The sequence below is a fragment of the Notechis scutatus genome, chromosome 5 (assembly GCF_049901735.1).
Source record: "Notechis scutatus isolate UNSWTSFEM ecotype Mainland chromosome 5, rNotScu1.2, whole genome shotgun sequence".
NCBI lineage: Eukaryota > Metazoa > Chordata > Lepidosauria > Squamata > Elapidae > Notechis > Notechis scutatus.
The window spans coordinates 115607897-115747991 of NC_142013.1; the positions used below are offsets into that span (position 1 = coordinate 115607897).

At 49.2% G+C, this 140095-nt stretch overlaps 5 protein-coding genes across 7 annotated transcripts in view; 3 read left to right on the forward strand and 2 right to left on the reverse strand.

The window, feature by feature from the left end:
* Positions 1-288: 288 nt before the first annotated feature.
* On the reverse strand, positions 289-24667 carry LETM1 (leucine zipper and EF-hand containing transmembrane protein 1). Of its 2 annotated transcripts, none has more exons than XM_087967463.1 (14): positions 24555-24667; positions 21793-21850; positions 16887-17340; positions 15533-15676; positions 14776-14913; positions 14394-14597; positions 14028-14147; positions 12947-13078; positions 11375-11554; positions 11000-11140; positions 6606-6740; positions 5988-6166; positions 5528-5666; positions 289-5066 (listed from the first exon to the last, which is right to left on the reverse strand). In XM_087967463.1, the coding sequence occupies exons 1-14, from the start codon at positions 24637-24639 to the stop codon at positions 4917-4919; spliced, it is 2259 nt and encodes a 752-aa protein (XP_087823589.1). In that variant the 5' UTR covers positions 24640-24667; the 3' UTR covers positions 289-4916. The 2 variants fall into 2 exon arrangements, with proteins under 2 accessions (XP_087823589.1, XP_087823588.1); XM_087967462.1 differs by having other exon boundaries at positions 5528-5684.
* Positions 24668-40115: 15448 nt separating this feature from the next.
* On the forward strand, positions 40116-75988 carry NSD2 (nuclear receptor binding SET domain protein 2). Its single transcript, XM_087967622.1, has 23 exons — positions 40116-40762; positions 45382-45559; positions 46437-46603; positions 47054-47063; positions 47424-47872; positions 50364-50508; positions 51511-51588; positions 52763-52881; positions 54874-54949; positions 56530-56639; positions 60184-60315; positions 61210-61333; positions 62325-62525; positions 64654-64833; positions 65627-65783; positions 66374-66579; positions 67392-67495; positions 68607-68876; positions 69655-69771; positions 70898-71039; positions 72423-72529; positions 74044-74248; positions 74958-75988. Exons 1-23 carry the CDS (start codon positions 40175-40177, stop codon positions 75206-75208), a joined length of 4116 nt encoding a protein of 1371 aa, XP_087823748.1. The 5' UTR covers positions 40116-40174; the 3' UTR covers positions 75209-75988.
* A 3494-nt stretch (positions 75989-79482) lies between these two features.
* NELFA (negative elongation factor complex member A) lies at positions 79483-100261 on the reverse strand. 2 transcript variants are annotated; one of them, XM_087967625.1, is made up of 11 exons: positions 99917-100261; positions 90918-91089; positions 88548-88709; positions 87830-87919; positions 86175-86305; positions 84583-84652; positions 83830-83918; positions 83373-83484; positions 82154-82449; positions 81207-81306; positions 79483-80151 (listed from the first exon to the last, which is right to left on the reverse strand). In XM_087967625.1, exons 1-11 carry the CDS (start codon positions 100124-100126, stop codon positions 79967-79969), a joined length of 1617 nt encoding a protein of 538 aa, XP_087823751.1. In that variant the 5' UTR covers positions 100127-100261; the 3' UTR covers positions 79483-79966. The 2 variants fall into 2 exon arrangements, with proteins under 2 accessions (XP_087823751.1, XP_087823752.1); XM_087967626.1 differs by having other exon boundaries at positions 83373-83466; positions 83815-83918; positions 99917-100198.
* On the forward strand, positions 99951-111227 carry NICOL1 (NELL2 interacting cell ontogeny regulator 1). Its single transcript, XM_087967628.1, has 4 exons — positions 99951-100025; positions 105422-105563; positions 108042-108130; positions 110185-111227. The coding sequence occupies exons 1-4, from the start codon at positions 100005-100007 to the stop codon at positions 110254-110256; spliced, it is 324 nt and encodes a 107-aa protein (XP_087823754.1). The 5' UTR covers positions 99951-100004; the 3' UTR covers positions 110257-111227.
* A 6895-nt stretch (positions 111228-118122) lies between these two features.
* ASPNAT (aspartate N-acetyltransferase) overlaps positions 118123-140095 on the forward strand; it is a 40239-nt gene continuing 18266 nt past the window's right edge. Inside the window, exons 1-2 of the mRNA XM_026687225.2 lie at positions 118123-118571; positions 129533-129697. Of these exons, the coding sequence (XP_026543010.2) occupies positions 118124-118571; positions 129533-129697 (613 nt within the window). The 5' untranslated portion in view covers position 118123. The remainder of the gene's footprint in view (positions 118572-129532; positions 129698-140095) is intronic.

Sequence of the window (140095 nt, forward strand, 5' to 3'; positions counted from 1 at the left end):
GAGAGGGAGAGAAAGAAATGGACTCTTTGGGGTTTTCTAAATCACCCAAAGGTCCAACAAGAGCCATCCAATCATGGATTTAATGGCTGGAGACCGTGAATATAGAGAAACAAGCTTTTAAAAGGCATCTGCTGAGTGAAATCACCCATTTTGGTCTAATACCCTGCACTTGCTAATAATCATTCTATCACACGTGTACCAGTTAAGCTTCAATGAATTGTTCAGTTTGTAAAAAGCAGTTTAAAGCAGGCGAATAAACAACGTAAAGTCAAAGGCAAACAAACATCAAAAGTTTCGATCATTATTTATTCCGCTGTACACCGAGAAGTATTGTCTTTCAGTTCACATGATCAATATTGACATGTTGATTATGTAAGCTTTGTATTCATAAATAATCCACAGTAAAAGAAGAGGAATAGGATATGTTTTTCATTAATAATGGTATTTTATATAATAATTTAACCTTAGAAAGATAAAAAGGATTTTATACATATTAAACACAAAGCACCACTAAGCATTACACACTGAAATGTATTTCAACTCAGATCTTATGCAACTGGGGATGGTTCAAAGCTCTTTTCAAAAGAGAATCAAATTCCCTTTTAGAAAAAAAAGCCAGGTGGTTTGCCTCATGCTAATTGTTAAAATCTATGAAATAGCGTGAAATTTCTCTGCTAACAGATTATCTACAAGCTTAGGTTGCCAGTTCATTTCAAATCTTGATAAAGAAATAACGTCCCTCCCAGTGTCAAGTGGAGTGTATAAGGGCCCACCTCATTCCATCCTGACCCCCCTTCAGGGCTAAAAGGGGGCAGCTGAACCGATTCTCCCCCGCTTGCCTCAGTTTCCTTCTAGGGCTAGGAGGGGGTCTCTCTTGAAAAGGCATCGGTTGTAGCCAAAAAATCTAGCCTTCCTCTCTCTCTCTCTCTCTCTCTCTCTCTCTCTATTTTGGCAAGGGAGTATTCAGATCTGGCTTTCTGATCCTATCACATTTTTTTCTAAAAAAAATATTGGTTGAAAAAAGCGGTTGCACCTTTAAAAGGAGCGTGTTTGCCCCGTGAGTTCCTAACCTTTTTTAAAAAAAGAATCACAAAATTCACTCAGCGGTTGTTGTTTTTCCTGGGACATCCTTGAATATTTAGGGAGTCACACGCTGCACTGGAGGAACCTCTGCTCTGGTCATTTTAACTGTAAATGAAGGGAGCCTGAACAGCCTGTAGATTTACTTTCGGAGGGGAGGAGGAGGAGGGGGCCCTAATTCCAGCCCCAGGCTTGGTAAGAGAGAAAGTGAATCCATCTGGCAGGCAGGCAGGCAAAAGGGGTCGTAGCTACGGATGGAAGGCAACAGTTTGGATGCAGACATCTGTGGAAAGGGAGGGAAGGTGCACCATTAGTCTGCGGCCCCCAAATCTCTGGACTTGGGGACTCTGGAGTGACCCAAAGAGCTTTGAACGGCTGGACATTCAACCAGTTATGTGAAAAATTGAAGGCAGTTGTACCTCTCAATACCACCTCAACAGCAGCCTACATCAAAATAGGACCAACAGAATATTCTTTACCAAGGAAAGGGCCTTGGTTATATTTTAACGTAGATTGAATAGTATATTCTTTATTTTACATCTGAACTGGGGCAAAATCTTTATCATTTGAATACAAAAGATGAGGTACATTCAACTGTCCTGCAAGTACCACCTTATAGTGCCAACCAATCCGGCTCTCACCCATTGTTACCTTTGATAACTCACGGTTGCCAGTCAACCCACGTATGAACTTGGCCCTTGTCTTCCCTTCTGCCTCTTACGGAGACAGAGACAGCCTAAATCTGCAGCCCCTGGGCCAAATACCACTCTGCGCCCTGGACAGAAATAAAAACAATTATTTCCAGAAATAAAGGGGGAAGGTTTAAATGCCGTTTGCCATTTGAAATGTCAAACGTTTAATATTCTGCATCTGAGATTTATTACCACTTACCGTTTCTCAGATGTTATTTCGGAAAATTAATGTTTATTGAAAACACAATTTTTCTTTCCTATTTTAGGTCTTCAGCACTCTAATCCTGTACAACATTTTTGCATTTAAATCCAACTGATATTTATTCGTATCCACCAGAAAGAGTCCATACACACGTACAAAGCGCAAAACATGCCTAATACCAATTTATCTACCCCTAAATACAGAAAGCTTATGATTATCTGCATTGTCCTTTATGCATCCTATAGCAAAGGCAGAAGGCTGCGTTATATCGAGACCGGCGGTTGATTCCTGTCAGCTATCAACAGGAGTTGATGTTGAGACTGGGTTTTTTTTCCCCAGTTTTAAACGGAATTCTGGCAATTTCTATATGCAAAACAAGAAGCCCACCACTGGCTCCCGTAAATATATATACATATATATGTATATCGGCCATCAGCTGTCAAAGTTCTTTGCTCAGACCTGCTGCTAAAGCTACGGAAGCTAAAACGAGAGAGAAGCCAAGCGAAGGGAACTGCCTGATCTAGGAGCAGCGTGAGCCCCCCCCGCCCTCTATTCACGCCTGAAGGAAGAAAACCCCATTGCTGGTCTAAAGGCACTGAAAGTCCCCCGAGAGACCACCATAAACAGAATCCAAACCTCCTCCGGAGTTCATGCTTGCCAGCCACTACGGATCTCCTCTCGGAGAGGCAGCCGCTCCCTTCTCTTTCCCCAAAGGTGAAGGGGGCGGCTGATGCCCTCATGGGCAAAGGGCAGACGAGGCAGTTCCCATCTCCCATCACTTGGTGTGCCGTTGGCCCCTGCAAACGCGCCACCGCCTACACACGACTGCCAGAGGGAGAGCTCCGCGCGACAATCCCTTGCTAGGATACCAGCCAAGGTTTGGGCGAAGGAAAGCCGTAGCAACAAGGAGCTAGGAAGGAAACGGGGAACGGAAAGGGGTCGCCGGGGCTTCCTTCAGCAGAGAGGTCAACTTACACACAACGCTAGCGCCAGGCCACAGAACTACCTTAGTATCCACATGATGAACTTAATCACTGAAATGCCTCCGGACACTGTGAAGGCACACAATTGTTTCCAATAGCAAGCCACGTTTTAGCTTGGGTGTGGCTTTCCACCTCCTCTGCAACAATGCGTAAACAGCAACGACACAGGTTTGACAGGTGTACTTTGCAGCATCAAGTAGCTGCTGCAACCTGGCCTATACTGTGAAGTGCAGTTGTAAGAATGTCCAACCATTCCTCCTGCCCTCAAGTGGGGATTTTCTCTTGAATCCAAAATAGGCACTTGGATAGATTGGGCTCCCTTTGGCTAATCTGTCACAGGAATAAATATGCAATGAAAAGGATGGTCCGCCCTGTGTGCCATGAAAAAGGGAGTTCTCCTCCATGGGTTTTTACGTTGCTAGGGAAGCTTTTCCCCCGCTGATCCCAACTCAGCTGCAGACACACTCTCCACAAGGAAACGTATTTCAAGAACTTCCCATGTCACCAGATGCTGCCCCAGCCGTGTCCCCATAAAACCAAAGCGTATCACAACTGGAAGAGGAGCGTGGAGAAGAAATGGGCTCAGTTTGTGTCCTGCCTAGCAACAGCACTCAGGCGGCAGCAAAACTAGGAAACAGGGGCAAGTACCTCTGAGCGGCCAGGGCCCTTTCAGTCCCTCCCAACTGGGGGGTCTGAGATCCGTTTTCTCTTCATTCTGAAACCAAACCTGGGAGGCCCAGGCGGCGGATCCGAATTACACCTCAATTAAAGGACGGCAAGGCAGATTCTGAGCCCTGACAAAACCCAAGTGCCGTTAATTGGAAGCAGAAAAGTTCGGGCTCACGAGACCAATTTCAGCCCCCACCTATTTCTGGGAACAGACGCGGAATCACCCCCCCAAATGCTTTAAACAAGGGCTGCTTAAGAAAAAACCGCCTGGACAACCAGCACAACTACACAGCAGAACGGACAAGATCAAAAGCAAACTAAGGGAGATACTTATTAGCAGCCTTTAATTGTCATGATTATATAGGCCATTTTTTTATGTTTCCAGTATGTTGAATTATTTATTATTTATTATTTCACATCCAAGGTGAAAAAAAATCTCCTGATTAAGGTACACCTATTATATAAACAGTGATTTGATAGACTTTTTTTTTTTTTTACAATTTCAAAGTCGCCTTGTAGCTAACTGAGGTCTGATCTGCAAACTCTGGGAGTCCAGATTATGTATCAGTGAAATTGGATAAATGGATAAAATGGAGAGAAACATGAATGGGATTAGAGGGATGAGAGAATTTAAACCCTTTTTAAAAGGGTGTGTATGGATAGCTAAATAGTGCCAATATCTTTTTCTCTTTTTAAACACTGAGATTAATTAACGTTAATCAAGCCAAAATAAAAATGTTCAAGAAGATTTCCGTTTTGTTTTTTAAATTATGGCTGCAGTGCAATTCTACACGTGTTAACATAAAATAATTACAAAACTTTCGGAAACCAAGTTTTGCCTGGATTTAGTCATTTTTGAGTGGTTTCAGTGTTGGAGGTTTTGTGGTAGAGATTTTCACTTTCCCAAGAAGAAAAACATTATTATCTCTGTGACAAGCAAAGGTAACACGGTTTTAAAAGGAGTAGTGATTCCCTCGGGCATTGCAAAGGATTTTCTGATTTCTATCACAACCGAGAGACAAAGGGACTGAATCAACGCACCGGACCAAAGAGCCAACGTCACTGTAGAAGATGGGCCGTTTTCTTAGGAGACCGGAACGGTTTCTATTTCATGGAATGATCATTTGTCTCTCCAGGGTCCAAAAATTACTTTTATCTTTGATTAGTTGGAAAACTACCAGGGTGCTTCATCTCACCGCTGCTAAGTGCTGACTAAGGTGCACAGGAGGAGGAGGAGGAGGAGGAGGAGGAGGAGGCAGCCTTCTTCCCGTCAGCCGCTGAACTGGAGGGCTAGTTCTTCACCTCGGCAGCCTCCTTCTCCGCGCTTTCTTTGGTCTTCTCCATCTCTTCCACTTTTTCCTCCTTGTGCAGCAGCGACACGATCTCGGCTACTTGCTTGGTAGAGATATCGATATCCTCCTTGTCAATCAATTCGATCACCTAGGCAAACATTTTTAAAGGTATGGGTTACATGTGGCACTTAGGTTTACTTCCTAAATAGTTTTGAAAAGCTTGAATAGGAAAAAAAAGAAACCCGAGTGCCTTAAAAAACAAGTTTGTTCCTAAATCCTGCCTCACTCAAGCACAAAACAACATAAAATGCCACCATTGAAGAACATCAGAAGGCATTTTCCAAAAAAACAGGTGCTTCTTCCCATGAATGAATGCTGTTATTTGGGAAATGTTATTTCTCTGACAAACCCGCAGGAGCACCAACTTCTCTCCTTCCAGGTGGCCTTCACCCTTAATCATCAATATCTCTAGGAAGTGAGATATTCCACCCCCGCTGCCACGTTACACTATGCAGACCCAAGAGTGCGAAGACAACTCAGGGCACCTCCAAGCACCTAAGGCTACCAGTGGTCCCAGGCGGACGAAGCTCTGCTGCTCAGCGGACTCACCTTGACCACGTCATCCAGGTTGATCTTGCCGTCCTTGTTCTCATCCAGCGCCTCGGCCAGCTTGTTCAGCTTCCCTTCGGGGATTTCCTGGAGCTGCTTCATCACGTTGATGAGATCCTGGATGCTGATGAGGTTCTCCCTAAGTGGGAAACGCAGCCTGTAGTGAAGCAAGCGGTTACTACCAGGGCTCAATGGGTGCGGGCGGAGTCTTTGCATCACCCACCCCCCTGCTTCATTCTGGTGGAAATCCTGGATTTTTTCTTTTTTTCATTTATTGTGAGGAGGAAGCCAAGAACCACAGAGCTTCTCTGACACCCGGGCATCCTTCGTGGGCAGCCTCCTTTTTGTTCCTCAAAGGCTGGCCCCTTTCAACAACAACAACAACAACCAAGAAGCCCCCTCCCTTGAACGGACTGCAAGGGTAAAGCTACTCTCCCTGGCCACACTGCCAGCCACTCACCCAATGGGACCCCCGCTCAGCTCTTCTCCGGCTGGTTTCTGGTCTGTCTCCAACTCCACAATAATTCTGTCGATCTGCCCAATCATGCGGTTCACCCTCTTAGTCAGCCTCTTGCTGGCCTTGGATTCTTCCACTTCTTCTGGCCCGTTTTTAGACAGTTCCTTGATTTCTTGCAAATCCTAAGGACGGAAGAGGAAGACCCTTTCGATGCTGAAGAGGGGAGGGGGGGGGAGGGGAGCTGGCGAGGGGAGCCCTTACGGGAAGCCCAGCCCAGGCTTACGAAAGCCGCAGGGTCCCCGGGACCCTCTGAAGACACAAGGGCCCCACTCGGGGGGAGGCAGCTGCGTCCCTGTGGCTGATACTCAGCCCAGGACCCCTGGCAGGTCTGAAGGAAGGAGGCCAAAGCATGCCAGGGACTCTGGCCCGCCCCGCGCTGGGAGTCTCCGAGCACGGAGAGAAACCCAGAAAGGAAGCTGCCTTTGGAGCGACCAGGGCTGCCGTTCAAAAGAACCGAGCAAAACACGGCGTCTCTTGGGGGCTGCGGATGGCCCCCTTCCCCTCTATCAGAGCTGGGAGATGCAGAGGAGGAGCAGCACCTGGCTTCCCCTCTGGCCTCACCTCGCAGTATTCCTGCACGTCGTCCTTCAGGTCCTCCAGTTCTTCCTTCTCCTTTGTCAGCAGTTTCTTTTGTTCCTTCAGTTTAGTGCAAGCATCGCTTAGCATGTCAATCTCCTCTTTTGTTATTTCTTCGCCCTACAAGTCAATGGGGAAGGAAAAAGAGCGCTAAGCCCCGCTGGCCCTCCTCCTCCTCCTGCCCACCTAAAATACACCACACAAGAGGCTCTACAGGAGACCCAGGAACCGGAGAGGCTTAAGGGCAAGTGATGCTCGTCTCTCTGGATGCCATTCCATGAATTCAGCGTGAATCCTCACGGCGCCCCATTCAGGGAGAGATCGACTATGGTTGGCATTATATAGCTCTACCCATTCCGCAGGCTCGCCCTGCGTGACATGCAGCCACCCTCTTTCGTATTCCTCAGGTCCAAGTGGCACAGACCTGCCCCTCGGACTGCAGCCCCCCTGGGACGAAGGGCCATTCCAGGCTTTCCAGAGGATCGAGGGGAGGCAGGCAGCCGTTCTTGAGAGGTTTCGGCCTGGATTTCCCTGGTTCTTTGGAAGAGGCCGCTGGAGCCCACGGTTTCTCTCGGCCCCCTGCCTGCCATGAACCCTGGAGTGCCCCAGGAAGCCCGGCCACGCAGACGTGATCACGGCGGAGGCCCCTGCCCCTGGGGAAACGCTCGGAGGATTGGGCCCCTGGGCCAAGGGGGCTGAGGACGTGTCCGGAGGGCAGGGGAGGGCAACGGACAAGACCCTGGAGAGGAGCCGGGGGGGGGGGAGAGGGGGGCTGCTTTCACCCAAGAGGACCTTGGTTGGTACGGCCGGGCAGGAGGTCTCCGTCCCTCCCCTGGGCCCATCCAAGAGAGTTACGGGGTGGGTTGGTACCCCGACTTTATCGTTTTTTACACATAACTCCAGGCGGCTGTCTGTCAAACGCTCCTCCTCCTCCTCCTCTTTCCCCCCCAACACAACCACAACCCTGTGAGGTGACTTGGGCTGAGAGGGAGGGACCGGCCCAAAGCCACCCAGCCACCCTTCATGGATAAGGTAGGGACTAGAACTGCCCGTCTCCAGCCTGGCGCCGTCACCCCCAGACCAAACTGGCTCCCAGTCAAGTTTAGCCTAGCCGGCAACAGGTGAAGCGGCAAGGAGCCCCCCGTCAGTCGACCAAAGGCTCGGACCTGAGGAAGAAGGCTCTGCTGAAGGCACGAAGGGCAGGCGGAGAAGGAGCCCCCACCCCTTCCGGGACGGCCAGGAAGCTCCCCGGAGGGACCGGGGGGCACGTCACTCCCTAGGAAGCCGGGGGGGGGGTGTGTCTTCCTGTGGCTTTGGAAGGTGCCCTTGGCATGAACAGAGAGAGACTGGCAGGGCCGATCATCCGGACAAAGATGAGGAGCAGCTTCCTGGGTGAGACCAGGCGGGGCAGCCCCAGTACAAAAAAAGGAGCAACAAATAAAATAAATAAGAGAAACTGAGGGAAAAAATAGCAACGAGTGCAGCTTAGTCAGAGCAAACTGAAGACCGGAGGAGGAGGAGGAGGAGGAGGAGGAGGAGGAGGCCGACTTATGAAATTCAAAGTCCACGTTTCAAGTTTTTGTGGAAACAGCAAATACTCATGTGAACGTTAACAACATTTCTATTTACGCACAAATATTACTTAAATCCGGGTAAAGCCAGAATACCTGAACTTTTCATTAAATTGCAAAATAGCTGACAAACTTATTTTATGCTATGGCTAAATCCACCTACCTTCTCGTGCCTTTCCCGCATCCAGTTCTGCACTACAAACTTTCACAGACTGAGTTACAAACTGGCTATCTTATGGGGCATGCTACGCTATGATGCAGCACACTGTGCAAGACAGGAAAAAGTTATAACAAATTATATTATTTGCTTACATATATTACATCCATTTTACCCCTGCCTGCAATATACACAAAAGCACACAGCATATAAGCACTAATGTAATTTCTTAGGATCCCAGGGAGAAAAAAAAAAAAACCCCACAAACGGTGTCACTGAAAGGACACCCAAATCAACGTGGACTTTTTAGGAAGTAAAACAGCATCTAAAACAGAATAGCGCTTCCATTAAAACTAGGCTGCTGAATTTTGAAAAACACGGAGCCTGCGTATTCCAGATCTAGGGGTTGTTTAAGCTAAAATATTTTACCAAGAGATGCTGACAAAATGAAGCGGAAAAAGTGAATCCACATTAACTCTGCAATTACTCTGTTCGGTTTGCAAAACCAGTCTGATAGGACAATTTTTCCCCCTTTCCCTTCAACCGTGTCCGATTCTCAGAGGCTGCCTGAATAAATCCCTGGCGTTTTCTTGGCCGGGCTTTTCTCGAAGCGGTTCGCCCTGGCCTCCTCCTCCTCATCCTCCTCCTCCGGAGAGAGAGAGAGAGAGACTGGCCCAAGATCACCCAGCTGGCTTTGTGCCTAAGAGGGGACTAGAACTCACGGTCTCTCTGTTCCCAGCCTGATTCCCCACCAACGTGGCCCTCATATTTGACACTGCTTTTGTTGACTTTCTGGCCAAGAACTTTCCAACCGATTTTCTACTGCATCCTGCAAATGAGGGACCCTTAACTTTTTCACGCAGCTTCCACTGGTAAGAAATCACATCCGAGTCTGTTTCCTGGACAAATTTCTCTCTGGGGCAAAAGGGAGGCTGGACCCAGCCCCTCTTACCCGGGGCCTTTGTAACTGCACCAGTCCGAAGGTGCTACCTGATCATTACTCTATAGTGCTTTGCTGTGATAAAGGGGCCCTTATCGAATCCTGGGCCGTTCAAAGAAGCTGCCTGCTCTCTGCCCACTTCTGCTTAATGTTGACATCCAGCCTCCTGGTGGTTGCTTAGGAAACCTGCCTGTTCAATCCGCTTAGGCCGACAGGCTCTCCCTGCCCTCCCTCCACGTTCTGTGGCTAAGTCGGCCATCCGGCCAAAGTCCCACAGCTAGAAGAGCTTTGGAGGCTCCGGTAAAGGAAGATCCCTTAGAGAGGGATTATAGCAAAAGCCAAAACCATCTTCTTTCCAGAGAGAGCAAAGGGCTCACAATGGAGCAAGGCTCCCTTTATAAAACAAACGCCTGGGACCCTTCCCCAGAAAACTCCCGGCCGAAGAGCGCGTGGAAGTTTATTCGCTCGGCCCCACAAAGCGCCACTTGCAAATTCTTCTTCTTCGAGAGGTAAAATTCTGCAGAACGGAGACTGTTTTGCACCCACGGCAGTCAAATCATGTGAAGCCAAATAGACAGCAGCCCACCTCCCGTATAAAGGGCACAATTCGACCTTTTCTCTACCTGCTTCTTCAGAAATTCAACCTGAATTACTTAGGGGCCAATTGCCCCCCTCCTGCCAACCCAAAAGGGGCTTAATACAACTAGAGACAGCAGACGTGTTGTTAAATACACTTAACTCCTGGCCAACCTATCACTTCTACTCAGTTGGCCTTACTCTCACAGCACGGATGGTGGAATTGCAGGAGACCCTTACATGGCCGCTCTCTTTCTCTGGGTTTACACCTCCTGCCTTCTCAGGAGTGAAGAGGGGGCAGGGCCACTCCCTGCAAGCAGCACACAGTAGGGATAGAGAACGTCAGACTGGTCTAAGCAGACCTCCTTCCACCCAGACATAAAGTTAATACTTGCCAGGTGCCCTTCCCAGAGAATAGTCCCTGCTCACAGAAGAGACTCGGAGCTTTGGCTCATGGGAGCCGTCCTTTGAGTGCTACCAGAGGAAAAATGGAAAACAGAAAAACCCTCCCTCCTTTTGAGTGTTTCTGCTCCAGAGATCTGGGGCTGACAAGAGACAACTGGGCGTGTTTTTGGTTCTGCCCATTTTACACTGATATTCACTGAGTCCTTAGTTTTTCCAATTGCGCCTTGAGAGCAATTCTTCCAGAACGTAACATGGCAAAAGACTTGAGGAGTCTGAAAGATTCATAGAGCACTACTGAGGTCTTTGTCGGTATATATAGCTACTAAACATTATTCTCCTGGAGCAACAGTAGATAAAATGGTCTTTGTCCTATTTTTAGATGGCAGCTATATAATGCTGTGATCCATCTCATTTTAAGCAGCTTAACTGAAGCCGACTTCTTACGACTTTTTCTCATATAGTGTTCCAACTTTATTTCACGGCTCAGTGCTGCCGCTCAAATCTTAGGCAGCCCGATTTTCATCGGCCAAAGACTGACCAGCCTGACTTTAAGTACCGGAACTGGAACCTTAAGTAACCAGCAGGTAATGAATTCAATCCTTCTCTGTGTCGTCTCTGGTAATTGGATGGATCGGCTCATCTGGCTGAACTGCCTCCCGATCCCCCTTGCAGAGTCTGCGCTGAGCTTCCCAGCGCGACCCAGTCGCCTCCCGCCCGCCTCAGCTTTTACCTTGGTGCCTTCCAATACGGGGGCCGTATCCTTCAAAACCTCTGACTGCAGGGCTAGAGTCACTTTTTCCGGTTCTCGGTCAGCAGTGGCATCTAGAGAGACTTTGTTCAGAGCTGAGGGATCCAGATCTACTACCACCTCCTTCCGGAACACAGGAAACACAACAATTAGACACGTGTGGCTGAAGTATCATTTCACATTTGGGATGGCGAGGTGGATGCCTGGCTCTTTCATGAGGGCTTTTACTGCCAAGTCTTCCTCGGCTATTCCTCCCTTTTGAGTTCATGGGGAGGATTTCTATCCTGCCCTTCCTCCAAGAGCTCAGCATGGCATCCATGTCCCGGCCTCCTCAAACCTCAGGCCTCACTTACTCACCCTCTCCGCAGCGTGAAGAGTCTCTTTGGCTTTTTCAGCCGCTTCGGAAAGCTTTTCCAGCTCTTTCTCGTGCTGCTCTTTCCTGATGGCTTCCTCTTCTTGAAGCGTGGCTTCCAGTCTGGCTTTGTTGTCAATCTTCTCTCCTTCCACTTCTGCTGCTTTCACCTGAGCCTCTTTTGCCTTTTTTAATTCAGGGCGGGGGGGAGAAAACAAAAATGAAATGAAATGTACACCTACGGAGATACGGGACTTTCCTAGAGGAGGCGAAGGCTTCTGTCCGCAGAGCAACAAGCCAGGTCCTGCAGCCGGCAGCCCAGGGAACTGGACCCCCGTTTCACCCAGGCAGGTAACCTCACCTTCCGCAGAGACCAGCCAGAAGCTCTGAGAAGCCGGCTAACCAGATGGGAAGAAAATAGCCCAGGAGGAAAAACCCCACGGCTCTCGATAGGGAACAGGGAGTCCTCGACTTACGACCACAATGAGGCCCAACCTTGAAGTGGTTAAGTGAGAAATTGGTTCTGCCCCATTTTACGACCTGTCTTTGTCGCAGTTGTTAAGCACATCACTGCAGTTGTTAACTTAGTGACATGATTGTTAAGTGAACCCGGCTTCCCCGTTGGCTCTGCTTACCAGAAGGTCCCAAAAGGGGATCATGTGACCCCGGGACACAGCGACTGTCGTAAGTACGAGTCAGTTGCCAAGCTGCTGGGTTTTGATCACGTGACCACCTTGGGGATGCTGCCACGGCTGTCAGTGTGAACCACGGCCAGAGGTCCCTTTTCTTCACGCCGTTGTAACTTTGAACGGTCACTAAATGAACTATTGTAAGTCGAGGACTGCCTGCGTTGGACTGCAGTGGGATAAGCCACCCATCTACAGGTGGATTTGCCCTTCCGGCCGCAAATGTTCCAATAAAACCAACCACGTTACTCTGCTACTTTTAAGACAAACTTAACTGCCTTGGAGGCAAGGACAGCAAGCTGCCCAGGGAACACATCACGAAGAGGCTACTCAGATATTGCGGTGCTTCTGGAGCCCTGAGGGGCCCCGCCAAGGCTGGAGAAAACACCATGGTTTAAGCCTTGAGTTGAACCTTGGGGGCCACAAAAGGTACTTAAGAGGGCGGTGAAGGAAAGGTTGAGAACCGCCGAGATGCCACCCAGACAAGAGCTGGGGCCAACTGCCTGGGTGAGACGTCATCTCCGTGGGAAGAGAGACCAATCCATACCGCCCCTTTTTAGCTCCCAGAGATCAGCTCTGCTCAACCCATCACAGCAAGCTGGGCCTTCTTCCATCCACTGTCTTAGTGTCCATGGAAAAGAGACACGAATGGCTCTTGGGGGGACGACACAGATTGCCTTTAACAACCAGATTTGTTACCAAACGTGAAAGAACGTGAAAACTTATTCCAAACTGAACGAAATAATTCTAACACAGAGGGTTAGGGGTGGATGTGAAACCTTGAACAACGTATCTCCCAAAGGTGTAAAATTCCTAATGCTACAAACACGTTGACTGCTTCCAAGACCGCTAATTCGTAGAAAAAGGCTGGCCACGCAAAGCAAAACATACCACATTCTCAGGGAGAATTTGCAAAGTCGTTTTCAGCTGGTCGGCCGGAGACAGAGTTTCTGGGAGGTACAGAGCTCTGGATAATATAAGCAGTGAGGTTGGGATTTCTTGATTCAGGTGCAAGTCCAGCCACTGCAATTAAACAAGATAAAATATCAGAAGTTTTTGGTTTGATGCAGAGACCATACGAAAGCAATTATTCCTTTAAAAGAAGGCCTTTTAGATCTTAAGTGGCAATATTTTTTCCTAGTGGGACACACAAAATGGGAGATACAATCATTTAAAGCTGAAACAGAAGTACTGTATAATTTGCCTCAGAGCAACATCTCTTCTCGAAGTAAGGTTTCTGAATAGCACACGATCGAGGTTGGAAAAGTATCAGCAGTTACAATATACTACATAACGCAAATAGTACTGAAAACACACCCAGGAAGCCCACGGTCGCAAAACTATGGCAATCTAGCTGTTCCACAGACAAAGTTCCAAATTCTGAAAAAGTATTAAGTCGCTAGGAATATCGTCGACTTGAATATTCCATTGTGTTTTTACAGATTTCATAAGTGAGAACTGGTGAAGATTTTAGGATGCGATACAAATTCCAAAAATTACTAGCAGAGCTCCTTCCTTTGATAAAATCTCCTTCCAGATTTGGTCAAAGGATGAGAGTCAAGACTGGAATTGTCAAGCAAGGGAGACGGGTACTATATTCTCTCGGTTATTGCTTAAAAATCTGGATGTCTGCAAAAGCCAGGCCTCCCCCAGCAGAGGCAGAAAGGTTGGGGTGTTCCATCCAATGAGCCAGGTGTTTTCTTTTTCTGCCATTCTGGCTTAAAAGACATTTGTGCCACCAGGCCCATATGCGTGTTTGGGTGTACAAACACACCGTCTGCAGTTCAAAATTTCATGCTTGAGTTAGAATTGGACCCTGGCAGTTTTTAGCAGAGCTCTGCTGGTTCTTGAGCCGTTCTCTCTCATGAAGAATATTCTGAGTGCTTCTGTGCACGAATTGCTCCCGTCAGGATCCGGTAGGAGTTTTGGCCTCGTGACAAAGGCCTTCTGACACTCCTGGCGGATCAAATACCTGCTTCAGCTGATCCTTTAACCGCTCCTCCGTGACGCCGAGGGCTCTCATGCCCCTCGCTCGGCAGGCTGCTTGCAACTCCTTTACTGTCAGGCTATCCATGCCTTCCTCAGTTATCAGCTAGACAGGACGAAAGATGAACAGCGCACACACGCTCACTCTCCAAATATTCAGAAACAACCGTTATAACAAACAGCTCTCTTCCTTCAGAACAACAGCTCATAACCTTTCTCCACTTGAGCCCCCCTCCCTGCCTGCCTGGCGTTCCCCTCCACATACATCGTGATTCTAAAATTAATTTTCTTTCCCACAACACAGTTTCTTTAAATAAACCGTAAACAAAAAAAGATTCCCCCCCCCACTTACTTTATCATCTGCTTTGATGCTTCTCAGTCTCATTGTTAGCTGGAAGCGAAGAAAGTTGTTTGTTCCGATTGACTGAAGTTCTAAAAGTTTACACAGAGCAACCAGTTGGGGCCTTGTGAGGTTGTCCAGGGTCAGCTCGTCCTCAAACAGTTTAGAAAACCGTAAAATCTCTTCGTTGCTCGGCCTCTCACCAGTCTCGCGTATCTGAAATTAGAAATGGTACGCTATAAAGTCTTAAGACGCTCACGGGAACTTTTTCCTCAGAAAAGCAGGGATTTACCCTAAGAAATATATTAACTATAATTGTGTCAGATGTGTCTATTATTATCCACTTGGAAGCCTGGTAATAAAATGCAACAACATAATTTAAATTTTCAAATACCTTTTGAAAGAAGGTTGAGAAATCCTTCGTAGCATTCCCTTTAGCGGCTTTGTTTTTTAAGGCAATCTCTTCAATAGTATCTTGAAGAAATTTAGCCACCTCCAGCTTTACCCTCAGTTCTTTCTTCAACCTCTCTTCCTAATAAGAAAAACAAAAAGCCTTTTAACAGAAAGCTGCTCCAGACAGGGATTAAAAAAATAATTTCTTATTACGTCCACTTTGGACACTATTAAATATCGGAGGGATACAATACTTAGCCACGTTCTTAATTAAGCTCTTCTAGCCCAGGAACAGTTATTGGAAACCAAGGTGAACTAAACGAAATGAGTTCATTCCCAACTAAGTATGCCAGCCTGCAGCTTTGCATAGGGTTATCTAAACGAAGAGCCGCTCCTTCAACTGCTCCATCAAGGTATTTTCTGAGCTCTCTCGCTAAAAATTAAGTTCTTTCACATTTAGATTGAAGGCCCTTCGCATGCAGGTTTTCTGAAGTCAACTTCCCTAAGTCTAAGGTGAAGTGAAGGACACTCCACAATCCTTTATTCCGTGGCTCCCCTTTGAACATCGGGCATAATTTAACAGGAATGAGCATATAGCGATTGGAGAGAGGGGTCTCTAGACAGCATGGTCCACCTAGCAGAGGCATTTTGGAACACTTAGGCCTACCTGCTCAGGTGTGCAGGTCAGCGGGCATTTTAACCAGGGATACTACCGCTCCATAGACTTTCCTACAAATACTTCCCGATGTAACTGTTACCTTCTTAGATTTTGTCTCAAATGTTGAAGGAAGCATATTCGGGAACAACTTCAAAGCTACGGGAAGCAAGAATTCCATGAAGGGAACGACGATGAAGACCAGGAAAGGGACCAAGCGAAAGAGGTCGGCGCAGATCCGAAGGAACTGCCAAGAGAAGAAACAAGCTTCAGTTTATCGCAAGAGGAAAACGGAAACAGCCCACAGCCTTTTGCTTCCAGGTCACATTCTCATGTGGCTAATTGACAGTATCTTTTTTGGAGCTTTAACTATTTAAGAAAAACAACCCACGGTCAGTTTTATCAAGATTATTTCTTTTCAGACCAAGCAACACGTCCTTCCTACTTTCAACACAGAGAAAAACGGTATGAATAAACTTGTCCTTGACTGCAAATGAAGCTGCAACCTTGACATGGAGTCAGTCAAAGGGCTTCTCCCTCAGCAGAGCAGGCACAAACAGCACCGTTAACTATCATCACCACTGAGTAAATGGGGCTTTTCTGTGTTACGAGAGAGAAATTGTAGGCTCTGTGACGTGTCAGAATCATGTGTTATTTTGCTCCATTTATCTTCATGCCACACCTGCACTTCTCATTAAAAAGCACATTTTTCTTTGCGGTTTTCAAATCTGACATATGTAAATTGGCTGGTTTTTATACTTTTGCAAGAAAAATGAGATAATGAGCGTCTATTATTACATTTAAAAGCACGATAGTATAAAATCCATACAGGTAGTCCTCGACTTACACAATGGGGACCACGATGCCTATTGCTGCGCAAAGCGGTTATTGGTCACACCCAACCTGTCTGACCATGGTTAAGTGGATCGTGTGGTCATTAACCGAATCCAGCTTTCCCCATTGCCCTTGCTGTCGGGAAGCTACCTGGGGAGGTGCAAATGGTGCTCCCGTGAGCCTGGGACGCTGCAACCGCTGCGAATACACGCCAGGTGCCAAGCACACGAATGCTGATCGTGTGACCCTGGGGATGCTCTATGGTTGTAGGTGCGAGGACCGGTTAAGTTGAGGACTACCTATGTTGGTGTAACATTTCAATCCCTGTGTTGCTGAATTATTCAGATCTGGTCATCCTTTTCTTAACTAAATTTAACATTTCGCCCTACCTACTCCTACCTTGTACTTTATAGATAATGAATATAAATATTCTGCAGTTTTTGTGTCCACACACAATGCTTTTTCTGTGTGAAATTATCTCTTCGCCTCCTTAATTTCTTTCCTTCCGGTGTTTCGTTCCTTCGGTACCCGAACTGAACTCCTGAGGAACACTGGAGTCAATCCCATGGCCTGGTAATAACTGGAATTTCCATCCCAGGGAAGAGTGCCGTGGGCAGCGTTACCTGTCTGCGCTCCCGGCGGGTCATGGAGCTGCCGTGAAGAATCTGCCAGAGCATTCTGGCGGCAATTTTGGAATCGATCCACAACAACCGAAAGCCATGGTAGTAATGCTTCACCTCATCCACAACCTTCTGCCCGATGGATTTTTTAACGACGGTTTCTTCCACTGCTGGACTATAAACGGGGCCCCCTTCTTCCAACTTCTTGCTTTTGTCTTTCAGGGACTTCAGGGATTTCTCTACTACAGAGTCATCGTTTCTGGACGCGGAAGAATGCCAGTTCCTTACCGTAACCCAACAAGGCCCTGAAAGGCCTCTGTTGGGAGGGGGCCACCGAGAGCCAAACGCTCTCAGGGCCGCCCCCTGCCTTTTTTCCGACCCTCTCGTCCAAGCGTAGCTGTCTTTTGTACAATAAACGTAAGGTGAGATGTTAGTGCAATATTTAAAACGGGCAGGCCTGTAAGAGAGAAAAGGCAGATTTTAATCTTAATGGCGCACGGTAAACTTTTCATCCCATTTATTTCTACAGTGACCGTAAGTTAAGTGGGCCCACCAAAAGCAACGGTATGTTTGAGAGGCTTCCCTTTCCGCACTAGGAGAGCCGCATCCTGGGAAACCAGAATGGATGGGACTCTTTGCAGATCCTCTGGCAAAGTTCTCCACGACATTCTGGCTGCTTAACTGTGGGCTCCAAAATAAGCGGATACATAGCTGACCGCAAAATCTTTGTCAAAGAATGCCAGTCAGTGGTCCCTCATCAAACTTGGAGAGAGGGTATCACAGGTTTCAGTCCTGATAGAAGTACTATTCAGCACAGGTATTAAGGACTTGGCTGGAGAGGCGAAGGAAGCTTTCGGGCAGGAGCTGCAGAGTCAACTGTTGAGGGGGCCTCAGTTTACCTTTTCACCCTGCAATCTATTGACTGGACTTGGCGGCCTCCGTCTATGATTCATTCATACAAAGCATGTATCTAATTAGATGTTCCTAAGCATACACACCGCTGCTACACAACTGAGTCTGTGAAAAGACAAAGCACTATGACAACAGAAAAAAAATGGAGAACCAAAAAGGGAAAATTCTGAGTTTACTGCTTCAACGTTCAAGCAGCAAAGCAAGAGGCTACACCAAAACCCTGAAGAAAAAGGGTCTGGTGAGAAAGTCCCACGGAAACTAAAAATTGCAGGTTACTACCTCAGCAAATGGCACCTTAGCTGCTTCATTTGAGTTCAAGAACAAAGGAACCAAAATATCTTCCACCTATTTTTCCCACAACAACAACCCTCTGAGGTGGGTTGGGCAGAGAGAGAGAGAGAGAACTGGCCCAGTCACCCAGCCAGCTTTCATGCCTAAGGCGGGATTTGAACTCACAGCCTCACACTTTATAGCCTGGCACCTTAACCACTAGACCAGACGGGGTCTAGTTAGGCTGCTTAACTAGAGTTACTTAAGTTCTACTTAAGACAGGACACCCACAAGGAATCCCCTGCCTATAAGGCTAGTCTGGGAGGTGAAGCCTCCTCTCCACCGAGCCGGAAAAGGGAACTTCTCCTCTGTGGAATTGTCAGGGATTCGGGCTAACTTGAGCCCAGGGCTGTAGGAGAAGGATCCCTCGGGAAGGAAGGAGATGCCCCAGCCGGGGTGATCACAATGACAGCCTCTTGTGTCCGGCTGAGACGGGGGGCTGGGGTGAAGGAAGCCCCCTGACAGAGGCACAGCCGGGATCAGAGGGAGGCTGGGGTTGACTGGGCTCGTCTGCTCAGGGGGTTATCAAAAGGGGGAGAGAAGGGGGGGGGGACCCCAATTTCTGAGCAGCAGCAGCAGCAGAGAAAACATTTTCCATCCAGAAAAGAAGAGCGGCTGGAGTCATGCAGCGATGGAAGAAATGGCAGAGACCCCGGAGGACCCTGGGCAGCCTAGAGACCACCACCCCCACCCCGAGTGGAGCAAAGGGAGCGCGGGGGGTGGGTGGGTGGGTGAAGCAGAGCCCCTTTAGCGCTGTTCCTGCTGCTGCTGCTGCTGCTCCTCAGTGGGCGAGAGAGAGCGGCCGTCCCCTCACTGGTTCTTCCCCTCACTGACTCAACTCTTTCCTGGCATTCGCTCTTGTCTCTTGGAAGAACATTTCTGGGATTTCCCACTAACCTATAACTGCCTCTTATGAGGCTCAAGGAAAACAAAACAATAATTTTAGGGCTGGCCTTGTTTTGTTTTGTTTTTTAATAGAGCGCTGTGGGCAGGCATGGCTGTTGCTCTGCTGGTGGGAATCAGCCGGAGAGAGAGAGTCCTTGGCTTACAGCAGGAGGAGACCAGGAACAGGGAGTCCTTGGCTTACAGCAGTTCGTTTAGTGACCCTTCAGAGTGACAACTCTGGAAAAGGTGACTTATGACCGTTTTTCACAGTCATGGCCTTTGCAGCATCCTCATGGTCACATGGTCAAAATTCAGCCGCTTGGCAACTGGTTCCGATTGAGGACGGTCACCACGTCCCAGGGTCGCATGGTCCTTTTTTATGACCTTCTGACAAACAAAGTCAAGGTGGGAAGCCAGATTCACTTAACAACCATGTAACCAACTTAACTGCAGCAATTCAATTAACAACTGTGGCACGAAAGGTTGTAAAATGGGGCAAAACTCACTGAACAAATGTCTCACTAAACAACAGACATTTTGGGCTCAAATGTGGTCGTAAGTCAAGGACAACCTGTATGGCCTTTGTGGCCATGCAGCAAAATAAACGCAAAGACCTTCACTGACTCTGTGAAACAATTCAAAGGCACAACCACCCAGAACTGTAAATGGTCTTTTTCTACTGGCTGTGGTGAGAGCTTGGAGGGGAAAGTCATAATATAATTTATGCACAATTCATTTCATTAAATAACTAGGTGGCTTAGGTTTGATGTATGGGCAGAAAGACAGCATATAAATATGTGTATTTATATTGCACCCATTTTTAAATTTTCTGTATGCAGAAGCCTACTACTTCACTATTAAAATTTCCACCTACTCCTAGCTACTAGGCAGATAATTTGCATGAAAGAAACCTAATGGATTTCTATGTTCTATGGACATCCTTCTCCTCTATTAGAAAAAAACACAGTGTTCTGTGATAGTAAACTATTCTCATAACTATGTGAACTTATGTGTACACTTAAGATACAATGATCTTAACCATTCATAAACCAGAGTAACTCCAATGGCTTATTTGAAATTAGTTTTTTTGTTTGAACAAACTTTTTAAAAATGTTCTTAAACGTACACTCAGAAAATGAAGATGCATACATCTTACAGAATAATTGCTTTAATACCTTTTAATTTTAGCTTGCTGTAGTTTGTCATAAACATCTGATATGAACCTCTATATATTGGATTTATGGTATAAGCAGCATAATAAACATTTTCTACTGAAAATAAACACACAGTTTTCTGTAAATTCTCTTCCCTATAATTCTATAATCTTCCAAACAAGTGATCATTATTTTCATCCTAACCTCAGAGAGGGAAAATCAGCTTGTCACTCTTGGATACTACTGGACAAAGCACCAATAATCCTTTAGGCCACCAATAACTCTGTAGGCCATGTGGGTAAGATGATGAAAGTCTGAAGTTGTAAAGATATAGAGGCCCACAATTTCATTTTTTGTGTGGGTGTGATGGCAAAACTGGTTTGCTGTTTCTTTTCTGGACTGGACTTTTGGAAGCACATTTCAAAATTATTCTGCTTCTTGCTTTGCACTACACATTAAGAAATACTGGTAAAAATGGTAACAATTTTATTGTTCAAATTTAAGCCTGTCTGTGCTAAGCCAAAATAGAACAACAATCTTAAGACAGGTGTTTTATTTACCCCAAATATGTCCACCCCCCTTAGGAAAAGATAAGCAAAATCCTGTGCAGTGACTACCTTATCAACCTAAGGTGAAATCGAAATCCAGCTGAGACCAATCCTGCAGAGTTCCTCCCTCTGGAATAAATGTGGACACATCTTCTCACACATCATCTATGTGAGCACATATAAAATATGCATCTCCAAACAAACTTGCCAGAAGTTGTATTCCATCAGAGTCAAAGCAAAATCCCATAATTAAGAACTACTGACCAAACTGTACTACCTATAAAATAAAGAATCTCTTCCATCTTAATAACAAACATTGTCAACATAGGCACACCCCCATTCAATATCCAACACAAACAATAAAACAGAAATAATGGGAGACGAATGAGATAGGAACAAAGAAGGCTCCATTGAGAAGGGAGGAAACAAAACCGGATGAATATGGAAAGTTGTAACTGAACCGAAATGGAGAAGAAATTAAAGAGAAAGGCCTATTTTGATACTGTAAAAAGGTAAACTAATCACGCAATCATCACCTCCTAATCAAAGGCTAAACTTCAAGTCACACCTCGAAGTCTTTCATTTCAGTCTTTATAGTTACCGTGTTTCTCATATAATAAGGCCGGGTCTTATTTTTTTTTTTGAGCGAAAAAATGGCTAGGCTGTCTTTTCGGGGTGACTTAATTCCCCCCTTGCATCTTTGGGCGGGCAGCGGCGTCTTGGATGTTGACCTTGGCGTTGGTGGGGCACTTCCGTATTGGGGTCAGCATGGGCAGCACCATATCTGGGTGTGCAACAAAAGTACTTCCTAATGGCAAGCCCCCACCATTCTCCCCCATTTCGCATGTTTAATATAGGCCTTAATTTGGGGGAGGGGCTTAATTTCATTTCATGCCTATAAAACATGCTGGGACTTCCTATTGGGGAGGCCGTATTGTTGGAGAAACAGAATTATTTATTACAAACATGTATATATACCAGCTGTTATAAGACAGGGTAGTTTTCAGAAGCTTCCTCCCTTCCATAACCTGTCAAAGTAAGCAGGTCACTCGGAACCGTGTGGCAAAGAGTCATACTTACAAGTCTTTTATTAGCCTCATGGAGGAACAGCTAAGACAAGCAAGGCTCTCCAAATGACCTACAAGGAGAAAAGCAGTCTGGGTAGGCAGGCAGGCAGGCCAGGAAGAGATTAAGAACCTCCTTATTACACTTGTCCCAGTCTGATATCAAAATAACTTTGTCCACCACACATGATTCAATACTTCAGGAAGAAATAAGGCCACAGTTAAGATCAAGTCCAAGAACCTGTAATGGTTTTTGTTAGAGCTCACACAGCAAGAGGCTACAGGCAGTCCTCGACTTACAAACACAATTGAGCCCAATTTTTTTGTTGCTAAGCGAGACATCTGTTAACTGAATTTTGCCCCATTTTATGACCTTTCTTGCCAGAGTTGTAAAGTGAATCACTGCAGTTGTTAAATTAGTAACACGACTGTTCAGTGAATCTGACTTCGCTTGTCAGGTGGTCATAAATGAGTCAGTTGCCAAGCGCCCAAACTCTGATCACATGACCACTGCAACCGTCTTAAAAGTGTGAAAAATGGTCATAAGGCGACTTTTCTGAGTGCCGTTATAACTTTGAACAGTCATTAAACCAACTGTTATAAGTCGAGGACTACCTGTATTTAAACTATAGAAATTCATCAGAGCTGAGCTTGATGTATTCTTTTCTTTTAAATCAGATTAACAGAGTTGGAAGGGACCTTGGAGGTTATTTAGTCCAGCGGTCGCCAACCAGTGGGCCAGGGACCACTGGTGGTCCATGAGAAAATTTTGGTGGTCTGCAGAGAAATGTCCCCCCCCCCCCCCAAAGCAATTAATCCAGGCTGTGCGGGAACACAAGGCTGTGCCGCCCACATGGCCCATGGGAACACAAGGCTTGTGTTGCTTGCATTGTGAACAGCACAAGGTAGTGAGGGGAGGGGGGAAAGGGTGGAGGGGGGAACTTGCCCCATTCGCCCCACACGCCTGGCCACCGGGCTGCTTCTTCCTGCTTCTTCCGCTTTTGGCTGCATGCAAGGAAAGCAGCGAAAGTCTTTCTTTCTCTCCCCCAAACTCCACCAGAAATGAGTCTTTGGGACCCTGCAAGGCCTCCTGTCCTAAGAGGTTGCACCGGCACAACAAGTCTCACAAAGATTCATTTCTGGCAGAGTTTGGGGAAGAGAAAGAAAGACTTCTGCTGCTTCTGCTGCTTTCCTTGCACAGAGCCAAAAGTCTCTTTCTCTCTCCCCCTGAGAACGGAGCTGGAGACGGTATCCTGTGAATGATCAATTGGTAGGAAAACGAGGTGGGGAATTTTCCTGCAGACTTTTTTGGGGGGATTTTCCCAGGGTCTAAAGATATGAGTTTGGTGGTCCAAAAGGTTGGCAACCCCTGGACTAGTCCAACCCCCTGCCCAAGCAGGAGACCCTGTCTACCCCCTTTCTGACAGATGCCAGCCCAGTCGGTCTCTTCTTGAAAGCCTCCAGGGAGGAAGCTCCCACAACTTCTGAAATCCTTTTTTCTGTGCACAAGGACCTCAGGTGTCCGAATCCGTGTCCCCCAATGGCAGGCAGTGCAGAAAGCAATCCAGGCAGTGCAGGGGGGAGGGGAGGGGTCTATGAACCGCAGGGGCCCTAAAGGTGCCTCTCAAAGGGCTAGAAAACCTTTTCCCCCTGAAAAGGAGCATGAAGGGGCCATGAAGAACAGAAAGGCTGGTCCTTGCCACTCCCTGACATTGAAAGCCCCGAGAAAGGACAAACCAGGGTGACAATTCCTGCCCAGGTACGTCTCCTGCCAGACCAAGAAGCCGGGGACCTCACCTTGGGAGATGCAATTTATCCCCCCAAACCTGTGCCTGTCATTCCGGTCCAACTGGGCACTGGCTCTTCCTTTCTATGGAATATTCCGCATGGACAGGCAGTCCTTGACTTACGACATTTCCTTTAGGGACCATTCAAAGCGAGGACGGCAGTGAGAAGAGTGACTTAGGACCCTTTTCTACTCTTATGACCATTGCAGCCTCCTCCCCCCATCAAGGCTCCCCTGATCAAAACCACAGGCTTTGGGCAACTGACTCATACTTACAACGGTCGCAGCCTCCTGGGATTACATGGCAAACTTTGGGTGACCTTTCTGACCAGCAAAGTTAATGGGGAATCCCTTAACAACCTCGTTGCTAATTTAACTGCAGCGATTTAAACGAAGGAAAGTCCGTAAAGCGGGGCAAAACTCACTGAACGAGCCTCGGGTCCCAATTTGCCATATCATGGTCGTAAGTCGAGGACTGCCTGGGTGTTTGTGTCCGGCCGTTGGGCTGCTCGGGGGGACCTTCCGGGGGCGACCCGGTCTACCCCCCCGCCCACCCTCAGCCGCTGCTCGGACGGGCCCCGAGGGACAGTCCTGGCCCCGGCACCGCCGTTCCGCTCGGGGAGAGAGGCGGAGGAGGAGGCGGCGGCGAGCCTCGGCCCACGGCCCCGCAGGCCCCGGCAGGCCTGGATATAAGCCTCTCAGGGAGGCACCCGGGGCGTTCCCGGGCAGGGCAGGATTACCTCAGGAGACCCGGGGACATCCCATAATAGCGTCCCTGGAAGGAGGGGCAGAGCGCCCGGGCCCTCCGGGGAAGCAGCGTCGCCTCTCCCGGACGGGACCCTCGGCTGCCACCCCGCCACCCGCACCACATATCCCCTCACAGAGAGAGAGAGAGAGAAACGCTTCCCCTGTGGAACATCTGCCTGTCGGGATCGCCCTTCCCGCCCGAGAGGGCTGCCCTCCTCCTCCTCCCCCGAGCCCTGCCTCCTCACCTGCCGCGGCGGCCTCTCCGCTGCCCGGCCGGGGGAGTCCCGGCGCCCTCCGCGCGCATCGCCTCAGCAACACGAAGGCCGCCATGCCTGGGCCTGCCAGCCGGTCTGCGCCTGGGCGGGGGCGGAAGTGGCCGCGGGGCACGCCGGGAGGTGGAGTCTTCCGGCGACGGAGGGAGGGCCACGTGCCGCCTCGGATAACGGCGATGGGGGAGTGGGGGCGATAAAATAAAAGGAAAGGGCGCCGCTTCCGGGCAGGGCGGGACGCCTCTGGCCGCAAAAGAAGGGATGTCGGAGGCCTTCTAGTCCAGCCCCCTCCTGCTCAAGCAGGAGAGCCGATAAGCGACGGCCCGGTCTCTTCCTCCAGTGCTTGGGTGCTGGCTGCTCCGCATATGGGGTGCAGCCATCTGGGCGGGCGCACAACCACACTGGGAGGCTGCACTTCGGTCCCTAAACGAGTGGTCGCAAGCCCAGGACTACCTGCGCCAATATAAACAGAGTAACAAGCTTGGAAGGGGCCTCAGAGGTCTTCTAGTCCAGCCCCCTGCTCAAGCAGGGGACCCTAAAGCGTTTCAGGCAGGTGGCTGTCCAGCCTCTTCCTGAAAACCTCCAGTGATGGAGCACCCACAACTTTCTTGCGGCAAGCAGTTCCACTGGTTGATTGTCCTCAATGCCAGGAAAATTCCTCCTTAGTTCTAAGGTCGCTTCTTGTCCTGCCTTCAGGTGCCTTGGAGAAAAGGTGGACCCCCTCTTCTCTGTTGGAGCCCCTCAGATACTGGAAGGCTGCCGTCCTGTCCCCCTAATCCTTCTTTTCTCTAGTCTAAACATATCCAATTCCTGCAATCATGTTTTAACCTCCAGGACTTTAATCATTTCAGAATTAGATTAGAATAGAATCCTTTATTGGCCTGGTGTGATTGGGCACACAAGGAATTTGTCTTCTGTGCAAATGCTCTCAGTGTACATAAAAAAGATATTCATCAAGAATCATCAGGTGCGACACTTAATGATAGTCATAGGGTACAAATAAGCAATCGAAAACAGTCAATATTAATCATAAGGATGCAAGCAGCAAAGGGTGATAAGGAGTGATGAGAAGGTTAACAGTAATAATAGTAATCCTCTTAGTTGCTCTTCTTTGCACTTTTTCCAAAGTCCCAACATCTTTTTTGTAATGTGGGGACCAGAACGGGATGCAGGATTCCTGGGGTGGCCTTCGCTCTCTCCCTCTCTTAAGGCAGCAGAGGATCTGCATCGGCTTTTCTGGCTGCTGCCCTGGGGACACGAAGGCGGCCTTAGGCTCAACGGGGCCCAGCCCAAAGACCCACTGCAGGCGGTCCTCGGCCTGCAACCCTTTGTTCAGTGACTATTTAAAGTTAGCACAGCATTGAGAAAAGGGATTTGGGATCAGTTTTCACACTTATGGCCGTGGCAGTGTCCCCGTAGTGACACGACCAATATTCACGTGTTGGGGCAGCTGGCTCGTGTTGATGACAGTCGCAGAGTCCGGGCTCACGTGATCCCCTTTTTCAACAGGAAAGCCAGTCACTCTTCCCTCTAAGGCAGAACATTTTCTTTTTTATTTCTCCTTTTTTCTTCTGTTGTTATCTACCCAGAGAGTTCCTGGAAACTCAAAAGCTTTGCAATTAATTTAGATGGCCTAGAAAAACTGTAGCCATTTAAAAGAATCGAGGCAGGCCACTGATACTGTAGGAGGGGAATCCTGATTTTCGTGGTGAATTTGTACTTTGCACCCTGGGAGAAAGGAAAAGGCGAAGGCATTCCTGGTTCCAAGTCACTACAGGAAAAGAGGCCCCTCTAGGCATCCATGAAGCCTCTGGTTCTCAAGCCTCATAAGAAGCCGTGATTTGTTATCTGCCGAGTGAGCTGCAACTGGCTTCAGAAATAATAAATTGTAGCAAACCAACGATTGATTTTACATAGCACTCAAGACAAACATGCTGATCAAAGCACATACTGACCCAAAAGTGAATTATTTATTTACTTTATTTGCCATGGAAACAAACAAAACTTTGGAGGCTTCAGATAAAATTACAGTTAAGGATTGGATTATGAAAGTTGGAAGCGGAAATAAAGAATCTGATATGGAGACACACAAAAAAAGGGAAGTCCAGGATGAAGGAGTAGCCTCTCTTTCCCTCCATGGTATTTTACGTATGCATTTACGTATGCATTCAACCAATTTCTCTGAGGGAGATTATTATTTATCTATTATTTATTTATAATTGTTTTTGGCTGCTCATCTTATCCTAGGGCGAGTCTGGGGGTGCTTACAGTTACAAAATATCCATCCACATATACCGTAATTAAAACAAACGAACCAAAACCATTGAAGCCCAAGGGCACCTGGGGAGGGCAGCTGTGCCCTTACCCCAAAACAATGGCAGGTTTACATTGGGAAGCTTGACAACCGACTCACATTTATGAGGGTTGCGTGTCCAGGGTCACGTTTTTTGCAACTTTCTGGTAAGCGAAATCAACGGGGAAGCCAGATTCGCTTCCCAACCGGGTTTAAGAGCTGCAGCGATTCAATTTAACGATGTGGCAAGAGAAGTCGTAAAATGGAACAATGCTCACTGGATGAATTTCTCACCCAGCAACAAAAATTTTGGACTCAATTGTGGTCATAAGCCGAGGCCTACCTGTGCGAAAACTCTCGATTCTGCCCACGGCACCTGGCTTCCAAGGCCTGGCCCTCGCCTTCTTGCCTGGATCCCCCAGCCAGGATCTCTGCTCTCTTGCCTTCTTCCTCTTCTGGGATTTTATCTGCCCCTCCTGCAGCTTCCCTTTCCATGTCTGTCTCTTTCTTTCTTTCTTTCTGGCCTTTGAAATCGGGTCCCAAGGAGCATCAGTTTTCCTGGGTCTTCCTTCTTCAGGACAACCAGCCCACCCGTGACTGGGGTGGGGTCTTTGCAATCACAACCTTCCAGGAGGAGAACCGGGTGCCAGGAATCCCCCACCCTGGGGGGCCCTCCCTGCAAAGGGCGGCTGCTGGGACTTGGGTCCGGACCCCCACTTCAAACCCTCCCAGCTGACCCCCCACAATCGCCTGCAGGGCCTCTGGGGCAGCTGTGGCGGAGCTGAGCAGGGCCGCTTCTGGGGGCTGAGCAGGCCCGGCCAGAGGCTGGGAAGGAGGGGGGTCCCATGCCCGGGGGGCCCTCCAGGCCGGGCCCTTCCCTCTTCCCTGCCCCCAGGCCAGAAGGCTCTGCAGCAGGAGGGGGCGCAGCAGGGGCTTCTCCGGGCCCTTTGTGGTGCAAGAGGCGGCCCTTTGTGCCGGGAGGGGAGGAAGGGGGCTGCCCATGCGGGGCTCCCGCGGGGCCAGAAGCGCTCTCCGGGCCGGGGCTGGCGCTGCAGGCGGGACCCCCAGGCGGGCAGCGCTCTTTCCCTGCAGGAGGAGGAGGAGGAGGAGGCGCGGCCCCTTCCAGGCGGAGAAACGGGAGCAGGAGAAGCGGCCCTGCATGCGGGGTGAGCCGGGGGCGGGAGGGAGCCGGGGGGCACCCGGGGCCATCGGTCCGGGCTCGGCGGCGGCGGCGGCGGGTTTGAATGGGGCGCGGCGGGTCCGGCGGCGCGAAGGCGGCCCGGCAGCCAATCAACGCGGGGCATTTTTCGCGCTGGTTTCGGCGGGCGAAGAGCAGCGGGAGGAGGAGGAGGAGGAGGAGGCGGGTCCGCGGGGCGGTTGGGCGGCCGGCCGGGGGGCGGCGGCGGCGGCGGAGAGGCAGCCGGAGCAGCGGCACCCCAGCCCGGCCCAGCGCCAGGCGGCCCCCAGGCGCCCCCTCCCTCCCTCCCTCCTTCCCTCCCGCCCAGACGGCTCCCCGGCAGCCAGGTCAGTGCAGGCGCCCCCTCCCTCCCTCCCTCCCTCCCTCCGGCGGCGGCGGGGCGCGGCGGCGGGGGGCGCTGGGCGGGAAGGCTCCGGGGCGGCGGGGAAGCCATGATGGCTCCGTTCTCCGGGCGGGGGGGGGCGATGCGGGGCGAGCGAGGGGACCCAGCCACGTGCAGCGGCTCTTTCTTGGGCGGCCCGGGCAGTGCGGGGGCGCAGGGGCGATGCGCGGCAGGCCCGGCGCCCTCCGCCTCTCCCGGGGAAGCGGCTCCCCCGCAGGCCCGCCCGCCGGCCGCCCTTCCTCCGCCGCTCTCCCCTCTGCGGGCGGAGGGTCCCCGGGGCGGCGAGGCTGCTGCGTGCCGGGCGCCCTGCCTGCCTTCCCGCGTGGCTCCTTCCCTCCTTCTTCCCCCGCGGAGGAGGCGGCGGAGGAGGGTCCCTGCCTGCCTGCCTGCCTGCCTCCTCCTTCTTCTTCCCGGGGCGAGACCGAAGCGCGTGTCGGCGGGGGGATTCCGGCCGAGCGACCGTCCGGAGAGCCGCGAGGGCTGCGCGCCTTTGTATGGATGGGGCGCAGCGTCGGGGCCGCTCCCGGGTGGCCGCGCGTGGAGCCTGGCTGGCCGGTCCGCCTGAAGCCCCGCGGGCAGCTCTGGGGGGGCGCCGGACCCGCCTCCCTCCCTGGCCCCCTTGAGGGAAAGGGAGGGGGAGCAGCCTCAGAAGGGGGCGCCGTGGAAGGCCCTGGGGTCCCGGGGCCCTTCTATGGGCTCGACCATCCTGGACCCGTCTCCCTGATCCCGAGGTGGGGCAGCTGGCATCCTTCCGAGGGCCCCTGTGGGGCTGGGATGGGGGACAAGATGGAGTTCCCGGAGGCGGAGGAGGAGACGCAGCTGCTTTCAAGGGGGCCTTCGGAGCCTGCAGCATCCCGTCTTGCTGGGGCTGCTTTGTGCACGAGGGAGTGAGGGGAGCGCTGGCAGGCCGAAAAAGAGCCTCTCGGGGGGGAGCCCAAACACCCTCCGCCTTTGGACTCCCCCTCTTCCAATAAACCTTTCCTTGGAGTAGCTATGACAGCAGGCCCCGGATCCTCCGGGTCCCCTTTTGCAACCCTTGGAATACCCAGGAAATGCTCAGAACCGCAGTCCGGGTTTGCCCGGTGCTGGACAGACACAAACCTAACCCCTCCCCCCACTTTCCCTTTGTGAATTCTGCTTTAATGCTTTAACAGGTGTGGAAACTCCCCACCCCACCCCAAAGCCCATGTGGTGGTTCCAGCCTTTGTTTATTGAGGGATGTGTCTCCAACCTGGGGCCGATGGCTCTAAGGGCCCCTAAAAGTTCCAGAAACCTCTCCCGGGCATCTTTTTGTTCTCTCAGGAGTTTCTCTCCTCCAGTTGGTCATGTAAGAGAGCTCCTGACAAAGAGCCGGCAGCTTTATCCCCAGGACTTGATACTTATTGGCCCGATTTTGGCCATCAACTTAACATTTTAAATGAATGAATTTTTTTTGTTCTATGTATCAAAATTGGATTTCTCACGCCACTTTTGATAAACATTAAATCTGTGCTCATTTTTTAAAAAAACACCCCAATTTGGAATTAATCTGTGCCAGTCAGTAAGACGGGACAACTTATTTATGTTTATTTATTGAATTCATCTGCTGCCCTTCTCCCCAGTAAGGAGGGTTTTTGTGGAGGGTTTGTTTGTTTGTTTGGCAAATCAAGATGCTGTTGCTTCAAGAGTTAACTTTGGCTCCTGGATCCCTCAAGTAGCAGCATTTTTTTAGGTTTTTGGAAATTCCTGAAAAAATATACGTTACTTTAATTAGTGGTTTGGTCTCGCACACAAGACACAAGGTTCAATTCACATCTTATGAATCATTTGCAGTCCTTTTCTCCATGAACTCATCCAAATTATGAATTAAAAAATGGTGCAGGACAGCATAAGGCCCTACATAGAATTGTGTGGTGCCGTGTTTGATGGTACTTCAGTTTCACAGGGATGGCCGATTGCGTGGATTGTGAATTGACGATATATAGTCCTGTAAATTATCCTGTCATCTCACCCACAATCTGCTAAGGAATCAAGAAATAAGATACGGTTGGCCTCAAAAGATTTGTTTCTGACTAACCCTTCCTGATTACTAACACTGACTGCATGATTTTCAAGCTTTAATTTCTTTTATGAACTGCAGATCATCAAGTTTCTTTAGCCACCTTGGCGACTTCAAGGTGGGTGGACTTCAACTCCCAGAATTCCCCAGCATAGCACAGCTGGCTGGGGAATTCTGGGAGTTGAAGTCCACCCATCTTAAAGTCTCCAAGGTTTACAGTTTATCTGGTCCTAGAGATTTAGAAAGTAAATGGGTATTTCCTGACTGTTTTCCTAAGCAAGATTGCGTCTTTTCTCTTGATTCTTCCTCCGTTCATGCAACCAACATCCCTGCTGCTGCTCCCATTCCCCCATCTTAGGTGTCCCTAAAGCGTAAGTCTGTCTGACTTGTTGCATATGTCCCTTTGCTCCCTGAAAGAGAAAGTTTCCAGTGAGATAAATTGGGAATTTCCTGAGAGGAATTTGTCTGGCAGAACCAACCGGTGTCCCGAGGATGTCAAGATAATTCATCTCTTCCACCAGGACTTCTTGCAAAAACAGATACTTGCTGGTTGGAAACCATGGGCAATACACCCCAGCAGCTCTATAGGTAGTCCTCGACTCAACGGCCATTCGTTTAGTGACCGTTCGGAGTTACAGTGGCACTAAAAATGTGACTTGTGGCGGTTTTTCACCCTCAATGATTGTTGCGGTCATCCCTGTGGTCGAGATTCAGGCGCTCGGCAATGCCTCATATTTATGACGGTTGCAGCATCCCCTTTTGTGACCGCCTGACAAACACAGTCAATGGGGAAGCCAGGTTCACTTAACGACCGTGTCACTAACTTAACTGCAATGATTCACTTAACTGTGAGAAGACAGCTCATAAAATGGGAAACTCAACTACCTCGCTTAGCAACAGAAATTTTGGGTTCCGTTGTGGTCATAAATCAAGGAATACCTGTGTTCCTTTGTATGTATTCCATCCGCTTATTTCAATCCTGTGGAGTTAATCTGGTTTTATTCCCTTGCAGAAGGTAATGGATTTTTAAAAATACAGGTAGATCCCACGACCCTAATGGAGCCTGCCAATTAGGGTTGTATGTCGTAACGGTCGTAAAATGGATTGTCAACAGGACTAAACCTGATTTTTAAACCTTTTTTTTTTTTTTTTGCGCTGGCTGTTGAACATCACATTAAGCAAATTCATTTTCTGCTGTGCCAAAAATTAGAAGTGTTGGCTTTCTCTAAAAATGTGGTCGTGTGACTTAAAATGGCGGTAAATGCGGCCATGTTGCTGAGCGGCTGAAATGTGGTCACGTGACTTCAGGAGGGGCAACACTCAAACTTGGATCTGGGTGGTAAGTTACCCTTTTTGCAGGTAATTCATAAATTTGGACAGTTTGCTAAGATGAGGACTGCAACTTCTCCCTTTTTTTTCTGTCAGTTCTTTTGGGGTAGGTGTTTTTTTTTTAAATTTCTCCTTCCGTTGCTTGCATCTCATCATGGGATTCATCCCATCAGACTGCATTTATTAAACGAGGCTTGCTTTCTGGTGCTAGAAATGCCAAGTCTGCCTTGCTTGTTCCAACATTTTTATTTATTCCCCAGAGTTTGCACAGAGAAAGGAAATCGATGTTCTCGCGCCCCTTCCTCAATAGGGTTTTTGTCCCTGAATTAAAAAAGCATCCGTAGAGGCTGAGTTTAAAAGCCTTTCTGATCTGGGGAGGGAGTGGCATTATTTTATTTAATTTCATTTTTGCTAGTCCTTTTGCCCCTGCATCTGGAGACCTTGGATCAAGCGACAAGGTCTTCCAATTTTTTACAGTCTGTGTAGTCTAAAATGTCCCAATAAAGGAAGATATTTGTAGCTGAAGGGTTGAAGTGCACAGCCCTCGCTGCTCTCTGAGCTTGGTGGTTTCCTTGCGGACGTTTCATGACCCAACTAGGTAACATCATCAGTGTTAGAAGAGAGAAGGAGGAAGAGGGGAAGGAGGAGGAAGAGAAGGAGGACTGTGGGGTCCTCGCTTCTCTCTGAGCTTGGTGGTTTCCTTGCAGACGTTTCATGACCCAACTAGGTAACATCATCAGTGCTAAAAGGGAGTCCTGTCTAGAGCTGATGATGTTATCTAACTTGGGTAATGAGATGTTTGCAAGAAAACAACCAAGGAAATTCACTTAACTGCAATTTAACAAGTGGGGTGATTCACTTAACAAAGGTGGCAAGAAAAGTCTTAAAACAGGGCAAAACTCATTTAACAAATTTCTCACTTAGCAACATAAATTTAGGCCTCAGTTGTGGTTGTAAGTTAAGCTGCTTAATTGTCTTCCATGAAGAGGTTGGCTGATGGAGACTATCGTGCTCCAGGCTTTTCCCCTCTAAAACTCCAAAACCCATGGTGCTTCACATTTTTATGTTTTTTTTTTAAAAAACACCATTTTATGCCTATGGGAATTAGCCGGGGGTGGAGGGGGGGGGGGAGGAATTATTGGCAGGGGCTCAGTAAGTACTGGAAATCATTTTGTCACATCCTTAATATTTGCTCCTGGCAAACAGCGTGTTTCACATACCGATGAATGTAGTTGGCACAGATTTGTTTCGGTTGCTCAGAGTTGTGAGTCACCCACTACCACAAACCTTCAGTTGACTTGATGCAATGGCAACTTTTCTGCTGTCAGGAATCCGTCATCCTGTCTCCTGTTCATAATCATATTTGATATTTATCTCTTTTCTTTATGGATAGGCCAAAGCTTGATTGCCTGTGTTGCACAGTATTGGTTACTTAGGCTTTGCAATGGTGTGCATGTTTCTGCCTTGTTGCACACATGCTCGCATCATAATAAAATTAGGCTGGGCTGGAAAGCTTTTAAAAATCTTCATTTGAGGCAATGCATTGTAAGAGGAAGATCTAACGTCTTTTTTCCATATATTCCCTCTTATTCAAATGTTGGATAACCATTTGTCTGAAGTGGTGGAGGGTTTCCTGCCTAAGCAGGGGGTTGGACTAGAAGACCTCCAAGATCCCTTCCAACTCTTATTATTCTATATTTTCTATTTTCAAATAATCAGACTTTTGGTTTTTTTGCCACAATAGACCTGAGTTCTTAACCGTGACAACTTTCAGACTTGCGGACTTCAACTCCCAGAATTTCCCCTGCATCTAAACTTCTTAAAATAACACAGACAACTAAAATGGTTAAAAGGCAAAATAAGATTAAGAAAGGTGCACTTCCATTTGCAATTTCATTTTTCTGTCCTTTCGTGTCCGCTTCAGTCTGGGGGCCAAAGCGTGTGATGAATGGCAAAGCCCCAGAGGGCGCGACAGGAAGTAACGGACGGAGGCTCCCTTAAAGAGGGATCCGACCTGGAGCTAAGGAGAAGCTTGCAGACCGTGAGAACCATCACTGGAGGGTTTCAGAAGGAGGCGGTTTGATTGGGATGGTAGAAGGTCGTCTGCCTTGAGCAGGGGTTGGACTAGAAGACCTCTACGGTCCCTTCCAGCCCTATGATACATATGCTTTGTTACTCCAAGGTATGAAATTTCTGAGAAAGGGAAGAAAAAATAGGCAGTAATTTTTACCTTCCTTTTCTTTTTTAAGATAGAAGGCTATTTTTGTTGAATAGAATTCATTACGTCCAGTCCTTAACTTAGTACCGCAGAGGGAAGACCACAGCTGTCTAGAATGAGCTCGAATTCCCACGGCCAGGTGAATGCTGAGATATCCATATTATGGAATGTATCTGCACTGCTACAAGAGTTCAAGAGGACATAATCAAACAGTCGTATAATAAACTACCGAGGCATAATACAGATCCAGAAAATACAGTAGATGCCCAGTACACTGGGTGGCATCAGTGTGCCCAGGCAACACAACGTTGTCGTCTTTGTGGACTGGGCCTGGATCACTCCGTTTTTAATCCTGTCAAAAGGAGGGCACTTCTGGGTCAAGCTGAGTGAACATTTGAGACCCTGTGAGGGGCTAGAGAGCCGAGGAACTGCAGAGGTCGCCACGAAGAGCTGGAGGAGCCCAATTCGAGTCCTGTCTGCAAAGCCCAATAAGGGAGAAAATTCTAGAGTGGATCCTAAAGGCACGGAGTTAATTCAGGAGTTGCCAGGCAATGACCTTACCAAGAACAGATCTTTTCAGACCAACCTTACCTCATTTCTCGATCCAGTTGTTTCCTTAGTAGATTATGGAAATGCTGTAGATGCCTTGACAAAGCAACCCGTTACAGGACACACTGATTAACAGGCTAGTTAAGTGGGGGCAGAATGGTGAGATTGGGGGGGGGGGGGAATACCAAAGTTCTTATCAAGGACGCCTGGTAAAATTGGAGAAAAAGTATTGAGTGGAATGCCCGACCGTTACGTCTTGGGCATCTTTGGTGATAAATAAATGTACAGGCACATCTTGAATCCTGCATTCTTCGGTATGTTTTGTTAACAGCTGGTATAAAAGAGCAGAAGGAAGAAATCTTGACAGCATAGCCAGTAACGCAGAAGACAAATACAATTTTTACAAAATCATAGTGGGCTGATAATCTCGGAATGAAGTTGAAGAGAGATTAATTGCAGTAAGGAAACAAGAACAGGAATGGTGTCGCCGTACAAGGAGTTTTCACTTAGCGCCCCAATCGGGATTGGAATTTTTGTCACTAAACAAAGCGTCATTAGGTGAAACCTCACCTGGACCCCACTGCTCAGTGATGCCAGTTGTGGTGGTTAGGATCTCATTCTTCCAACCATCTATCTGGCCCCACCTTTGCTTTCTTCCTCCACGCCCGGTCTATTTTGGCCATGTTAGGGTTCAAGAGTAGAAATAATGGGGAATAAGTATATTTTCCACTGATCAATGTTTCCCTTGAGTATTTCGTCTATCCCTAAGCATCGCCTTGAAGGATTTAGCAGAACAAATAAGCTCTGAGGAGGACGAGAAATTAAGTCATACGGAGAGACATTGAAGGGGTTGGGCCTGTTCACTTGGGATATTACAACACTCTTCCTATACCAGAAAAGATATTGCAAGAAGTTGGTCAGAACTCTTATTGTAGGGCCTCAGAGCTTGCTTTGAAGTTACGGGGAAGCAGGTTTCAGTGAAATATTACGGAATGCTCGGCTTCAGTTATGGAACCCACTTTGCAAGAGAGATGTTGGGCTTCATTTTCTTTGGATATATGCAGACCCTGGATAGCCATTTGGGTGGGACCCTTGAATTTGGATTCTGTACTAAGCAGTGAGTTAGGTTCAGTGGCTGTTCTCACCCTGATTGCATGGAAACGTGAGTTAGAATGGAATAGAAATAGAATAGAATTCTTTGTGATTGGACATGGAATTTGTCTTTGGTGCAAATATATAGTTTTAGCTAGATGACCTGTGGCTCTTTGGCTTACCGTTTCAGAAATAACTTCCTTCCAGTTTCCTCAACGGTTACAAACATTAACAGGGCTTCTAATGTCCAGCTTTGGAGTAGATCCATAGAGTTGTCTGCCTTGAAAGAAGCTCATGTTGACCCTGTAAAGCCCAGTCAAACATCAGCGCAGGAAATGTTTTTAATGATATTGTGTATGATGATCATGAGCTGTTTTATTATCGTGTTTATGTTATAACGTTTAATAAAACCAGCCAGATTTCAACTTCACAGGAGTTTATGGGTCCCAGATATTGGACCCATTCTGAAAGTCAACCTCTTTGAGGCCCCTCAGGTCAAAGCATTTTACCCCGTGATGCCCAGATCTGCCTCTAGAAGCTCTGGGGAAGTGTTAGTAGCCTATGGATAAGTTATCATCAACAACAGTAGGAGTTGTAATTGGATCCAGGTAACCTAGAACCTCTAATTTAAAAAACAGCAAACCCCCCATAATTGCATGTTGCATTGTTCTTTGAAACGGTTTAGATTAGCGTTTCATGGCTTAATTCTCCAGTCAACATGGCCGTAGCTTAGAAGTCTGGGGTATATCCACCTATTCAGTAGCTGCAACAATTAGAAAACACAGCTTTATATTTTACATTTCAGCTTCCTGTCCTTAAAAGGCAACCCTGGAGCACTAATTCCTGGATTTCAAATGAAAAAAATCACTCTGCAGATGAACTTCAATTGTTTGGGTCTAGCTTGCAATCAAAGGAGACGCGGCTCTTTATATATTAAAAGAGATCTGAAGAGGTGGTCCATCTGTGAGCGGAATGAATGGGATAATTGTTAGCGATGTGGCATTCTTTGAAACAGACTCAACCTTCTGTCAAGCTACCAGGTTCGACAGGAGCCTTTTCACAAATTAAAAAAACAAAATTAAGTTCAGCTTCCACGGTTTTCAGTCCTGAACTTACAACAATGTACCGTTACAACTAAATCGAAAAATGAGCAATTTCATTTGTGAAGTTGGGCTTACCCCATTATTACAGCAAATCTCTGCCCATTTTTATTAGGCTAATTTGGAAACAACTAAATTAAACTCTAAAGCTAAAGTCTATGCTTTGGTTTCTTGGTTCCCATCTTCTCTGTTAAGTTTGTAGGGGCTTTTGCTGCAACAGCCTAAGTTTTAGGTAGATGTTTCTGTTTACCTTGCAGACCCGGTCTGTATACACACAATTTATTTCTTGAAAAGTAGGATTGTGAAAACGATTGCAGGGTGAGATTCTTGGGGTCCTTCTGAGGTCTTCATGAATTGCTTGCTCTTGGAGGGTCTGCCATTTTGTAGGGTTTCCCCCCCGCCTCGCTGTGCATTTTTGTATGCTTCTAGGACTTAGGATGTTTTCTGTGAGTTTCTTGTTTCAGTCGTAAGATAATTACACCAGAGGTTTTCGACCATCAGATTTGGATAGCGTATTCCAAATTTGCTATCCATATATATTCCATACATATTCCAAATATTTGGAATATTTAGTATTCCAAAAGAGCTGTGGAGTCCCCATAAAGAGGTTCTGGGCCTACCAGTTGCCCTCTTCTGATTTATGACAAGGATTGATCTGGTTACCCGATGAGGACCGGTGATCGTTGGGGGTGCACAGTGAGCTGCTGGATGGAATTTCAGAACTTGGATCCTGAAAGCAGAGATCATGGCTCATTGCATCCCCATGTGAACATCGGTATTATTTAAAAAAAAACATTGGAAGCTTGGAACTTTATAAAAATAAAACCTTTCCATGGGAAGTAAACAAATGCAAAGCTGTATTTTTAAACGGGAAGGGTGAACTTGATCTATTGCATAGCTGAAAGATAAATGTTTAAATCGTTTCCTAACTTCTACTTTGTTAGATCAACCTTAATTACTATAAATATACCACAGAATGGGAGCCTGTGTGTCAAGACAGGTCAAGGTGTCTTTGTCAAGATTTTCAGGCAGTTGCCTTTCTTCTTTTCCAGCATGTAGCTGTTGCAGCTCAGCAGAACAATATAATTCCATGTTATGTCCTGTTAGTAAATCTAGGTACAAAATGATGCATGTACATAGACATCACACACCGAGAGAATATCACAGTTGCATGCTAGGGTTATTATTATTTTTATTTGACTTTGTACACATATTTCCAATTCAAGGGTTCTTCTGCTGCCGTGATCATGTTTCCGATGTTGGTAATTCATCTGGGGAGACCGTTTGGGGGGGATTTGCACGTTCAGAAATGTGTGCTTATTTGTGTTATTTAAGCTTGTGGGCATGTCTGAACATTGTTGGGATATTTGCAAGCTTTCCTTCTGTTTGGGCGACCTGCCATACATGCTTAGCTGATGGTGTTGTATGAATTTAAACACATTCGTACCCAAATCTCTCGTGGTTGGTGTCTCTCCCTTTGCTCTCCGTAGGCAGCCCTGCTCGTCTGGTGCCCTACTTTCTGCTCCAACCCACGGCGTCCCTCTGCCTCCATCCAGCAAGCCCCAGAGGGAGGCGGGAGGAAGAGCCCTTGGCCGACGCTCCTTCGCACGGCCACCCCCTGATTACCCTCTCTTGTTATAAATATTCTCGGGCGTTCTGCTTTTGATGCTGGGAGGTCACCTTGTAGAGATAAACAGACAAAGGGAAGGATTCAACGGGAGCCTTTTCACAAATTAAAAAAAGAATTTAAGTTCAGCTTCCATGCTTTTCAGTCCCGAGCTGACATTTATTGCATTTATCAATGACAGATACCCTGTTTCTCCAACAATATGACCTCCCCCAATAGGAAGTCCCAGCATGTTTTATAGGCATGAAATGAAATTAAGCCCCTCCCCCCAAATTAAGGCCTATATTAAAACATGCGAAATGGTGGGGGGGCTTGCCGTTAGGAAGTACTTTTGTTGCACACCTGGATATGGTGCTGCCTGCGTTGACCCCGATACGGTGCCCCACCAACGCCGAGGTCAACATCCAAGCCGTCGCTGCCCGCCCGCCCAAAGATGCAAGGGGGGGGAATTAAGTCACCTCCGAAAAGACAGCCTAGCCATTTTTTCGGGGCTCAAAAAAAAATAAGACCCGGCCTTATTATATGAGAAACACGGTAGTAGCAATAGCACTTAGACTTATATACCGCTTTGCAGTGCTTCACAGCCCTCTCTTAGCGGTTTACAGAGCCCCAGTGTCTTGCCTCCAACAGTCTGGGCCCTCATTTGACCCAGTTCGGAAGGCTGAGTCAAACTTGGAGCCGGTCGGGATTGAACTCCTGGCAGTGGGCAGAGTTTGCCTGCAATGCTGGATTCTGCACCACCTCCACATTCGACCTAATGCAGATCTGCCCCTTATGCTTGTGTATCAAGCTGTAAGTCCATCATGTGACTCACTTGATGTGTCGCCAACCAGTCATAACTCGAGGCCTATCCGCACAACATTCCAAATGGAAGCCGTCGCTCAGTCGTTCTGCACTTGCATCTTTTCCATTTGCCTTTGTCATTTTATCCCGAAGAACCTCTTGTAAATCACTTCCTTAGGATGAAGATTTCTCAGAGGTTGTTGTTTTTTCCCTTGCGAAGCGGGTGGAAGACCCGGGAGGCATCTCTTTTAACCAGGCGGCCCGGTCTCCACATCCTAGCAGTTGCTGAGTCCGATGCTAGTTTGCAACTGGCACTTTTGTAGCTTTTGCACGAGAGAAAACGCATGAGTCATTTCTATCCCACATCCTTTAATTTCCTGTCAAGATCTGCCTCTTGTTTATTTGTAGCCTTTTTTGTGCCTTGGATGGATTGAGATGGAGCCTTGTTATTAGTAATCGTCCTTTAGCTCCTGTATTTTTATAGGCCTTAGATTCTTTCCTGTATTTCTTAATGGGCTTTGTTTTAACACCTCCTGCGAAGTTGTCCAGCCACAATAATGCCTGGTTGGCATGAGTCGGTATTCTTCCCCCTCTGCCCAGGCAGAATAGGAATAAAATAAAATTCCAAGAAAACAGCTCAAAATAATACCTTCCTCCTCTGCTCGTTCTTTTATTTGTGAGGCTGCAGAAGAGCAAAACATTAGTACTTACTTTCTTTCAAAGTGCCTCCTGGTCTCCTTCTGAGAATTAGCTAGGAGAATTCAGTGTGGTTTTTAAAAGTAGGGAATGTGAATATTTTATCTTAGGAGCTACAAGCACCGAATCTGTCTCAAATGTTGGGTTTGGTTTATATTGTTTTGGTAGCCTATTTTGGTGATATTGGGCTCCCCAAACACGCTCAGTAGCCATCCTCCAGAACTAATAAGACGGTTTTGTGCTTTATTCCTTTATTTATGCAGAAATATCAATAAACTGGAAACCTCTGCGATGGATTTCAAAAGTAACTCGCTGTTGCTTCCCAAGAAAGGTGCCAATCACATCAAAATGAAACCCGTCCCCGAGATCCTGGGGAGCCCCCCCGGAAAGCCCCCCGGCTGCGAAGTGAACCGGGAGTGTTCTGTTTACCTGGGCAAGAGCCACCTTTCCGCCACACTACAGGACGACGTCAAGGCAAAATACAACGGCCGCGATGCCCTGCCCTTCATCCCCGTGGAGAAGCTCCAGGATCTCACCTGCCGCGTCTTCAACGGGGAGTCGGGGACACCGGACGCCAAGCTGCGCTTCGAGTCTCAGGACCTCCGGGAAGCCGCCACGCCCCCCAACACTACGCCGGCCAAGAACGGCTCGCCGGAAATTAAACTGAAAATCACTAAAACATACATGAACGGGAAGCCCCTCTTTGAGTCCTCCATTTGTGGCGACAGCGTGCTGGGGGTCACCCAGGCGGAGCCAAATCTGGGAAGCAAGGAGAAGAGAAGTAGGAAAAGGAGCATCAAATACGACTCCCTGCTGGAGCGAGGCGGTTTCGTGGAGGCAGCGTTGCTGTCCAGTTCGTCCGGTTCCTCTGACGAAAAGGTACCCTTGTTTTCCCCCTCTGACCATTGTTGGGGGGGACCAGAATTTGTGGCTTGTTTGAAATCCAGGTCTTAAGACCTTCGGTCCAAGGAATCTTTGATAGATTTTGAATTTGATAGACTTTGAATAGGTCCAGGGTTTCTGAGAATGTAAAGACATCCTTGAGTTCAGCTTGGGTGGCTACAGAGTGCTGGTGAGCTTAGGTGGCAGGCAGGGCACTAGAAAGCGTGAAAGGACACGGTGGAGCCGAACAAATGGAAGGAAGAGCTGGAGTAGCCAGCCAGGGAGGACTCGATTTCAATCAGCTCAATTTAAATCATGATTTAAATCACTGTAAAAAGGCTTGATTTAAATCAGCTTGATTTGAATCATAATTTTTAAAGAGCAACCGTCATCTCTGCTGCGAAATTGCGTGAATGCATCGATGCAGGGCTTGTTATCTCAGCTTGCAGAGCTTGGATTCATTGAATGAGTTGACCAAAAATGCAAATATTGCAGAATATGCACAGCCTCACGCTACATAATTAAGCTCCGTTTCATGCTGAATAAACTAAATTATTAACGTATCTTAAATAGAAAACTATCCTTAGATAGATTTTTATTCCAAAAGCATTTTATTAAAATAAATTTGATAAAAATAAAAAAAAATCCAATTTAAATTTTTAAAAATCCATTTTTTTTTTAAACAAAATCATCAATTTCTATCCACCCTGGGAGCAGCTCATCTGGATGTCCTGGAGAGGCTGCCTTCCATGTCCCAGTTTGAGCCACAAGTGATGCCAGGCCCCGCCACCCTTGCCTGGTGTGGTCAGAGATAACGAAAGCTGTGCTTGGCTAAGTCTGGTTTACATAGACAAGGAATCAGTCAATAGCTCTGATTGAATGCATGGCTTATACAGTATTAAATACATGAGGATGCGTAATATTAAACATGCAGAATTCTATATATATAGAAGCAAACTACCCTTCACGCATCATCACAAAATCTCCAGAACCGTAAAGCCTACAAACTTCAAATTCGGCACGTATCTTCCTCTTGGCTTCTAGGGGCTCACTGAGAATTTTTTGAAATGACCACCGGAGCATTAGTATTTCCTAATAACATATAATAACATATAATATATAACATGCTCTGATGCTAAGGAGTTCTACTCCCCCTCCCCACCTGAAAAAAAGAAATCTCTTCCAAAGGCAAAAAGCAAGCAGAGGAAAGGAGTTTCACTTTCACTTTCAGAGCAGCAAGCAGCTTTAGTGCAGAACAGTTGAGCTAAGCCACGCCCAGGCTCCTTGCCGTCTCCTTGCTCAACCAGCAAATACTCTTTCAGTTTCCAAACAGCCCTCAACTGTCTCACACACTGACAGGACGCTAGTCAGGTGAATACCGATGGATGCTGGGAGGCAGAGGCAGACTTTTCTTTCTTTTCCTCCCCAAAAACTAAGCCCGACCACCTCGTTTCGTAGCGAAGGACGGGTATCGAGCTAGTATGATCGTAAACCTGAGTCCGTGCATTGCTTTTGTCTTATGAAGGGGTGGATTCGCCCCCCCCCCCGCCCCCCCAATTACCATCACTGGGTGTGTTAAAAGCCGAAATTCACGGAATGGCTTGTCCCTGCATGTTCTCCTGAATCAGTTGAGTGGAAGTTGCCTTCAGAAGTTGTGGATGCTCCATCACCGGAGATTTTAAAGAAGAGACTGGACAGCCGCTTGTCTCAAATTGTATAAGGTCTCCTGCTTCGGCAGGGGGTTGGACTAGAGGACCTCCGAGGACCCTTCCAGCTCTATTCCGATTGTAGCTACCTTTGTCTTCTCTATCTCTGTTCAGGACAGGAACCAGTTAGAATTCCCAGCATTTCCCTCCATGGATTGGGGTGGGGGTGGGGGTGTTCGATGTATTTTCAAGTTTAGAGTAGCTCCAATGTAGGACGGAGCAGACGGTTCCTCGGCTGCCCCCTGAGGTTGAGACTGTCCTCTTGAGATTTTGATCCAAGTAGGGCTTTTGATCCCGGAGGTGATTTTTAGGAAATGCAACTGGGCTTTTTGGGGTCTCGACTGAGCCAAGAAAGTCCAGCTTCCTTTTGGAACAACCGTGGCTGAGAATCTCCGTAGACAAAAATAGGGCTTTGGTTTTGTGTGAAAGTGGGTTCTGAGCTCCTTGTGCCTTTCTCCAGAAATTCTCTGCCAGGGCCCCTCTCAAATGTTCCTTGTTTGGCCTTCAGGTGCTTTAGAAAACAACTTGACACCCCCCCCCCCTCCTCCTCTCTGGGGCAGCCCCTCGAATACTGGAAGGCTGCTCTCCTGTCTCCCCTGGTCCTTCTCTTCCCTTGACTAGCCAGGCCCGGTTCCTGCAACTGTTCATCATATGTTTTAGTCTCCAGTCCCCTAATCATCCTGGTTGCTCTTCTCTGCACTCTTTCTAGAGTCTCAACCTCTTGTTTATAGTGTGGTGACCAAAACTGGATGTAGTACTCTAGGTGTGGTCTTACTAAGGCTTTACAGAGTAGTATTAGTACCTCCCTTGATCTCGATTGTATCCCTCTGTTGATGCAACTTAGGATTGCATGGGCTTTTTTGGCGGCGGCTACACAATAGCTTGACCCCCTCCATTCTGTGGCAGCCCCTCAAATATTGGAAGACTATTATCCTGTCTCCCTGGTCCTTCTCTTCCCTAGACTAGCCATGGGCACCATTGAGTGCAGCCCAACTTCGATGATAAGTGACACGAGGGACCTCCAAGAGGCGCTCTAGGAAGTGAGGCCTTTGATTTGGGCTTGTTGGGATGGGTTTGCCTTCGGGGCGTCCTTGTATTCAGGGGCTGGAAATGGTCCTGAACGCAACGCACAGGGAACAGGTCGCAGGTAAACCCACTGCTGCTTGTAAAATCCTTGTGAGAGGAAAGTCAGATTTAGTCAGCGGGTCTTGTAGTTTCCCACGTTGAAACGTAGCAATGTGTACGTGGTTTCCGGGTAGCTTTTGCTGTGGTGCTGACCGTTCAGTTTCTTTGATGGAAACAACTCTGAAGCAGCTTGGCAGATTTCACAAAAAATGCACACCACACCCCTCCGTTTGGAAGACGCCTCTTGAGAAGGTCCCTGCTTGTTCAGGATCGTTACGGCTTGTCCATGCATTGCTTCCCAGTCAGGCCCAGTTTCACAGGGCAGTGGAGCCCAGTCCTGAACCCCGTTATGGGTCCCTCCGAGCTTCCCCGCCCCCCCCATTCCCCTGACTCTCTGGGGCCACTCTCCTGGCAGCTACTGGGCCCTCCTGAACACGGTCCGTCTCCAGGAGGGCTTCAGGTGCGCCTCGCCAGGCCCGGGCTTCCCGCTTCCTGAGGAGGAATTGGCTCATTTCAAGCCTTGGAAGTCCCTGGCATCTGAAGCAACAACGCAGCACGTTCCGTATTGCTGACCCCAGGCCCATAGTTCCCCGCAGAAGCCGAACAAAGAAGCTCTCTTCTTCAGATGCCCAGGTAGGCGTTGACTTACAGAACCACAATTGAACCCAAAACTTCCGTTGCTGAGCAAGATCGTTGTTAAGTGAGTTTTGCCTCATTTTTATGACCGTTCTTGCCGCAAGGATTAAGTGAATAACCGCAGTTGCTAGGTTAATAACATGGCCGTTAAGTGAACCTGACTTCCCATCGGTTGTCATGTGACCGTGGGCATGGGGGAAACAGCCATGGGTTGCTTTTTTCAGTGCCATGGCACCTTCAAATGGCCACTAAGTGAATGCTCGGAAGCCGAGGTCTACCTGTATGCTACCTTTTCATTCCTAAAGAGCAATCCTTTTCCCTTTTCAGAGGATTTCACAAAGCACCAGAAGCGAAACCTTGGCTGCCTTTCTAACCTGTTTCTCCTAACAGCCCAAAGTGCCTCCAAACTACTAGAATGTTGTATACCAGGGGTCTTCAAATGTGGCAGCTTTAAGATGTGTGGACTTCAACTCCCAGAATTCCTCCTCCTCCAGTCATGTTAGCTCAGGAATTCTGGGAGTTGAAGTCCACACGTCTTAAACTTGCCAAGTTTGGAGACCCTTGTTGTATACATTCAGGTTGGAAATAGCACTATAGCAATAGCCCTTAGACTTAAATTCCACTTCACCGTGTTTCACAGCCCTCTCTAAGCAGTTTACAGAGTCCGCCTCTGGCCCCCCAACAATCCAGGTCCTCATTTTACCCGGACGGAAGGCTGAGTCAACCTCGAGCTGGTCAGAATCGAACTCTAAAGAGTGGGCAGAGTTAACCTGCAAGACGGCATTCTAACAGGAAGGAAGGAAGATATCAATAGCCCTTAGACGTAAATGCCGCTTCCCAGTGCTTTCCAGCCCCCTCTAAGCACTTCAGAGAGTCAGCATCTTGACCCCCAACAGTCTGGGTCCCCGTTTGATCCACCTTGGAAGGAAGGACGGAAGGCTAAGTCAACCTGGAGCTGGTCAGGATCGAACTGGCAGTGGGCAGAGTTTAGCCTGCAATGCTGCACTTGAACCATTGCACCACCAGGGCTCTTAGTTAAGACTGGAACCCGTAACGCTGGTCTTAACAATAAGCCACGGAGTTTTGTGTTTATTTGGCTGTAAAAGTGTTCTCCTTGCTAGAGCGTGGGTGTGTTTCCTTTCCCTCAAGATCTCTGCTGAAGAAGAAGATGAGGAAGATTCTTCTCTGGTGCCTGGGAAGGAGGACACGGTGCAGCTGCTGAAGTACAGCGTGGGAGACGTGGTCTGGTCCAAGGTGTCCGGCTACCCGTGGTGGCCCTGCATGATCTCCACCGACCCTCTTCTCCATAGCTTCACCAAGCTCAACGGTAGGTCCTTTGCGGGAGGAGGGAAGGAGGGCAGAGGAGGTGGGGGGGGGGGGCATCTTGCTCTTAGGCCGCTCCTGGTTTCAGGCGGTCGCCCACAGAGGGAAATCCAACGCAGAATCCTTTACTTCAAGCGTTTGCATTGGCTTTAAGGAGGCAGGGAAGAGTGTGGATCCTCGAGTAACAGTCACCATTGGCACCGGAGTTTCAGCCATCTGTTGTCCTGGTCATAAGTTGAGGCACCCATACAAACGGGCCTCATCTTCCAACCATGTTTACAGCAGGCGTGAAACACCGTTGTTGAGCAAGTCCATTCTCTCAAATGGACGTGTTTTTGCTGGCTATGTTCCCATATATATAAGTAATATGTTACTTATATTATATACAGTACATTCTCATATATATAATATAAGTAATATTCAGTATATCTATTACACTAGTTTCTCTTATAGCTTTATAATTACGTCTAATCCCTTTTAATTAATTTCATTTTCTAGCCATTTATAAAACAAGTCCCATACCACGTAATATTCAGATTCTTCTTTTTTCTTTAATTTCTAATGTCAGTCTATTCATTTCTGCACATTCAAATGTTTTTAGCCGAGGGTTTTTACGCTCTGCCATGTGAGGTGGAGCCATTCTCTGTTTTTCTCAGTCGGGTTGTTCTTCCAATGGTTGGAGGTCAGCTCTCCAAATGCAGCTTCCGTCCTGGCGCTGTCACCAAGGACAGAGAAGCCCACCCGTGACTCGGAGGCCAGGCTGGTATTAAACTCAGCAGCAAAACAGGGGGGGAATGTTTCACTTCATACAGCCAGGTGCTGTTTCATCCTTTGCATGAGGCTCCCTTGGGCTAAGGCTCTGATTTCTCTCTTATTTTCAGGGCAGAAGAAGAGTTTTCGCCAGTATCACGTGCAGTTTTTTGGGGATGCGCCGGAACGAGCCTGGGTGTTTGAAAAAAGCCTGGTCGCCTTCAAAGGAGGGGAGCAGTTTGAGCAGCTGTGCCAGGAAAGTGCCAAGCATTCCATTAGCAAAGCCGAGAAGATCAAGGTAACCTTCCTGGGTGCTGCTTTGGGCTTGGTCATCGTTGGGCTGCTGCTTCACCTGCTTCCCAGTAGCGCTTTTGTTATGCCTTGATCTCGAAGGGAGGAAATCATCATCATCATCATCATCATCACTGTTTAATCTTTAGTGAGATTCACAGCCTTTGGGGCTGGTTGGTAGCTCAACAACTCGAGTCCTAACCAAGGACCTAGGAGTTGCTCAGGTAGCGTCGGAGGATATAAGCTGTTCCAAGCAGGGTGGCTTTTTGTAGAATCGGGGTATAAATTCAGGATTTCCAAAATAGTGAGGCAGCCCTTTAGGTATTGCTCCAAGGGCTCCAATCACAATTGGGATAACACAAGATTTCTTTTTCCAAAGTCAGTCAACTTCAATTTGTAAGTCCCGATACTTTGTGATTTTTTCCTTGCTGCGTATCTACAATTTGTGCATCAGCAGGTATTGCGATGTCAATGAACCAGCCCTTTTTCTTCTCAACCATCGTTACGTCAGGCGTGTTGTGGGCCAAGTGCCTGTCAGTCTGAATTCCGAAGTCCCACAAGATCTTGACCTTTTCATTCTCCAGAACCTTCTCAACCTGATGGTCCCAGTAGTTGTTACTATACTCAAATCCAAACTTTGGGCACGGTATCCAGTGATTTTAGCAACTTGGTTATGGCGTTCTAGATATTATCAGTGTTAATATTAGTATTCATTATTGTTGTTATTGTTGTTATTTTCCCAAGATTCACGGGGGCGGAACCTCTTCTGTTCTTGGTCTCCATGGCCTCTTTTTCTCCCCCCCGCCTTTTTCCTGCAGCTGCTGAAGCCGCTGTCGGGAAGCTGCGTCCCCAGTGGGAGATGGGGGTCAAGCAGGCCAAAGACGCCTTCTCCATGCCCACGGAGGAGAGGAAGGCGAAGTACACCTTCATTTACGTCAGGGGCAGGCCGGTCCTCAACCCCCAGGTGGCAAAGGAGGCTGGACTCGTGGTGAGGTCCTTGGAAGAGATGGATAAAATTTATTCGGACGAAGATCTTTCTCAGACTCTGAAATCCAGCAAAGAACACGACGTCCCAGCCAAAAGAGGGAGAAGGACCAAGTCGCTTTGCCCGAGCGAATTGGAAGGCTTCGCCCCTCCCGAAAGAAGCCCGGAGGAGAGAGGAGGCGCAGGGGGGGCGGCTTTCGGTCGGAAGAAGGCCATTCCCTACGCCCCCCGCGGCCGGAAAAGCGACGGAGTCCCCCAGTTCTTGGTCTTTTGCCAGAAGCACCGAGACGAGGTTGGTGTCCTCAGAGTCCGTGTGGGGAGGCTTCCCTCCTTTTTCAGGTGTCCAGAGGGGGTCCCCTGGGGGCCACGAACCCCCTTTGCCCCCTTCTCAGGCACTTCACCCTCGCCCAGGGACCAAGAAGCTTTGCGATCATCCCTAGGGCTTGTCCCGCCTTCTGAAGGTGGCAGACCGGAGAGTTTAGTTTAAATTGGGAGATAAACAGCTGTAAACACGGACAGTTGGATGGTTTTGGGGGGTTGGCAGCCCTCAGGATTTTGGAACTGAGGAACAAAATAGAATTCAGAATGGAATTGTATTCAATCAGGATAGAACCTATACATACAAAAGGGAAAGGCCCCTCACGCATCATCACAAAATCTCCAGAACTGTAAAGCCTACATACTTGAAATTTGGCCCGTATCTTCCTTTTGGCTTCTAGGGGCTCACTAAGAAAGGATTTTGATAAATGACCCTCAGAGCATTTAGAGTATTTCCTATAGTATTATTATTAACATGCTCTGATGCTAAGGAGTTCTACTCCCCCTCCCCACCTGAAAAGAAATCTCTTCCAAATGCAAAACACAAGCAGAGGAGAGGAGATTCAGTTTCACAGCACCAAGCACCTTCAGCACAGAACAGTTGAGCTAAGCCATGCCCAGGCTCCTTGCTGTCTCCTTTGTGCTCCCACAGCAAATACTGTTTCAGTTTCCAAACAGCCATCAACTCTGTCGCACACTGACAGGACACTAGCCAGATGAATACTGATAGATGCTGGGAGGCAGAGGCAGAATTCCTCCCCCGTCCCTTATTTTCCTTCCCAAAAACTAAGCCCAAGAAAATAAGAATAGAGTAGGAAAGAATGGAATGGAATTAGAATAGGATAGGATAGGATAGAATAGAATAGAATAGAATAGAATAGAATAGAATAGAATAGAATAGAATAGAATAATATATGAATTAGGAATGGAATAGAATGGAATAGAATAGCTTTATTGTCACTTTAAATGTACGCTAATCGGCATAAATTAAAATGAAATTTTGTTGCATGCTGGGTCATAAGTACCCCTGGGGTGGGCTGTGGTAAGTTCAAACGGCCACTAAATGAGCAGTCATAAATCGGGGCCACCTGTGTTATGTGTGTTTATCTGCCAGTTGCAGGGGTTTTCGCATGACGTCGTATTGGCACACCTGAAACCCCCCCTTCCCATTCCTCTTCTGCACGGGGCCTTTTAAGATCTGGGTCCTGCAGCAGAATCAGAAGAGTTTTTTTTTTAAAGAAAGAAAAAGGCTTGGAGAAAACTTTAAAAATAGACCATTTGTCTCACTTAGGTGCAGGGAGTCCTCGACTTAACAACAGTTAATTTAGTGCCTGTTCAATGCTACGATGTCACTGAAAAAAGTGACTTGTGACCGTTTTTCACACTTACGACCGATGCGGCATCCCCCTTGGTCGTGTGATCAAAATTCAGGTGCCTGGCAACTGACTCATATTTACGATGGCTGCGTGTCCCACTTAACTGTGTTTCTAATTTAACAACTGCAGCGATTCCCTTAACAACTGTGGCAAGACAGGTCATAAAATGGGGCAAAACTCACTTAACAAATATTTCACTTGGCTTGACATAAGTTTTGGGCTCAGTTGCGGTGGTACCTGAAGGATTAGCCTGCACTGTGCATTGGCAAGTTGAGTTTCTACCTGCATGGGATAAATGCACGTCCACCTTTTAGGTCTTAACTGACTGCACACTTGTGTAGGGTTTGCCTCTTGCACAGCGGCAGGTAGGACATCACTCCAGAGGGTTAACATCATTGCCCCTCAGAGGATCCTGGGCTGCCCTCTCCCCTCTTTGGAAGAGCTTTAGAGCTCCCGCTGCCTTAAGAAAGTTCAAAACACCCTCAAAGATCCATCTCATCCTGGGCAGCCTTTTTTCTTTTTTTGAACTATTACCACCTGGCAGACGGTACAGGACAATAATAAAAACAAGGACAAACAGGTTGAAAAAGAGCTTCTATCCCAGGGCAGGAAGTCTATGGAATTCTACTGTCGAGTGCAATATTCATGCAATATCAGGGGTTTTCCATTCAATTGTATAGAATGCAAAGGAGGTGTGTTTGTGTTTATTTTCATGGTCATGACATGTACTGAAGATGGTGTTTAATTTCGCTCTACGAGGCGCAAGGACAATAAAGGAAACTAAACTAAACTCTGGAGATTTTTCAAAAGGCAGCTGGATTTCCTTGGGTGTTTTTGGTTTTCACCCTTGAAGACGCTTCGCTTCCTGGGAGCCACAAAGGGGGGGGGAAAAACCCAGAAAATCCTGCTACCTTTTGAAAAACCACCCTTGGGACATGTCCGTGATCTGACAAAGTTTTAAAAGTTAAACTAATAAATTGGAGGGGGCAGGGAAACCTTCTCAAGAGGGATTTTTGAGATTTTTGGGGGGTGGGGGAAGCTGGGAGTGGGGGTCCTTTTCCCTCTTTCATTCCTGTCTCTCCCGCCCAGGTGGTGGCCGAGCACCCCGAGGCCTCGTGCGACGAGATCGAAGAGCTGCTGGAGTCACAGTGGAACATGCTTAGTGAAAAACAGAAAACACGCTATAACACAAAATTTGCCATAGTGACCTCTCCCAAATGTGAAGAAGACACTGGTAAACGTAAAACTGTGCTAGTATACTCTAACTAAAAAATTTAATAGACGTAGTCATGTTTAATTAAGCACATGGTTCACAGCCTGTAGGGAAGATCAGCTTTCACTGTCTCCCTTTCTAATTTTTGGGATGTTGTGCTGAGAAAGCAGTGAATGCAGTCCTTTCTTCTTCCTTTTTTTTTTTTTCTTTTTTTTTTTTCCTTTTTTTTTCCTTTTTAAATTTAAATCAGAAAAGTCGATCACGTCTACATTTCTTGGTCATTGTTCTGCGAAGTCGCTCTGTGTAAATCTATTGTAGATATTCTGGTGTCTCGTTCCCCTCCTGTCTCTAAGCAGCAGCCGCCGCCTGTATCGCTGTCGACGAAATGAGAATTACGGAGACTGGAAAGAAATTTAAGAGCTAGAATCTTTAAATTTGAAACATTCGCTCTAAGCGTAACTCCTGCCTTTGATGTTGAAGTGGAGGCTGAATCGGTGTCCCTGGGTTTGCAATCCTTGAGATCTGTGGATGTGCAAAAACACCCAACGCTTAAAATGTTTCCAGGGCTGCCCGTGGGTGGAGGTAGTGCTGGGGGACATGGCTAGACTGCAGGAGTCTGGCCAGATCTCCCTCCTCACAAAGCATTTAGCTAAATATCCTGATGAGCTACAGGTTTGGAAGGGTGGATGTGCCCAAAGGCGTGCACACACACACACACAAAAAAAAAAGCCATATTTTTGTTTCTCAGTATTAATATTATAGTCTGTATAACATCATTGGACTGTGACAGAAACTTTAAGATATTAGGTTGCCTGCTTTGGGAAGGTGGGAAGAATGAGAGTGTGTTGGGAAGGTTTCTCAATTTTGGACAATATGTATTAAAATTATAGTCAGTTTTGTTATTTGTGTGTGAAATGACAACTTGTGGGGAAAGTTGAATGCTTTGTCTCAATGTATAAAATATGTGGGTGTCGGTTTTAAAAGCAAACAAACAAGACTACACAACATTCTGTATCTCTCAAGGTTCAGCCCCAAGGAGTTTGAGCAAGGCCATTCGTAAAGTCTTTACAGGATCACGTAAACGAAGATCAAGATCCAGAAGTAATTTAAATTTGTGCTGTGTAATATTGATTTTAAACTAAGTAACCCTTACTTAAGTGTGCCTTTCATGTAACTGCTCAATAATATATCTTTTTCTCAAATGTTGTGCTCCTTCAGTTTTAGCGTTTTTATGGATCTTGAATTAAATATTTGAGTGCTGTAGTACAAAATCCTGTCCAGCTTTATGGTAGTTTCTTCTTACGATCCAATTAAAATGCCTCTTGCTTCCTCAGTTTGTTACACCGATATAAGATGACCTTCAGGCTCGGGGGCACATTTAGGGATCCGTGAAAGACCGTTTTTGCATGTCGATATAGTTTATGTCAAAATCTTGGCCTACGTCATAGCTTCTCCCATTGAACTTAAACTTCACCATTGATTGGCACGTGGAAACGAACAGTTATCCACACACATTTTGAAAAGAAACGTGTTATAGGATAGCAAGATCTGTTTTGAGGCTAGAAAATTTAATTGCCAGCAGAAGAATCTTGATTTTTAATCAAGATTTAATTAGAAAGTTACGTTATACTTGAATAGGAAATTTCGGGGATAGAGAATAGAATCTTTACATACAAAGGAGAATTAGTGAAATAGGTTATATAAACTAATTGTGATAATCTGTCTTAAAGTTTGTAACATGGAACTTTATTATTATTTCAAATGGGTTTTACTCGGACCCGCTGGTTTCAGGTATAAATATGCAAGGTACTTAAAAATCTTTTTTTCACGGTTCTTATCTAAAATGTTTCTCCCCTCCTTGGTCTTTATATAAAACAAATTCACTTAACACATATATTGCTTTATATTTTCCCAGCCTTAGGTTGATGTTCTATCACATAATATTCTCAGGAAATGGGATAATTGCTTTATACAGCATTAGCGTGCTTCTTTTAAAAAGTTACTTCAAAAGCAAAACTACTGGTTATAAACTAAAATGAGAAATTAATATGAAATGTACAGATAGGTGTAGGATGTTTTTGTATGTAAGGTCAGCTCTGGTAGGTGTGTATCGCAAAGCTAGTTTTAATAAGAGACGTTGGGAGTCACAAGATGTCTAGGGTTAATAAACATGATCCAGCTGTTTTAGAACAGTAACGTAACTGCTTTGGTTCGAGATAATTTCTAAATGAGCCTCAGACTGTTTTCATGTAAGTTTCCCCATCCCTACTCCAAGGTAACTTATATGGAAATAAAAGGAAACCTGTAAAGAGGACAAGGAAACCCACAGAAGATTTTGAAGTTCAAGAAGCATCTAGAAAAAGGCTGAGAATGGATAAGAAGAATTATCAGAAGGTAATTATGTTCTTGGCTTATTTGGGTGTGTGCCATGAATGGTGGCAACCAGTGTGATTGTTTGACTTCGTTCTGTCAAAATAGCACTCTGCTTCACTGGAGTGGGTGATTTAATTGGATGGAGTGACCAATGGAGGGACTGACCCATTAAATGAATGGTTAACCAGAGAGCTCCCTTTAAAACATCGAACTATGTACAGTGGGCGTAAAAACATATTTGATTTCGTATCTTGCATTTGTGGGTCTCTTCTCTGAATCTTTCTTCCATAATGATAGTGGAGGTGCAAGTGAACAACTAAGACAGAAAAGCAACTGCCTCGCGGAATCTGTGGGATTTTTTTTAAATGCCCTTTCAGCTGTATTTTTTATAGATGGCCAGTCATGTTTTTCTTTTCCATCTTGAATTGTATATTTGCATCCAACACTTCACACATGCAGGGTCAAACAAATTGATGAACGGGTGTGGAAGCAACAATGCATGCATCCAGAAATGTTAAAGATCCAGCAGAATTCGAAATGAAAACTCAAATCTCACTTGAATGCAGCATTATTAGCCCTTTAAAACGTTGTGTTTTTTCTTTTTCTTACAACTTTGCCGTATGATAGACAGGGAAGGTGTGTCCATTGTTGTTAAACGAAACATGAACGTTAGGTCTTAAAGATGATAAAACAGTTGCAACCTCCCCGTTTGGTGCTCAATTTTAATGATTTCCTGAGTAGATTGTAGCTTCCCTTTCGTGCATTCATCTTAATCCATGGGAAGAAATGCAAAGCCGGCCTGTCCATCCCTTGCATCACTCAGGGATCCCAGCAGGTATTAAGCAGGATTTCTTAACAATTGTTGCAACTGTTGAGTAGCCGCCCCAACTAACCCACATTCTCCTAGTACACCTTTCCTTGTATCCTTTCACAAAGCCAGAGAAGTGAGATAATTTGTCAGGGACACTGGGTTAGCTCACAGATTTAGTCACAAGCGCCAACTGGACTTTGTGGTTTTTCCTTGAAGATGTTTTGCTTCTTGTCCAAGAAGCTTCTTCAGTTCTGACTGGATGGTAGGGAATGAAACCACCCAGTCAGAACTGAAGAAGCTTCTTGCATGAGAAGTGAAGCGTCTTCAAGGAAGTCCAGTTGCCTCTTGGAAAAGCCCCTTTGGGACAAACGTGGCCTGGTTGACTGAGAAGCTCCCTAGATGTCACAGATTTGGGTTGTTCTGTACAGAAGGTGACTTGAGGAACTGATTTTACAGGTAAGCTACCTGTCCCTGCGCATCTATGAACTCGATAGGGTTAAAAAAAAAGAAGACCCTTTTCCAGCCATCTTCATAGGAAGCTTTGATAGCAACTCTACCCTTGTACAGGCAGTCCTCGACCTACAACTCCATTGGGAACAGAATTTCAGTTGTAAGTGTGACCAGACCCGATTTTACAACCGACAGCCTCCTGACCCCAGAATGCTGCAACGGGTCGTAAATGTGAGCTGGTTGCCTAGCAGCCAAAATGCAGCCACGGGTCTGGTAGGGTGAGGCGTGACATTTTGACAGCCGGAAGTGCCCTAACTCTGAAGGGTCAACCGGTTGTAAGTCAAAGGCTACCTGTACGTACAAATCGTAAGTCCTTTATCAATTGGAGGTGCTGCTAATAAATTCGTTTTTAACCTTCAAGGAAAACTAACATTTGCTTAGTAACCTGTTTTTTCCAAACTTACACCCAATCCACTAACTAAACATTAGGTTCAGAAAAAGATATTTATCCGGAATTTTAAATGAAAGTTCTAATTAGTCCTATCACAGAAGTCTTAAAAGTCCTAACTTTAGACACACTATTTTAAAATTAAATGTCTGTTTTATTAGATCGTATTTTTATTTAGAGTCTGTTTCAATGAGGTGGTTATTTTCTTCTGTTATTTCTTTTCGATTTCTCTAAATTAGGAGGGCTCTTTTTTTTTTTTTTTTTTTTCATTTTCTCTCCCTTTTCCCCCCATTTTTTATAACAGAGGGAAAGGAGCAATGACAAAACAGCGAAAACAAACTCCACTAAAGTCACAGAAACCTCACAAAAGAAGCAGCCAGGTAATGGAGTCAGAAGAAGCGGGGGGTGCGTCTTCTTGCGTTAAAAAGGTTCTCCGCTCCTTTGTTTAAAGTGGCTGCTGAAATTTGGGGACGTGAGAACGTGGCACCGGTCAAATATGGCTGTAAGCTTGAGAAGCAGGACACGCCTTTTATTTGTTGAAGGCGGGGGTCCTGAATTGTGATCCCTTTCTCCCTCTTTAGCCTCCCCTCACCCACTCAAAGGTTTACGCGGAGAGAGTCTCTGGCTCCCCCGAAGCACATTTAGAGAACTGGTCAGGAAGGGATGGGAAAACCCCGCGGGATTCTTAGAATTGGGGAGTGGGATTCTCTTCTGTAGCTAGATGGACAGAGACAGATGATGGGTGGGTGGGAGAGATTTGATTGATTGATTGATTAGATAGGATAGATAGATAGATAGATAGATAGATAGATAGATAGATAGATAGATAGATAGATAGATAGATAGATAGATAGATAGATAGATAGATAGATAGATAGATAGATAGATGATAGGTAGATAGACGATAGGTAGATAGATGATAGGTAGATATAGATAGATGACCCTGCCTTATTTTTTTTATTTTATTTTTTTTTGCCACCAAAAAAGGCACCAGGTCTTATTTTGGGGGGAGGCCATCTACTGACTCACCTCACTTGTGCGCATCGTACCCGGCCTCCTTTTCGCTGTCAGAGGCCTTCAGGAACTTCTTCTGCAGCCGGCAAGGCTTTCCTGAAGTCCTCTGCAGCCGAGGACAGAGTTCTGGATCGATCCAGAGCTTTCTAGTCAGCTACAGAGGCCTTGCCAGCTGCAGGAGAAATGGGCCGGCAAGGCAGGTGTCGGGAGATGCAAGGCCTGGCTACACCTGTCCAAAGGGAAGTAGTAGGGCAGCTCTACTCCCCTCATCCCCTCCCTAGTATAATTTTTACCTGTGCACCCTGGAGTGGGCGGGATCTTAATTAGGGCTTATTTTGGGGGGTAGGGCTTATATTGGGCGCTCGGATAAAAAATCAAGCTGGACTTACTTTCAGGGTAGGTCCTATTTTCAGAGAACCAGGGTAGATAGATGAGAGAAGGAAAGATTTGATTGATAGATGATATAGACAGACAAATGAAAATAGAGATGAATGGATGGATGGATGATAGAAAGACTGACGTAGACAGAGGATGGATACATAGACAGACATAAACAGAGACAGACGGATAGAGATAGATAGATAGACAGACAGAGATGGATAGATAGTAGTATTAGTCCCCATATTTAAAAAAAAAAACTTGCAAATCTACTACTTCAATAACAAATTATTGACCAAATCCATCCATGTCTTTAGGAAAAGGTGGGGATACCCATGGAATGCTAGATTGCAAACAAGCTACATGCATTGTTCCTTAACTATTCTTAATTGTGCCTCTATTTGCTTCTCTATTTATATTTCTGATTCCGCCCTGTGAGGATCTCAAAAGAGTATTGCAGATTCTCCATTCCTCAGTCAGGCGATGTTGGCTTCTGACCTCAAGGAAAGGAGGCCCAGGGACTCTTAAGCTCTCTTTGTAAACCACAATTATTTTACCCCCACGACAGGTCTCTCCGATGCCTGTAAGCCACTGAAGAAGCGAAACCGGGCCTCAGATTCTTCGCATCTCCCTTATAGCAAAAGTTCATCTCCTTCCGCGTCCTTAACTGAGAATGAGGTAAAGTGCAAATGAACAGTGGAAGACAGATTAAAAAAAGATGCAAGCGATTTAAATTTGCTTTCTTTAAACGATGGGAAGAAATAACGGTTGAAACAAGGCTAATGGGGTTTGTAAACACCTTTCTCTTGAAATACAGCGTGGTAAGTTTATCTCTGCCAGGGGGAGAAAAAGGAAGAAAAGCTGGTGGGAACTCAGCTGTGGCTCTTCACTGAGGTCGGATGAGCTCGCTCCGGCTTTCCTGAATTTGGGTTCCCCGTATCATCGTGAGGACTCGAGTTGGTGTGCCAAGAGAAGCGGTTTGCTACAAGTATCTCACGTGTGGAATGGACCAGGGAGACGAGCCATCCGACTCTCTTAGGTGCCAACTCTAAATTTGTGGTGCTGGCTGGGACGTCTTCGGGCTCCCCAAAAGATGCTTGATCCCAAACATTTCAACCAAAGCTTTTCTTACAACGCTTTCGGGAGAAGAAGCGCTTCTGTCAAAAAACAGAAAACAGAGAGAAGCTAAGCAGGCTCTGTTGACACAGTTCAGGTCACAAGCAGTATAAACGAGAGGAAAAGCCCATTTTCCTGGTGATGGAGATTTTCCTCTCTCCTAAAATGCAATGGAGCCTGTGCAGGACTCGAAGGGAGGAAAGGAGTGTGGGGTTTGGGGCGTGCAGGCCGCACCCTTAAAACCTCCTGTTAGCTGAAGGTCTCCCTCTGATGCAAGGGAGCCTTGTCCGTCCTTCAGAGCCCCACAGGCTCACCTGGGGCCTATCTTTTGTGTTCGGCCACCTCAAAACTCAGAGCAACGCAAGTGCAGTTCTGTAGGCAGGCCTCAGCGGTTGCTTAGCAACCACTCAACGTTACAACAAACCCCCGAAAAAAGGTGTTTGCAACCTGGATTTGGCATCCTGATGGCTGCCCTCCTCTGCCCCAGCCACGTGGGCAACTGTCTCCCCCCCCCTTTACGGCCGTTTGCAGTCTCCTTCTCTTAGGTGGCCACAATTGACTACGTTTTTGCTGGAAAAAATGTTTTGCTGAGTTTATTTCCCGTTTCCAGCAAACAAAAAACAAAAACAAATCCTCCCCATAATAAACAATGGCTTCCCTTAACTGTGACGCTCACTTAATGACCGCCATAAAAAGATCGTACAATCTGGTTAGCATGAATCAGCTCTCCGCTTCTGGATGACCATTGGTAATAAACCTGGATGAGGCCAACGGGACAGTTGACCAAAGTGCATAAATCCGTTCCTGCTAGGATCCTTTTCCATCCCATCGTCCAAGAGAAAATGCAGCGATCAATAAAGACCTGATTGGTGGGGAAGGGGGCAGGCAGGCAGGCCTCGACTTGCTTAGTGACCGTTGGAAATTCACAACGGAAACCGAAAACGTTACTGATGGCCCAGAGTGGAAGCGGCTCTTGCCACTTGACTGCAAAAACTGCCCCGCAGCCAACCATGGGTCCGTTCAGAGGAGCTCCTGCAGAATCCAGGCCAGCGGAGTGAGGCGGCCTGCAAGGGGCGTGGGGCCCTCCGGGCGCTCTCCCTAAGAGCCTCGGTTGCACGGCCTTTGTGGGAGCCCTGGCCAGCAGAAGAGCCCGTCATGGAACCGTGGAGGAGCCAGAGCACCGTGGTCCTTGCTCAGAGGAGGGGAAGAGACGGGACCGGAGCAGCCCGTGACTTGATGAGACTAAGTTCGTCCACGGGACCTGAGCTCGTTGACGGAGAACCGCCACTGTGTCGGCCGCATGCCTTCCCTCCGTGTGCCCTCCATGAACCCAGGGGGCCGTATGGATGATCCCAGCAGGGCTGCCCAGGTGTGCTGCTCTCCTTTTCCTCTCCAAAGGCAGGTGCCTGGGCCTTTCAGGAGGAAGGAGCCGCAGGTCCTCCAGGCAAAGCTCAACTCCCTTCATCCCACAGTAGCTAGGACGGCCTGGTCCTGAGACTAGGCCCCCGGGGGACCCTGATCTCCTCACAGGAGGTCTGTGAAGGCTGGAAGAAATGTTAGGATTCAAATCTGGAGTGAAGTCTTGGGGTCCGCAAAAGGGATTTGAAGGGGTCCATGGGGAAGAAAAGGTTGAGAAACAATGGCCTCTAGTCCATCAGGCGAGTCCTACTAAAAACACTGGACGTGTCCAGGTATTTTTCCAGAGTGCTGGTCCTGCTTTTCCCGTGTAAAATGATTAACTGTATTTCAGTTTCTCCTCCGAGTAAAAGATCTGCACTGTTGCCCAGTGACAATCGCTGCACAGTACGTACTCACGGAAGCTGTTTAGTTTTCTGTTCTTAAGTGAAACACTCTTTTTCCATCCAAGGAGGACGGGCAGATGTTGTGTGCAGAACTCTTTCACTTTTTTCCCGACACAATAAGAGAATTCTCTAACCAGGCCCCAAAGGGGCTTTTTTCCCCAAAAGGCAACTGGACTTTCTTGGTTTTCCCTTGAAGACGTCTCACTTCTCACCCAAGAAACTTCTTGGATGAGAAGTGAAACTTCTTCACGGAAAAACAAAGTCGAGTTTCCTTTTGAAAAACCACTTTTGAGACAACCACAACTTTGATGACTGAGAATCTCCTTAGACCTCTCTCTAACAAAGCATCTTCAGAACAACCCAGGAACTGGCGCCTCTTATATCTTCCCTTTTGCCCTCTACGCACAGCTGGTGTGCAGTGACTACTGTTTAGCCAGTGTTCGGGTTCCTGTCACTGATAATGGCATTCGGTCATTCTCGCAGGTTTGCTATGATGGGGACAGAAAAAGTGGATTTCAATGCAAAGATTCCCCAACGGGCTCCAGGTCCCTACGAGCTAAGCCTTTCCTTCAGAGTGGGCCACAGTCTTATGGGTTGACTTGATCTGAACACTCTTGCACTAGCCAGCAAATGTTCATGCAACATGTTCACGCACTTAGGTCAACCTGCACACACACACGTGTTCTTTGGCGGAGCTGTGCTATCCTCTCCTCAGTTAACAGTGCATTGACCTGCCTCCCGGCTGAATTGGTTAATTCCCCTGTAGCAAACAAACAGGGACGCCAGCCGATCTCACACCGAAGACCAGCTTGTTTACCTGTGGCCTTTCCGAATGGTCGTCTCTGCATGCTCACCTTCAGATTCTCGGTTTGTTGAGTGCTCACCTTCCAGAACTGCCACCTGTTGGGGAAACTGAGGGAAAATCAATCACTGTGATCAGGCCCCGGGCCAAGCCAGGGCTTCCTTCTTGCCAAAGTGTCCCCTCTGATAGGTCCCAGGAAGAGCTTCTGGTCAGACATAGGTGTCACAGGTGTGAATTCCTGGTTGGCACACGAGTAAGCAGCCTGTTCTCTGGGAATTACCCATGTTGGAATTAATTCAGCCGCTGAAATGAAAGCTGGTGGGGGACAGTTTGGGGTGTTGCTGAAAAGGAAATCTAAGGGCTCCATCCTGCAGGATTTCGTGGGGGACGCTGAGATGTGTAGTTCAGCCACTCCTGGAGAGCTGAAGGGGTTAATGAATCATGAAGGGGTTTCTTTTGCACAGAAGCCCAGGAGCTCTTAAATCTGTCCTGTGGTGTTTAGATTTCAGATGGTCCAGGAGATGAAAGGTCGGAGTCGCCCTATGAAAGTGCTGACGAGGGTCTTGGAGAGGTCTCCCAGCTGTCCAAGAAGGCTGACCGAGGGGCCACAGCCAGGAAGGAGTACCTGTGTCAGGTAAGAAAGGAAGGGGCTTGTCAAGGGAATTCTCTCTCCAAGAACTCTTAGAAAGACCCGGTTAGGGAGAGATTATCCTGGGGTGGGGAAATGTATCTTATCATGCTCATTAAGAGTCAACACTTGACTTAATAGCAGACGATGCTTGTCAAGGCACGTTCTTGTTTGTACATCTGAAAATTTAACACGAACAAGTAGGTTGAAATCTCTATTGGACTCCCTGTACCAAAAGAGTCTGCAGATGTTTCTTTTCTTCACCGCAATAAGCCACAAATGTCCACCTTCCGTGGAAGCTCCCAGTTAAAACCAGCCCTGTGGCTGTCACGGATGTCCTGTGACATACACTTTGAAAGTGGGCCTTTGCTCGATTAATTTAATTAATTTAAATTCATTAATTTTTTTAAAAAGGTGTCAGGGCTCCAGCAGTTACCCCCATTTAAATCATGAGTCTCTAGCCAACTTTCAGAATTTAAAGAAGATTTATTGGGAGTTAACATGTCCGGCACTGCCTGGGTGTAGGCGACTCTGAAGCACATCATTCATTCATTGTCACCCGTGACCCTGGTTTTTCCCCACCCCTGGGTGTATCGTAATTCATATTCTCCAATGGGACACCTCCATAGCCCAGAGTCATCAATCAGGCTCCCCAGTTAGAATTTTGCGCGGCAGAAACTTCGGTCACCTTTGAAAAGCTATTTATGGAATGCACTTTCGGTTTCCAAGCAAACCCCTTTCCCCCCTTTCTGTTGGCAATTCTAAAAAGACCCTAGAAATATTTTATGAGTTGACATTAGGAGCCCCTTACCTTTAAAACGGTGGCAGCCTCAAGGGAGAGGAGGCGCCGTTGACCCGTGCTCTCTACGCCTTGTCAGGTTTACGTTTTCTCTCCTCAAGGTCTGTGAGAAGCCCGGGGAAGTGATGCTGTGTGAAGGACGTTGTCTGGGGGCTTTCCATGCCAGCTGCAGCGGCCTGTCTGGAAGGCCCAAAGGACAGTTTGTGTGCGACGAGTGCACTTCAGGCAAGTCGTCTTCCGGGAGGGATCGGCTATGTTTTGCGCGCTTCCGGTGCATAACGGTTGCGCCTCGGATCTCGTCCTCCAGGCGCCTCATTCCCAAAAGGAAACGCTAGAAGGCTATATGCCGAGAAAATAAAGGCAGTGGTAATGCGCCTGTATTTCCCTGCCTACCTGGCCCAGAAAGAGAAGGTTCCTTATGCCTTTGTTTTGTACAGGTGGTCCTTGACTTACGACCGGTGTGACTTTGCAGTGAGCCCCCAAAAACCTATCGATGCCCTGGTTTCAAAGATGGGGGTCACTGCGGTGCTCCCCCACCCCCACAGTCACACAAAGAAAGCTTGGGCGCTACGAAGGGTTCTTAAGCAACCCGTTGCAACTCAAGGACTACCTGTGAGGCGAAAGCCTTGAGGATTCTGCCAGATCCAAGAACGGGGTGATTAATCCTGGAGGCAGATTAGATGCAGGGCTCTCCAACCTGGGCCACTTTTAAGACGCATGGACTTCAACTCCCAGAGTTCCCCAGCCAGCTGGCTGAAGAATTCTGGGAATTGAAGTCCACGAGCCTTAAAAGTGGCCCAGGTTGGAGATCCCTGGATTAGAGCATTCTCGGTTCATTAATGGAGCTACAGAGACCTTCGGATCTGTTATCCATCCATCGTTGCCTGAGCGGGGCTGGAGGTCACTGGGCGACCCCTGGCCTCCCAAGAATAAAATGGCAGCCTGTTTCCTGATGGGAATAGTTGGACCCACCCTGTGCGCTACAGCCCCCATTCCGTTTTCCCCAAATTTCCTTACTGCTCCCTAAAAAGAGATCGACAGATGTAGACATTTAATGCTGAAAGACAGGCTCGCAAAGGAAAGCCTGCGAAAAAGGATATTTTTGAAAGAAAAAAAATGAGCTCCTTTAATACCAACTCTAGCTCCAGTTAAAAATGAACCTGGTTCCCTTCTATTCGTGAGAAACACTTCAGGGTTGTTTTAAATGTTCCTTTAGGTATTCACACGTGTTTCGTGTGCAAGGAGAAGCAATCGGAAATTAAGCGCTGCATCGTCTCTCACTGTGGGAAGTTTTACCATGAAGCCTGTGTGAAAAAATTCCCCCTCACCATTTTTGAGAACCGGGGCTTCCGGTGCCCTTTGCACAGCTGCGAGAGTTGCCACGTTGCGAATCCCTCAAACCCCAAAGTATCTAAAGGTATTTCCTTTCTTTCCCTCCCCTCCCTTTCCTCCAAATCTCGTCTTGTTGCCCCCATAGTTCGCCCTCAGAGGTTGCCGATGGTTACTTGAGAGCTCACGGCAGCCCGAAGAGGTGCTGCCTCACCTCTCGTGAATACAGGGAGTCCTCAACGTACGACCACAATTAAGCACAACATTTCTGTTGCTAGGTGAGGCAGCTTGTTGTGGTCCATTGGCGGCCTGCAGAGCTGGCAGCAGAATTGGACAGAGGGGAGGACCGTGGGCCAGTCCTGCAGTCTGGGGAGGGCTCGGACGAGGGATCTGCATACTACACAAAGATGGGGCCAGGGCCATCTGGGAGTTACGTGCTGACTCCGGAGCCTCCAGAATCTGACATCAGTGAGGCAGAGGAACAGCAGGAGCCTGTTCCCAGTGTGCGTATGCACAGAGCTGCCAGAAGGCAAGAAAAGACAAAAGAGGAGATTTGGGAGTAAGGCTCGGAGGTGATTGCTTTTCCCATAAGACATAAAGGAGGAGCAAAGGGACAGGAGCCTTTGCAGGAAGCAACTTTGTTCGTTCTGGTCGGTTTAAACTCTGAAGCTCCGTGTGAACTTTGTGCTCCATTTGGCCTTGTAGTACAGTGAATGGGCAGTTTAGTTGTTGGCAGCATTTCAAGGGAGATAAAGGTGGGTGCTTGTCAGCCTTATCCAGAAGGACTTGGGCAGACTTCTGTGGGACTGTTCACAAACTGTATGGGACTCATTATGGGCTGTGAATGCTAGAATTCACAGCCGTTGTAATAATTTTAAAAAAAGGTTTTTGGGAACAGCGTGTGATTGTGACTGTCTCAGGAAGCCTTAGGTCAGAGCACAGCTATTGTGAGTCTTTGCCCCATTTTATCCTCCAGTCCAATTAGGGGATTGGAGTTTGGTGTGTTTCCGTTTTGGAAAGTTTGACTCACGTCTGAATGTCCATTTTACAGATATTTCCTCCGTCAGCGCTTCCTCTTGTCTCTCCCTTTGGAGATTCCCCACATAAAGCCTCATTTTGTGTCCAGGTGCCTCATTTTGTGTCCAAGGGCACTTGCCTTTATTTCGGAGAGTAGCTCATGAAAGCTCGTGCCGTAATCCAACGTTCCTCAACGACTTGAGAACTTTGAAGTGGGTGGACTTCAACTCCCAGAATTCCTAGCTCAGTGGTCCCCAACCTTTTTGTACCAGGGACCGGTTTCAAGCAGAAACACTTTTTCAAGGACCGGGGGTGGGAGGCTTGGTTTCCTCCCGCCTCGTTCCTCTCTCAGTCGCTCTCTCGCTGCTCCACCAGCCCAGGAAGAAACTGCTTCAAAGAAGCCGGGGGGTGGCTTTTCCTGTCGCCGCAGCGCCTCCGAAGCGCCCGTTCACCCCCACCCCGCCCGCCCGCGTGCGGTTCAATCCACAGTGCTCCGTTCTGCCTGCCTGCCTGCCTGCCTGCCTGCGTTTCGGAGCAGCTTCAGCTGAGAATAATAACTATTCGCCTCTCTTTTACTCAGCCAAGCTGTTCCAAATCAACCATTAACGAAGGCAGGCAGGCAGAACGGGCACTGAATTGAAGCGCGGGCGGGCGGGCAGGGTGGGGAAACGGGCGCCGGAGGCGCTGCGGCGACAGGAAAGCCACCCCCCCGGCTTCTTTGAAGCAGTTTCTTCCTGGGCTGGTGGAGCAGCAGAGAGCGACTGAGAGAGGAACGAGGCGGGAGGAAACCAAGCTGCTGAGCCAGAAGAGCAGGACAGGCTTCGGTTGCTTCCTCCCTCCCCTTCTTTCATTTGTGTCCTTGATACCTGATCCCAGCAGCATTCACCGAAGGCGAAGAAAGCCGCCATTTTTAAAACTTTTTTTCCTTTGCGGCCCGGTACAGAGTGCTCCACGGCCCGGTACCGGTCCGCGGCCCGGTGGTTGAGGACCCCTGCCCTAGCTGGCACAGCAGACTTTGACTCCGCAGCTGGCTGGGGAATTCTGGGAGTTGAAGTCCACCCACCTCAAAGTTCTCAAGTGCCTGAGAACTGCTGCCATAATCCATTAGCTAGTTACGGGTTGTTGTTTTTAAAGTTCCTAAGCATTTTTGCAAATATATTGTGACAAAAATGTTGTGTGCGTTTTTCTTCCTGTACCAGGCAAAATGATACGGTGTGTTCGCTGTCCGGTGGCTTACCATGTGGGTGACAATTGTGTGGCTGCTGGTTGTGCCATGCTTTCCTCCAGTAGCATTGTGTGTACCAACCACTTTACTGCCACCAAAGGGAAAAGCCACCATGGCCACGTAAACGTCAGCTGGTGTTTTGTCTGCTCAAAAGGTAAACAACGGACTTCGTTTTATAGAAACGGTTCTTCCGGGCTGCGGAGGGATCTTCCATGGTGGATAAGGGGATTTTGTTGTGGCTGCTCAGGCTTTTTATGAAAAGTCTAAAGCCCTTTTATTTCTTCTGTGTGTTGCAAGAGCATTTTTTAAAAAACTGATTTTGGTTCTGAATGGAAGTGGAAAAATTTGAATGTCTAAAATGTACGAATGGGAAGAATTATTTTATAACTACAAAGCGCCGCGTAACAGAGTGAGCTCCTGTTATTTGTCCCAGCTTCTGCCAACCTGGCAGTTCGAAAGCATCTACAAAAAATTCAAGTAGAAAAATAGGGAGCCCTTTGGTGGGAAGGGAACAGCGTTCCGTGCGCCTTCAAAGGCGTTTAGTCCTGCCGGCCACATGACCACGGAGACCGCTGGCTCTTCGGCTTTGAAACGGAGATGAGCAGCGCCCCCTACAGCCGGAAACGACTAGCACGGATGTGCAAGGAGGGGAACCTTTACCTTTAACCAACATGGTTCCAGCTTTTTGTGCTTCCAGCTTTTCTTGGTCCCAAAAGGAGGTGTTGATAGTAGGCCCATCTCCCAGAGTTTGTTCTGCTGTCATTCTCAAAGTAGATTCTGGCATACGCTGTAATTTTGTCTAATTCCTTCTTGGTGGTGTGGATTTGGGCTTTAATCAACCTAGAGTGAAACCTGGTAGTATTTTGATGCTTAAAATAAAGCTTTCTTTGCCCCCCCCCCCCTCTGTTTTCCTGTCACCGAGGGTTGTTTTGTGCCTTTTGTTACAGGGGGGAGCCTGTTATGTTGTGAGTCTTGTCCTGCTGCATTTCATCCTGACTGTTTAAACATTGAAATGCCAGATGGGAGCTGGTTTTGCAACGACTGCAAAGCAGGGAAGAAAATCCATTTTCAAGATATTATTTGGGTCAAACTGGGAAATTACAGGTTTGGATTTATAAACATGATTTCAGTATTATTTTTTTAAATCTTTGTTGGCCTATATGATTGTGTCTCAGTGCTCCTTGGAGCCCAGAAAAGGGGGAGTTTGTATGTAAAAAGGTCTTTGATACAGGGGCGCATACGTTAATAAAATCTATGTCAGAGCGTTTGCAGCGTGGCTCCTATTATGAGACAACCCAGGAGCAAAACGCAGCACACAGAGCCTTAGACATTTAACTAGTGCTTTATATGCAACAGTTATATACAGACATACACATGGTAGGCAAAATACCTTACAAGCAATCTTTCCTCTTCTCTACATGGAGAACTCTGCCATGAATACCGGACACGAGAGAGGACATGCCCTCTAATGGCTGCCTTTATATAAACACCTCTTAAAGGGATAGAGCCCATTCCCACTCTTAAAGGGAAATACCCATGCTACGCTGATTCATTCTTATTGCATCAGCCACATCTGGTCAGCTTCACTGCTGGTCGGCTCTTAAATCCCAAGACCTTAACAATCTATAGAAGACCGACTTAGCCAGGAACAGTAGCCTCAATTTCTTCCTTTCGTTGGGTTGTTTCTGTGGCAGGTGGTGGCCAGCCGAAGTCTGCCATCCCAAAAATGTCCCCCCAAACATCCAGAAAATGAAGCATGAGATTGGAGAGTTCCCGGTGTTCTTCTTTGGCTCCAAAGACTACTACTGGACCCATCAGGCTCGCGTCTTCCCCTACATGGAAGGAGACCGGGGAAGTCGGTACCAAGCCATCAAAGGAATCGGGAAAGTCTTCAAAAATGGTAAAATGTCTCACCTTTCCGCTCCAAAGGCCAATGCTTGCTGTGTGGCCGATTTCTCTCGCACAGACTCAGAAGGTGGCCGTGCGGAGTTCGCCCGTGAGGTGGGAACTTCAGTATTTTGCTTCGTTGCACCTAGTGAGGGCGCCTAGCTGAGCTGGGTTGGTTTCTGAAAAGCTGAGCAGGGTCAGTGAGGTCGGAGGCTGTGTTGTTGTAACGATTACAGGCAGGTGATCCTTGACTTGTGGCCATTCGTTTGGCAACCATTGGGAGTTACAACAGACTTACTGGGGGCTGGATTTGAAGTTTCAAAGGTCCCCCAGTGTCACATGGCCAAACTTCAGGTGCTCTGTACATTGCCGTGAAACTCGGCCTCCAGCAAACGGTTGGCTCGTTTAATCGGCCACCGTGGCGATTAAATGTGTGACCGCCACAGAAAAAAGGTTGTAAAATCGAGACCAGTGGCTCCATGACGGCCGTAAGTCAAGGCTGCCTCCAGTGAAATCAACAGCTGCCAGTCCTTTAGCTGGTGTAACTTTAAGACTTGTGGACTTCAATTCCCAGAGTTCCTCAGCCAGCTTTGCTGGCTGAGGGACTCTGGGAGTTGAAGTCCACAAGTCTTAAAGTTGCCAAGGTTGGAGACCCCTGCTTTAGCTGGTGTTGGCCTTCAGACACGCTGCGTTCTTCCCAAGAACCTACAATGTTGTGTTGCATTGATACAACAGAGAGGCAGATCCAAGCAGTTAAGGAGACAGGGACCTATTCTTAAAGGAGAAATATGTGTAGTTGTAATTTTACCCACATTTTTTTAAAAGCTTTGCAAGACGCGGACACACGCTTCCGAGAGATCAAGTTTCAGCGGGAAGCCAAAGAAACTCAAGAAAATGAACGCAAACCTCCCCCTTACAAACATATCAAGGTGAGATGCTTTGAAGGACGGGGGCTGGTCTCCCTCTGACCTCCCCTCCCACCCCCCAAAGTTAGTCAGTCCAATGATGGGCCCAGGATGTTCTGGGGTGAAGGACCGGAGGTAGGGTCAACTTTTAGCCCAGATGGGGCACTGTGGAAAAAGACTTGTGTCAATCGTCAGGGTAAAGGGCCATTTTTAAGTACAGGGGCGTATTTCTTAGAGATAAAGGTTTTAATTGTCCTTTTGTTCTAGTCAATTCGTGTACCTTAATTTATTCAATAAAATGTGCTGGAGAAGGGTAAGCTATTCCCAAGGGATACTTGACAAACTGAACGGATAACAAGGGATTTGGATTTATAAAGGTGTTAAAACATACGGGAAACAGAAGTGAGCAACTCTAAGGTTATTTGAAGTAAGCCACTCTTTAGCCGTTATATTTGTGGCAGGAGAGGGGTTTCTTCTAATTCAGTAGGAATTAGACATCTTGACCTCCAAAAAGCATTCAATAAATCTAACGGAACGTGTATGTTTGTTATGTGGAATTAACAGTATTTTTTATCTCTTTCTGTATACGTGTAGTTACAAAAAAGCAGAGGTTTCTTGTGAAGAGATTTCTTTTTTTCGTTCTCTCTGCAGTCTCAAACTCACCCCTCCATAGAGCAAAGAACGCCAAAGACTGGGGGGAGGGAGGGAGGGGCCCCAGGCTGGCTTTCCTCCAAACCGCCACTGCCTAGAATTCCCAGGCGTCTCCCGGTTTCTTTTGCCCCTCAGGGTAGCCTCCCACAGTTACTCCTTCTTTTCTTTCCAGCTGGAGGAGCAGGAAGAGGCTGCCTGGGTCAGCATTAGCAGGATTTCACCCTCCTGTGGGCCCACGGGGGGGGGGGGGGTTGTTGTTGGGGAAACAGAAGCAGGCCAGGGCGGTAGAACCCGAAGCTCGGCTGCTCTCCGGCCATCGTGGAGGCCATCTTGGCCAAAGAAGACCTGGCAACCCCTGAGGAGCCATGGAGGCCTCCGAGGGCCATAAAAGCAGAGGGAGTGGGGGACAGAGAGAGCTGGCGGGGTGGGGTCAGTCAGGTTGGGTCGGGGCCTCGTGGGCGTAACCAGCTCTTTGACGCGCCAGGTCAATAAGCCCTTTGGGAGAGTCCAGATCTGCACGGCGGACATTTCGGAGATCCCCAAGTGCAACTGCAAGCCCTCCGACGAGAACCCCTGCGGCCTCGACTCGGAGTGCCTGAACCGCATGCTGATGTACGAGTGCCACCCGCAGATGTGCCCGGCCGGGGAGCGCTGCCAGAACCAGTGCTTCACCAAGCGCCAGTACCCCGAGACCAAGATCATCCGGACGGAGGGGAAGGGATGGGGCCTGGTCTCCAAGAGGGACATTAAGAAGGTACGGCCCTCGGGGGGCTCAGGGCACCTGGCGGGAGGGGCACAGCCGTGGGAGCCAGGGGTCCTTTTAGGCCTCCTTCCTGTGCTTTTACATCCCATCTTCTCCTCCCCCCCCCCCTCCTTGGTCCTCGACTTACAACAGTTCATCTAGAGACCGATTGAAGTTTCGGCAGGATTGGAAAAAAGGGGACTTAGGGCGCTTTTCACCACTTAGTGACTGTTGTCACTTCTTTCCCCCCTTGGTCATGTGGCCAAAACTCAAAAACACTGGGCAACCGACTTGTTTATGACGGTCGCAGCGTCCCAAGGTGCTGTGATCCCCTTTTCCGACCTTCTGACAAGCAAAACTAACAGGGAACCCAGATTCCGCTTAACAGCCAGGTCACTCATTAAATAACGGCAGTGATTCATTTAACAGCCGAGGCAAGGAAGGTCGCAAAACGGGACAGAACTCGCTTAAAAGATCTCACTTAGCGGCATACATCTTGGGCTCCATTGTGGCCGTAAGTCGAGGACTATCTGTCTATGATGTGAAGCAGGGGTCTCCAACTTCACAAGCTTTGCTGGCTGAGGAACTGTGGGAGTTGAGGTCCACCCGTCTTAAAGTGGCCACGGCTGGAGACCCCCGATATAAAGGCCAGGAAAAAGGGCCTAGGAGAGAGCGCAGAATGGGGGCAGCCTTGGGGACCTGGTTTAAGAAACTGGCCAGGTGTGTGTCCATTGTGCGTAGCCGCCGTGTCTTTCCCTCCGTTGGGCAGCTGTGCTTTTGTGTCGCGCAGGGCGAGTTCGTGAACGAGTACGTGGGCGAGGTGATCGATGAAGGAGAATGCATGGCGAGAATCAAATACGCTCATGAAAACGACATCACACACTTTTACATGCTCACCATCGATAAGGTATGCGCTATTCCAACGTGGCCCGGCTTGGCCTTTGACCTCAAGTCTCCATCCTGGTCTCTATAAACTCTGGGATCCAGAAGCTTTTTCTTCCGCAATCGCAAAGACTCGCATTCTCACGGGGGGGACCTACCTCAGGAGCACCACCAGTCAGCCTACTGATCAACCCCACCTTGGCTTAAGGAGGAGTTTAAATATCTGGGAACAGGTAGCGCTAATATTTCTTGACACCCGATTTTGGGTTGGGATTAACGCTGCCACCCTCTATCCAGGCACCTTAGTGAGAATCCCATTATGCGTGATGGCATCATTCCCTTTTATGTCGGACGTGTATTGGATTGTGCTCCGGATTGAATATTCAGTATTCTTTTGTAGAGGAGAAGGTTGTGTTATAGGATAGCTCTATACCTTTCACCTACCAATGCTTTTGTCCAAAAAAGCTGAAGCTCCAACTTCTTCACCTACTTTGGAAGTAGGATCAAAATGCTTTCTGAATGGACTAATAACTGGGGAGAACCTCAACAATCACACCAAGAGTTTTGCTTGTTTTCTTCACCCTTTTGTATTCCAAGGACTGGAAATACCTAATGGCAGTATCTCTGTCCTCCTTGCTTTTCAAGAAAAGGGCTATCAAGGTTTGTTTTTTTTATAAAATAGAATTCTTTTATTGTCCAAGTGCGACTGGACACACAAGGAATTTGTCTTGGTGTAAAGGCTCTCAGTGTACATAAAAGATAAAACAGGAAGAAACTATTTCTTTGCATTTCCCATTGAAGATGCAAAAAAAATGTCTCTGTGTGATTCTTTCCCCAAGCCAAACCGAAGAATAATTATATTTCTGACACATTTTTCTGTGTTTTCCAAGTATCTTAATTTAGCTAGGTGGTGTGACATTGCTGTGAGGCAACATTAGTCAAATGAGGACTCTTTGGGCTCTAAAATTCTAGGTTTCTCTTGAAGGAGGCGGCTTTCTTGAAGCGGGATAAAATTTACACGGATTACAGGTTTAAGTTTTGTCAAGGAGGAACAACTGTAGCTACTGGCTGCGGGACTCAGTCTCCGTGTGTGTGGAGAGGGTGCTGCCTACCATTAATCGGGGTTTTGCTTGGATCCTTTGGTTTTCCAGGACCGCATCATCGATGCCGGACCAAAGGGGAACTATTCTCGCTTCATGAATCACAGCTGCCAGCCCAACTGTGAGACCCTGAAATGGACGGTGCATGGAGACACCCGCGTGGGCCTGTTTGCCGTCTGCGACATCCCTGCAGGTACCGGCGGCTCTCCTAACCGGGAACGGGATGTTTTATGTCCCCTTAAAAAGAAACCAAACCTGTTCAGGAAGTTTCTTCTGTTGGATGCAGCTGCAACCTCCTCGGAGCTTCTTGCCTGCGCTTAGCTCGCCCTCCGAACATAGCAGAACATCCACAAACAAGATTTTTTAATAAAATTATTTTGTTGCACAAAAGCTGTGCATCTGTGGGGCTTTTTCCAAGCTGATCTTGTCAGTTGGCCAAAACCCAACCACTTCTTCGCTCTGCGATCCAATCTTCCAGGGATGCCTGGAGGCCTTAAAAGTCGGGCAGCCCCCAAATGTCCCCGTCCCCCGGGTTGGACCCTGTTGGACGACCCCTCCCTGGCCTTCGCTCCCACCAGCTGCTCCTTTGCGCTCTTCCCCCTGTGGGAAGGCCAACTTGACCAAGGTTAAACTCCTTACACGCGGCCCTCAACCTGTGACCATATTTGAGCACCCATCTGTTTATTCATTAGTTACTTTAATTAAAATGAATTAGAGTGGGCCCCGTCTGTTTGGCAAGGCCTGGTCTCTTGGTCTCTTCAGTGTCCCTGGCCTTCAGGACCCCAGGGGCTCCGACGAGAGGCACCTCAGGTGTTACCTTTCAGTTGCAGGGTTGGTTTTAAAGAGAGAGAGAGAGAGAGAGAGAATCTTGTCAGACAGAGTTCTGCTTCAAGTCCTTGAAATTTAAGCTTCCAAATCTCCTGTGGGAGGCCGTGGAAACGTTGGGAAAACTCCGCCTCTACCATCTTGTTCCAGTCCAACTCTGGTCTGTGGAGGTTCTCAGGCATCCAGGTCTTGGTTGTCCCAAAGAGGCTTTTTCCGACCCCTTTTTGCCTTTTGAAGGAGCCCCTTTGAGTCATCCAACCACTGCAAATCCAGGTGGGCCTGGATGGTCTTTATGATGGGCTCAGTTGGGTGTGGAAAGCGATTCCTCCCTGCTCGGACAATGAGGCGGTGAATTGAGTGACACCCCTCCCCACAATTCTCTTCTATCTCTTGGTCAAAGAGGTTTGTGTGTCCATCTCAAAGGAGATTTCAAGTCTGAATTCTGTATTTCTCAGCTTTCAAAAGCCAGGCTTTAGGCATTTCCGCTGGAGGGGACAAAATCCTGTGCCTTGCTGTTCACGCCGCCCACAGGTTTATTGGCACAGTTTCGGGGGTCCTACTTTAACCGGCCTCTCTTTGGATCGAGTGGGGAGTGTGTGTGTGTGTGTGTTGTTTTCCCCTCCCTCCTTTCTTCGACATCTTCCTCCATACTCCATCCCGGGGCGAAATGGGAACCTCTTTTGGGAAAGGAGCCAATGTTCCTGTTTTAATGATGGTTACAGTAACAGTTTCTTCTTATTTCCCCCCTCAGGGACAGAATTAACCTTCAATTACAACCTTGACTGCCTCGGCAACGAAAAGACGGTGTGCAAATGTGGGGCTCCAAACTGCAGCGGCTTCCTTGGAGACAGGCCAAAGGTATCTCTCTGCTGGCCCACGGCGGAGCCCTTTAGGGGGCCACCTAAGGCGAGGTCGCTGGGCCAAGGCACCCCCACACGGACTGACTGGGCAGAACGTGCCCAAAATCTGGGACCCTTCACTGCCAATGAAACTGGGCCAAATTTTTAAAAACATTGGAAGATGTTAAAAAAAAAGAATCACCATAAAACAATTTATGACGTAATGCAGGGTGCCATAAAACACTTCCTTTCCTCAACTCCTGATGTTTGACACTGCAGTAGAGGTGGTCTCTGACTTACAGCCACAGTTGAGACCAAGGGTTCTGTTGCTAAGCAAAACAGTCGTTAAGTGAGTTTTGCGACTTCCCAGGCCACCGTTAAGGGGGAATTCCTGCGGTTGTTCAGTGAATCCGGCTTCCCCCATCGTCTTTGCTGGTCAGATGGTTGCAAAAGGGGATCGGGTGATCCCCAGGACACACTGCGACCGTCATAAATACTAGCCAATTGCCAAACATCTGAATTTTGATCACGTGGCCCTTGGGGATGCCGCAACGGTCGTAAGAGTGAAAACCGGTCCTAAGTCTCTTTTGTCACTGTGGCTGTCATTTGGGAATGGCTGTGAGTCGAGGGCCTCTTGCGCTGCTTCGCATGGGGGACGTTCAGGCCAGCTGCCTCTCCAGATCCATCCCAAGTTCCCCGTGAAGGCAGGACGTCAGAAGCGCCGCCATTGTGGAAGAGGGTGAGGGAATCAGGGGAGGAAATGTCTCAGAAAGGATGAGTTTTTTCTAAGGCAGCCTTTGGGTCCAAAATAGGCCTTAGTGGCTTTTTCTAAAAAAAAAAAAATACCAAGAATTGTGTCAAAGGAGACTCTCCGCCCTCCAGGTCTCGGTTGTCCCAAAGGGGCTTTTTTCCCCAAGAGGCAACTGGACTTTCTTGGTTTTTCTTTGAAGACGTTTCACTCCTCATCCAAGAAGCTTCTTCAGCTCTGACTGGATGGTTGGGAAAGGAAGGATCGATACTCCTTGCAGACAAAGCTGGTCACTTGGATCTTTTTGGAGAGAGGACACGGATAAACCTCCAAATGGCCCCAACAACCCTCAGAAAGAATGCAATCAATCGGCTCTTCTGAAAGGAAGACAAATCCTTCCCCACCATCTGGCCAGAGCTGAAGAAGCTTCTGGGATGAGACGTGTCTTCCAAGAAAAACCAAGGAAGCCCAGTTGCCTTCGGAAAAAGCACCTTTGGGACTACCAAGAATTGTGTTTAGGGAGTATTCGGTAATTTAAGTCATCTTCCCGCTGCCCCAGGCAGGTAAGAGTGGGTGATGGTGCCCTTTGGCTGTCCAAAGCTTCTCTTTGGTTCTGCCTTGCGTGGCGGTGGTCAGTCACCAGACTAGGAGCATTTTGCCAGAGCGTTCCAGACAAGTTTTATAATTTGAAATGGCTAAAAACAGAGGGGGGGGGGAGGCTCCTTAGAGACTGCCCTAATCCCCTAATCTGCAAAACAGAAACATGACTATTTTTTTCCATTAAGAATTCATCCTCCAATGCCTCAGAAGAGAAAGGAAAGAAAGGCAAAAGAAGAGCAAAAAGGCGTAAAACAAAAAGCGAAGCCAGGAAAAAAACGGAGGATTACTGCTTCCGCTGCGGAGATGGAGGGCAGCTTGTCCTGTGTGACCGGAAGTCCTGCACCAAGGCCTATCACCTCTCCTGCCTTGACTTGGTAAAACGTCCCTTCGGTGAGTAAGCATTCAGATACGCCTCCACTCCCTAACAAGGATTTTGGACCCCCGAGGATCTTAATCAAACCAATTCCAAGTTTTAAAGGACTTTCCCTTCAGGCGGTCAGGTTAAGCGTTGACTCTGGTGCTTAAAATGCGGCCAGCCATCTCCAGCAGAATTGGTCCACGGCAGAGCAGTGAGAAGCGGGTGGGGTTTTGTTGCGTGACTTGACACGGGAGAACCGTTCAACCTCTTCTGCACGTGTGTTCTCACCCAGCCAGATCAGACCTCAAACCGTGAAGCTCAACCAAGCCGTGTTCACCTGTCTTGGGTCTTTGCTGTTCCAGGGAGAGGGGTGTGGTTTTCCTTGGAAATGATCAGCAGCCGCACTCCTGGGGAGGCTCCAAAGCTAAACTGTACATTGTTAAGCTAATCGTAGTTTATTCAGCGGGAAAGAAATGCCATTAAAGAGGGCCACTCCGGATGCGTAGAGCTTTAAATGCTTTTTTAGATAAAATGCTTGTTTTTCGTCGTCTTTAATCGGTTCTCGTCCACTACTTCAGGGGGATAAAGAATGGGGCACACCGTTCCATTTGGTGGCTGCCATTCCAGTTCCTTCAGGTTAAAGGGAAGGATTCGAGGGGACGTGGAGCCGAGGTCCCGGCACATGTTCCCGCGTTGACCTTTTGTTCTCTCTTTTTTTTCTCTCCTTCCTTTCCACGGCAGGCAAATGGGAATGTCCCTGGCACCACTGCGATGTGTGTGGCAAGCCCTCAGTTTCCTTCTGCCATTTCTGTCCCAATTCCTTCTGCAAGGACCACCAAGAGGAGGCCGTGCTGGAGCGCAACTGGAGCGGACAGTTGTTTTGCCCTGACCACAATGGGGAGAACTTCGCCGAGAAGAAAGCCAGGCGGCCTCCTAGAAAACTCTCTTCCGCCAAATGCAAGCGGCAAAGGAACAAGTGGAAGAGGACATAATATTAAGAGGAACAAACTCGCCCCGCCAACCCCGTTTGCCCAAGGTTGCCTTGTAAATAAGTTGTGAATAGGGTCAGGGAAGGACACACTTTTACACGTCTTGCGCAAGAACTGGGGTTTTTTGGGGGGAGAGCGAGCGATTTTTAAACCCACTGAGCCAACCGGCGGCAGGGCGCCTGCTGCAGCTGCACTGATCATGAACTCTGGCCTGCCAAGTTCAGACGTTTCAGGACAAACCAGGTTTTCTCTCCAGAAATAATGAGAATACTTGAACTGTTAGGAATGGAACAGTTCTTCCCTGCTGCTTCCTCAAGGGAGGCGTGTTGATTTTCGACCAGCGACCCCATGTCTGTGGACAGTCTCGTAGCTTTTGAAATAGTAGCCGCCGCCACTTGGAGGAGTTTTTGGTAGAGGGCCAGAGAGCGAGAGGAGAGAGGGAGGCCTCGATTAGCTCTGGAAGCCCAACGTGGCGAGGAGATCCGTTTGACAGGATCGCATTAAATAAGAAGGGGGGAGGGGAGGGGGGAAAGCGTCATACCATGGCTTTTGATTTTGTTTTGTTGTTTTAATTGTACTGGCATTCTTCTATCAAGACAAGGAAGCAGCAGATCTCTTGAACCCGTGGCCAGCCTTGGTCATCTGTGCCTCAGGTCAACTGTTTTAGTTCCAATAAGCAAAAAGAAAAAAGAAAAATTGCATTACCGGTGTCCTCTTTTAAATGGATATTAAAATATGTGCCCCATTTTTTAGATTGTATTTGCATAATAAAAGTATTTCAAAATCAAACCCATTTGAGGTTTCTTTTGAGAAGTAGACAGGAATCTGCATCAAAACGATTGCTGGAAGCCAAATGGACTCCGGGGTGGCCTTCTCTTCATCCGCCTTTCCTGGCTGGGTTTTTTCTTTTCCAACTTCTGGCTAAAAACGGGATTTGAAGCCCAGGAGAAACCGGCCTTTTGAGTGACCAGGAAGGCAGGCGAAATAAGAGCCGTCCCCGGCATCCTAAGCCGCTTCTCCTTTATGGGAACGTTGTAGGTCTCTTTCTCCATGGGATGCAGGCCGTTCTCTTCACCTGGTTCGCCTTCTTTTGCCTGCTGCTCCTCCCTTCGCACCCCGTTGAACCCTGTCCTGTTCCGTTTGCTGTGCTGATGGGCAGGCATCCCAACTCCTGTATATAAGAGCTCTTCCTTCAGGAGAAAGGAGGGTGGCCCTGCACCCTTGAGGAGTGCTGCAGAGGAGACGTCAGGCAGGAGTAATGCCTCCTAGAGTTCTACGCGTGTCGTGGAGCGGATTCCGGTAAAATCCTTCGGCAAGGTTTCCCGATAGAAGTTGTAGGAGAGCCACGTTACGGTAGGTAAAATGCAGGTGGCCTTTTGAGATTACAAGTTTTGTTTGAAAACCTGAGTTTTTGTGAACTGCATCTCGCACCCTAAAATACCTAGAGGGGTCGAATAGACGCGAGGCTTTCAATGGAATCGGGGGGGACAGAAGAGGCCTTACCGCAATGCTATATTTAAATGTTATTATGCCCGTTGAATTGCCAGCGGTCTCTTGGCAGCAAGCCTTGCCGTTCCCATTCAGCTGGTGGGGTGGAATTGGGCCTAAAGACAATGACCATTTAGTCAGCACATCCCACTTGGGCTGGCACTGGGGAGCCAAGGTCAAGGATGCCAAATAACACCACCACTCGGGCAAGAAGAAAAAAAACGTACTTAGAAAAATCTGAACTTTATTACAGATATTATGCCGAAAATACGTACTCAAGGACATGAGGTTTTGCATTTACATCTGTACAAAAAACAAAATAGATAGAAAACATCTGGCCTGCTCTACTAGATAGGCAACATTTTACAAAACAACATTGCTTGTTTAAAAAAGTACCAGAATTCCAAGGTCTCGGGGCTCAATTCCTAGCCTTGCCTTTTCTCGCCTGTCCCGTCGGTGGCCTGGGGGTTGGGGGGCACGGTGAGGAAATCCCCACTTCTGGGGGGCCCTTTCGCTAACTGGTAGGGCGGGTGGGAGGGAAGGGTGCACGTTTGTTTCAACAATAACTTCCCTTTGCCTGAAGCTGTGGCTGTTGGATATTAGAAGTAATCTTACAGCTGGAATTAGACTCAAAAACCTTTTTTCCCCCCCCCTGGGGAAAAAGATCAGAACGGCGGATAGGACTGGCCGTTCGTCTTTTCCCTCTCGGAATCAGGACGGAGCTCCTTCTAGGCCAAGCATGGCGACACGGAGTAGCCCCGTTCCTTTAGCCTGGGCACCTGCCACGTCCCCTTCCGGCCTGCCTTGCCAGCGCTTCCTTCTAGCCCTTATCCTACAAAGGCCAGGCGCAGGACGAGGGGTCCAAGAAAGTGCGCGTCGCGGAAGTTCTTCCAGGACAGATGCCTCCCTTGGTCTCGATCTACGTACAGTGGGGGCACTTGCCAGCCCAAATGGGATTTTTAAAAACCAGAGGAGGGTTTCCCCAGAGCTTAGGCAAAGACCAAGGGCTGAACCGGAATCTCTTGGAGGACATCCCCCCTGATGGTTTCTGTGTCTCACGGCACCCTTCCTTGCACCGACTCTGAACGAAGACTTCAAACTCAAGTCAGAGCTGCTGGCTGGGCAACCAGGGCAAGCCTCTCCTCCCCCCCGGGGACCATGCAAAACCGCCCTCAAGATATGCCAGCTTCACTCAAGCCGTCTGGACTGTCTTACTGCCTTGAATTCCTCCGAGTGAATTCCACCCCAAGAGCGCATGGACACACCACAGCTTGTAACAGCGGGGAAGGAGGGAGGGAGGACGGCCGCCACTCTGTAGTCCAAGCCCTGCCCCGTTCTGGCCTGTTCAGGTCACGCACCGCTGTGGCCCCCAGCTGGGCTTTTCTTGGCCTCCGTCCCCACCCACTCCCGGTAAATATCCTCTAGAAGGGAGGGGAGGGGACCCTGACTTGAAAGCAGACCCACAAACACCTGCTAGGTGGTATTGCTCCATGTCTCCACAAGGACTCCACAGAAAACTGCAGTCTAACTTCCAACCAGGTTTCTGGACAAAAGATGAATTGTAATCTACTCCAGAAACAGCTAATAATGCCTCTGCATTTGAACACGCTAGGACACGTCACGCTACATGCCAGCCGAAAGGGGGCGGCGGCTTCCAACGCTAAAAGAAGGTAGCCAGGTGGCCTCTTAAAACAACCCAAACAAGCCAGGTTGATGCTGCATGCAACCGACATAATTTGGTAAAAACTAGCCCTGATTGTTCGAAATCCTGCTTCTAGGTTCAGCTCTGGCTGAAATGTTAAATCAAACGAAGCTGCACAAGAATCTCTTCTGAAACCTTTGTGAGGCTTTTCGGATTCTGGTCGGCCTCCTGGGTACAATTTAGAAACAAACACACCTTTCAGGTACGTTAAGACAAAACCTCACAGGCTCCCATCTCCCCTCTTTCTAGCTTAAGATTCTCCAAAGGGGGCTCCTCGGGATTTTGTTTCCAGCTGCAGTTTGGCCAAGCCTTAATCCGTCCCCTCCCAGCCCAAACCGTTTCCCTTGACCTTCAAAACTTAAAAAGAAAATATCCTACCATCTCCCTACAATTCCAATGAACAGAAAGAAATTCTTTATTTGTAACTCTTCCTCCGCATACATGACTAAAACTACTGAGCTGTCAATTCTCAGACTTCAAAGGCTTACCAGGGAATTAAGGAGCCCAGAAACTAAGAAAACCGTTCCAAGCTCGGGAGAGACCTTTGCAATGGTGATGCCCCTGCAATCCACGTCACACCCAGAGATGCCCCTGCAGCCCTAAGGTGACCCACTTAATGCCTTGGAAAAGAGGAATGCAGAAAATGAGCCCTGCGAGACGAACCATCTCAGGTTCACCCTTCAGCGACGGTGCCGCAAAGCAGGGACGGAGGCCTAATTATTGTTGTTATTGTTTTGACTGGCTTCAGCGGGAAGCAGGTTCCGCCAAAAGCTTCACCGGGTGATGACATCCGCCCCATCAGCCTTTCGCACACGCAGCCTGGTCCCCCGTCACACAAGGCGATCCTTGGAATTGGCTACGTCAGCCTGAAGCCCCCCCATCTCAAACTCTCGGAATGTAACCGTTCCGAGAGACGTCGGGAGCCGAAGTTGCTCATCCGCCTTCAACATGAGGGGAGCTCCCTCACACGGGCCGCCCCTGAGCGGGTAAGCTTTGGGGCCGCCCCTTTCCACCGTGTCCGGGTTCAAAGGAAGCCCCTTTCCGTGACTGGTGCACGGACACACACGCGGGGACCGGCTGTTCTCACGGAAATGAAGGTTTATTATTGGTGCAATCCTGAGAAGCCGAAAGGAAGAGGGAGGGGCATCCTGGGGGCTTCTCACCTCAGAAAAACCACCCCAAGGAGGGACGCCCAGCAGGACCGGCGCTACTTGCAGTCAGCTACAAAAGGGGGAAAGAGGAAACGGCCAAAATAAATAGCAGGGCCTCTATTGAACAAGGGAACTGAGAAAGTCAACCCTGGTCCCTGCTGGCGAAGGGCTTCCTCCCCTTCTCTCCTCCCTCAGAAGAGGCAGGCGGATGAAAAGCCGCCTTCCACCATCACCCCTGCGATGGAGAGCTGCCGTTTCCTCCCGCCTTCCTCCTCCTTTGGCCAACTGTGGGGCTGGGACAAGGGCCGGTCACCAGGCGGCCTCCAGGGGAATGTCGTTCTGCTTTAGTGGACACACAACGTTGGAAGCTGGCTTTACTCTAGGCGCTATTTGGTCTGCATCGCCCCGTCACGGGATTGCTTAAGAAACGTTTGTCATGGGCTTGCGCTTCGTCAGCCGGCTCCACTCGCCGGTGGCGTAGTTCATCTCGAAGATGGTGTCCACCAGCATGGTGGTGCTTCCGCTCCCGTCGGGATTCGGCATGACCTCCGTGTGCTCGCTCAGTTTGATCTGGATCACGTCGCCCTGCTCCGGGCACGGGTTTTCTGGGAGGGGGGGAGGAATCAGAGGTTTCACAATCAGGTCCCTTCGAGGAATTGAGCGACGCCAGGAGTGCCGCTTGGGACAAAAACTGGGAAGGAAACCAGATCCTTCCCTGACAGGCGCACCAGCTTTCCTCCGAGTTCGTTTTCCTCCCTGTGAGGACAAATCTCTCCCCCATCTTTCTCTAAAGCAAGTTTGCATGTCGGTGATTACGGGACCTCCGTAGACACCACACGCCAAACAGAAAGAAAGCCCTCGTCACTGCTAAGGGCCGATTCTTTGCCTAGAAAAATTCTGGTGACTAAACCGGCTTCTCCGTGACTTTTGTTCAGTAAAACTCCAGGAGGCTGAGACTGCTAGCATTTCAACAGGAGGAGGCCCCGTCTTAAAATGGACCCAAAGACTCTAAAATAAATTGGATTTATAAAACTACATTTTTTCCTATCTAGATCTACATCTAAATGTCTTACAAAAGGACCATTAAATATTGTTTTAGATAAAAGTTATGGATTATCCTTATTCCCAATCCACCAAATTACTTAGCAATTGGGCAACGTTTGGGCTTCAGAGTTTAGTGACCTGTTTAGCGACGGATGGTCATTGGCGCCACAAAACGTGGGGTTTCCACAGCAGAAAGGAGCGAGCCCAAAAGGGCCTCTGGGCTGTGCCACACAATGGTCACGAAACTCAAGGGCCCCCTTGTGCTCTCAACAACATCGAGCCATTAAGCCTGCCTGCCCCTGAGATCCACAAGCACCCCAACCAACCCAACAAGGAAAGCCCGGGGCTTAATGTAAGCCTGGTTGCTTGTGCAAGAGCCCGCCCAAAAGCAGGATCGACCATGGATCACCCCTCCCTGCCCCCCTCCCCCCCCTCAGGGCAAATCATGCTCAGACTGACCCACCGGAACCCGGAAGCAAGGCAAACCCGTCAGAGACCAGCACTCGCTCCAAAAACGACCCCCCCACTCCCGCAGCTGCCTCCCATCCATGCGAGGAAGCCTCCTCCGGGGTCAGCTGAGCAGTCCTTCGGAGAGGAAAGCCGCCCAGGTACCCACCTCTGGATCCCGCCATGAACCCGAGGATGAGCGCCTTCTCGGGCCTTGTAACTTTGTTTGCCACCTGGAAGATTTCATGGGCTGCAAACAGCTGCTCCTTCTGCAATGAGTTCCAAGGACAGATTCCGTTGAAAACAACAGTAGAAAAACCATTTCCCCAGGGCTGAAACTCCTGCCACCTTCACCGTACTTCTCTCTCTCTCTCTCTCTCTCACACACACACACCCTGCCCGCTGCAGCCCCCTGCCTCTTTTCCTGTAAGTGGAAACGTCTCAATTCTTTTCATCTCATGCAGGCGCATCTGAGGGTCCCACAGCCCCACCAGATAATAAAAGCTACCAAAATCTAAAGGAGCTTTCTTCTTTATATGCATTAGCTCCATATTAGATATTTTATATGTGGCCCAAGACACTTCCTCTTCTCTCACCATGGCCCAGGCGAGCCAAAAGGTTGGGCCCCCTTTTGGGTCCTTTCTGAGGGAAAGTAACGGCCCACAGCGGCTGCTCCTCCTCCCCAACTGGAGGGGGAGGCCACACGCCCTCCACCCCCCGGCTCTTTCACAGGGGTGGCTTAAGAGCAGAGCAAACGCAAAAGTATTCACGGATTGGTTTCCTTGCTTCCTTAAATGTATTGGCCACCCACCTCCCTATCCAGAGCAACTCTGATGCCGCCCTCCTACACGAGGAAACCGGAATGATTCAGCCCTGCTGGGCCACAAATTCTGCCACTCTGGCTAAAGGGATCCTCCGCCTGTGCAGGAGGCTCAGACCGAAACCGTGGGGGGGAAAAACCCCACCCCAAGTAGCTGGAAGGCCCTGTGCACCCCAGCCTGGCCCGATTCCTTCCCCACTGGGAAAACCCACAAGCAGGCGCCCCCTCCCGCTTCTGCCTTCACACACCCCCTCCTCCCCACCGGGACTGGAGGGGGCTGAGCCCGAGAGGCTTACGGTGAGAGAGAGGCCCTTCTTGGCAGGGGGGCCATCCTGAGGAGCGGTGGGTGGTCCCTGTGTTGCCGGGGAGGTCACCGGAGGAGACACCGGGGACTCGGCGGGTGGGGCTGCTGCTGCCGTTGCTGCTGCTGGCGTTGCTGCTGCCGCTGCCGCCACCGCGGGAGTCGCACTCAGGTTCAAGTGGCTATTGTACATGGGCGTCCGTTGCTTGAACTGAGCCGCCGGGAGAGCAGTGGGCGGGGCGGCCGAAGCGGCTTCGTCCTTAGCTTGCAGGGGGTCCCAGATGGAGCCAGCTGGATGTCAGGACAAACAGGCTGTGAGAGCAGAAGGGCGCATTAAGGGATACCTGTCTGATGCCCTCCCTCCTCCTCCTCCTCTTCCTCCTCCTCTTCCTCCTCCTGCACTTCGTTACGTTCGCTTCTCAGGCGGCACAAAAAAAGTCCACGGCCGCCACACATTCCTTTCAAAAGCGTCAGGCGTGGGTCGGTTTTCCTTAATCTGAATCCCTGTGGTGACCCTGCCCAGGGCTTTTTTTCAGCACAGAAGCCTAAGCTGCAAAGAGCTGCGCGGAACTAAGAACCAATCTACAGGAAAGTCACTGACACGTATTCAGACTTCTAGGCCAAGGGGGCAAAAGAGGGGAAAAACCCCCAACCCCCAAAGGGCCAACGACAGTAAGACGCACGAGGAACGAAGCCGAGGAAGGTCACGTCACCGTGGTGGCATATTCCCAGAGAAAGAAGGCAATATAGAAACAGCCCTCGCCCTTCAGGCCGCTTCCCATGGCTTCACAGCCCTCTCCGAGAGGGTTTTTAGAGTCAGCCTCTTGCAAACCCCAACCGTCTGCGCCCTCATTTTACCCACCTCGGAAGGAGGGAAGGCTGAGTCAACCTGGAGCCTGGTGGGATTCGATCTGCCAAATTGCCGGCAGGCAGCAGGAGGAGCCTGCAGTAACGCACTTTGACCACCGGGGCCCCTGGATCCAGACGGTAGCTCAGAGACTCCGCCTCCTTTACCTTCTCCAGGTTCTGCTTCTCCCTCAGGTGTTATTTTCATTGTTATCGGGACTTTTGGCTTTGGGACGGAATCTTCTTCAAAGACACGCCTCCTCAGCCAAGCTGGGCAATCCCTTCACACAACCCTGCGTTTACGCTGTCATTTAACCCACCCAGATGCTGAAGTTACGGCAGGTACGGGGGGTGTTTTGGTCACTGACCTGGCTGGGGGTCAGAGCCTGGGACGTAAGAGGAGGATGGCACCGCGCTGGGCGCTGCAGGCAGGTAGCTGGTAGAAGCGAGCGCCGGGTCGTTGTTCAGGGAAGTAAGTTTCTGCAAAAGGACCAGAGACACACACACACAACCCCGTTTCAGAGTGGGTAAAACAGCACTTTCTCTACGTTCAGCTGACTAGACAAAAAGCCATCAGGACGACACCGGCCCTTATCAAACCACTAAACTTAAATGCCACTTAAAACCGTGCAAGGAAAAGCCCCGTCCGGCAAAAGTTAAGGTTTAACAGCAGGGAAAACCTCAAGGGAAAAAAGGGGGGAGGGGACCTGGCACCCTCAGAGGGGAACCTGCCCAGCCAGGGACTCCAGGAAGGGGCACAGGGGTTGGGGGCTGCCTTCAAAAGGGGCCCCTTCCCTTTCCAGTGCCGAGGCGTGGGAGCCCTACCTGGGTGGAGACGAGCCCAGCCGCATAATCCGGTGTGGCGTTCTCTACGACCGTCTCCTCCTTGGCCTGCTTGGCCACCACGTCCGTATCTGCGGGACGGAAAGGGCAGAGGATCATTCCCGCTGCTCCGGGTTCCTTCCGTGGGCTGCTCCGCTCTTCTGGAGAAGCCCAAGTGGGGGGGCTCTTAGGGGGCCTTTCACAAAGGCCGGAACCGGGGGGGCCCTCAGCTTACAACAGGGCGTTTAGTGACTAAAGTTACAAGGCCACTGAACGCAGCCACTTGTGGCCCTTATTCCACACACCCCTGGGGCCACGCTGTTCACCTTCAGGCGCTGGAAAACTGGCTCCTATTTACGACGGTCGCGTCTTCCGGGGCCACGTGGTCCCCTTTTGGGGCCTTCCGGCAAGCCAAGCCCACGGGGGCAGCTGAGTTCGCTCAGCAGCTGTGTGATCAGCTCAACTACCCTGATTCGCTGAACAACCGTGGCCAGAAAGGTGGCAACTTGGGGCAGAGCTCCCTTCATAGGCACCTCCCTGAGCCACAGGAGTTCTGGGCTCCATTGTGGCCGGAGGTCAAGGACTGCCTGCATGGTGTCCATGGTGGCCCTGCATGCTGGAGCATTTCAGGCTCTGCGTTCCCAGGGGGACCCTCCCTTCCTCCACCCCCCCCTGAAACGGGGGGGGGCTGCTCCCCAGCCTCACAGACCCCCCCAGTCCCAGCCAACCCAGGAGAAGGGGGGCAGCTCAACGCACCCAACGTCTTCCTCCTCCTCTTCGCTTCCCGCCCGGAATCCACGGCCTTCAGCTCTTTGATGTCCAGGTACTACGGGACACAAGAAGGAAAGTGTCATTTTTCTCCCACCAGGCACTCCTTGGTCGGCCTCACGCCTCGCGGGTTATCCGAGGGAAGGTCTCTTGCCGGTCGCATCTACCCAACCCATCAGAGCAAGGAGGCAGGGAAGGCTGTGGGTCCCACCCCTGAGGGAGATACACCTGGTGGGACCAGGAAGGGCCTCTCCTCCGTGGTGGCCCCCTCTCTCCGGAGCATCATCCCCCCAGAGATTAGAATGGCCCCCACTCCAGCGCTCTTCCGGAAGGCCCTGAAGGCGGCCTGGTTGGGCCAGCGGGCCTGGGGAACCCAGAGAGGGATGGAGCCCACCCGATGGCTTGTGTGAGGGGCTGTCACTGGGGCATGTGTATGTAGGGGTGTGTGTGTAGGTGTGTGTGTAGGTGTGTGTGTGTAGGTGGGGGGGGTGATTTATGTTTTTCCAGATTTTGTTCTACTGCACTTTATTAATTTATTTGGTTCTTTCTGTTAAGTTTTGATTGTTTTTTTTTATTTTTTATTTTTAAATATGGTATAACATTGTGTAAGCCGCCTCGAGTCACCCTGGGCGAATAGGCGGCAATATAAATCAAATAAATAAAGGCTACAAAGCTCGGAAGCCTTTCGTCCTCTGCATTTTAACATCCAAGAATGTTTTTGGCCTCCTCGTCCCGAACCCAAAGGAGCAACTGCTGGGGTTTCCCTTCTCTTTGAAGAGTTTGTCTGTCTACGGAAGATCTCCTTCCTTTCCCAAAGTCTCTCCTCTCCTCCTGTGGCCAGACTGTTCCCACAGGACAAGGGCCACGCACTCTCTTTCCGGGGCTCATGTTTATCAACATCCGCTGTTAAAACGTCACGTTCTTAAGCGCATTTTGCTCCTGGATTTCAGCGCCGTCTTCTCAGGGCGCGTTGGGGAGGCGGCCCATCAAAACCGCACATTATTCTCTAACTTACAAAATGCACCCAGTCTGGGAGACCTGTTTTATAAAGTGTATCGGTTTCAAAATGACAGAGATGAGAAAACTGACTTTAGCAAGCAGGAAGGCGGAAGCCTAGAAACAAAAGGCAACCCAGGGGTGGGATTTGTGCCCTCTGTGCTAACCCAACAGGAGTCCAATTCGTGGCGAGAGGAAGGGCTTCTCTGGTCGGAAGCACTGTGGGGATGTGACCTTCAGGGCCGCTCCTTCAACTCCCTCTCCTTTCTACAAGGAAACCTGCTGGCGTGGGAGTCCCAAGGGCCATTCGGGCAGAGTGCAACGCCGCTGCCGCATGATGAGGCCCAAGGGAGCTCCAGGGAAATGCCGGCTGAGATGAGGGCAGGAAGGCCTTGAAGTGCTTGGAATGGCCGAGCGGAGCAGCTTCTAGAACCGCAACCAACAGGGACGACATTCCTAGCTGTTGGTGGGGAGAAGCAACACAGCGTCCGGGGGGGGGGGTGGCCTGTTTCGGAATACAATTTACACGCAGGAAAAGCGTCTGAGGAGGAGGAATTCACTTCCAAACACGCTCGTCTGGGTACCTTGACGCCTCTCTCCTTGCACAGAGGCACTTTGGAGGACAGGATGGGGGTCCGGTTCCCCGTGGGGCTGAAGACGATGGGCGCGGTGGGGTTCCTGAAGGGAGCTTGCTTGGGGATCCCTTTGAGTGGAGCTGCAGACAGAGAGAGAGAGAGAGAGGACAAGGCGCTAAGAAAGGGCCCCTTCCCTGCCCTCGGAGAGGAGGCCGGGCCCAGGGAAGAATGCGGACAACCCGTCCAATATGACCGCCTTCGCCTTTTAACCCCCCCACCTGCCCCCGTGAGCTCCCGTTCTCAAGACTCAACTAAACCACGACAGCGAAAGAAACACAGGTGGACTTCAGAATGGGCAGGATGGCTCTCGGGAGCCAGACCCAACCGCCCAACCCCAGGAGTCACGGGACGTCCAGCGGTGCTTGTAGGCTGCCCGGATGACCCCGGGAATAAAACACCACATCTGGATACCAAAGCCCTGGGCTTCCAGGAAGCTTCCTCCTGCCTCAGGACCACCAGAACATGTGGATACGGGCAGCTCCCCTCTCTTCCAAGGGGCTCCCGGGAACGCCAGAGGAGAGGCCACCTTGCAAGCGCCTCCTGCTGGGGGCCTCTTCCTCTTGCAGCCCCCCACATGGGGGAATCCTTCCGTTATCACTTCTCCTAAGGAGAAGCCGTGGCGGTCCTGGCCACCCCACCCCCTCACGCTGACTGCCTCCTGGAGCCTGCTATCCTAGGCCATCCGGGGGACACGGGGCACGACTCAGAAGGACAGAAAGAAGGTGGCCAAGTACATCAGCCGGTGCTCGCTCACTTCAGGTCTTCCTTCTCTGGGCCGGAAGCTCCAGCAGGCGTTCTTGTTCCAGGAGGAGGACAGACCGACCGCCCCGGCTTCTGGCTGACTGACCGGCCCTCCTAGAGGGAGGGCCCCACGGGGTCTAAGCTGTGGCAACGCCGGCACCTGGCCGAGTCTTCTGCCCCCGTTTACAGTTTTTACTCTGACCAGCTTAGAAACGTCCTCCTGGGGAGTTTCTGGTATCCCATGTGAAAACGTTCACGGGAGACGCCACAAGTCGTCATGCAAAAGGTTCCTTCTCTGGCACAGTGAGGAGGAATTGAGGCCCCCCAAAAGGGACTTTCCGAGCCCCGTTGTGGCTTGTGGAAGAGGCCGCTGGCCCTTTTGCAGAACGAGCCCTCCGGAGAAGGGCCAGAAGGGACGAGAGGCGAGGCCACCCACCCGCCTGCTGACCTCGTGGCTTCCTCCTTGGGGACCCCGGCCTGGAGACCCCCACCCCTGGGACTGCTGGGGAACGAAGGGGCGCTGGCCACCACGGGCGCCTCCAAGAGGCCTTGGGGGCAGGAACTCCCTCCACAGCAACCAGGAGGAGAACATGCCCAGCCACAAAGCTGGACTTTTGCACAGCCCCAGGAGCGCCATGTGGCTCATGGCTCACCCGAAAGTGGGAGTCTGAGCTGGCCAACGGGAGGAGCCGCCCCCCACTTTCTCCGGGGAGCGTCTTTCTTCTCCAACCTGGCACTTGAATCTACCGCCTGCGCTGCATCCACCCAGGATCCAACACCTGGGGGCCATTTTCTGCATTGCCAATTGATCTGAAGGCTGGAAGTGGCTGCCCGTAGAAAAGGGGGAGAAAAGGAAAGCCTACTTGTTGTGTCAATCTTCTTCACCAACCCTCTTCCTTTGGCGTGAAAAGCTACTCCGGCCGTCTTCTTCAGCTGTTGCGCAGTTTCAGCAGCTAAAGGAATTGCAAACATCTATTTAGCATCCAGCTTTAAAAGGGCAGGAAAAATCACACATTAACTTTAAAGAAAGCTTTTAATGCAGCATTAAACTCGACTATCCAAAAGGAAGATAATCTTCGGCACTAACTTTTTTTCACGTTTAGGGTTTCCTTTTGCAGTTAACGGAACAGAACACAACAGAACACAACTTTCTAGGATAGCCAGATGCAAATGAGGGAGAATTTCTTTACTTAAGAAGTTTTGTAAAAGAAACAGAAAATCTGTACAGGTTTCATTTGTCAGTCAGACATGAAAAAGCCTATTTCTTGCTCAAATCTCCTCTCTGCTGCATTGGGGTCCCACCCTCCATTGTAAGTCGCTTCTTTGAGTTCCGTTGTAACTTGGGACGGTCCCTGAACAAGCTGCTAAGTCGGGGCTCTTCAAACTTGGCAGCTGTAAGGCTTGTGGACTCCAATTCCCAGAATTCCTCCTCCTCCTCCAGGCCTATTAGCTCAGGGATTCTGGGGGTTGAAGTCCACTGGCCAAGACGGGAGGCCCCTGTGTTAAGTCGAGGGCTGGCGCGCTCCCTGCCTGCTTCTCCCCTACTCCTCGGCGTAGGGCCACCGGGGCTCAGCTACTTACACTTCTGCAGGAGCTCCGCTCGCAGAGTGGCACTTTTGGGCTTCCGCTTCAGCTGGAAGTGTTTGACGGGAGGCGTGAAGGGCCCGGCCAAGGTGGTCAGGGCGTTTTTGTTCAAGTACTGGCATTCCAAAGGCAACATGGCGGAGGATTCACAGTCGCTCACTGGGTCAAAATACAGGAGTTCAGCGTCAAACGAGAGCAGCCGGCGGGGGGACGATGGGAGGGTCCCTCCGGAACGCAAACGCTGAGACCAGGGGGCCTCCTCCCTCTTGGCTCCCTAGTGCAGGAGCTGCGGAGGAAGACCCTCGCCCCTCAAAAACAGGTTGGGGAGGGGAGGGGGTTGATGCCCGGTGGGAGAGGCCCGAAGGACCGGAGGGAAGGTTACGGCTGCGGGAGAGGTTGCCCTCAAAGGTGGGCAGGAGGCCTTGGACAGGGATGGTTCAGAGGGCGCAAGGGATGGTTGGGTGCCTAGGGCTGGCGTGGGCACCGTGGACGTGGGGGCTGGGCTCTAGGGCTGCCACAGAAATGCCCGGCCTGGCCTGGTGAGTCCCAATGGAAGGGAGAAATGGCAAGGGCAGGATTGGGGGGGAGGTGGCTAGAATTAGGCTCCAGAAACAGGAAGGCTGGGCCCTCCTGAGCAGGAGGAGGGCAGGGGAAGGCTTGGCGGGGGGGCCCTGGACCCTCATTAGGTCCCCCTTTCCCTCCAGAGAACCCCGGGGCCCCCCAAACCAAGCCAATCCGAGGCTTTCTTCCTTTTCACTTATTTGGAGCCTTCCGGTGTTCTTGGGCGCCTTTTCCTGCGTTTGAATCCTACGTTTCTACCCTCTTGGTTGTACCGAGTGTTTTTCCCTGACTGAGTTACGTGGGAGGAAGCAACTGGGAAGGTCCCCAAAGAGATGGTGACCAAAAGAAAACCCAACAAATCAACAGTAGACGGGACCAAGCAGGGGCCACGTCAGCGGCAAAGAGTCCGCTCCTCTCTGGGCTTGTTCTGGCCTCCTGGCCGGCGTCTCTGTCCAGATGGGCCAGGCCAGACACCCACAAGCCCAGCAGAGGATTCTTGGGGGGTTCCTGAGGAAAAAGCTGCTTGTCAGGAAGTGGGGAGGGGGTCATCAGGGGTAGGAGTTCCACCACTTTGGGCCTTTGGGGGTGCCAAGAGGGGGAGGTGAAGCGACACTGAGCCGAGAGTAACTCAGGAGGAGCGCCTGATACGAAGATCATCTTTCTGCAAAGGTGAATACAGACTTATTATTTATATGCATTTATAAACTCTAGGTAAGAATAGGATTACTACACCAGGTGCGTGCATTTGGACACCCTTCCAGGCAGTATTCCACATCACCTTCAACTTAGTCTTGACACCTGGTAGCTGCCCGGACGAATCCCCCAAATGTTCTTGGCCAAGTGTTGGCCATGGCCTCCTTCCTAGGGCCGAGGTAAAGGGACTGGCCCAACGTGGAAGGCAGGACTCAAGGCACCCAAGCCCGTTGTCTCAACCACTACACCGAGTTGGCTGCGTATTCAAGTCAGCCCAGCTGCATAGGATACACAAATACTGAGCGTGGCGTGTGTGCAATGTCATTACGAGGCCGTGCAGTGCTACCCTCCTCCCGATGCAACCGGTCACACCATTCCTGCCCCCTGCTTGCCAACCGTGGGAGAGAAGCCTCCCCCTCCCTCTGGAGAGGCCTGCCAAGGGCTGCTGGGTCCCTTGGCAGAGATACTGGCAAACCTTTACCGCAGGCGGCAGGTGGCACCTGGCCACAAGAGACGGGCTCCCCTTTTAGTCCCCGGATCCTAAAGAGGATCGCCGAGAAGGGGGGGTCGCTTTCCCTTCCACTCCGAGCCGTTCTTGTGCCAGTTCTGCACAGCCCACGCCTGGCACCTGCCCTGGGTGCCCTGCCAGCCTCCTGCTGACTCCCCTCCTCGTCCCAAACAGGCTCCCTGGCACCCCATCACCCACCCGTTGCTCCAGAGGCCTCTGGAGAAGACGGAGAAACTGGGGGGACCTGTTTGCCTCTGCCCGAGACCCTCTCTAGCAATGCACCGAAGGTCTGACGGGGAGGGCAGCCTTGGCACGAAGCCCCCGCCCCCAGATGCTTCCTTGATCGCAGCGCTGCAGGGAGGCAGCTTCCTCCAGAGGGCACTATTCAGGCAGCGGGGGGGGGGGAATCGGCCAGAGACCAGAGGCTGCCTGCTTCTGCCGTTTTGCACACCCCGCAGGGGGCTCCGCAGAACAAGCCCGGCCTGTCCCGAAGCCGCTTGCCAAGGATCAACAGCGTGTTTGAACTTTGGCTCATAAGGTGAGACAGGCATCCCCTCCCAGAGGAGCTCCCTGCGTGGAACCTAAGAGCGCTCGGGCACCGTTACCTTTCTCTCGCAGTTCTCCTAGGATGTCCTGGACATTGGGGTTCTGCTCTTCCAGATCAAGATTAAGGGAGCCAATATCTGGAAAGGATTTTAAAATGTCAGCCACCATCAAGACCCAGGGGTCTGGATCCAAAGTAGCCAGCTGGATAATTTTCGTCAGGGCGCCTTTCATCTAGGAAGAAGGAAAGAAAAGAAAAGAAAAGAATGAAGGAATGAATGAATGAACTAAAGGGGTGGAACGTTCAAAGTCATCTGGGACTTTGTTTCTGAAGCTCTACAGAGCAGACTCAGCCCCTCCGGGAACTATGAACAGGCCGTGCAGAGACCCAGGAGCAGAGCTGGGCACATGTCATGCCAGCGCCAGCTCCTCTCTGCAATGAACACTGCGGGGGGGGGGGAGGGAATGCTCTGCAGAAGCACCAGCACCCCCAATAAAGCTGCCATCTGACAGAATCGACAACATTTTCAACGTGCGACTGAAATACTGAAACAGCAGCTGTATAACGGAGCTACCATCTCTTTTCAAAGTAAGGAACATACGAGGCTGCATAAAATCCATGCCACTATTTTGAGTCCTCGTTGTCCGGCTGCAGGACTCCAGAATCCTGACCAGACAGGCCTTTCCTCCCTGGAGCCTCCTTTTTGAGAACCCAAGCCCTGAATCGGGGAGATTTATCAGTAAAGTATGCCCTGGATCTCTCTACCGCCAAAGGTGATGCGAAGGCTGTGAGAAGCCTGCAAGAGCCTATATTTAATGCCTAGAGAACCACATGAGGATTGGCAGCTGGTAGAAACGGCCACCTGCCAGTTTCCCTGTCAACAGAAAAGTATCAGATTCGATAGGAAACAGGCAAAAACCACGAGGTTGCAGTCCATCATTAGCTTCATCGTAACAATTCACAAAAATGAAATTTAGCTTTTTACACGGGCATAATTTTGGCCTGTAACCAAGAAAATTCTTCTCAGAGAGAAGCATCATCAACTGGGCTTGATCCAACTCTTAACTCAGACAATTTCAAGGAGAGGGAAATTAATCCAAAGTCTTAGGAGAGGCCGGTTCCTGCGTAAAGGCTTCTTATGGGATCATAAGGATTAGCTTCAGCTACCTGCCAAATGTCATTTTTAGGCTCTTATTTTGTTCCGGTGTTGGTTTCCCCCCAGTTCATATGGATAAATGCACGTGACTCTATCCTTTCAGACAAGTGTTAATTCTTTAACTGTCTTCCCCTTCTTCTTTGACCTCTTGGAAGTTATTGTTTATCTCCCAGTAGAGATTTTGGAGAAAGCTGCAGGGTGGTGGACCATGGTGATCAAAAACTACCTTTTTTTGAACTGAGGAAGAAGCAACTGTCCAGGGCCAAATTAAACAGCTGCTTTTTCCCAAAACAACCGGAGGTGAAACAGTTTGGCTACAAATGCACAAGACAACAACGTCGCCACCACACAAAGAAGGAAAACCCAAACAAGGTCCAGTTGAGACTAGAAAGTTCGCGAATGCTAAAATATTTTACATATTCGGCAATCCCACAATACAGTATTTCAACTTCTGCTCTTACAGCAGTCCACTGCCTTTCACAATGAATAATTTGAAAATCAAGGTGTTCTTATTTACTGTACAGCATCAGGAAAGTTTATATAATTGTACTGTAATGGATAGTTATTTTCCAACTTGCAGTTAAGATTATTCCATTATTTCCCTCCCATTTCCCAAAATCTGAAGAAGAAAAAAATGGTGCTCCTGAATTTTAAATGTCTAATGGAGATCCTCCATCATCCAGGTCCCAGTTGCCCCAAAGGTGCTTTTTCCAAAAGGCAATTGGGCTTTCTTGTTATTTTCCCCCCTTGGAAAGCATTTCGCTTCTCATCCAAGGAGCTTCTTCAGTTCTATTCGGTTCTTCAATTCTCTCCACTGAGAACTGAAGAAGCTCCTTGGATGAGAAGCGAAATGCTTTCCAAGGGGGGAAAATACCAAGAAAGTCCAGCTGCCTTTTGGAAAAAGCACCTTTGAGAGTCCTGAATTTTTAGTTACTATATTAAGAAACCACTCATACAATTTGAACATGTGGTGAATATGCAGCTTCTCCCAATCTGGTTTCAAGGTTCTAAAATTCAAAATATTGGCTGCCAAGCAAATAAGATTAGCCTGCCATTTCATTTCTCTGAGACAACAGGGAGTCCCATAAGGGCCTGGGACCCTGGGAAGCTTTCAACAGAAGGCATAAAAAAAGCCAAGTCACACACACACACACATAACACAAAGCGCCCAGCAGCGGAGCCTCCTCAAATGACCGTCCACAGAGGCAGGGAGGGAGCTGCATCCCGCTCCCCTGGCCTGGCAGAATCCCAAGTTTTTAGGGCTTGGTAACAGGCCGGCCGGCAGGCAGACCCGGAGCTGACCTAATCACAGAGGGAATGAGGCTATTTGAAGGCCCGGCAGGCAAGATTTCCGACTGAAGCAGGCTGGCTGGAAACCCTGGGCTTTCTATTCCAAGATATACGGAAGGCACCACCCACCTCTGGGGGTGGACTCTAGTGAGACGACCTCCTGAAAGAGTCCAGTTTATATTCTGATAAAATGGGAATGACATACATATATATTAAATGCTAGAATACACTTCACTACCCAACTGGGTAACATCACCAGGGACATGGAGTGCGGGCTTTGCTCCTTGTAGCCTTGCCCTGCCAGCAGTGGAGGGAGTGTGGTGGTTTTTCTCCTTGTTAGTTCCTTGATTAGGACATTGTTTTCTGCTTGGTTGCTTGTCTGGTGTCAATCCCTGCTTATCTAGCTGCTGCCTGCTGGAGATGATGTGTTCTGCTCTTTATGTTCCTTGCTTTGTTTTTAATTGGCTATTTTGAATAGCATATACACCTGGTTTATCTCTATGTGCCTGTTGATGGTGATTTGCTTGAGTGCCAGGCTTCCAGAAATTCTCTGGCGTCTTTGGACCATCTCCCACCCTCTGAAACTATGGTGAAATCTGTCCACATCTTGTGCAATTAAGACGTTTTTATCCTATCTTCTGACTGCATGGATGCACTCGGCTAATCTTCTGACTGCCTGTCCTGCCTAGTGCTATTTGGGTCTTTGCACTTGTGTTGTAGGCGACTCTTGGGTTTCTCCTTGGGCCAGAGAGTCTTTTATGTAAGAGGTTTCGGAGAGCTTTAGTAGTGGGTTCGTGGGTGTGGTTCTAATAGGGGCCTGTTGGATGTTTCGGGGGGGGGGGATTGTGTATGTAGCGCTATCCTTTTCACAACCTGTTGCAACAGGTTATGTTGCAGTGGGCTAAATGGCACTTTTTAATAAAGTTGCATATCCATTTTTTTGGAAGCGGTTGTGTAGGCGCCTTTTCCCTTTTTTCTGGTGTTCTGGGTTGCTGCAATGCCTCTGAGCTTGTCTGAATAATGTTCTTACCCAGCACCTGTTGGGGGAAGCCGGGGTGTTACTTTGGCAATGGAGCACTTGGTGACTGGGAGTTTTTAAACATTTCTACTTTGCTGTTGCTTCTTCTGGTGATGAAGATATCCAGGAAAGGTACCGTGTCGTTCTTTCCTTTCCTTGTGAACGTTACTCTTTGAAGGTGTTGTTGTTTCATGTGTCACCTCTACTTGTTCCTTTAATTATGAAGGCGCCACCTACATAACGGATCCACACTGTTGGTTGCATCTGTGGGAGTGGCATAGTTTCCAGACCAGCATGTCTCAACCTTGGCAACTTTTAAGAGGCCCAAACTTCCAACTCCTAGAATTCTTGCCAAGCTCCTCTAAGTATTTGCTACTCTTCTGGGGACACCTTCATCCTTCTTGGGGTCCTCCTACACTCCTGGACAACAGCCCATGACCCGCCTTCCCTGGAGAGCTCTCTTCACCTTCATTAATGATCTGTACTCTTCTGTACTCTTGAAAACTGGCTCGCGGTCTTTCCCCTGATCCTTCGTCCTACGGATACAAGATTTCAAGCATAAAGTATAATTGTTGCAGGATGCAAGAATTACAGGAAGGTTTGGATTACCTAATTGGGAATTGATGTGAATGAAAGAATGGATTGTGTTAAGGAATACAAGGTTAACACTGGAGGGATAATTGGAATGGCATGTTTTTTTTATGGTATGGGAAAAATAAAATCCATGGCCACTTTGAAAGACATTATGTAAGAAACACCTTATTGTTAATATGGGGGGAAAAAATAAGAAAACAACATTATTTGAAGATTCCAGTCTGGCTTTTGACAATGGAAGTGTTTATATATCCAAATGTTCTCAAAAAGGGGAATATTGTTGGATATAAAGATGTTTTAAATGAAAAGGGTGAACTCAAAACAAGAACTCAATGAACAAGGGATTGATATGAATTGGTATTTATGCAAATACATTCTAGGTATGAAAAAGATGCAAAAGAGGAGGGGTTTTATGATAAGTTGACAGAATTGGATAAAATTCTCACAGGAAGAGGAACTATAAATTAACAATGTCAACAGCATACAAAGAGAACCTATACAAGATGTTTTATAGATGGCATCTTGCGCCAGCAAGGTTGGCAAAGATGCTTAAAGGTAAATCAGCTAAATGCTGGAAATGCCATCAGACACCAGGATCATATTATCATATGTGGTGGACATGTACAGAAGCGAAAAGATACTGGACAAAAATACACTTACGGTTGGAAAAAATGATAAAACAACATATAGACTTAAAATTCAAGATATTTCTATTGGGAATTCTACCTGATAACTATAGTTAAGAAAAAACGTATTTGATTATTCATATCTTAACAGCAGCTAGAACTGTTTTTGCTCAAAACTGGAAGAATAATAAGATTCCTACAGAAGAAGAGGTGATTATGAAAATATTTGAATGTGCAGAAATGAATAGATTAACACTGGAAATTAAAGAACAAGAAGATACAGATTATATGATATGGGATGTATTTTATAAATGGTTGGAAAACAAAGAAATTGAATGAATATAAGATAAGAGGTAATGAGAATACTATGAAAGAGAAAAAAGGATGAAACTTTTAATATGAATTCAACTTTAATGATATATTTAACATGAATAGTATATTAAATATGAATATGTGCACAAGATATATGTATCCAGTTAACATACCATTGAATTGAAAGATGGTCATTTTGTAAAAGAAATTTAAAAAAATAATAAAAAGATTTGAAGCGTAAAGTATGCAAAAAGCATAACTTCAAGGGGGAATATATACGGTACCCAATACTGTACATGTCTACCTTGGGGTTCCTACTCCTAGCAGGGTGCGAGGATACTCTGGTCCTCCTGCTGCTAAATCCTCACCCCACGCCTCTTGCCTCTCTTCTTCCCTCCCACCGGTCTGGCTTCTCTCCAAAGAAGGCCCTTTGAGCTGGCTCGTGCACCGGATAACCAATTAATCAGCTGCCTCTGTATGCCTTCCTGCTACTCCCACCTTGGCCAAGATCTTCCCTCAGGAAAAGTCACACCATCGGGATCATTCAAGCCTGACCGCTTTCCCCAAAGTCAGGAGATCAACTCCACAGCTCCTTCCTAACGCCTCTGTGGGGTTCCATTTCTGCCGTCGTTTCCCTTCGTGCTAGTTACCTGCCTGGGACTGGGGGCTGAGATTCATCCATGTTCTTTTAAGGGATAATAACTAAGAATAATGCAACAGCAGGAGCAAATTTGGGGTCACAGAGTTCTGGTCTTCCTTAGGCATGGGAGCCAACTCAAGTCATCCTGCACCTAGGTCTAAAGGAGAAAAGGTGCTTTTCTGGAAGTGGGGAGCATTTGCTGTATTTATGCCTTGAAGTGGGTATTCTTCCCCCCTCCAACCCTGGGCCTACACTGTACTGGACAGAGGGAGGAAAGTATGAATGAAGGGGACAGTGGGCAGGGCACCAGGACTTTGCCTCCAGCTGCCAGCTAATCCTTAACTCACATCTTCCAGAGACTGTGTGGCTATCATGTGGCCCAGAAAAACACTTTAAAAGAAAAAAAGATGTATGCACTGGGGGCTTTCCCAACCTCCTCAAAGCCCGTTTTTTCTGCTTTGGATCCAAATAGCTGCACACCCCTCATGCAAGCAGTTTTGAAGCAAGATATGGGGTGCATTCCTGAATCCAACAGGAAAGAGACGGACTCTCAACACTTGTAAGAGGACACTGGCTGTTTCCAAGCAACCTACAGGTGGGAGCTGAGCCGCCTCCCCATCGCACTGGAAGATCCTGAGCACTGAGCTGTCTCCACCTGCCCACCTGCTCATTCCCCATTGGGGAAGGAGAGGGCTCCTTGGAACTCCTCCGCCTTTCCTCTTTCCACGAATAAGAGTTACTAGTCCGAGCTCAGAAAACCCGGTTCCTTGTTTCCTGGCCAGGTTTCTGCCAGAAAAGTTGGACACAAAGTGGCATCTGCTGATCTAACAATTCATTATGTAGGAAAGAAACAAGGTATTCTCAGTATTTTTTTTCAAGAATCACTTCAGAATTCTGAGCTATTTATTCATCCAGGCCTTTTAGCAGAGTTTGGTATTTATTCTACCTGCTTCTTAGTAGGGTAGAATGACTCACTGAATATTTGTGGTCCACATTCCTCTATGGAATTCAGGGTGATAAACATTGGAGGCTACAAACAGAATTCCCAGAGGCCAACGCTCCCTTCACCAGGTGTTCCAAGGACATCTAGACTAGCCTCCTCTAATATACGCATCTCTATCAAGAGCAATACCGTAGATAACTATCCCCATTTCCCCATATCAATGATCATGAAGACTGGAAACAGGAGCTAGGATGCCAACAAATGCAAAGAGGAACACCTTTAAGGAGATGGTTTTAATCAGCCTGCCTGAGGTCCAAGGCAGGGATGGAGGCTGAAACAGGAGGAAGAAACGGACCAGCTGGATTGCTAACAAATGATTTTTCTGGAATGCAAAGTGAAGGGCCGTATGACTGCCCAGACATACCCACGTCACTTTGGGGCCAACAATGCCAAAATTGTTCGCCAGCAGCGGTGTTCGGTATTTATCCACCCCTGTAGCGGGAAATATACTTTGTCTTATTCCAAGCTGAGTAAACACAGAGGAGCGAGTTGCGGGTGTTGTACTTGTGTCAGGCAAACCCAAAGGCAGGTAGGAAGGTGTTTGACCACTCACACATGCTTGGAAATACAGAAAGAAGCGACAGCACGCCTGCTACCCAGAAATCCAGTCCAGAGTGGCAGCTAAGGGAGGCAGGTGGGGGTGCTAGAAGCCCAATGCGGCATCCATTCAAAACAGGGCGAGCCAGAGAGGCAGGCGGGACTGGTGAGACCCCAGTAGTCAACTGGCAGAGAGTTCCCTGGGCTGCACAACTGAGAGCCAAGGAGGAGAGCAGGAGGCAAGTAGGCAGGAACAGAGAGGGATCCCTGGAGGCTCCTCTGAGTAGCCCAGCCGGTGGTTAGGAGCACCGACGTCTTCGCTTCCCGAGGAATGAAGGAGGTCTCCCTTGTTTTGGTGTCTGAAGCTGCTGCCCCATCTTGGAAGTGGGCACCCTGCCAGGATCTGGCCTCTCGCCGTCTCTTGTGAGGGGAGTTGGTCTCCTACCTATGCCTCCCGAGCCGGGCAACTTGACGGATCTCGCACACGCACCCCTCGGTCTCCGAGACGTCCTGGGGCCGGCATTACTGCCCTGCCTGCAGCTGCCTGGCAGAAGGATTTCTTTTTACGGCGGTCCCAGTGACAGGAAAACACTCATTGCAGTTCGGAAGAGGTTACCGGAGCTGCACAAGACTTTTGCCGGCACCTTTTCTGAGCCTGCAGGTCTCTCTTTATGGGCGTCCTCTTCTCCTGTTCTTCTCCTGGTCTCACCTTCCACCCTGAGGCCATTTTCTGGGAGTCTCCCTCCACGGGGGGTTAAGGGGGGGAAGAATGGGGTCCAACCTTCATGAGCTTCTCCAAAATCCAGGGAAAGAGCTGCCGTTCCTCGGATGGTCCCTGCTCAAAACTTCCCTCCGCAAAGCAGATCGTCCCACAAAACAAGGAACAGCACAAAAGACGCTCGCTCCTCCCCACCCTCCGTTGCAACGAGACCCTGAAGCCCAGGGACTCCCACCCCCTTCACGAAGCCCCTGGCCCTTAAGAAACACCCTCTGGAGCAGGGGTCTCCAGCCTTGGGCCCTTTAAGCCTAGCGGACTGCAACTCCCAGAATTCCCCAGCCAGCTTTGCTCTGGGAGTTGAAGTTCACCAGGCTTAGAGGGCCCAAGGTCGGAGACCCCTGCTTGGGAGGGGCTGAGGGCCAGGCAGGACGGCCAAGAGGAACCACCACAATGGCCTTTGAATGGCCCCAACAACACTTCGGGGGGGGGGGGGGATTTACGCAGTCCTTCACTTCCGACCACAACTGAGCCCACCCAAAATGTTTCCATCCCTAGGCGAGGCCGTTGTTACATTTTACGATGTTTCTCGGCATGGTCTTTAAGCGAATCACTGCAGCTGTTAAAGTTAGCCACACGGTTGTTAAGCAAATCCCGCTTCCCACATTGAAAGTTTGCAAAAGCGGATCGCAGGACACCCCCACCCCAGGATGCTGCGACCGCCATAAGTACGAGTCAGCCCGCCAAGCGTCCTAATTTGGATCACGTGACCCCGGGGATCCCGCAACGGTCGTTAAGTGGGAAAACGGGTCCCGACCCCCTTCTTCCAGCGCCGTTGCCACTTTGGACGGTCCCTGGACGGGCGGTTGTAAGTGGAGGACCCTGGCCTAACCCCCCGAGTCGAAGGGTCCGGGGCTCAGGCTGCTGCCCGACCGGGAAGGGCCCCCAACAACAACCCCCGAGATCAGCTCCTCTCGGCCGGGAGACCCCAACCCTCCAACCGCCAAGCCCCCCGCCTGAGCCAGGAAGGGGAGCCCCCCTCCCAAAACGGGGGAATAAGCCTCGGGGGGGCTTCCGCGGGGACCTCGCCGTGGGGCTGCGGGACTCCAGCTCCCATCGGCCACGGCGGCCCTGGAGCCGGGGGTGGGTCTCTCTTTCTGCCCGCTCACCTCGTCGACGGCGCGGCGGGGCAGGTGGAGGACGCCCAGCAGCAGCTTGAGCTTGACGGGCGAGGAGAGGCCGTGGAAGCAGAGGCGGATGTTCTCGATGACCGAGGTGGTGAGCAGCGAGGCGATGCTCGGAGGCGCCCACAGCTCGTCGGCCGAGCCCAGCTTGTTGTGCAGCCACAGGCCGGTGTCGCTCTCCCGCATCGACGCCATCTTGGGGCCCAGCCGAGGCGCGCGGCGGGCATTTTATGAAGACACCTAAAAGGGGAGGGGGGGGCCCCACGAGCGAGGCCCCGGCCCGCCAGGGATCAGCGACGCCGTCCGTAACGCAAGATGGCGGCGCGCGGGACGGAGGGAGGGTGGGAGGGAGCGCCGGGAAATGGCCGAGCTGGGAGGAGGCGTGGCGCGTGCGCTTGACGTACGTCAAGATGGCGGGGCGCCTCCGTCTTTCGTCCGTTTTTCTCCTCAGCGGTTGCTGGGGGGATACGGACGAGCCGAGTTCGCGAAAGATCTGGGCTGGGCAATGGGGGGCCTCGGCGGAGAACGCGGCAGGGCCGTTTCTCCACCAAAAGAGCCCCCCCGCTCCCGTCCCGTGTGTCTCCAGCCTCCCCATCTGGGCCGGAGCGCCGCTTCTCTCCCTGGCCTGCCATCCTCGAGGCTTTGCCTCGCTTTTCTGAGAGCAGACTGGCGGGAAAGAGGCCCCGAGATAAGGGGGAGGCCGGCGAAGTCTGCCCAAGGCCTCCTTTACGATGAAGCACCGCCACCCTCCTCCTCCTCCCCCCCATCATCACGGGGGGGGTGGGGGGCAGGAGATGAAGGCCCCCCGGGGAGCAGGAAAGCAGGAGGAACCCTCAGTCGGAGGGGGGGCTCCACACATTTAAGGCTCTCAGGATTCCCCAGCCAACCCTAAGTTTGTACAGGTAGTCCTCGACTTACAAATGGTTCATTTATAGTGACCATTCAAAGTTGCAGCTGCAGTGGAAAAAAGGCGGCTTTTCCACACAGCCGTGGCAACCGCCCCGGGGTCTCATGGTCTAAATCAGGGGTGTCCAACCTTGGCAACTTTAAGACTTGTGGACTTCAACTCCCAGAATTCCTCAGCCAGCAAAGCTGGCTGAGGAATTCTGGGAGTTGAAGTCCACAAGTCTTAAAGTTGCCAAGGTTGGACACCCCTGGTCTAAATTTAGGCGCTTGGCAACTGGTTCACCTTTACGATGGTCACAGCGTCCCACGTGATCCTTTTTTGTGACCTTCTGACAGGCGAAGCCAATGGGGGGAGCCGGATTCACTTAACAACCATGTTACTAACTTATGGACTGCAGTGATTCGCTTAACAACTGTGGCAAAAAAGGTAAAACCGGGCAAAACAAATGCCTCGCTTAGCAAGCGGAGGATGACCTGTGTGGAGACAGGTGTGGATTCTTTATAAAAACTATCATGCAATTTATTTATTTATTTATTTATTTATTTATTTATTTATTTATTTGATTTGCCAATTGTTTACAAGATAATAAGTATAAATGTATACATAGTTGTGAATACATGAAATGGGTACATATAAGAAAAATAAAAGAATAGGAGAAACAATAGGACAGGGACGGTAGGCACGTTGGTGCGCTTATGCCGCCCCCTACAGACCTCTTAGGAAAGGGGTGGGTCAATAGTAGACAGTCTAAGGTTAAAGTTTTTTTTGTCCAGTTTGAATCTGTTTGAATTTTGTCCAGTTTGAATCTGCCTCCTGTCCTGGCGTTCAGCCACCAGTGTGATTTGTGGAGAAAAATCCACAGAAATAATATAGTGATTAAAGCAAAGAACAAAAGATGACACAAAGCAACAACCAGCAAAGCTAACCCACAGAGAGCCCTGTTGGCGCAGGGGTCACAATGCGGCATTGCGGGGCTAACTCCACTGCCCATTGCCAGCAGTTCGATCCTGACGGGCTCAAGGTTGGCTCAGTCGAAGAAACCCAGAGAATGCCAACCCGGCCGGATCAAAATAATTGGGCAGCTAGAATTAGTCCTTAACTAATCAGGCTGCCATGCCCCTGGTGGAGACTGACTCTGAGGAAGAGGAGGAACAGCCAACAGGGAGTGGGAGTGTGGCTCCAGAGGTGGTGGAGGAGGCTGGGGAAGGGCCCATCCCCTATCCATCCTAGGGCACGCAGGGAGGAGAGGATCAGGGAAAAGCAGGGTCTACTTGGGAGGAGAGAGCTGTTAGGAATATAAGTCACCTAACAGGTATTTGGGTTAGAAATATATAAGCCAGGATAGACATTTTAGTATTATGTCTTTAAGAGATTGCAAAAACTGCAATTGGGTGTGGTTTCTCAAACGGCCATAAGATGGAGCCAGAAACCTGGGTTGTTTAGGAAGAGAGTGTGAGTGTATCTCTGTTTCCTTCTGTTGGAAAGTATTGCCCTTCCTCCATTTTCCCTAATTGACTGATATTACTGGATTTAATGTAAGTCTGTTACTGAACTGTTTTTGACACTGGAATTTGATAATTGGATTATCCCTGGATGAAAACTGACTGATTTTACCTGTGAATGACTTTGGACTGCCTATTTTGGACTTTGCTTAACGTTTCTGGAAGTAAAAACTTATATTTACTGTACAGTGTATCTGTGTGCTGTATGTGTATTATTCAAACACTCCTCTCAAATACGTCTCCCTGTATGCGCTCATTCTCCTAACGGGGAATTATCTCAACAAGGGCCATGATCCTCCTCATGGTTTGCAGCTGTGAGCACTGTATAAGAGTTTGAAACTGCCTGTTCACAGACGCTGAAGTCAAATTAGTGTTTTCCTTGGATGAGCTTTATCTTTGTTGGCGTTCTGCCCATGGACTCTCCCTGGTTATCTTCCTGGAATGTGTGATTAATTATCTTGGTTTGCCTTGGAACTCTCGTCAATACGGTTTGTTTCTGGTTTCCTTTTGCTTCATTATCTACTTTTTGAATTGAAACTGTGTCTAATAAAACAGCGAAGCTCAGTTGAAGGCATTGCAAGACCTTGATTCATGTTTCAGTTGTTGTGTTACTTTTGAGACACTACGGGTCCTCACATTGGCCCTATGCCAGGCAGGGCTTTATTGGTAATGGCCAGCACTTTGATTGGCACCAGGAAGGAAACTGGCAGCCCGCGCAGCTCGCAGGGGCATTACATGGGCGTACCAAGGCATGCCCATCGCTCCCCTCATGCTGGACTCTGGACCAGTTCAAGCTTCCAGATGCAGCAAGTCCCGGTGCTAATTCTGGCCCCGTATCTATTATGGCAATACGATGACATGACCACATCCACAAGAGCAAAGTATGCACGCGTGCATGCTTGTCCTCATCTGCCTGTTCATGTTGGGGAAATCACATTCAAAAGAATAAAAGAATCAGAATTTGTGGGTCCAAAACCCACAGTGGGGGCGTTTGGACTCATCCAGTCATTCTATAATCGAGTGGCTATTGTTTTGAAAGGGTATGAAAATTTCACTGAAAGAAAAGGTGAACTGGAATTTAGTTGGAGTTTTAATGGAGTAAAAAAAATTTAAGGCTACAGTACTTATCGCATCATATTACATTTTAATCACAGGCCAAGACTGTCTCTCACTGAACTAATCTAACCTCAAATATTAGCTCCTCGGGTCTCCCTTTCCCCGTCGGTAACCATACTCGATTTCCTTGGCATCTGAAGAAGCAAGTGGTCACTTGCAGAGGCATACACGTCATACACACGTTCATGTTTCCTTTGCCACAGTATTTTGTTTCACGCTGTACACTAAGAGATCAAGGGATGTGCTAAAAGGCGTGCCTCTTGTAACACAACAGGGGAAGCAAGGCCATTGTTTTGTGAGTCTGGGGCTCGGCACGGTTGCCATGGCAGATCCTCTGGGAAAGGATAAAGAGCGCCTGTGCGCCTGCTCAGAGACAGCAGCACTGCACATCTTGCACCAGCCAGCCACGGCAGCCATTCAAAGCCGCCGTCACCAAGACGAGGGAGAGGGAGAGAGAGCAGGTATTTCTGTCTTTGCTTCCTTGAGCCTAGGGTGTAACTGCAGAGAGGCCGTGCCCTGGGTCATCCGCTCGGTTGGGGTGCACGGTTTGCACCCCACCCAGCAGTCTCCAAACCTGGGTGGAGAACAAGCGATTTCTCAAGCCCTTTTCTGGACAAGAGGCTGTGGAGAGAAATTGCCCTGGTCTGGGGTTAGGCAAGGCTTTGCTTCGGGGGAAGAGAAGCAAGAGGGAAGCTGCTCCTGGCAGAAGGAGAGACGGGGATTTCTGCTCCCGTGGCTACTACAAGGGCAGAAATGTAGTGTCTCTGCAGATACCTGATCCAGGCATTTGAAATGGATTGAAAAACCCCTTCTGACCACCACATCGGAATACGGGGTTCACGTGTGGATAATAGGGAGGAAATGGGAAGGTGGGCGTTAATGAGACCTTTCATTTTTAAGCAGAAAATAGTTTTGCTTTCATTGGTGCTTTGGTAAATGCATCTGCTGTGGGATTGTGTGCAAAAGGTGTATTGTTCAGGTGTCATAATTTTGACCGAGTTTTGAGAGATGAAATAATGCTCTTTCTCTCTGTGCATGTTTAGCCTGCGTTCTTATGTAATTTCTTTAGTTAATTGCAGCCAAATATCCTGACTCTCCGTAGCAATGCTTCACGGTTTATGGCTATGAAGCCCCACAGCTACGTAATCTCCAGCCGTTACAGGGATCGAGAACGGTTGCTGAATCATATGTAAAGCTTGCGATTGTGTGACTGATGTCACATTATCTTGAGAACATCACGGGATGTCACAGCATCCTGCTGAAATTCTGGGGTTAGATAGTTAGCACTGCCGCCACCACCACCACCCCGGTATTTTTACTCTGCTCCCTGTTGCCACCTATTTTAAAGTTCTAGAACCAAATAACAGGTGGACATAAATGCAGGTGTTGAGCAGAATCATTTTGCAGCAGAGGTTCTGCCTTCTGTCCCATCTCTTTCGGGCCAAGAACCAGCTTTGGGTTGAGATGTGGTTTGTTGTACAGGCACAGTGGCCATCTTGACTTTTTTGACCACGCCTCTGAGGATGCCCCTGGGACACTGATGCTCTTAGGACCTGAAGCGCTACAATTTGAAATTATCCCTTCCCTTGCCGGTGGAGTCCATGTATAGGTAGAGAGAGTATAATGGAAATATTACAGTCCTAAGGAAAATACTTCTCTGCTTTTATTTTATAAGAAACCTCTTGATATTATTACTTCTTTCTTCTGTTATTACTGCTTACTTTTATTTAATAACATTCTGTTATTCTGTCTTCTATTTCTACCAATTTTACAGATTTCCCGAGAAAGGATGTAGCTAAACATGACAACTTCATTAGTTGTGTCAGATAGTAAGAATGTGGTATTGATTTACGAGTTCTTAATGTTGTAGTTTTGACTCGTGTGGATTGCTGGGGGGGAAAAATCACACTCGGTGCTCCCAAAGATCCCTGTTAACCCCAGCCTTTCCTCTTTTCTCCTGGGAAGGAGGAAGGCTTAACTAGCGAGATGCTCAGTGTTTGCACGAGGAAGATGGTACTTTTGGCCCCTTTACTTCTGATGACGGGGCTGATTTCCACGAAGGCCGCTACGGCTGAGGAAGAATCAGGGACAGCGATTCCCGCGGAAAGCAAGTATTCAATTTCGTCTCTCCTCTCAAATCAACACGTCCACATACATGTTACCTGTGGAGGGTTCTGGGATAAACCTAGGTGGGCGAACAGAGAGTCCTTCTAAAGAAGCCGACCACTACGCCCCACCTGTTGCATTGCGAGGTGCGTCCAGGGCTTTGAACAGGCAGCTGCAGCCCCCGTGGTGGTGGTGCTGGTGGTTATGCACCCACAGCCTTCGAGGTGCACCTGGGATCTTTGATCTCAAGCTGGATCACAGACTGCAGTTACCTTGCACACAGTGTAAATGTGTTTTGCTGCAAAAGATGAAATCGGCATTTTTCAACCCGAAATCACACCCAACAACGCTTGTCCCTCTCAGAGGGGCTCCTACAATATTTTTAGTTGCCTTGTAAAAGTGTGTTTTTGCCCATAGTTCAGCATCATAATAGACTACATAGTATGTATACTGCATATACGTTTTGGGAAGCATGAACTGAGTATGTTCACCCTCAGCCCAACCAAAATCCTTACAGTTAATCCTCAAATTATAACCATAATTGAGCCCCAAATTTCTGCTGCTAAGTGACACAGTTACGGGAGTTTTGTCCTATTCTATGACCTTTCTGGCCACCATTGTTAAGCAACTGGGGACACAGCTGGGAAGAGAATTGGGCTTCCCCCGTGACTTTGCTTGTCCGAAGGTCACAAAAGGCCATCACATGATCCTGGGACGCTGCAACCGTCATAAGTACATGCCAGTTGCCAAGAGGAGATGCTGCAACAGTCGTCATAAGTGTGAAAAACGGTCATAAGCCCCTTTTCTCAGTGCCGTTGTAACTTTGAACGGTCACTAAACGAATTGTTGTAAGTGGAAGGTTACCTCTATTTCTTTCCTGAGTCGGAGTTCGCACAGGGCAAAGGAAAGCTGGCTTGTGCCAGCCTGGAAACTTCCTCCGGGGTCGTGTTTCTAGACCTCTGCAGTTTGAAGGTGGGTGGACCTCAATTCCCAGAGTTCCCCAGCCGTGTCGGTGGGGCAATTCCTGGAAGTGAAATCTGCACACTGTGAAATTGCTAATCAGATACATTCGTTGATTATTTTTTTCATCGCAACTTTTTAAACATCTTGGGGAAGCCAAAGAAGAATCGTCAAGCGTTTTGGGGCATGGTTTTTCTGCTTTTAAAAAAAAAGAAATCAATGCAATGGTTATGGGTCGCCACCAGAGGCAGTAACTTGATTGCAAACCCAGTCCAATCTAAAAATATTTTGATTAGTATAATGCACCATCAAAGGAATATTGTACCATCTGTGAATTGTTTCTGTAATTACTTCCTGATGACGTGCTCAGGTGGATTGACAGGCAGTTTTATGGCATAAAAAGCAGAGTCCCAAATTCAGAATCCAAATCCTCACCGAAAGACTCTCAGGAAAGCAGGTGTTGTAGAAGAAAAAATGTGGCATTAGATATTAGAGATGGCAGCAGAACGTTCTTCCATTCCTGTGTCATTTCTTGCTTGATAAAATAATAAAAGGTTGGGATTTGTGAGCAGCCGTTCACTGAAATGCATTCAGCCAGGATCCCTTTCCCATCAAGTCCCTCGTTTATCTCCGTCTTTGTCTTCCCGTTCTTTTTCCCAGCCATATTAATTCCCCCTAAGTGAACTTTTTTAAGCTGCTCTGTTTGGTAAAAATGCCTGTAATATTTAACTTTGCAGAAATGTGTTTACATTTTTAATTGTCTACCTTTGATTGTGGTATTTTATAGGAACTCTTAAAACAAAAATTCTACCAAAGGTATCGTAATACTTCTCACATATTAAGCCAAAGACTGTTTCCAGAATTTTTTCCAGAATTCCAGAGCTTTTGACCAGGGAATAGACAGGGAAGCTAAAGGGCATGGCATTGGTGCTTTTTCTGGCAGCGTTGCCATAGCTGCTATGTCGAAGTCCCCACCAAAGAGTCTACTCTGAGCCTCTCCCCTTTTTGAGGGGTGTTTTAACTCTTTGGAGAATGAAAATGAACGTGAACCCCTAACATGAAGATGGGGAATTTCTGGTCCAGGGATCCATTCACTCCATCTGCTGTTCCCAAAGCCTTTCTTTGAATCCCAATTTCTTCTGATCTTCAACTTCCCTGGGTGCAGAGAAAGGATTGGAAAAGTCCCTTCCTTCCTTCCTTCCTTCCTTCCTTCCTTCCTTCCTTCCTTCCTTCCTTCCTTCCTTCCTTCCTTCCTTCCTTCCTTCCTTCCTTCCTTCCTTCCTTCCTTCCTTCCTTCCTTCCTTCCTTCCTTCCTTCCTTCCTTCCTTGGAAAACGTGGCCGTCGTCTTGCCAGAACAAAGGCTGGAAACTCTTTCAGCCGTTCTTCTGATTCAGAGATTAGCAAACTGCCGCCCCACGGAAAGCTGATAGGCTGACTTCCTGTGCTCGCTGTGGGCCCTTGCACGCGTTCTGTACTATTTCCTGTCCTTTAAATGTTTCCATTCAAACCCACTTCCAGGTCGTCCCTGCGTTGACTGCCATGCCTTTGAATTCATGCAGAGGGCTTTGCAAGATTTAAAGAAGACGGCGTACAATTTAGATTCACGAGTATGACATTTATTTCTTATTCCATTCACTGCCCGCCCCTCTTGTTTCAAAGTGACTTTCGTTGCCCTTGATGCGCAGAGATCGCCGGCTTCAGGAAATGTGATGGGTATCAGGGTTGGTAGGAGAGGCAGGGCGTTTCCTTCCTCTTCTCCACCGGAAGAAAGGTTGCCGGGGAAAGAGCAGCGAGGGCGGAGAGAGGGGGAATGCAAGGGCAGGCGGTCGACGGAGCCCTGAGCCTTTGGGGAACCCCCCACCCCTCGTTTTGCAGCTCAGGGTTGGGCAGTCAAGTTCCGGAGGGTAAACGCAGTTCCGCAGGGCTCGTCTTCCCAGACCTCCGGACACCAGGAGGTTTGGCTGGCTGGTTTTAAAGACGTTCGCCCTGGTCTGGTCTCCAGAGGCATCCCTGGACTCTTTATTGGCCTTCGGCTGGGTCAGATTTAAAGTAGTTTTCTCCTTCTGTCTCCTGCCCAATTATTTTGACCCTCATTGGTGACCCTGGTGATGAGGTGGAGCCGCCTGGCTCCCGTCGGCCCCTCTGCACGCTGCCTCCCCTGCGGTGGCTGGCTGGCACTGCCCTCCTTGCACCTTTTGGGCTGGGCTAGCAGGAGAAGGTGACCCTGGAAGCGGCTCCTGCTCTCACATGCAACCCCTGCCCTGACACCCCCTGGGTGCAGCAGCAGAGGACCGGGAAGGCGGCCTTTGGAAAGAGGGCCGGAGCAGTGCTTGAAGACAAGGCCGAGAGTCTGTGCTGCCCAGGGCCTCGGCTGCAGCCAGGGAGGAGAGCCAGAGGCAGGAGGGGCCTTACTCAGCCCTGGGCTGCTTTGCACCACTGGGAATGGCTCAGCCGCCACTTGGCCGCCTCCCGTCCCCCGTCTCCCACCTGACGCTCCTGAGGGCTGCTGCCCGTGACTGACCATTGCCATCCCCGTGCAAGGGGAGCCGGTTTGGGAAGTGGCAGGCCCAGGAAACAACCTGGGAGGAGGTGGGCTTAGGCAGAAGGGTCCCGGCAAGGCCTGCAGAGTTCGGCCTGCGTGGACTGAGCGCAGGGAGAGCTGGAGAAACGTGGGCCCGTCTCTGAATGTAACCCGGCTGAGGGGCCAGGGAGACCAAGGAGGAGGGGTCAGCGATGAAATGGGGAGGGGTCTCCCAATGGCTCACGGAGCTCCCTCTCCATTCACCCCAGGTCCCTCCCAGTGGGGAGGAAGGCTCCCTGGTGCCCTGAGCACTGACACATGTTGGGGGCCCCCACCTCCTTTGTACCCGCTGTACAAACGGCGCCACTTTGTGGTGGCCCCTTTGGGCCTGGTGCCCTGAGCACGGGCTCCGTCCCCTTCGTGGTCAGTTCAGCCCATGCCGTCCCTCCTCTGCTTCGTGACCTTCAACTGATTCAGCCCCCCTCCCTCCCTCCCTCCTGGGTATCCCTTGCCCAGCCCCCTCGCATTCGGGCTCCTCTGGCTGGCTGGGGGGGTGCTGGGGGCTCAGACCGAGGATTTAAAAGCGCCCCCCCCCCCATTAGAGTCACAGGGACCCTGGAAGGCTCGGCTGCTGAGACTGGCCCGTCGTCTCCTGCCAACTCCGGGCCTAGCGGGGGGGCTGCCCACTGATGCCGCTGTGACTTGGTCCCATCTCTGCCTTCCTGGGTCTGTTCAGATCCACCTGGGGAGCCAAGGGGTCCCGGGGCCCTTCCAACCCAGCCGTGCTTGGGGGTCAGGGCGTGCTTTCCTCCTGCTGCTCATCCCTTGGAAGGAGGAGAAGACTGAAGGCTTGGGCAAGTTGAATAGCTTCCCACCCCCCCAACAGGAAAGTAGCAATTAGTCGGTAGTTCTGCTGCATTGTTAGATAACCCCAGTTAAAATAAGGACAGCCACGTCTCTGTGTAGCATAGCAAGATTTGTCTTAAACTAAGCATAAAGCAGAATTTAAAAACCGTCTGACGTGCCTTTTCCCCCCCATTTCCTTTGTTTGCCTTTGTAACCAGGAGAGTCTGTAATGAGAAATTGACTAACCTGCTTTGTGCCCTGCTCTCTTCCCCCCTCCCTCCTTCCTCCCCCCAGACGGAGACGTTGCTTTTCAAAGTGGAGAAGAGAACCTTATGTGACTGTTTAGCCACCAATGCCCTGAACTGAGTCCTGCAGAGACACTCACACACACACATACACACCTGGGAGGATCTTCCACGGCGCTTATCAACCTGCTGTTAGGAAAGAAAAGAGGCCACGCCTGTAAAGCCGACGGCTTCGGAAACTGAGGGGAGAATGTTGGTATGAGATTGTCGCGCCTGAATTCAGAGTGTTTTTGTCTTATGTCCGCCCGACCTCCCCTTGTGTCCTCAGGAGTTGCAAGGTAATTCCCAGAGAAAAGGAGAAAAAATGGGAGGGACAACGATGGACTTTTGCAAAGCATTGGAAGTTTTGTTTTCACAAGCTTTCTTCTTCAATGTTATATTCCCCCCACACACACACACACAATTAAAATTAATGAGTGAAGACTCCAGCAGGGATTCTAGGGATCTTTTGCCGGGACTCTTCTTCTCATGAGTGTTTTTAGAAAGAATTGGACATTTCTGCCAAATAATATATACAAAGCAGGCTTTGATCATAGGCAAAATATGTTTTTGATGGTGTGCAAAAGATGTAAAACGCAACACAATCAAGTTGGAGGCTGAGTCATTAAGCGATTTAATTATTGAAGAAAATTAGCTGAACAGTTAACGAGGAACCGTTTCAAAAAATGATCAGCCCTGCCATTGGACTTCTCCTTGACTTGAGGGAACAAGGTTTCCTTAGGTAAAACTTTGTGAATAAGGCCTGGGAAGGTTTTCCGTTGTCGCCTTTTCCTTGCAGATCCGTGGAAGCGCATCTCTAGCCAGCCCTTCGCTCTCCTGTTCTTGGCGCCCTGAGCAATGTCTAATTCATCTCCCGACTGTTTTAGCCGAACTGGGTTCTTCCATTGTCAGTGCATCATAGACGTTATCTGCGTATCGTTTCTTTTAGAAGAAATGGATTTCTGTGAGTGCATGCGTGTGCATGTGTGTAAATGTACAAACGCTCCAGTGCTGGGGAAACACACTTTTTAAAATAAAGATCTGAGGTCCTGACTTTGGGTTGCTATATTCCAATTCATGCATCCTTTTTTTTGTTTTTTTGGGAGAAGCATAGATATTTTATGAATTCTTAATATTTCTATGGTATAATGTTTATTGGCCTGATTCTGGCTTTAGCAATCTTTTTGGACTTCACTCTTCTGTTATTATGCAATATTCTCAAAAGGCCCAGTTCAGGTGAATATCCACTTTCACTTTTGAAGGTTAAAAAAAAAAAACGTGGCTAAGTTGATTGCAGAAAAAAAAAAAAAAGCTTTAAAGCCTGTAAGAAATGAAAGTTCATTTCAGTTGCATCTCAGAAGTTGGATTTCAGGTCCCTCGGGGCTCCCCCGTCAGGCCTGCAAAGATCCAGGGATCCAAACGTCATGGGTTCCTTTGGCCACAAATCCAAATATAGCTTGCCTGGCCTTTTTATTTATATTTAATCCTCCGTCTGTGGTAATAATCTGCATTTGCCTGTATCTGCAATATGACATTCCCATTTCCATGAGAAAGGGCCTGTGGGGCTGCATGCAATGGCAAAGCAGAGATTAAATACTTGGATAATTGCTGCTTATATGCAAAAAGCAGGTGGGGGGGGAGGAGACAGGCCCAACATGCTAGAATGCTGAACTCATCAGCCTGAGAAGGAGGGAGAAGTCTGGGCCAGGACGCCAACCTTTTAGCTGCTCTCCGGAGAAATTGCAGGAGATCCCTGTCAGGGTTAAAAAAAAGAAGGGTGGGCTCCTCCCCCCTCCCAATAATTCAACTACCAAGGGGTTGAATAGCAGTGGGGGGGGGGGGTTTCTTCCCCTTATAACAATGCTGCTGCTATTAAAACAGCAAGAACTACAACCTTGTTTAAGGAACCTTAAATGCATTTATTTAAAATGTTGCCAGAAAAGTGTTTCTCAGTTGGCTCATCTCTTAGATGGGTTCAGATTTCTTCACTTAATTGGATTCAGTGCAATGTTTGTGTGTGAGTGTGTGCGCACGCACGCAGATGGTTGGATGAGGATGGTGGGTGTGTTTGCACATATGGTGCATGTGGGAAGTTTTAGAATAAAGGGGTTTTAAAATTACATCTGCATAGCAGGAGCAGGAGCGTAAATCAATCCTTTGCCTCCCTCAAGGGAGAAGGGAAGCCGCCCCAGCCAGGCTTAACTGGGTGGATAATCAAGAAGTTACGGAGTATTTTGCTGGATCTTGGCTGAAATGGCTGCAGTACCGTCTGTTATACCCACCGAGATTCCCATCCACTAAACATGAGACCCCAGAAGTCTCTTCTGGAAGAGCCCAGGCTGCCTGCTGGCTGCTGCCCGTGTTTTCGAGCCTCTCCCTCTCTGAACGAGCCCCGTTCATTTTGGAAGATCAGGACCATCCAGTGCCTCCCGGTTCTTCACGCTTTCACAGGGGATCAGACAGGCAGACCCTGCCGAGCCCCCGTCCTCCTCTCCCTGCCCAGCCTGGTCCCAGAGGAGCCGTGGGACACCAAACGAAGCGGTTTTTATCCCCTGGTCGTGTTCCTGCTGGAGCTGAGCATCGGTCGGGCCCCTTCCTTTCTCTTTGGCTCTCCACAAGGGGCTTCCTTGTAAAGGGAGAAGGAACAAAAGAGGAGGTGAGTCATTCGGCCCCTTTTTTGGTTCCATGCTAGCATTTTGCCATCTCCGTTAAGCCAAAGCTTTATTTGGAAGTTCTAAAAAAAAAAAACCCTCAGTTTGACGCTTTCTTTAGTCTTTGCTAACCTCCGTTCATTCTGAGTTTTAGCTCTATTTTTTTTTTTTTTTTGGTTTAATATAGGTAGTCCTTAGCCTGTGACCACAATAGAGCCCAAAATTTCTGTTGCTAAGCAAAATATTTGTTAAGTGAATTTTGCCCTGTTTTATGAGCTTTCCTGCCACCATCGTTTAAGGAATCGCCACAGTTGTTATGTGAGTCACCTGGTTGTTAAGTGAATCCAGCTTCCCCACTGACTTTGCTGATGGGAATTGACCAGCCGGGAATGTCAGCATTCTCAATCATGGGACCTCAGGGGTGCTGCAGTCGGGCCCTCGAAAACCAGCCGTAACTACCTCGTGTTCACCGCCTTCCTAAGATTAAAATGCTCACTGAACGAGTGGTTGTAACCCGAGGACCCCCTGTAGATGTAAACAAACAGAGGCAGCCACACCAAGTGTGCAGGAGCTCACCGCACCCGGCCCAGGAGGGAGCTGAGCCTAATGAAGCATAACCAGAGGGTCCTTCTGCCCTGCCGGTTATTCAATCCAACAGATTCCAGAGAAATAGAAGTCTATTCATCCTTGGAAGGATCATAGGAGGAGGAGGAGGAGGAAAAGTGCATTGCCGGAATTGGGGTTGGTTAGGGGTCTCATTTGGGGGAAGTGGAAATAAAAATATGCCGCATATTATTCCATAGGAAGCCTCCTCCGTAACCAGATTCCAGAAGCAGACCAGGGCCGTTTGCGCAAAGGGAAAGTTTGAAACGGTTTGTGTTTAAACGCTTCCATCCAAAAGGGCAGCGACCTTCACGTGTGGCCCCATCCACGGCCTGCTCTCTCTGCCCACGTTTAGCCTAATCTGTTGGCTGACACAGACTTCCCACTTGAAGCCCTTTGGGCCACTGCTCAGTAGCCTTTCCCAGTCACTTGCACTGAACGTACCTTAAGCTCGTACCGCCCTGGGTGCTTGTTAGTCTCCGTGTCATTTCAGAAGCCCCAGCACAAATGACCCTATTGAGAGCTGGAACCAATCCTTTCACAGCGGGTTAAATCCTGGGGGCCCTCCGAGGCAATTATAGTGACCTAAGCATCGCTTGGTGGTCAGTGTGCAATTCCCACTGTTCCTGTAGTAGGTCAGATGAGTTGGTGGCCTGGGATGCAGCTGGTCACTTGCTGTTATCTATTGTCAAGACGCAAAAGATCACAATTCAAGTGGTTTATTGCTAAGCCCCCCTTGGCCCAGGAATCTTCTCCACTAACAGGCGGCACCTGCTTGGAGTCAGAGAAGGGTCAGCAGAATTCAAGTTGGGCTCAGCTCGCTTGTGGCCACGTAGGGATTTAAGGCTGGCCCCTCTTTTGGCTTGGTGAAGTCAAGTGGTGGGATTCAAATCATTTAACAGTCGGTTCTCTGCCCTCATGATTTCTTCCAACAACCAGTTCACCAAACTGCTCAGAAAGTTAACAACCGGTTCTCTTGAACTGGCGCGAACCGGCTGAAATCCCACCACTGCCCCCCCCGCCCCGTCCTCTGCCGCTCCTTCCCCTACGTCAGTCTATCGTTGCTTCCTTCTGACTTTGCCCCCTTAAGTCAAGACAGGGTGGCTGGCGTGCGCCCAGCAGGATAGAACCAAGCTCAGGCGATGTGATGGTACCACTTTATACTGCACTTTATACTGCAAAGCGGTATATAAATCTAAGGGCTATTGCTATCTGTCCCGAGAGGGCCATGTGCATTGCAGGGAGGGCCAAGATCATATTTTTAATGATCATTTCTGACAGCGGACGAGTCAACCTGTCTGTGGCAAGCCGACTTCAGACAGCAGTGCTGGGCAGCTTCCGCATCTCTTCAGGAGCGGATCCTAATCCCTGGCAAGGTTCCACTTTTATCACCTTGGTTTTCACTCCGTTTTCCAGAAACATTCGCCATTGGCTATGAAGGCACCATGACAGCCAGGTTGCAATTTTTGTAGTCCCGCTTAAAACAGGCTCACGTCAAACAATAAGCCATGGCTTGTAAATTACAACAGCCAGGTTCACACATGACAAGAAGCCCAAAACACACAGTGATGTGTCAATCCCCATTGGGTGGAATAAGGTCACTCTGAGGGTAGGATGGCAGTCTGTAAATTTGATAAATAAAGGAAAACTGGAATTTAATCCAAAGAAAAGGAGCTGTGAAGGTGACAACTTCTTCTAGACGGCACCGATTACCTGAAGAAAATAATTGAATTGGATGTAGTCCTAGATGTTATTTGGCTCTGAATGAGAAGCTTTCAACTGAACACCAGAACGCCATTCATCGAGCATAATGAGGACCTGGCTGTTAATTGTTTTTATATTAACATTGCAAGTGCATCTTTCTTTTTGCTTAGAATAACTTGGGATGGAGCTCAACTCAGTGTAAATTAAGAGGCATAGGTGCCTGGAGGCAAGGAACTAATTATTCAATATGTGTTGTGATATTAAGAGCAAACATCATCACTTAGATTGTCTCTGATCAAATATTAAGGGTTTGCATTTGATGTGTGTGCACTGAAAATCCACCCACTTAGAAGTGTCACCCACCCACCCACCCCCATAGATGGTGAGGTCAGTTGGAGTTAACACGTGACGGCTTAACTATGTTTTATGAATGAGACGTAACGGACTCCGCATGACGAATCCAAGTCAATCAGGTAGCTTTACTGCCCTTTATAAAGACCCCTGAAAGGGTGGTCTCAGCCCTGCTCAAGGGCACACGTGGCACAGCCTCCTGCAGGAAGAGAGAGGTTGGCAGAGGCCGGACTTGGCCAGAGAGCCACCTCAGTGAACCGGCTGCCAGCTCTGTGCACCAGTGTGAAATCAAGCACGAAGCAAGGTTTTCTTCCCAGGGTCGGTTCAGCAGCCTGATCAAAACCTGGAAGAAACCACATCTCCGCCTTATCCTGGCTAGTGTAGGGATGACTTGGAAGTTCTCCAAGGCAGCCATTCTTCCGTTTCAATTCCTTTCATCCCATCATCCGAGGGACACTCCGTTCTATAGAGCTTTATTTCCAGAATTTTGAAGAAGGGAAATCCCCATCACTCCGTAAACTTCCCAAGGTTCAAGTCCCAACCAGGTTTTGCTTGCATGTTAAGTGGCAGGCGGGTCTGACGCTGAGGGGGTGAAAGCAACCCAGAAAGCTTGACAATCGGCCTAAGGTGGCGCAGGCAAATCACTCCTTTCAATCTCTTCTCTTCTGTCCTTCCTGGATCTTCACAAGCTTTTCTGGTGAAAAACACGATCCTTTATTACCCAGAGGAACCCTGAGCTGAGGGGGCAGCCGAGGGCGAAGCGTCTCCTCCTCCTCCCTCAGCCGCATCCTGAGGCGGATTCCTTCTCTTCCGCCCTCGACTCGCCCGGAGATCCGATATTTGTCTCCAGGGCCACAAGGGGGGGGGAGGGGGAGGCTCTGAAAAGATTCCTGCCTGCTTCCAGATCAGGGGTGTCCGTCCAACCTTGGCAACTTTAAGACTTGTGGACTTCAACTCCCAGAATTCCTCAGCCAGCAAGCTGGCTGAGGAATTCTGGGAGTTGAAGTCCACAAGTCTTAAAGTGCCAAGGTTGGACGGACACCTGTTCTAGATCCCTTTCCCCTCCGCCACCCCCACCCACCCCCGGGAGAGAGCCCAGGGCTTGCAGGGCCCCCGAAAGGACGCCTCTCCCCCGGGAGCCCGAGGGACCCGGCCGCTTCCGAAGCCGGCAGAGGCGCCGAGGGCCTCCCTTCCAGGGCCGCGCTCTCCCGCGGGGCTCCCGGGGATCCGGCCGAAGGTTTGAGGGCCGGGCCCGGCTTAGCAAGGCGGAGGGTTGGGCGCCGCGGCCCCCGGCCTTTGCAGCGCGGCTCGGAGGCTGCGCAGCGCCCGCGCATCTCCGCTGGAACCGCCGCCGCCGCCGCTCGGCTTCGTCTCTCCCTCCCCCTGCCCGGGGAGGGGGCGCCGGTCCCCGCGGGGCAGATCCGTCTGGCCGATGCCCGGCCGACCTTCCTGAGGGGCAGCGGAGGGTCCCGAGCCGGCCGCCTCCCTGGCAGCTTTCCAGGCTCTGGGCCCGCCGCGCTCCTCGCCCCCCGCCGATTGCCGTGATTGGCCAGCGTGGGCCCAATGGCGTGGTAGCTCTGGCCCCCTCCCTCCAGGAAAGAGGGCGGGGCCGCCCCCCTCCGAAGACGCCCCTTCGCCCCCGTCAGCTGCTCCCCTGCGAAGGGCCGGAGGGGAGGGGCTGCAGGGCCGCTCTCGACGCCCCGTCTGTCCCCGAGGCTGAAGGCCGGGGGGGCTCGGAGGGCGCCCTGCTCTGGCCTCCCCAGGAAGAGCGGCCGGCAGAGGCCCCCAGCCGCCCGCCCTCCCTCCCTGCCTGCCCTCGGGGAGCGGGGCCAGGCGTCCCCGGGGGAATAAAGGCGCTGGCGGCGGGTCTGCGCTTCCTCCCGCAGGGAAGCGGGTCGGAGGGGCGGCTCTCTTGCGCCCTCCCCGCTCCCCCACCCCCGCAGGGGATCGCAGGAGTCGCTTGTGGCGCCACCGAGCGGGGCTCCCTCCGCCCGGGAGACGCCGCAAGGCCCGGGACGTCGCTCCCACGCCGCTCGAAGGGCGAAGAGGCGCCCGTCGGGCCCTAGGAAAGCCGGGCCGACCCCGCGGAGAGCCCGCCAGATGCCCCGCTCCTTTGGGGGGCGGAGGTTGCGCAACGCGGCCAATGGCGGGTCCCCTCCGCTGCCCCCCCCCGCCCGTCCCTTCGGGGCCGCGCCGGGGCCGCAGTGGGGAGGGACTCGCGGAGCCCCTGGGCCCGCCCGCTCGCCCGCCTGCCTGCCTGGGAGGGCCGGGGGCCGAAAGGCGGCGCGGCCCGAGGCAGCCTGCGCAGCATTGCCGCATCCCGGCCGGCAAAGTCAAACTTTGTGTCGCGTCATCCAGGCGGCGCTGGCGGAAAAGCCGGAGCAGCGCCCGGACGCCCCTCGAAGGGCCGCTTTACACGCCCCCGGCGGGCCGCCCAGCCCGGAGCTCTGCCCCGGCCGAGACTTGGCCCCACGACGCCCCGCTCGGCAACCGCCGCCGGGCCCGCCCTCCCCCTCCTCCCTCTCGGCGGGGTCCCCGGGCGGGGCGGGTGCGGGGGCGCGGGCCCCTCTCGGCCAATGAGCGGGGCGCTAGGACCCGGGGCAGCGCGGCCCCAACTGCAGCGCCGCGGCTGCCTTATAAATGGCCCGCAAATGCGGCGGAGGCTCTTTCCTGCCGCCGCCGCCGCCGCCTCGCCCCGCGCCCCGCCCGCCCGCCGCCCGTTTGATGAATTGCTCGCCTCCCGAGATGGTTTGCGAGACCGCGATCGTGGCCGAGGAGCGGCAGTCGCTCGGGGCCGCCGGCAAGGAGGGACGCCTGCTGCCCCCGCCGCCGCCCCCGCCGCCGCCCCCGCCGCCGCTGCCGCGCAGATGTGGCCGCCCGGGCCCGCCGCCTCGCCGCCCGGGGCCTCGGCCGGAGGGGGAGCGGCCGTCGGGGGCGGCGGGGCTCTCCATCCGGCCCTTCCACCCGGCGGAGGGCGAGGCGGCGCGGCGCATCTTCTACGAGGGCATCCTGGAGCGCATCCCCAACACCGCCTTCCGCGGCCTCAAGGACCAGCCGCTGGCCCAGCTGCTCTACGCCGCCATGGCCGGTGAGTGGCCGGCGGGGACCGCGGGGAGCGGGGAGCGGGAGCTGCCGGCGCCCGGCTCCCTCGGGGAAGCGCCCAAGGCCACGCGCTGGGCTGCCGCCGGGGCCGCCTCGGCCGCTGGGCGAGCCCGGGAAGCCCCGCCGAGCCGCCGGTGGCCTGGGGAGCCGCCGGCGGGGCCGCCTCTGCAGCCCAGGCTCCCGCCGAGGCCCCGGGCCAGCGGGAGCGCCCTTCGCATTGCAGCGGGCGCGCTCCGGAGCGTCGGCCGGGCCGGGCGGGGGCTGGGAGGCGGAGCCGGCCGGCGGGGCGCCACGTGCTGGCCGAGGAGGCCGCTGGAGCCGGGGACGGGGCCGGGAGCGGGGGGCCCGGGGGAGCGGGGCTTTCGGGCCTTCCCCGAGGAGAGGCGGGCGAGGAGCCGCTGCGCTCAGCACCCTGGACAGCGGCCGGGCGGCGCCTGCAGGCGCTCCATCTGCCCGATTGGCCGTCGGGTGGCTGCACCTCAGCCGCCCGTCGGGGCATCCCCGGGACCGGCTGGGAATTCTGGGCCTTGAAGTCCAACCCCTGGGGAAGTGGCCGGGCTCTGCAGCCTCCAGGGCGAGGCTTCATGGGCAGGGACAGGTGGTTCATGGTTACCAATTGTATGTGGCTGGTAGGCTTTGTTGATTCAGGGCATCACCTGTGTGCTACTTCAGGGCCGCATGGACATTTCGCTAAAGTCTTTGAACTTCAAAAAGCCCAGAAGGTGATTTCGTTTGGTTTTATTACTTTATTTACTATTTTATTACCTTAATCTTACCATTCAGGACAATGTTCAGTGTGTTCTGCAAACGAGTAACAAATAAATTACGTAGGGGTATGTAGAAGAGTTTTGGCACATGTCTTACATTTCAAGAAAAGGAAAAGAAATGAAAAATGAACTTTTTTACTTTCATTTCCTTAAGCAACAAAGCTTGCAAACTGACAAGGGAAGGAATCCCTTGAGAAGGGCATGTAGTATTCCAGGGAGTTTGTTCTGAAGTAAATGATATTTGAAGGAGGCAGCCAGAACTCTCCAATATTGCCCTGAATTCTTTTTGTAACCTTAGCACAAGGGACTGAACTGTTTAAAGGACTTGGTGATATAGCCTATTACAGTTTTCAGAAGGTTTTATGAAGCGTGTTAAGATGGATTCCACCAGGGAAGGAAGGAAGGAAGGAGCCAAAGCTCCACGAAGCTTCCATGCAACGGCTTTGGAGCTCTCCTCAGCTCTTCTGGGGAAATCACTTCCCCCGTGCTAATCCTACGAAAGGTCCGGGCATGTCCAGAAGATGTTTGCGTTGGTGATCAAAAGAGCCACGTGGAGCCTTCATGCTTTTGGTTGTAGCCGTAGGAAGTGAAGCCTACCGTGGGGCCAAGGATAAAAATCACTAAGCAACAGATCTGCTTATCAGCCAGAATCCAAGTTTTCTTTTTCATCACTAACATAGACGCCCTAGTTGGGATGGTCACTAAATTAAATGGTTGTAAAGGGTCTTGGAAAAAGAGGTTGATCGGAGGCAGAATTCATGGATGAGCAGGATAAAGGAAAAAAATTCTCTATTTCCAATAAGTGTCTTGGAATTCAGTGTCATTTCACACTGCTCCTGTGAGAAATTATGTTTGGGAAGGTTTTTGTTGGAAGAGGGACCGGTTTTCTGGCTCGTTTTCACCTCAGGGTTCTTGAGAAGGGTGTTCTTGGATTTTCCCTCAGCAGAGTCTCTGTTTTGATGGTCGGCTCTGCCTTCCTTCCTCCTCTTCAAATCAACCGGCAAGCCAAGCAACTATGAGGCACCCCAGAGGCTGTTTGGCTAAGAAGGTCTCATGAAGTTTCGGCTACAGCTGCTGCGTGGCCACTCTAATTCGGAGCTGGACTTTCACTAATCAGTTTGCAAGGAAGGCATTTCATTAATGCTTTTATCTCCTCCTCCTCAGGATTTCTAAATACTGTCCTGGAGACTTCAGGTGGAATAGGACAACATTTTCTCTTTTTGATTTGAATGGAACATTGTCCTGTTGTGGCTGCTTGAATTTTGTGGTTCTGCTATTGCCATTTCAACTACCGTAAACCACCTGGAGTATATGGAAGCAGGTAGCAAACAAGCCCCTTGTAATAAATGATTATACAAATAATTTCCCCCTGAATTAGTCCACCTTGCAGTGTTCCTCACAAGCAGATGCTTCTGCTTTACACGGCGCCCCTTTTCTTTACAAAATTTAACCTGATCAGGCGAGATAGAAAGGGGCTCGACAGCCACTAAAGAGACAGGCTTAAAAACTAATCAGGGATAAATTTAACATTATAAAGCTGAATGAACCAACCTTTGGAAGTTCACTGAATTTTTGTCATGGCAAACGGAGCAAGTTTAATAATGAATCTGCCCAAATGTGGCTTGCAGCTTATTTAACCAGCTACTGTGTGGCAATGATGCAGCAGAATGAGCACATGGTGTCTGTCTAGGCTTGGTTGTTAAAAAGGATGTTGGCGTATAACGGCCGGTTTTGCAGAGTTTATTGCAAGGAAAATAACCAGGGTTCCTTCTGATGGATGTTTGCAATGGGCTGCATGGTTGGCAGTTTCAGAATTTTATTTTGATCAGTTTCTTAATACCAAATATCATTGGTGCCAACTTTCTCCACCGTCTGCATGTATATATGCCTGTTTTGATAGTCAAGGAATGATTGAGGCTTTTTAGAAAAGGAACTCCCAATGAGCATTGGCATTTTTGAAAGGGCGGGGATGTATTATACAGACATACGTAGAAGCAGTGAGAAATGCAGACAAGCATGATGCAGTGAAAAAAAAGCTGAAGAATACGTAAATGAAGATTACAGGGGGGAAAAAGGTTTTCTGCATTACCAGGAAAAATAGGATTTTTGAGTGAAACAGAAGACAATGAGACCAATCGATTTAGAGAGGGAAGTTTTAGTTTTGCTACTGTAGCGTGATGACGTACCAGTTTCAAATATTTTAATGACTTTGGGTTTTTTGACTGTAAATCGAATACTTTAACGCAGCTGGCTGAGGAATTCTGGGAGTTGAAGTCCATTAAAGTTACTGAGGTTGAGAAACTCTTCTTTAAGATTATTTTGATTTAAGGAATATTTTGCTTTTAGGCAGAGTTTAATTTTTTTTAAAAAATGCCTTGGTTACTTAGTTTACTGTAAGGGGAATAAGAAAGGAGGAGAACGAATGAAGGCAAAAACCCATATTATCCAACGTTTTGTGTTACCAATGGCCAGTCAGATACATTTAGGGGGCAAAGTTCATTTATTGGTTTAGATTGTCCTGCAGGAGCTCAAGATGGTAAAATCTATTTTTTAAAAATTCACATACCAGTTTCTGTGAAGTAGTTGAGGCTGAGATCTTGCGATTTATCTGAAATCATCCAGTCGGTCTCCATTGGTGACCCAGTTTCAATCTGGATTTCGTAGCCAGCTCTTTAGCCACTATGCCTGACTGCCTCTTTCACGGGATCCTGGTTGTGATTCAGGCCCTGACATCTGAAAGCTCCAGAAATTTAACCAGTTAGAGGTAGTCCTTGACTTACAAAAGTTGCAACGGCCCTGAAAAAGGTGACCTAGGACCAGTTTTCACTCTTACGGCCGTTGCAGCCTCCCCCTCGGCCAGGTGATCAAAATTCAGGTGCTTGGCAACTGACTCGTATTTACGATGATGGCAGAGTTCCCGGGGTCAGGTGATCCTCTTTTGCGACCGTCCGACGAGCCAAGTCCTGGGGGAAGCCCGACTCATTTAACGACCGTGTGACTAACATAGCAACTGCAGTCGTTCATTTAACAATTGTCTCACTTAGTAACATAAATTTTGGACTCAGTTGTGGTGATAAGTCGAGGATTGCCTGCACTTGGCATCTAGTGTGTGGCCTCTGGTGGCATTTAACAGTATTTTGGGTAAGGAAATTCGCCTTTTCATCAGTCCGGAATCTGGCCGGGTTTCCCTTTAACGGATGGCGTTGAGTTGAGCCGAGTGGGAGAGAAAGAGAAGGAGTCCAGTCTGGCCCTTCGGAGCTCTCGATGCTGCCGGCCTTTGGACCACGCCCGTCCCTCAGGCCTCCCATCGCTTGCTTGGTCGAAATGCTCCGAGGGCTGAAGGATGAGCCGGCCCTGGTCCCACGATCTGCTTCCCCCTTGGGGGGTGGAGATGGCGGGGCTGCCGGCAAGGGCTGTGGGCTGTGTTTCGCTGCTCCTTGCGCACTTTGCCTGCGATGCCACAACTCGAGCATGAAAGGACACCCAGCTTGACTGAAGTTTCAGTGCTTTGGCCAGGAATGAAAGCTCTCCTGCTTTCCTCAGGCCCGGGCCTCCCAAGCCTGCCCTCCCCGTGGCCGGAGGTGGGTTGGGCTGGCATAAGATGGAGGCCTCAGAGCTTGAGGGGGGAAACGGCCCCCATCAAAGCAGCCTGGAGTCCACATTCGCTGTTTCTCAGCTGAGGTGGAGCTGTGAACCTGGTCCTGATCCCCGTCGTTGCTCTGTAACTGATCCCTTTATTCAGTGGTTCTGCTTCTGCTATTTTAAAGTCCGAGCTGAATTGGGCTTGTGGATTCTTTCTGTTGACCGGGTTGCATCCGGTTCTCCTTTTTTTTCTGTTTGGGTCTTTTTCTGGAAGAAAATCTGCTTTCTTGCTCTGATCTTCTCTCTTTCCGTGCCAGTAAAGATGCCCAGATTCCTCTCTTCCATCTTGCAGTTTGTTGCTCTGTAGACCCAGTTGAGTTAAGGAAGCCGCCACTCCCAGCCGTGTCCAGCCAGCCTCGGGATTCCTGATGGGAACCTATTGAGGCCGCCTGGGGCGCTACAGTGCCCGTCTGAGCAGGCTAGGCCAGCTTTGGGATTAAGGGGTAGCCCACCTTGTCAAGACTGGCCCTTAGACCGTGGTTGGTAGGTGGAGATGCTGGGGACCTCCAGGTAGTAACTAAAACTCAGCTGGAATGAGGGACAATGAGCCATTGCCAGGATAGTCTGACTGCCGATCAATTTTTTTTAAAATTCTATTTGGCCTAAATGTTTCTGCAGACTTGGAATAATTCATGACTGAAGTATTTCTGGGCGTACTGAACTAATTTCTCATAATTAATTTTGATAATGTATTGATGTGGCCAGGGAAATGTGGAAGGAGGATCCAGAAAGATTGGGGTGGGCGGTGCTATATAGGGACATTGGTGGATGGATGGATGGGAGGAAGGGAAGGAAGGAAGGAAGGAATGGAGGGAGGGAGGGAGGGAGGGAGAAAGGGTAAAGCTCAGAATGAGATTTGAGATTTGCCAGAGATGCAAAAATAACAAAAAGCCAAAGAGAGAATAGTGAAGATTAAAGGGTAATGGTGAAAAATTCTAACTCGGATCTTCCAGGGGGGAAAGGAAGGGACGACAGCTTTGGACAGGCAAGGAGAAGGCAAGAAGGATGTAGCTGGTTTAAATGAATTCAAGTCTCCTGGCCCAGGTGGGTTATATCCTCAACTGCTGAAGAAACAGAGGCGATTCGTGGAATACCTTCAGCAATCTTCAGAAACTTCTGGAGGGCTGGGGAGGCCCACGGAGGAAGGCAGAGAGCAAATGCCCTTCCCATCTTCCAAAGGAGAAGGTATAGAAGGAACCTGGCACCTCCTTCCTGTTGGTCTTCTTGGGCAAGAACTTTGAACAGATTATCAAGCAGCAGGCCTGTGGATGCTTGGAGAAGTGTGCTGGGAAGAACAGGAGCCAGAATGGATCCATTGCCAGGAAATCGTTGGGGGGGAGAAATATGACATGGAGCGCCATCGGATTCTGTCCTTCTTCGCCTGCTTGGTCCAACATTTTCATTAATGACTTGCATGTGGAAATCGAGGGGGTGGCTTCAGAAAAGTTTGCAGATAACACAGTGTTGAAAGAGGAGCTAAGACTTTACAGGAAGAAGATTGAAGAAGATCTGGGCAGGATGGAACAAGAGGCTGAAATAGATAGGATGAGTATTGGATGCAGGACTAGAATCCTGCATCCAGTTTTGGTCACCACATTATAAAAAAAAGGTTGAGACCCTAGAAAAAGAACAGAGAAAAGCAACCAAGAGGATGAGGGGACGGGAGGCTAAAAATAGGATGAACGGTTGCAGGAACTGGGCCTGGCTGGTCTAGGGAAGAGAAGGACCACGGGAGACAGGAGAGCATCTTCCAATATTTGAGGGGCTGCCCCAGAGAGGAGGAAGGGGGTCAAGCTATTTTTGAAAGCACCTGAAGGCCAGACAAGGAATAATGGATGGAAACTGACCAAGGAGAAATTCAACCTGGAACTAAGGAGGAACTTTTTGACAGTGAGAACAATCAACCGATGGAACAGGAGTTGCCTTCAGAAGTTGTGGGAGCTTCATCACTTGAGACTTTCAAAAAGAGATTGGACTCCCTTCTGTCAGAAACGGTGTAGTAGGGTCTCCCACTTGGGCAGGGGGTGACCTATAAAGTCCCTTCCAACTCTGATTATCTGTTATCAAAGAAAAAAGAAATGTGACATTCTGACCAGGGGGAAGCCAGGCTCGAGTGTCGGGTGTGGGAGGCATTTCAAAGAGGTCTGGATGGCTTGTGGACCATAGGAGATGTGAAGATAAAACTGTCAGATTCCTACCCTGGGCTTATGGCTACGTACACAGGAGCAGGCTGCCTTGATCACAGGGAGACCTTATCTAGCCTTCTCTGGTCAGACTCCAACTGGAGTCCATCCAAACAGGACAAGGACAAGCGTGGACGGAGGTAGAGGAAGGTTATCCGGATGCTGCAGAGTCTGGAAGCCTCCCAGCGTTTAGGGGCTGCCACAAACAGGAGGGGGTCAACTTATTTCCCAAAGCACCGAAGGGCAAAGGATGGCAAACAATCCAGGAGAGAAGCAACCTGGAATTAAGGAGAAACATCCTAACGGTGGGGACAATTAACCAGTGGAACAGCTGGCCACCAGAGGTCCTGGGTGCTTCTTCACAGGAGGTTCTTTAGAAGAGACTGGACAGTCATTTGTCTGAAACGGTATGGGGTCTCCTGCTTGGGGGGGGCTGGACTAGAAGACCTCCAAGGTCCCTTCCAGTTCTGTTCAATGGAAGCTCAGCTTTCTGAGGAATGGTCAGAAGATCTGGTGGGATTCATCTACAGATGAGAGGACCGTGGGCAGATGTGGCAACCCTCTTCGCAGGAATGTCACTTGGGAGGACATTTGTCCCCGGGGACAGGAACCCAATTTATGGATTGACACCATAATGGAGGAGGCTGGGGCTAAAGCGCAGGAGGGGCTTCCCGACCGTCTAGCAGGCCAGGCTGTTCCGTGTCAGTTGCCCACCTTGAGGGCCCTTCCGGCGGAGGCTGCAGGGTCCCCTGTCAGGGAAGCTCAAGTGGAACCTTCCCTGGAGACCGAGGGGTGCCCGAGGTGCCCCTCAGAAACTGCACCTGCCACCAGTGGAGCCAGCCAGGGACGGGGCTGGGTCCCGTTTGTGGAAGCATCGAACACCCTGTGAGTGACATTAAGTGGTCCGACTGCTTGTCCCTCTCATAGGATCCCATCAGGACACCATACCTGAAGGATCATCTCCTTCTCTCCCCGATAACAGACCATCAGAGTTGGAAGGGACCTTGTAGGTCCTCTAGTCCACCCCCCGCCCAAGCGGGAGGCCCTACACCATTTCTGACAAATGGCAGTCCTGCCCATTGACGGAGGTCTGGGGGAGAATCCTTCCGGAAAGGTTCCCCCAAATGAAAAGGGACATTCCCAGGTATCCCATTTTTTTGATCTTCCCAAAGATTTACACGGTTTTTCCCCTGTTCTTTTCACAGCCATTAATTACTCATCTCAATGGGCTTTTGCTTGGTTGCCCAGTTCTATATATTCTGTTCTGAAGAAATTACCTTAGCTACCTTTATGTCGCAGTATCTTTTCCCCCCTGTGTTGCTATCTTGGGTGGGTTCCAATTTTTCTCTCCTCTTATATCCCAGGAGCAGCCTTCAGATTGGTTGGTTTTGAGGAAAAGGGGCTTTTTCTTAGTGAAACAAAGGCTAAAGTTAATTATAACCGAGGACGTATAATTGGCTGTGATTACAGGTTTTTTAAATGGCTACGGTGTAGTCTTGACTTTGAGGTGCTTTGTTGTTTCTTTGGAGTTTTGTGATTTGTAGGGGGGTGGTGTTGATAGAAAATATGCATCTCCACAGGATCCCTGTGTGTGCAAAATCAATATTTCTTTTTTAAAAAAAAAAATACATGGCATAAGTGCAGTCATAATATTCAGATTCATTCTTGGGAATTAGCAACCTCTCCTAGATTTGCAGGTAAAACTATTATTCTTTAGGAAAGGTGACCAAATTTTCAGAAGTATAACTCAAAACCTGGCCCACTAGTCCTTGCTTAGCAACCGTCCCAGGAACTAGCCACTCAGTGGTTAAGCAAAGTGGTCGCTAAAGGAAACCACTTCAGCTTTTCTTCCTTTACAGACCTCCCAAGGTTGTAAGTGGGAGGTTTGGTGGCAGAATGACTTTTTGTCCTCATTATCCCTACAAACTGTCACTAAGTAAGGTAGTTGCTAAATGAGGACCACGTGTAGCGGAATGCAACAGACCGTTGGCTCAGTCTAACCAAGGGAAATTCAAAGCAACTTTTGCACCTGGACAAAAAGTCTTGACTTAGCACCAATCGCACACACACAAAAGAAAGGATCCTGGGTGTTGGCTAGATTTTGTGTTACATCTACATCACATTCAGTCACACACTGAATATAGACCAGCTGAGAAATATCATGTGGTTGTGGGGGGGGGGGGGAAAAGCTCCTGTAATTTATGAAGCAATTTCTTAGTTACAAGAAGTAGGAGTTGTACTTTAATGCACATTAGTTAAGCATATTCTGGACGACCAACAAATCTTGAATCCAACATAGAAAAATTGTGCCTTCGGGTTCAAGGAAAGGCATTAACTGATGGGGTGGAAAACCTTTCAGAATGAAAGTCGGGAGAATTTTTATAGAATGGAGGGAGACAGGGAAGCAGCCTGGAGAAATGCTGGGCAGGCGGTCCTCGACTTACAGTTCATTTAGTGGGCATTCAAAGTTACAACAGCACTGAAAAAAAGGGACTCGGGACGGGCTTGTATATTAAAGATTTTGATGCTCCTAACAAAGGAATGCAGCGCAGTCAAGTCTTAAGATGCCAAGAAACAGGATTCCGAGTTGCAGGTTAATCTGAGTTTTGTCCTGGTTCTATTTTGGAGGATGCTAAGCTTCGTTTTGCGACCCGGAGAGGTCAGTTTTATTTGACTCCCTTTATGGCACCGGATCTCATCAGCGCCAAGAGACTCCAGCAGTTGACCCAGGTAGAAACCTTAGCAGGCCTTTTAAGGGAAGAGCCAGCTGGGAGCAGGGGCGAAGGAGGGGGGGCCTGTGGGGGGAGAGAAGGTGGATCGGATCAAGGGGAGCCACTGTGTCACTGCTGGCTGCAAACATGGAAGCGCGTTTGGGTCGGGGTTTTTTTTTTTAAAGAGCAATCAGATCCTCTTAATAGAGGCAGCCCTTGACTTTCGACCACAACTCAGCCCCAAATTTCTGTTGCTAAGTGAGACGTTGGCTAAGTGAGTTTTGCCCCATTTTGCGACCTGGAATATAGAATAGGACAGAGATGGAAGGGACTTTGGAGGTCCTCTAGACCAGCCCAAGCAGGAGACCCTGGACTAATTAACGACTGCAGTGACTCCCTTAACAGCAACGGCAAGGAAGGCTGCAGAATGAAGCAAAACTCGCTTCACAACAGTCTCGCTCCGTTTGGGGTTTTCTTGCCACCGTCCTTCAGTGAGTCCCTGCGGGCGTTAAGTGGCTGAACTCTCCTTGTCAGAAGGACCCAAAAGGGGATCGTGCCACCCCGGGACACGGCGACCGTCATGAATAGGAACCAGGGGCTATAGGGGGACTGAATTTTGATCACGTGATCAAAACGGTCGTAAGTGTGGAAAACGGTCCCTTTTTTCAGTGCCATTATAACATCGAACAGTCGCTAAATGAACTGTTGTAGGTCAAGGACTGCCTGGAGCTGTTTATTAGAGGAATCCTTTTATCGGCCGAAGAAAGGAATAGAGGCTGTATGGCGTCAGCCACCTTCACACAGCCAGCAGGAACCATGTCGTGCCTGGGACTTTGGGGTCTGTCCGCCAGAATCAGCCCTGCCTTCTCTCTTAACAGATGTAACAGATCGTCAGAACGGGAAGGGACCTTGTAGGTCATCTAGTCCAACCCCCCATGCCCAAGCAGGAGACCCTACACCATTTCTGACAGAGGGCAGTCCAGTCTCTTCTTGAAAGTCTCCAGTATGACGCTGCCACAACTTCTGTTCCATGGGTTGAACAGCTTCCCACTGTCAGAAAGTGTCTCTTTATTTCCAGGTTGAATCTCTCCTGGATCAGTTTCCATCCATTATTCCTTGTCTGGCCTTCAAAAGTGCTTTGGAAAACAGGATGATCCCCTCCTCCTCTCTGGGGCAGCCCCTGAAATATTGGAAGGCTGCTCTCCTGTCTCCCCTGGTCCTTCTCTTCCCTAGACCAGCCAGGCCCAATTCCTGCAACCGTTCATCATATGTTTTAGTCCTCTCATCATCCTGGTTGCTCTTCTCTGCATTCTTTCTAGAGTCTCAATATCTTTTTTGTAATGTGGTGAACAGAACTGGATGTAGTACTCTAGGTGTGGCTTTATAGAGTGGTATTAGTCCCTCCCTTGATCTCGATTGTATCCCTCTGTTAATACAATTTAGGATTGCACTGGCTTTTTTGGCAGCTGCTGCACACGGCTGGCTCCTATTTAGCTGGTTGTCCACTAAGACTCCAGGATCCGTCTCATAGTTCCTGCTATTGAGCCTGGTTTCACCCAGTCTATGTGTGTGTCCTTTGGGTTTCCCTTGCCTAAGTGTGGTCTTCTGACAGGCCTCCTTCCTTTCTCTTCCTTGTCTCCATAGTCATTTGCTTTGTGGTGACCAAGTCCTTGCTGGTGACCTGTTGCTTGCCCGTCTTCCTGATGGGGGTGAGGTACTACTTCAGCAGGAAAGTTATCCTCAGCTATCTGGAGTGTGCCCTGAACACGGACATGTCGGACATTGAGCAATATTACATGAAATCCCCAGGTGAGTGACGGAATCCACCGAGGAACTGACCCACCACCCCGTGGCTTGTGAAGGGGAATGGTCTCACACCTGCCCTCCTGTCCTGATGGGTGAAGGGCCCATCATTGGTCTAGACCAGCCGTCTCCCACCTTGGCAACTTTAAAGCTGGAGGACTTCAACTCCCAGAATTCCCCAGGTTTAAAGTTGCCAAAATGGGACATGGTGGCTCAGGGGCTGTGCTTGTCAATCAGAAAGGTCGGCAGTTCGGCGGTTTGAATCCCTCGCTCCGCGTAAAGGAGTGAGCTTCCGTTCCTTGTCCCAGCTTCTGCCAACCTGGCAGTTCGAAAGCATGTAAAAAATGCAAGTAGAAAAATAGGGACCCCTTTGGTGGGAAGGGAACAGTGTTCCGTGCACCTTCGAAGGCATTTAGTGCTGACCACAGAGACGTCTTCGGACAGTGCTGGCTCTTCTTCGGCTTTGAAACGGAGATGAGCACCAGCCCCCGGGAGCCAGAAACAACTAGCGCATATGTGCGAGAGGAACCTTTACCATTACCTAAATTTGCCAAGGTTGGAGACCCCTGGTCTAGACAATAGTAGTGCTTATTGGCTTCTTGGGCCCTTTACTGCTAAATATAAACAAAGGAAAAATGTTCCGCCATTTTTTAAAATGCTGCTACTCGGGTTGACGTGGAAGTCTTGAGACCTGAATCTCAGCAAATCCCATTGTTTTCCCTGGATTAAAGCTCTGATGTGACAGGCAACCCAGTTGATAGGACTTTAACTTGGCTTTTCTGTAAAAAAAAAATCTTGTATGTCTTAAGTATTGTAGCCAAAAACAAAGAAACAAAAACAAAACTCTGGGGGATGCTTTAGAGATTGTATTATTGGTACCTGTACAAAAAATGAACAAATAGTTTTCCCCGTATTTAAAAAAGGCCTATGAATCCAGGATACGTGGAAGGTGTGTTTGTATCATGAGAAGGCAAGGCTGGCTCCAACTGAGTCCAGTCCCTGGTAATGACACGGGCCCCACGTGGCTCTCTTGGCAAGAGCTGGGTTGCCATTGGCGGAAGGAGCTGTCCGTCCTTGCCTTCCTTGGAGCTCTTTTGCTCAACGCTAGAGGAACCTAGAACTTGGAGTTGACCTCCTACTCAAGGATCAGCCTTGCCTGACCCTTCTCAGGACCACCTAGACTCAAAAATTATTATTCTGTGACAACATGGATAAATTTGTACAACAGACCTGTCACTCTAATTCATTGAGAGCAGTGTGTTTGTGTGGTCTGAGTGTGCGTGTTTTAAAAATCTTGTCAAAATAGAAAGCTTGGTACTTATATTTATGTATTTATTTGATTTTTATCCCACCTTTATTACTTTATCAATAACTCAAAGCAGCAGACATACCTGATATTCCTTCCTCCTCCTGTTTTCCCCACAACAAGAACAACAACCCTGTGAGGTGGGTTGGGCTGAGAGAGAGAAGGACTGGCCCAAAGTCACCCAGGTGGCTTTCATGGCTAAGGCGGGACTAGAACTGACCACCTTCTGGGTTCTCAGCCAGCATCTTAACCACAATACTGTATTTTGCCTTGTAAACAATTTCTATGGGATCCGTGTGCATACAGATTCTCCTCGTGGTCCATTTGTGAAGTGGTTTGTGTACTCCCAAAGTGTTCTGCTAATCGATTCTTTGTCTATATAGGGTTCCTCTCTTTGAAACAAAGACGGCATAGTGTTGTCCTTCGGCTTGAAACATAGGAATATTGTTCAAGGGGCTTGTGAACCAAAGCATAAGTTAAATCTATTTTGAGTAGAGACGGGTGAACAAACTGTGCCTTTCAGTTTGGCACAAAGCTGCCCTGGTTTAGGACATGTGAGTTTTATCGTTACTATTCGGGTGCCTGAAAGAAGATCTGAAGGGAGGGAAGGTTCTAGATTCCTGAGAGTGGCTCCAGTTTGCGGACCATCCGTGTCCAACGCAGTTCCTTCCCCACAGCGGCCGAGGCAGAGAGGGAGGGCGGGAGGGATGCTCTCTTGCAAAGTGTACCAGGCCTCAGTTGTGACTCAAGCGGCTTCCACGTCTCCTCAGAGCAAGGGTTACTCAGGGGGGGAAAGGGTGTTAGTAAAGGTGCGTTGCACACCAACAGAATCTAGGACCCTCCTGAATTAGTGGGAGGTCTCCAGGCAAGGAAGAACATCCTTCTAGTCCCGCCCGTCCCGTGAGTTTGGAGAAAAGATTTTTGCCTTTGGGGGGCTTGGACGTCAGAGCTGGTCATCTCAATGGGAGGGGGGATTTCAAGGTCCCCCTTTAAAGATTTCCGAGCGAGGAAGAGCCAAGAGTTCCCTGAAGTGAGGACCAAACGAGGGGGTGCTCACTGGAGCCCAAACCGGGGTGTGTGTGTGTTACGATGAGGCTTCATTGACTGCTGGTGCTTGGGAATACTCCAATCTTGTATGTTTACAAGATTCCTCCCATCATCCTGGAAGCCATTTGTGCTTCATGTGATGGTGGCGGGGTGGGGTGGGGTGGGGGTGAAGCAGGAGGAAATAACTTCAAATAAACACACAAAACAAATCATGTTCATTGCTAACTAGGAAATAAATCCTATCAGAAGTGAAATTCAAGCTTTGGCTGCCAATGAAGTCCAGAAAATACGGTTCCATGGAGCCTTCAGAGCAATAAAATCCTGGCTTTCCAATTTATATTGAATCTCTGGTTGTTTGCACTGAGATCCTTGGGTTGGCCACAAGGGTGGAGAGGAATCAGTGGATCTGACGCTGTTTTACGGGGACCGGATCTTTTGTGCCACTTACGGAAGATTTCTTGCTTGTTGCTTAACCGATCAGCTGTTTGTGGGCTTTTGAGGATCTTCCTCCATTCTCTCTGCTAATATGCTTGTGAAATTTGTTTTGCTGATTCAGAGAAAAATACTTCCGCATCCCAGCTATCGGGAAGCTTTGAATGGTCCGTGGAAGGGAAGCCTTTGAAAGCATCTGTTCAGGTTGTGGAGGTTTACCAAAATAAGACTGTTGTGCCTGGGTGATTGCAAAATCTTCTGTTAGCCAGCAGTAACAACCAGCACTTCATCCAGACAAGTTAGGAGTGGCTGCTTGTGAAACAGTGGAAAGGCATTTCCAGTATTTGGGGCAAATTCAGGAACTTCTATAAATGGCACCTTATTCCAATAAAGATTTTGTAACCAGCATTACGACTTGCAATGGTTCATTTAGTGACCATTCAAAGTTACAATGACACTGAAAAAAGGGAGTTATGACTGTTTTTCACACTTAGGGCTGTTGTGGCATTCCCCAAGGTCACATGATCCAAATTGTTGGCAACTGGCTGGTCCTTATGACAGTCCCAGAGTCCCAGGGATCACTCAATCCGCTTTTGCGACCTTCTGTCGAGCAAAGTCTGTAACTACATAGCCAAAAAGGTGTTAAGAGTTTGTTAATCTAATCCTACGTAGCTTTTTCTCTGGTAATATCACACTAATAACTAGAGCATACAAAACATTTGCTAGACCAATACTCGAATACAGCTCATCAGTCTGGAACCCACATTACGTATCTGATATTAACACAGTTGAGAAAGTCCAGAAATATTTCACAAGAAGAGTTCTCCACTCTTCTACTCGTTGCAGAATACCTTATGCCACCAGACTCGAAATTCTAGACCCAGACAACCTAGAACTACGCCGCCTTCGGTCCGATCTAAGTATGGTATATAAAATCATACATTGCAATGTCCTACCTGTCAATGAATACTTCAGCTTCAACCATAACAACACAAGAGCACACAATAGATACAAACTCAAGGTTAATCGCACCAAACTTGATGGCAGGAAATACGACTTCAGCCACAGAGGGGTCAATGCCTGGAATCCTCTACCTGACTCTGTGGTTTCTTCCCCAAACCCCAAAAACTTTAACCTTAAGACTGTCTACTATTGACTTCACCCCTTTCCTAAGAGGTCTGTAGGGTGCGTGCATAAGCGCACCAATGTGCCTACCATCCCTGTCCTATTGATTCTTTTATTTTTCTTATATGTATCCATGTATTCATAACTACGTTTATTCTTATACCTATTATATTGTAAGCAATTGACAAAAATAAATAAATAAAATAAAGTAAATAAATAAAGTCAAAGGGAAAGCCAGGCTCACTGAATATTGCAGTGATTCACTTAACAACTAGGGCAGACAGGTTGTAAAATGGGGTAAAGCTAACTTAACAGCCACTTTGCTGAGCAACAGACATTTTGGGCTCAAGGGTGGCCGTGAAGTGAGGACTAGCTGTGTAACTCCAGAGGGTCCCCAGACTTTGCCGTCCGGGGGGGAGGGGTGTTGTTTTTTTGTAGAATACCCTGTGAAAATGCCGCCTGCGGCTTTGTGAGGCGCCCAGGTCTTTGCCAAAGGCTTCGCAGGGAGAACGGACAGGCCGGGCTTTGAAAATAAACGGAGGTTTTCTCCTCCTCCTTCTTTGTGTTTTTCTACCTTGAATGGCCGGAGAGCCAAAGGCATTTTCAGGGCATGCAGGGGGTGGAGGGGGGGTTTGGTTTTCTCCCCTCTTTTGTCAGACTTGGATCTCTTTGTGAAGTTCATTTCTAGTCCCCACCGAGGTTGGCTGTTCTTTCCCTGGGCTGCCATTGAAGCAGGAACAGCAGCAGCAGAATAGAAGGAACAACAAGCGCCCCCCCCCCCCTTCATAGCACCAATGCTTCACACACACACACACACACACACACACACACACACACACACACCTGCTCTGGCCCTCTTCCACAGAGGGTGGGGGGAGGAGGAGGAGGAGAAAAGAGGAAGGAGCCAGGAAGGCAGCCGTGGAGGGAAGGTGGGCAGCCTGGACAGGGTGCCAGTCAGTGGGTGCAGCTCCAGACGGGAACCCCCCCCCCCACCTGGCGGGGTCACAGAAGGGATGGGGCTGGCCGCGAGGGAGCATGTGCCTCACAGTTGCCACTTCCTGGCATTGCACAACCGTTGGACCTGATGGTAAAGCAGGTTTGCTCCTGCGGCCTCATCCGATTTTACGCCTGTGTGAACGAGTGATTCACCGTGGCCCAATTTGGACAAAAACACTTCCGTACGTCCCAGTTTCAGGGAAATAGGTTGTCAGTGGTGGTCACGTGATCGCAAACAGCCATCATTGGGTTCTGGTAGCGGGGGGGTGGGGGGGGTGGAAAGGCTGTTGGATCATCTGATCCGGATCCTAAGAACTCCTCGGGTAGTTGCAGCTTTGCGTGGTCAGTAGGCCTCTAGCTCTTCAGTCGAGACCTGCCTGTAGAAGTGGGAGGGGGGTCCCTGGGTGGACGCTGCCGGTTCCCTAATTTTAGCACCCTCCAAAAAATGGTGCTTTCCCAGAGCTTGGCCGAAGGGAAGGGCCTGCAGCGATGGAAATTCTCCTGGAAGCCCAAAGCCTTTGGCATCCGCCTCGTGCTCGGCGGGTCTCCTGGCTGTGCCAAGTTCTACGAAGCTGAGCTTTTAGTAGCCCTGGAAGGCTGAGCTGAAGGAGTTTGTAGATCATCATCCCCAAAGCTACATATTTAACAAATAACAGATAATCAGAGTTGGAAGGGACTTTATAGGTCATCTGGTCCAACCCCTCCTACCCAAGCAGGAGACCCTACACCATTTCTGACAGATGGGAGCCCAATCTCTTCTTGAAAGCCTCCAGTGCTTGGGGCTCTCATAACTTCCGAAGGCAACTCCTGTTCCATGGGTGGATTCTTCTCCCTGTCTGAAAGTTCCTCCTTATTTCCAGGCTGAATCTCTCCTTGATCAGCGTCCATCCATGGTTCCTTCTCTGGCCTTTGGGTGCCTTGGAGAAGAGCTGAGAGGATGGATGCGAGAGGGGGGGAAAATCTCAGGTGTGAAATTTTAATGATGGGACCACTTAGGGGGATGCTGTGAGATCCCCGATGTGGGCATCCGTTGAAGTGCATGCCTGGGTCCGTGTAACTGAGCGATACCTGGGTGGGATGAGCGCTCACCTTGCAAGGTGAGCCTCCACTGTGCGAGGCAAAGGGAGCGCTGAGTCATTATTTGGGTCATTAAATTGATTTAGGAAGAGGAACAAATGGAAGCTAAGTCTGAAGCGTGACTTGTTGGTTGCTAGACTAAAGGGAAGAAGTGTGCTATTCCCCCCCTCTAAATCAGGGCTGGGGAGTCTACACACACACACACGCACACACGGTGTTGCCAAGCTACAGGCCCTGGCACCTCTGGCTGTGGGCCCTGTGGCCGGTTTGCAGAGTGCAGAGGGCCAGGCAGGGCCCAAAGGAGCCGGTCTTTAAATGGGTCCATGGTCATTCAAGGCCCAGTTTACTTAGGCAAAGCCAAGCAGGCGTGCAGGAGCTGGGAGCAGGGGCTGCAGAAATGCCCAGGTGCAAGGAAGTGTAGCTGCCTCACTGTCCCTTGGCGCACAGACACACAAACGCAGCCTCCACCTTTCCTCCCGGCCGTTGAGGACTGAGCTGAGCGCACTGAACTCGGCTGCTGCAGACGTTCCTATCACAATGGGTGCGTGTAGGTTGTTGTTTTCAGCAAATTATCAGACACTTCAATTACTATTTTAAAACCGCAACTTAGACAACTGGGTCTTAACATGCACTTTTGTGCTCCACCAGAAGTGTTGAGAAGTTGATAACCGTCTTCAAGCGAATCCTGAGATTTTTGCAAAGGGGGCAGGCAGAAGGGGAGGGGTGGGGTGGGGGAGTTAAAAAGGAAAGTGAGGGGCTCTCTGGGATGCCTGCCCGACAGAGGCCTCTCTGGGGAGGGTCTGGAGCCTCCCTGGGGGGAGGGGGCGCTTAACACAGTGCAAAGCCAGAGAAGTGGGAGGGATGACAGGAGCAGGCGAGAGAGGGAGGGGAGCAGAGGCAGCGGGGAGGGGTTGACGGCGAGAGCAGGCACCAGAAACGAAAGGAGCAGAAGTAGAAACCAGAGAGCATCAATCGGTAGGATGGGAGAAGTGGGAAAAGGAAAGGAGGGAGGGAGGAATAAGAAAGAGAGGGAGGGAGGGAGGGAGGGAGGGAAGAATAAGCAGGAGGGAGGGAGGAATAAGAAAAGGGAGGGAGGGAGGGGAGAAGGAGGGAGGGAGGGAAGAATAAGGGAGGGAGGGAGGGAGGGAAGAAGCGAGGGAGGAATAAGGAAGGAGGGAGGAATAAGAAAAGGGAGGGAGGGAGGGAAGAATAAGGGAGGGAGGGAGGGAGGGAAGAAGGAGGGAGGGAGGAATAAGGAAGGAAGGAGGGAGGGAAGAATAAAGAAGGAGGGAGGGAAGAATAAGGCAGGAGGGAGGGAGGAATAAGAAAAGGGAGGGAGAGAAGAAGGAGGGAGGGAGGGAAGAATAAGGCAGGAGGGAGGAATAAGGAGGGAGGGAGGAATAAGGAAGGGAGGGAGGGAGGGAGGGAAGAATAAGGCAGGAGGGAGGAATAAGGAGGGAGGGAGGAATAAGAAAAGGGAGGGAGGGAGGGGAGAAGGAGGGAGGGAGGGAAGAATAAGGGAGGGAGGGAGGGAGGGAAGAAGCGAGGAGGAATAAGGAAGGAGGGAGGAATAAGAAAAGGGAGGGAGGGAGGGAAGAATAAGGAAGGGAGGGAGGGAGGGAAGAAGGAGGGAGGGAGGAATAAGGAAGGAAGGAGGGAGGGAAGAATAAAGAAGGAGGGAGGGAAGAATAAGGCAGGAGGGAGGGAGGAATAAGAAAAGGGAGGGAGAGAAGAAGGAGGGAGGGAGGGAAGAATAAGGCAGGAGGGAGGAATAAGGAGGGAGGGAGGAATAAGGAAGGGAGGGAGGGAGGGAGGAGGGAAGAATAAGGCAGGAGGGAGGAATAAGGAGGGAGGGAGGAATAAGAAAAGGGAGGGAGAGAAGAAGGAGGGAGGGAAGAATAAGGAAGGAAGGAGGGAGGGAAGAATAAGAAGGAGGAAGGGAGATTCAAATAGGAAGGAAGGAAGGAAGGAAAACTCAAATGGAGAAGTGCAGGAGCCAAGCAGAGAAGAGGAAAAGCAAGGAGAAGAAAACAATCAGATGTAGAACGGAGGTGAAAGAGAAGTAAGGAAGGGTGGGCTCTGAATTCTTAAAAAAAATGCCTCTTTTCTCTGGCCTGGAGAGTTCTGGTGCTGTGAGTTCTGTCTCTGCTGCTGATCCTCATCTGGCCCCTCAGCAATGTTAAGACGCGCTGGCTGGGGATTCTGGGAGTTGAAGTCCAAACGTTGCCAAGGTTGGAGACCCCCCCCCGAGCTATGTGTCAACTCTAACGGGTGTTTGGGGACACCTTCTCCCTCCCAGTTTTAATGGGGAGGGATTGGTCAGAGAGAGAGAGAGAGACACACACACACACACACACCAACACCCTTGGCGATGCCCTTGGCGATGGCCCTTTGCCCGTGGGAAGGCCGGCCTTCTTGGGCAGGAGCCAAGCGTCCATCGCCAACCCTACGCTGGCAGCTCTGCTTGCTGATAGAGGCTCAACTTTGCGTGGCTGGACAAGGATGGTGGTGAACTGGACCGTGTCCCCATCGGATTGTCCTCCGTGAAAAGGAGGCGCAGTTTCTGTCTTTCTACCTTTTGGAAGATGAGAGTGTTAGTGTTTGTGGATTAACCCCTAGCAGAGTATTGCAGCAGTAGTCAAACCAGGCAGCCAAACGAGAGTGGAAGGGCCCCAGAGTATACACACACTGAACACAAACACTGTTTGTAGTTTAAATAGTTTTTAATCCATTTAGAGTTTAAAGCATTGTCATTCAGTCCAATAGTCATTCACTATATTTCCATCCAGTAAGACTCACTATTACAGTCCAAGTTAAGAGTCCTTGCAATATCTTTATCAGCCGATAAAGATATCTTCTCCTCCTCCGGTGCCTCTCTCCAGAGAAACAAACGCTGGATATTCAGCAAGAAGTTCAAACAGTAGAACAGTTGAATTCAGCAGTAAATCAGCAAAACAGTAGCAGACAGGAACAGTTCAGTCACAGGCACTCACAATTAGTCGCAGTAAGACACAGTTAGTCGCAGTAAGACACAGTAAGTTTTCAGCTTCTAATGCTTCCTTATATTGTAACTTCTAACTGCACCCTTAATCGGCTAATTGCCTGCTGCATTGTGCTTAAAGTGATAAGCACTTAAACCATGATATCTAAGTTTTATATATTTATTCACCCAAACCATATTTGGTATCAATGTTATACCTAACATACTCCCCTTTTGGGTGAAATAAATATATAATACCTTACAATCTAACCCATATTTTTCACAACTCTCCTGGTGCTTACTGGCACCTTGGGCTTTAGTAAAATTATCAGCTAAATTGTCCTCCGACATACAGTACTCTAGCTGAATCATCTTACTTCTTACAGATTGTCTCACGTTTAGGTATCTTAGATCTGTATGCTTGCTCCTTGTTTTTACTTCAATATTTGTGGCCATTTGAATTGCTGCCTGATTATCTTCATGTATAATTATAGGATAATCCACAGTTATACCTATATCAATTAACATTTGTTTATACATTATTAATTCTGTACATAACAGAGATAAACAGGAGAATTCTGCCTCCATAATAGACAAACTTATATGCTGTTGTCTTATTGACTTCCAGCCTATTAATGTCTTACCCAGCATTATGGCTGTTCCTGAAGTCGACTTTCTAGTGTCTCTTTCTGATGCAAAGCTAGCATCTGCATAAGCACTCAGAATTAAATCACCCTTTGGTTCTAAATACAATGAATAATTCATTGTCTTTTTAAGATATCTTAATATCCTCTTAGCTGCATTCCAGTGTCTTTCACATGGTGCAGAATTGAATCTAACCAACTGATTCACACAGTACGAAATATCTGGTCTAGACCAATTACTAATATAACTCAAACTACCAATTAAAGATTGATAAATCACCTTATCAAATTCCGGGCTTTGTTCATCAGTGTTGCTAAACTCCTGACTCATTGGAGTCTTAGCTGGCTTACAAAGCTCCATCTTGTAATCTTTTAGCAATTTGCTTATCTTATTTTCCTGAGATATCTTAAAACCTTTCCGTGTTTTCTTTATATTTAAACCGAGATACTTCTTTATCTCCCCTAATTGCTTGATCTTTATTCTCTTTCCTAATGATGCTATTATTTTATTAGCTTCATCATTAGTTTCAGTTATCAAAGCAATATCATCTGTGAATAGTAATAATAATGATACTTTCCCATTTGTCTCCCTCTTAAACAAACATGGATCGGCTAAACCAGCTTTAAATCCTATATTGTTAAGTTCATTTACAATATACTGGTTCCATTCATAGCCTGATTGTTTAAGACCATAGAGGCTTTTCTTTAACAACCAACAATCATTATTATCCTTATTTTCACTTTTAATACCAACAGGTTTTTCATATAAATAGTATGTTTTAATGGGGCGTGCAAGT

Excerpts from the sequence above, each read along its gene's own strand:
- LETM1 (XM_087967462.1), bottom strand. The coding sequence starts at position 24,639 with ATGGCGGCCTTCGTGTTGCTGAGGCGATGCGCGCGGAGGGCGCCGGGA. Across the intron at positions 13,079-14,027 it reads TAAAGGATCAGCTGAAGCAG|TGGCTGGACTTGCACCTGAA; the intron begins GTATTTGATCCG and ends GTTTAATTGCAG. Across the intron at positions 11,555-12,946 it reads AAATTCTCCCTGAGAATGTG|GCAAAAGAGGCTCAGGTGAA; the intron begins GTATGTTTTGCT and ends GAATTAAAAAAG.
- NICOL1 (XM_087967628.1), top strand. The coding sequence starts at position 100,005 with ATGTTCTCGATGACCGAGGTG. Across the intron at positions 100,026-105,421 it reads TGTTCTCGATGACCGAGGTG|GAGGAAGGCTTAACTAGCGA; the intron begins GTGAGCAGCGAG and ends TCTCCTGGGAAG. Across the intron at positions 105,564-108,041 it reads GACAGCGATTCCCGCGGAAA|GTCGTCCCTGCGTTGACTGC; the intron begins GCAAGTATTCAA and ends ACCCACTTCCAG.
- NSD2 (XM_087967622.1), top strand. The coding sequence starts at position 40,175 with ATGGATTTCAAAAGTAACTCGCTGTTGCTTCCCAAGAAAGGTGCCAAT. Across the intron at positions 56,640-60,183 it reads CGTCCTTAACTGAGAATGAG|ATTTCAGATGGTCCAGGAGA; the intron begins GTAAAGTGCAAA and ends TGTGGTGTTTAG. Across the intron at positions 61,334-62,324 it reads GTGCGACGAGTGCACTTCAG|GTATTCACACGTGTTTCGTG; the intron begins GCAAGTCGTCTT and ends ATGTTCCTTTAG.
- NELFA (XM_087967625.1), bottom strand. The coding sequence starts at position 100,126 with ATGGCGTCGATGCGGGAGAGCGACACCGGCCTGTGGCTGCACAACAAG. Across the intron at positions 84,653-86,174 it reads GCAAGGAGAGAGGCGTCAAG|TACCTGGACATCAAAGAGCT; the intron begins GTACCCAGACGA and ends TGTGTCCCGTAG. Across the intron at positions 80,152-81,206 it reads GTTCATGGCGGGATCCAGAG|AAAACCCGTGCCCGGAGCAG; the intron begins GTGGGTACCTGG and ends CCCCCCTCCCAG.